This window comes from Mytilus californianus, unplaced genomic scaffold (assembly GCF_021869535.1).
Source record: "Mytilus californianus isolate M0D057914Y unplaced genomic scaffold, xbMytCali1.0.p SCAF_3, whole genome shotgun sequence".
In the NCBI taxonomy this organism is placed as follows: Eukaryota; Metazoa; Mollusca; class Bivalvia; order Mytilida; family Mytilidae; genus Mytilus; species Mytilus californianus.
The window spans coordinates 80,777,916-80,897,232 of NW_026262679.1; the positions used below are offsets into that span (position 1 = coordinate 80,777,916).

At 32.5% G+C, this 119,317-nt stretch overlaps 1 protein-coding gene across 1 annotated transcript; it reads left to right on the forward strand.

Moving 5' to 3' along the window:
* The first annotated feature begins 15,635 nt into the window (after nt 1-15,635).
* On the forward strand, nt 15,636-75,490 carry LOC127735173 (A disintegrin and metalloproteinase with thrombospondin motifs 7-like). The gene is made up of 25 exons (XM_052245274.1): nt 15,636-16,813; nt 32,238-32,608; nt 37,659-37,836; nt 39,041-39,225; nt 44,638-44,721; nt 47,147-47,271; nt 47,975-48,124; nt 48,915-49,064; nt 49,606-49,762; nt 51,336-51,431; nt 51,888-52,033; nt 52,548-52,611; nt 54,296-54,401; nt 54,791-54,918; nt 58,112-58,232; nt 60,868-61,109; nt 62,375-62,510; nt 63,867-63,993; nt 64,561-64,780; nt 66,512-66,658; nt 66,886-67,983; nt 69,340-69,510; nt 69,876-70,022; nt 73,035-73,185; nt 73,749-75,490. Exons 1-25 carry the CDS (start codon nt 16,690-16,692, stop codon nt 73,913-73,915), a joined length of 4,791 nt encoding a protein of 1,596 aa, XP_052101234.1. The 5' UTR covers nt 15,636-16,689; the 3' UTR covers nt 73,916-75,490.
* The last annotated feature ends 43,827 nt before the right edge of the window (nt 75,491-119,317 follow it).

Here is a 119,317-nt window from a genome sequence, read left to right on the forward strand (position 1 = left end):
TTGTCCTTTACATGTGAGAAAACCTGAAATAAGATGAAAACAAATTGGTCACATTGAAACTATGTCTTATATTTACACTTTTTGTGTAACAGTGTTACTAGCATATTTTAAAGTCAACTCATAGCTGTCACTTTTTTCATTAATGAAATATTTCTTTTGAAGTCAAAGGGCAAATGATTTCATGAAAGGAATAAGAAAGAACTACAAATGAAAGATTTGACTTTTATTATTATGAGTGTCTTTAAATTAGACAGTTTTACATCATTAATGTTAAATAAATTATATATTTATCATTTGAAAACTTGTTTTTTTTTTTCATCCGTTTGTATACTTTGCATATAGATGAATAGTTTTCTGACTCTAATTTAAACATATATCATATTAACGTTGTAATTCTTAAACTTATGGCCTTCGTTATAAGATTAAGTTAAATATATTTCATATAAAATTGACATCACTTAAATTTCACGATGCTATCGGCATTGCTATTTAGATATAATTCGGATTAAAACATGCTGATGCCCACTTTTTAAAGGAATCGAAAACTATTCGCCTCATAAACTTACTAAAGTACGAATTAGGCAGATTTTAATTGTTCTATAACAGACCATTTAAAGCTGAAACATCTATTGCTTCCTTTCTCAATGGTTTTGGTTTAAGACCTTTCAAAAGTAAAATTTCTGTCTTATTGTATAAACACATACATGACCTAAACACAAGACAAGACAATTGTATTCTTTAACAACTATTGTATAAACACATACATGACCTAAAAAAAACAAGACAATTGCATTTTTTAACAACTATTGTATAAACACATATATGACCTACACAAGACAAGACAATTGTATTCTTTAACAACTATTGTATAAACACATATATGACCTACACAAGACAAGACAATTGTATTCTTTAACAACTATTGTATAAACACATACATGACCTACACAAGACAAGACAATTGTATTCTTTAACAACTATTGTATAAACACATATATGACCTACACAAGACAAGACAATTGTATTCTTTAACAACTATTGTATAAACACATACATGACCTACACAAGACAAGACAATTGTATTCTTTAACAACTATTGTATAAACACATATATGACCTACACAAGACAAGACAATTGTATTCTTTAACAACTATTGTATAAACACATATATGACCTACACAAGACAAGACAATTGTATTCTTTAACAACTACTGTATAAACACATACATTACCTAAACAAAACAAGACAATTGTATTCTTTAACAACTATTGTATAAACACATATATGACCTACACAAGACAAGACAATTGTATTCTTTAACAACTATTGTATAAACACATACATGACCTACACAAGACAAGACAATTGTATTCTTTAACAACTACTGTATAAACACATACATGACCTAAACACAAGACAAGACAGTTGTATTCTTTAACAACTATTGTATAAACACATATATGACCTACACAAGACAAAACAATTGTATTCTTTAACAACTATTGTATAAACACATACATGACCTAAACAAAACAAGACAATTGTATTCTTTAACAACTATTGTATAAACACATATATGACCAACACAAGACAAGACAATTGTATTCTTTAACAACTATTGTATAAACACATATATGACCTACACAAGACAAGACAATTGTATTCTTTAACAACTATTGTATAAACACATACATGACCTAAACAAAACAAGACAATTGTATTCTTTAACAACTATTGTATAAACACATATATGACCTACACAAGACAAGACAATTGTATTTTTTAACAACTAATGTATAAACACATACATGACCTACACAAGACAAGACAATTGTATTCTTTAACAACTACTGTATAAACACATATATGTCCTACACAAGACAAGACAATTGTATTCTTTAACAACTACTGTATAAACACATATATGTCCTACACAAGACAATACAATTGTAGTCTTAAGCTACAGTAACTATTGTAGAAAACATTGGTACAAATAATTTACTTTACATGTAATCAATCATAATCAATAAGTAAGTGGAGCAGACAAGATGGAGAGATATAAACATTTGGTATCAGTATAAGACTAACTTCTGACAAGGAAGACTAATCTATGAAGTTATTCCACCTTGTAAATTTACACTTTAGCAGTCTCTGTTCTTACAAGGAGTTGCACGGGATATCGTGCAAAGTATGATAAGACCCCAATTAGTTATTTTAGAATTGAATGCTTCTTTTGGTAATTTTATTGGGGTGTAAAAGCGTTGACCGAAGCACATTTTGTATGAAGCGCGACATTTGTTGTGTGCTAAGCAAAATTTCGAAATCTTATGAAAAATCTATGAAATTTAATAATTAGCCGAAAAAAAATATGGTATCAGACAGGAAGTGAATGTTCTGCAGATTTAAAAATCGCTTACGCGATAAAACTTATAAAAAGAACGTTCCAGATCAAATATCACATCATCCCTCAATAGCGAAGCTGAGCAAACACATGTAACAACCTTTTACACAAATATATTTCAGATACTCGTTTAAAACCAAATTACCACCCGAGACTGTTACTATTGCTTCTAATTCATCTGATAGTTGTAAAAGCCAAGTTAAGTTCAGCAATCAGTTCGATCATTCAGATGATTGTCCTCAACTGAAGAAATGGTTAATTTTTTTTTAAAAAGTTGCCACGAAATGATTGCTCCGTAATAATTCGCACTTTTTTTTACTAACTTGGGCTAGGGGGCGACCATTTGATTTTCTTATATAGGTGGATGGTGTGGGGATCTTTTAAAGGAATATCCTGGTCTGGTAGGAACTGAAAAAATACCTTGCCTAAGATAGAATGAAAATGAATATTCTGTCCAACAAAATACAGGAAATAGCTGTGTGCAAAAAATCTACTCCCCGGCTCATCTGAAATAATTGAGATTCGGCAATAAAAGTTCCAACTTATTTCAACAGCCTTAGATCAATCACCTAAAATATACATAAATAGAACTTGCTCTTACTTTTTGCCCGGATTTAAATCTTTTAAATCATTTGAAATACGCATTAGTAAATCAAGTTTTGGGGTTAACAATTTCAACAAGAACCCAGACTATATGTAATGAATTTACAATTTTTAATTGAAATCAGGTTATTAAATCCCTAACCATATTCAGGTCAACAAGTGTCTTTTTGTGGTCGCAGTGTACAGCTAACAAAATAGTAGTATTATTTGAGTATTTCATTACAATTTAAAGAGATCAGTTTTATTTGGTGAGTATTTTGTTAATGATATATCGTTTCGTGCCATTTTTCAGTTGGTCCGATTTTTATGAATGGCCTTTTCTCTTATTCATATGATATTCACAAATAGATTACGTCAACGAATTAAATGCGAGTGTTCATCGTATTATTGTAATAATATCTTATAACACGTATATGCTAAGACAAGGAGGGTTGAGCAACACAATGGATTCTATGAAGATTTTATGACGTACTGGCACCCAACTCTGTTTTTACAAATTTTAATCATTCTACCCCCCCCCCCCCCCCCCCCCCCTTCTCTCTTCCAAAAATTACAATAAATACAATAAGCAAAATTAAACAAAAACATCGCCTCTATAGAAACCTGTTATCAAAACCAGACAAAGTACACGTAAAAAGCAAACAATGAGAAAGAAGTGGCATATACACGCTATAAATCGTATATTTCAACCAAATTGAATATTATCATATCATTAGATTGTTTTCCCATGAAAAGATTTTAAACTGTGCTCATTTGCTCATTTTGTAATTTTGTACTATTTGAACTAAAAAACGAACATGTTGATTTCGTCATTTAAAAGAACACGAATTAGCATGACAATAAACTTGCAGTACATTTCTTTGTTAGCCAATCAGTTACGAAAGGATTACATACATTTAGCTTGTAATGTCTGCATACTTCACTATACCATTTCGAATAACCGGAAGTAAGCTAGGGTAACACATATAAAGACATGTGAGCACTAAAATTGTCCACTTTGCACATGATTACCTTTACATTTGAACATCAATAATCGTAAACTTATATCATTTGCATTTTATAGATCAGATTATATTTTTTACACTACAGAGACAGTGTAATAAGTAAATAGGGTTCTAAATGCAAGTCTGGAATTCATGAAGTGCAAGTGTTCGACTTTCGGATAATAAATGTTAGACCGGTCGCATAGTGACTGAAACATTGATATTTCCTACTTTGAGTCATTCTCGGGTGATAAATGAGTTTAGAGTAAACTACATTTTGACTATACAAAGACATATTCATCAGAGGTGTGAAATGTTAGCTGATTTTTGTTTGATAACACAAGTAGTTAGTCGTCCACATACCATTTTAAATTTAATAGTCTTTAATTGATTAAACAGGTGTTTGAGAAATTTAATGCACTAGCCTTTGTCAATTTTTTGCATTTGAAATTTCGATTCGATGATAAGTACCCCCCTTTTCTATAATATAAAGATCAGAGTTTACTTACGAATTATAGAACTCATTTGAAATTAGTTTATGTTCATTAACATTTTTTTATCCCCCCTCTCTTGTAATTTACACCATATCAATGTATTGATAACTCATGTTTGATCTATGCAATTTTCATACTGTTTATACGAACTGCAAAGCTCCACCTGGGCAAATTGGCTTATTTAAGAGTTTTTGCTCTTAAACTATTTTTGTCAGCTACTTCATGACAAAAGGTTAACTGGGAGTTCATCAAATGTTAATTGATTTAATATTAATTAATACATATTGTCAGTTGTCAAAGATAACAATCTGTTGGATGATTGATGGTCCCCTAAATACAGAATATCAAGTTAGTAAAGTATTTTAGAAAAAAATATCCTAATATGGAACGTATCATTTATATGTACATACCATAACTAAATAAATTTTCTGCTTGATAAGCAAAGTTTAACGCCATTGAACATCTTTCACAATGACTGCGCAAAGTCTAATCTATACTATTCTGTTACCGGACCATTTTTTCTGCAACATGATATCTGCCAACACGCAATAAAGAATTGAAAGATCAGTCTATCCACGTATGAAGACATATTTCAAAATATCTATCCTATCGTGGTATAGAATTTTGATTAAGACTTAGTGTCAAGTCTTCTTTAAACTGACTCAGTGACAATTTATTTTCAGGTCCTTTTAAGACTGATAATTTAGTTTCAAGTCTTCTTTAGATTGATAAACTAGTTTCAATATAAATAAGAAGATGTGGTATGAGTGCCAGTGAGACAACTTACATCCAAGTCACAATGTGTAAAAAGTAAACAATTATAGGTCAAAGTACGGCCTTCAACAAGGAGCCTTGGCTCACACCTAACAACAAGCTATAAAGGGCTCCAAAAAGACTACTGTACAACAATTCAAACAGGAAAACCAACGGTCTAATCTAAAAAACGAGAAACACTTATGAACCACACCAACAAACGACAACCACTGAACAACAGGCTCCTAACTTAGGACAGGTGCATAAAAATGCAGCGGGTTTAAACGTTTTAACAGGCGCCAACCTTCACCCTAACCTGAAACAGTGGTATAACATTACAACATAAAAAGACGCACAATAAAATATCAATTGAAATGGCTTAACTCGGTCAAAAAGACAAATTACACAAAAACAAGTAAATATACACTGAACGAAAAAGTTTGATCTATGACACAATATAAATAAAAAAGATGTTTCAATGTCAAAAAGACAACTTTAACATAGGATAAAATGGCGTTAAATAAAGTAACGTACACAGGCTAAAACAAGTCTTCTATAGACTGATAATCTAGTTTCAAGTCTTCTTTAGACTGATAATTTAGTTTCAAGTCTTGTTTAGACTGATAATTTAGTTTCAAGTCTTCTTTAGACTGATAATTTGAGACAAGTTTTCTTTGGAAGGATAATTTAGTGTCGAGTCGTCTTCAGAATTAAAGTTTAGTGTCAAGTCTACATAAAACTGACAATTTAGTGTCAAGTCTTCTTGAGACTGCTAATTTAATGCCAAGTCTACATTATCCTGACAATTTAGTGCCAAGCCTTTTTAGAATGATAGGTTAGTTTCAAGTCTTTATTAGACTGATATTGAGGATTCAAACTGTAGCTGAAGGACAAACGACTTCGTATACGAAGTCAATCAATATAAAATAAGGAGGTTTAGTATGATTGCCAATGAGACAACTACCCACCAGAGACAAATTGACGTAGATATTAGCAACTATAGGTCACCATGCGGCCTTAAACAATGAGAAAAACACATACCGCACAGCATGCTATAAAAGGCCCGGACATGATAAAATGTAAAACAATTCAAACGAGAAACAGCTGCCTTATTTATGCGAAAAACAATAAACGGAAAACAAATGTGATATACAGCAACAAACGAAGCTACTTTAATCACTTCATGTTGCTCAATTTTTTGTTTTCTGTGTAGTGTATATACTAGTATTGTGAACGTGTTTGTCTTTTCGTGTTTTTTTTTAAACTTATATTTTCATACATTCTTCGACCTATGTTTTTTTTTGTCTTCTCGGTAAAATTACTGTGTCTTAACATAAGCGTGGCCGCACAGAACTGTATTGAATAAGGCAGTAATTGAATAGTACTGAATCCACCGATTTTATACAAATAGTACCAAAAACCGCCGATTTTATTTGAAAAGTACAACAAGTACGAATTTTATTTGATGAGTACCACATTCACGGCGCACAGAACTGTATTGAAAAAGGCAGTAATTGAATAGTACTTAATCCACCGATTTTATACAAATAGTACCAAAAACCGCCGATTTTATTTGAAAAGTACAACATGTACGAATTTTATTTGATGAGTACCACATTCACGAATTTTATTTTAATACATTGTAGTACCAAATCAGTGATTGTGTTTGAGTTCTAATGAATTCACCGATTTGATTTTAATAGTACCGATTCCACTGATTTTATTTTAATAGTAAATAATTCATCGAACTTTTTTTTAATACCACTAAGTTAACTGATTTTGTTTGAATAGTACTGAATTCACTGATTTTGTTTGAATAGTACCGAATTCACTAATTTGAACATATCTAGATGAATAACACACAATGTGAAAATAGCTTGTTATTGTTTACGCACAGACCACTCTTTTGTCTAGAAGTATTTTGTACAATTTAGGTTTTGGACTTGAATCATTGACCAAAACAAACTAAACTAGTAAAACAATGGGACAGTTGGCAAAAACAAAATCCTGACATAGCTATACTATCACGTTTCTGAAGGTTTTGCACTGTTTTCTGCAACACATTAGCAACTGGATGCATGGACCTTAGCCTGTAACACAAAAATATCACAAATCAAATTGTTCACACATCATATGCGTAACTGAATCATTGACTAACAATACACACAAAAAAGAATAAGAGTAATCATCAAATATTGGACTGATCAACACATCACACCAACCACCAACACCCAACTCCTCCGAAAAAAAACCGTACTAGAAAATAAAAACAACAACGAGCTACATATTGTTCATATATCCTGACTTGGTACACACACAACATATTACTAGGTTTAACCAGTTTTATGTTGTCATAAACCTCCCCCTTTTTCTTTCTAATAGGGCTAAATGTCGTAAAATTAAAACACAATAAAAATCCGGCAAGGCCCAGCTACAAACAGGATGACAACTAACTTGGACAAGTAAATAAAAGACATAATCGGCAAAGCAGGGTCAAAAATAGATGGTTTAAGAATACCAGCTAATGTTATTTTTTTAATACTTCAGCTCAGAAACAACAGAAACAAATCAGATACAACAATCCTAACAGATTTCAAGAAGTCTAATTATATAGAATTTACAGAAATCGGCAGTACTTGTAATATGCCAATTGGTATATAATTTGGTCAGACCATTTAAAGAAAGAACCATTTAAACTGATTTACTAGTAGTATAGAACATCTTGTTGTTGAAAGATGGAAGAACGTCCCCGATTTTAATTATACAATTTAAAAAATTTTAGTTCTATTTACGACATTACAATAGAAGGTATTATGAAAAATACTGTTTACATGTAATATTTATAATTTACAAGGAAAATAACTTACTGACCAGCCATGATTCTGATCATTGTGTTTGGAAAGTACTTAGTATTCAAAATGTGTAAGCCTGTAAAAGAAACTTTTGTGTTAATGCAAGATTACACTCAATACAATCAACTTCACTAGAACATACAATAGCAAAACGTACTAATTGTGAAATGTACCAGCCATAGGATATTAGCAGAACATAATCAATCCATTGTCTTTGGGACATCTATAATGTAAAAGATTGAACAAATATCAACAGAACGTCTGAAAGCTGGAATTATCTATAATCAAATTGTTTGTCAACACATTAATCTGAAATTATACTTTGACATTAAACCCATAAGAAATTATCTACAACGGATCTGGATGTTTGAACCATTTTCCACGGAACATCTTGTGACGATCTTAATAAATCATTGTCTTCAATATACAGAAAACTGCAACCCAATATTTTCAGTAAACCGTAAGGCTTGGACATTAGTCTGCAGATAATTTAAAAGATTATGATATTTTGCACAAAACATTAGAAGGAGGATTGGATAGTTATCTCCAGGACAATCATTTGAAAGGTGGTATCAATGTCTATAATATACTAAAAGTTGAACCATTATCTCCATCACATGGAAATGTTTTAGCTTTGTCTTCGATACTTGGAAAAGATTAAATCAATGTCTACAGAAACCTTTAAGATTTGCAATCTGCCTGTATCGAAAAATAAATTGTGAACGTTTTAACCAATGCCAACAAATATTCATTTTCTGCACAAGACAGATTTAACCGTTTTTAAAGAAATGCTGGAACTACAATTTTATTAAATGTACTGTTATAAATCTTAAACAATCAAATCATTATTGATGATTGTGTCTCTCTGGTGCATATACCCTTCTAGGTTTGGATGCCCCTTTTCTGTCCTCGTTGGTTATATCAGCTCTTCAAAGTTTAAATCAGGTTTTGGATTTTTAAATATTTTGGCATGGAGGAGCGCTGATGAGACATTTATTGTCACAATGCGCATCTTGCGCAGTAAAATTGTTCCCATTAGTGTTCAGTATTACTACCATTATGGGGTGGACTTTTAGTCCCAGAAGGTATCACCAGCCCAGTAGCTCAGGACTTCTGCACAGTAAGATTATTTATAAATATTATTTTCTTGTAAAGTTTTGGAAATCATTATAATTTAGGGAATTTATCTCCCTCGTGCAAAGTTCTACACGAGGCATCGGATTGAACGTCTCCATTCTGACTGACGTTGCTGCGCAACCAATGGTTTTTGCTGTCTGACTGGAGAAAGCCAATGGATTACCATTTTTCATACCATAGGCAACCATTCGGATTGAAACAAGAATTGAACTCACAGATATACGTCATACTTTAATCTTCACTTGTCGATGAAATTTGAAATAATCGAAATAATATAGATGTAAGAAGAAAATGCTGGAAAAAAGATTTGAGGTTAGTAAGTTACAAGAAAAAAAAAAAGGGAAGGAAAAGATGGAGGAAATAGTCAGCTTTCGCTTTATATATAATCAAAATTAGTCTTGACTGGGGAATTTGTTGTAAGAACACGACGCCTGTGTATGAAAGCGTTTCGAAGTTTTGCAAAATTGTTACATAATAACAACATAATTCTAAAAAAAAAAAATACAAAAAAAAAAAACAGATAGCACGCTTATACCTTGTAATATCTGCATCATGAAGTATACTATATTGAAACAGAAAAAGATAAGAATAGCAAAAATATGGAAGATGAAAAGACACGTGAATACTAAATTGTTCATTTTGCAGACGATTACCTCAACACTTATACTTAAATTGCCGTAAAATGCATTCATTTGCATTTTATAGATCATATTAAATTCTAACATTACAGAGATTATATGTCAAATATGACAAATAAGCATGTTGGAATTCATTAAGTGAAAGCGCACAGTGTATACGGAGAACTGACGGATACAATAAAATGACCTGTCATAAAGCAAACTATTGGTCTTTAAATTTTCCAATTTTGAATCATTTTGTGGTCGGAAACAATAAAACGACAGACCTGTTAAATTCAACCTATGAATCTAGATATCTTCCTTTTTGAGTCATTCATGGGATGATAAACGAGTACAGAGCAAACCGCAAAGCCTTATTTATTAATCAGAGGTGAGAAATATCAGCTATTGTATGTTTAATAATACCACCCTGTGAGTTGATACTAGTAACATTTAAAAATCTAATATCCCGTAATTGATTCCACAGGTGTCTTTTAATTCATATTATGCACTTAGTTTTGTGAATGTTATTTTCTGAAGTTCGAAATTGCTACCCGATAATATTCGTCGGTGTCTTATAAAAGACAAAAACACAGAAAGGTGAAAGATACTAAAAGGAATAAAAAAAAAATAAGTCGAAGAAAGACAAAAAAAAACTGAAAGACAAACAGCAGACGACAAAGAAAACGAATGATTGAACGACACAATATAAATAAGGAGATGTGGTATGATTTCTATTGAAACAAATATCCACCAGAGATGTCAGCAACAATAGGTAGTCGTACGCTCTTCAACAACGAGCAAAACCCCAAACCGCACAGCAAGCTATAAAGACCCCGACATAACAAAATGTAAAATCATTCAAATGAGAAACCCCATCAAAAAATTGGATAAACTCGGTGTTTAATAAGTAAACTTTATTATATGTTTTCTTGGACAACACTTACAATTGCAATCGTTGGAAATTTCACTAAATCTGGCGATTGAAAGACTGTATTCCTTATCTTGCTGCGAGTATACTCGTAGATCAAAATCAAAGTATTTACTCAACTATTTGTCAGTAATCTTATGACAGAAGGTTAACTGTGAGTTCATCAAATGTTAATTGATTTAATATTAATTTATACATATTGTCAGTTGTCAACGATAATAATCTGTTGGGTGATTGATGGTCCCCTAAGTACAGAATATCAAGTTTGTAAAATATTTTATAAAAAATACATTAAATAGAGCCGCTGAGAAATATACCATAGTTTCTGCTGAATACGCGGGTTTATAAGGTCAGCACTGAAACAGTAGTTTGTTCGCAATGAAAATTAGGCCATGATTTATTATTGTAATACGTAAACTGCAATATTGATCAATTTCCCTTAAATTTATTTAATTTGCAATAAGTCGTCTTTTCTAAGTTTTATAAGTACTTTAATTTAATGTCCCTTAATATCTAAATAAATTTAGTCAAACGAGAAGATATGATATAAGGCAACATATCGCCTTTGCACTCGAATATCTTAAAGTACTTTAATTCTTTAAAATAGCACGCTACCAGGTGCTTGCAAAACAATGCAGAAATAATATATATTTGAATGTGGTATAAACATGGAAGTATTATATTGCCAATGTAATACTTCCTTTGTCTCATACAACCTCCTTGGTCTAACTCATTTGCGGTAATTAAATTAAAATAACACTTTATAATTTTCATGCATCCAAAGTACTTTTCTGCGTCAATTAGGAATGCTTTAATCTAAACACTTGAAAATATGTGCCTCTTTTCAATTAATATCTTACGACTAAAATTAATCGTTAGTTATACTGTAATGTTCACAACTAACGACTGCCTTTTCTCGTAAGATATTTTGTGAAATTTATCGCAGGGATGTATAAATACGTATATATAAACATTCGGAGCTATATGACCAAAAAAAGCTCTAAACAGAATAGCAAAATTTTTCTAAGGTCAACTTTGCCTGAGGGAGTTGGAACCTTTAAGATGTTAAGACTTGAAACTTGAAATAAAGGAAAAACTGCAAAAACTTCGAAAATCACCTCGTTTCCTTATTATGATCTTTAGCCTAGCATAAGAAAATATTTTTCAACAAGGCGTCTCCTGTTTTTCGGATTTCTTTTTTAATCATTTTGTTCGCTGCTTTTGTATTGCTTGACCACGATATAATCAAAACTGTTTAGCATTCACATTTTTTGCATGTACAACAATAAACAACTTTAAAGTACAAATAAAAACATTGATTAATAAACAAATTGTGTTTCACTACGTTTATAAAGTGAACCGTTGCTAGCAAAACCATGACACCTTGATTCAAACGCATGCATTAGTTATATTTTCAAGTACAGTATACTTTTTATCCCCGGGCCTATCATTTGCCCATTAAATCTATTTACAGCAGGACTGGCAACAAGTTAATATGTATACATTTTGAATAATTTTCAACTGATTGTTTTTGTGATTTATACAACGTTGCGACCTCCAAAGTTTGCCGTAAACAGTTATGGCTACTCGATATATCTCTCCTTTGGTTGGATTGATTGATCGATCATAGCAATTTCGATTGATTGATGTTGCTTGCTTAATGTCCAGCAGCCGGTTGTACGAACGTGGCATTAGCCTAATGGGTCATTAAGTCTTCATTAAGCCTTTATGATGCATTAGGCTAATGAAGACTTAATGACTCATTAGACTAATGACACGTTCGTACAACCGGCTGCTGTAGCATATATTTCATGATATTCAGGATGAGAACACATAACCCCCAAAAGGTAAGTTCTGCAAGGTAGGTCGCCGGGATGAAAAATGAAAAATGTGGACTACCACTGAAAAAGGAGGATATGTAGGATAGGACAGACATTTAGTATTGTAACAGACCAAAGAAGGACTCCTTATAGAGTTGTAATGGTTCTTTAACGTGCGAGCGTTGCACTTTAACACCATACACGGGATATCGGATATAACCACCCATTACGACTGCACGTGGCTGCGTATTTATACATCATACACAGCCAAACGAACGCCACGCTTTATCAAAGGCTTTACTGGTGGAAGGGAGAAGTCCTAGGTGACCACATTACTTTACCCCAATAAAATCTTGGTGTCAAGCCTTTCCAACATGTACTTTGATATCCAATTATTTAACAAGTACTTATTTATGTAAATGCTTAAAACATTACCGTAAAAAAGTTTAATGAATGTTGTAGACTACATACTATCATCAAATAGACCACATTAGCATCAAAACGTCTGAAAGTTTAAATTTATGTCAGAAAAGTTCATTGGAAGTGTTAATTTGAAAACGCGAGTAGGTGTCGATATATCATAAAACTTGTTGTCGACAGTATATCTGAAAGTATATAAATTTTGGTCTTGATTGTTTTGGGTATAACCGAGTCGTTGTCTTCAACACCTATACAATACCCCAATGATCACTTGCTTGAATAAAGGTTGTCTGTCTCCAGCTTATTATTATTGTAGAAAGTTTTAAGGAGAGAAAAAGCCTTGCTAATTTCGATTGATCTTGACTATTTTATGAACAATTAACCTACAGAAAATTACTGCATTAGTGACATTTCATGTCTACACTTAAAACAGAAGCAACCCAGTGAGCGATATATGCTTTCTAGAGCCTCTAGTTTTGTAGACATATGGCGATAAATACTAAGTTTTAACTAAACACTATTTATCAACATGCACCGTTTGTAGCAGCACTCCGTCAGAAAAGATTAATATGCCAAATGTATCTTTTTATGTGAATGTTTGCAAATATTATAAATAAGTACTTTTGTTTGATGTTTTCATAATTAATTGTTAAACTGTGACATTTCAAGTGTAGAAACAGCACGCAATTTGCATGTTTAGATAAAATGAATAGAAATTTAAGATAAAGCAATTTCAACACTACAGAACAGCATGACTTAGCTCATATATATCTACTCTACAAAATTTTAATCACTGTATTAAACAGGACGAATATACACTAATTGCATGGGCAATCCAAAAACATACGATGAGCAGAAACACAATGGCATGAAGAAGAAATGAACAAATTACATGTAGTAATAACAGAGCACGCACTACACAGAAAACGAAGATGGATCAATACCAACCCAACTAGAAACTGAAAAATATTCTGGGGGTAAACTCAGGTGCTCCGGAAGGATAAGTAGGTTTTGCTACACTAGTAGCTCCTACGGAAGCCGGTTAGTGTCAGGGTGTAGTTTTATGTTTATGTCGTTATAACGACTTAGCTAACTTGTTATAACGACTCAGCTTATCTAACTCGTTATAACAACTTAGCCAACTCGTTATAACGACTTAGCTAACTTGTTATAACGACCTAGCTAACTTTTTATAACGACACTTACCGGCTTCCGTAGGCTTCCGTAGTCTCCAGCCGTTGGGCTCATGACAAATAAAAATCAAGTGATAAATTACATTCGGTATCAAAATAAAACAAGAAAAAAGGGCGAGATTATGGCTACGGGCAAATTGAGCAAATCCTTGATTATTTGTGACACATATATCCCATTATGGTAGAAAAAAGTATGATCAGATGGTGTCGAAGTTACTTAAAATGATTTCTTTTATGGGCAAGTTATTCCTTTTTATTTAAAATTAAGACATTTGTATGTAATATTTGACTTAGTATTTTCAATTCATGTTTCCAATTTATATATTAAGGAGTCATTTTATTAATAACTTTATTGTATGCACTTCACTCGTACCTAGGCTGCATGGGCGTCTTAAAATAGCAAAATGTATCAGATTTTTCGAAACTGTTTATGCAACTGAGAGAGCAGAACGTTTTACAGAATCGTCACTGTCTTTGGTAATACGAAGTGAAAAAAAAATGAATGTGACAACTACATTTCTATACAGAGAAATCAAAAGATATATGGAATAATTTATAAAATAATCTTTTAAAATATGTTGGCATATATATCTTTAATTTTGTGTAAGCTTTTGTCAAAACGAAAGCATTACGTCATAATATAATCCATGCAGGTATTTTATATATGCAGAGACGGTTGGGGTGAAAAACAATATATCGGCTACCAAACTGCCAAAATTTTCAGGGTATCTACATTCTGAATAAAAATAACAATTCTATTGATGTCATCCGGTAATGCAGATTACATGTGGAGCAGGATCTGCTTACCCTTCTGGAGAATCTGAGATCCATCCGGTTTTTTGGTGGGGTCCGTGTTGCTCAGTCTTTGTTTTTTATGACGTGTTTTTTTTCTTTTGGTCTTTTTTCTTTGTTTTTCCATGAGTTTGAATATCCCTTTATTATCTTTCGCCTTTCTTTTACATATTCTCCCTTGCGAATCGAGAATTACGATGCTCAGGAAAGTGCACAAATGTCAAGCTGTTTACAATATTATTGTTTTACTCTTAATATGTTTATGTTTATGTAGAGTTATATGTTGACGTACTGTAAAATGCTACATGATAGTAATAAATTACTTATGCTACTATTATTGTTTGTCTATTTTAAGAAGATGCACTCGTTCAGCTTAATTAATGATCAAATTAAATAATGTGCAAACTTTCTATAAACAGTAAGTCAGTCTAATGCAGTATGATCATCTATAATCTTCATAGCAGATATTCATAAATCTTAGAGACAAATCCCTTTTCTACTTTTGATGTCGCATTAGAGACACTGCAGGTGCAATCACGAGCAGATGTATGTTTCGCTGCAAGTTAAAAGCTGACTCGGAATACAAATCTATTTTGGATAGAGCTTAATACTAAACTTAGTAACTGAAGTGTAAAAATGATCATACGGTGTTGTATATTTACGCATCGCTTCTAAATGTTAAAGGGCTTACCTATTCATAAAATTGTTCATATTCAACAAACGATGTAATATTGTGTTCTGTGTCGATTGTTAAGGTTTTCATTCATATATCTCGTATGAATTAAAATACGTTTGTAATTACTCAGAATATAATCATCAAAGGTACACGCCAGCACGAACATTTGAGATTTGATTCAGTATAAAGCATCCGAGAGCCTCATACGGAGACTACATTGACGTCCGATTACTAGAATAAATTTGTCGCCAGAGTAGACATTATATGTGTTTATTTACAAATAAAGTTTTGCTCGAAGTTTGAATTTGATTATCAAACACCGATCTTTAACAAGTGTTGTTACATTGAGGTGAAATATTTATGATATTTACTTGCAAGGATATGTGACATTTTTCAGTTGAAAGAAGTTGTGTAATAATCTTTTTTTTTCAAGGCCAGCAAGAAATATAAAGTGAGCGAAATCAAGAAAACTTTAAAGAAACCAGCATGCTGACTTGCTCTTACATAATTCGTGAAATATGAATCATATTCATTTTAACATATCATATTCAGTGAGCACTGGCTACATGTATCTATGAGCAGCATAAAAAGTCGTATCTGTGATACCAGGATTTTTTAAAAGACGTTCGATAACTTTGACGGTCAAATTGAATTGTGAATCTTTTGATTTGTTAAAGGGGTAGACGTCTGATCGTGAGTAATACAACTTATAATCTGGATCATTGACCCTTATCATTGTGCTGTCAGAAAGTTTATTCACGCGGGTCTAGAACATCATATTTAATTGTTCAGTGCACTTTATCAAATAACGGAACAACTCAATGATCGTACAACCAAAACACTTGGTGAAAATGGTATCGCCGTCTGACATAAAAATACTGGATATGGTATACAAATAGATAAACTAATTAGTTTATTATGATTTAAATTTTCAATGGAGAATTTTTAAAAAATTCGAATCTGTCGATTCTTGTTTTGATACAGATGTAGCCTTCTGTAAGGTACAAATTTAAGGATGAAGACTCTTTTTATTACGTTATATAATTTTCATTTATCATTTAAATTAATATACATTATTTTAATAATTCCTGCTACTTGTGATACAAATGATGGACTACATTTTCCTGATCCGAGACAAGGTAAGACTTTCATGTTTCTTCTTTAATACACTAATTTCAGATTGTCATTTTAGTTAAAAAAAAGTTGTTTCCTGTATTTTTTCATATATTTCATGTTAGTATACAATTATGCAATTGTGTCTCACAGAGGCAGTAAATAACGCGAACCTTAAAGAAAACACCAATATAACTTTCTGTTCAACAGTATTAAAAAAATGTGGTAAACAGGTCAGGTGAGACAATTTATCAGCATAATTCTGAATTATGTAAATCGAATATATAGACGGAATAAGATGACATTTATACACACATATAGTAATTACATTTTCTTTAAAATGACCGAATTTTACCCGCATTTCATAAGACTTGTACAAACAAATTGAAAACTAAATTATTTGCATTTTTCATCTATATTTAATTTTGTTTGCTTATGTTTGAAAACATCGGGACATTCTAAAAATTTTAAGGACTCCGTACTTTGGGTTTGTATCTTTAGTTTATAGTTGACATACACTGTAAACAAGCTTTTAGCAGGTTCTTTGAGGACTATGTGACCAAACCTTCAATACATCAAACATTAATCCTTATTAAAGACAATTTAAGTTAAATCCTGATAATCTCTTTAAATGCCTTATAAGAACAAATCTTTGTTTACTTAAGCATATAAAACTTTCAGCTATGTCATCCAATAAAGACGATCAGGCTAAGGCCAGGCAATTGTTAGGTCTGCTTTATGTCACTATTGTGGTTTAAGAGGTTGCGCCCGTTGTTAGTTATGCTTTTTGTTACTATTGTGGTTTAAGAAGTTTCCGCCCGTTGTTAGCTCTGCATTTTGTCACTTTTGTGGTTTAAGAGGTTTCCGCGGCCCCTTGTTACATCCGCTTAGGCCATGCGATGATTTGACATTGCTGGTAACCATTATACCACAATACTGCCGTAGGTGCGCTATTGTGAAGAAGTTTGCTTAATACCGGGTTCCTGTATTTTGAACTGATGGGGTGTACATGTAATTATAGTTTTGCCGGAGCCTTCGTCTCAATAAATGAAAATAACCAGGAGCATTTGTTAAAACCCCAATATTATTTTCCTACAAGGATATCATTAAAATTAGAACTAATGATGTCATGCAAAAACCAAATTGGTCCTAGGTCACTGCGACATCTTAGTTATAAAAGACAGGATTTGGGACGGGTCCTACAGTGTCATCTTCATATTGCAGTTTTATTATGCAGTCACCTAAAATGTGGACCGATATTACGAAGTTATTATCGTCGCGAATGAAAAACTAATTTGAAAGAAATTTAAAAGTGTGAAGCAGTTTATTCCAACCCTTAACCTGAAAGTAGGCTGCATAAAACGTATAAATAATCCGTATGAGTTTAACTTCTCAACAATATTGGCAAAAGTAGCTCTGAGCAACAGACAAAATATTATCATTTCTCCATGTGAGCGATAATTTCGTAAAATACCTAATTAAGACATTTGCTGATTTACCGCATTTCTAAAAATTGGTCAAAAAGAAGTTGAAGTCAACCAAAACAGTATGGGTTATATGTATATTTAATGCATCAAATAAAGGCGTACCTGTGCAGTATACATGCTATGTCAGCGCTTTATATACAAGGACTATCTGTAATAAAAATATAAATATCCCTTTAAATTTAAATGTGCATATTTTTGAAAAATCAAATTTTATTATTTAAAATATATGTCATATCTGGTTATTATATCTGGCATTTAAGAAAACACATTTCTGGCATTTAAGAAAACACATTTGAAAACTAAACAGATCAACAACATGTTTCAAAATTGATTTTTAATGCAACCGACTTTGCACCATTGATTTAGAGGAAGATAAATTGTTATGTTTATTTGCACTTATTTGATGTTTGGCATTTTATAATCTACATTGATTTTGAGGATGAGAAAATGTTATATGAATGTTGTTTCGGATGAGGGTTGGAATAAATTCGTCTAATGAGTCGGGGATCGACCGCATTACCGTATAAATCATACATGTATATTACTCAACTCGCGATCAATTTGATTTTAATGGTTTAGTTTAATTTAGGGTAAAATTGGAACAAGACATTGATTATAAGTCTTGCATTTGCCTCATAATTTCGAGACGGGTTATCTCGATTAGTGCAATTTCAAAAGAAATTGATAAATGTGCGCAAGGATCATACTTTTGTACATATTTGGTTGAATTTGATGACAAAATGGATAAACAAACTTTAAAAAAAATGATAAAATAGTGACAATTTTCGTTATCTTTTCGCTGTTTTGAATGCCCCACGCTTTTCTTACTGTTCATGTAAACAACGCAATGTTGACCAGCTTGATAAAAAAAATATTGGACAAGCTTGGGATGACACTTATTTTTAACAAAATGAATTATAAATTTGCCATTTTTTTTTATCATTTTCTCGATCTTTATTGCATATATGTAGACCTGATCGTCCTGAACATGCATGAAATATTTACCACTGGACGTTATGCAACCAACAATCAATCATCTATACCTTCCTACGCATCCGTCTGCCACGGTCAGCGAAAGAAAAGTTTTGTTTTAAATGCCTGGCGTTTGAACGATAAAGAGACAACAATGAATATACGAAACAAGCGTTCTGGAAATAGCTTACATCGCCTTTGGGTAAGGTGAAAAGCGAATGTCGCTCGTCTACACTTAAACATTTAATAACAATTTATCTTAGATATATTGACGTGTAACATAAAAATTAACAAATTAATTAATGGAACAACAACTAACTATTGTTTTTGTTACACCTGTTTGAAGTCATTAAATACTTGGTGTCGGTAAGATTAATGACCGGTAACGTGAACCGGACAGATTCCCTAGGTTTAACATGTTAACATGGGACCACCAGATAATGGATGAATTTTGATTCAACCAAGATCTCAATTGACAATTTATAAAGTAGAAATCGATTGATTATTGGTTGCTTAAATTCCAGTTGCAAATAGTTAATGCATTTTTCAGGACGAGAACAAATTAACAATAATTATAATAGGTAGGTCTATAATAGAGACCTGACGGGATGAAGGTCAGAAAAATTTGGACTGCCACTGGAAAATCAGGGTATATTGGATAGAGACAGCAATTTTGCCTTGCACAACAGGCCATCTACAGATCCACGAAAGAGTTGTTGGAGGGGTTCTTTACGTGCCAGAGAAAGCGTGGCACTTTCTACACGAGGCTTCAGATTTAACGTCCAATCTGATTAAAAATTCTGCGGCTCTTTTCACAAAAAATCTTATGAGTAAAAATACACGTAAGTCACACACATTTCAGTATAACTTACGATCAATTTTAATCGTAAGATTTTTTGTGAAAAGAGTCACTGTCAGACCTATATTAACTCGATTGCTCGTACATATAAGCTCATATGAGTATAACGAAATCAGAGAACTATATTTTAATTAGATTGATTTAACGTCCCCATTATGACCGGACATGGCTGCGTACTTATATATCCCGCAAGCAGACACCGAGGGAACGATTGACTGCCCTTAACGCTTATCATCTTATCATGCCAGAGATGTATTTAACAGTCAAAAGATTTTCTGCGTGTACTTTTCATATAGAGTGCAGTAATTGTACTATAACAGAGTTATCAAACGCTAGGAACCTTTAATATCCTGTTCATGTTTCTATCTTGGATAGATTTATCCTGTGAAAGTTTCCTTTTTTGGAATTTGGGTTTAAATGTATTTACATGTATTTAATTTGTTGTACGAAATACGTGTTTAAGAATTGGTCAATCGATATCGATCAATCAATCGGTTTTGAACATTGCTAATTTTTCGAAACCACTAATTGTCAGGATGACATTTTCACCTCATCTCCCTAATTTTATATTACCGCCTCTGTTGTCTCGTGGAAGCATGCGCACCCCGAGTGCAGGAGGTCGTAGGTTCGACCACGACCGGGTCAAACCAAAGACTTAAAACTGTTTTCCTGTGGTCTGCTACCTTGTGAACTTACACGTTCAAAATCCGACTAACGGTGTCGGTCGAGTATACATAGCAGGGTGCATATTCATGTTCTCGTCACGCCTTCACTGAAGGAATATGCATTTGAAGAGAGTCGGAAGATGCCAAAGGGATATTCAAACTCACAAGTCGATGGCAAACTAAAACGCCATGGCAAAAAAAAAGAAGCAGATCCTGTTCCACATATGGCATCCGTCGTATTGCTCGTGTAAGTACAAATATTAAATTTGCCATTGAAAAAGCAATTGCCCAACCCATTCTTTGGTCAAAATGAAAAAAAAATGAAATTGCTTGTCGCTTTCAAAAGTTTGCCACCTCCATCTTTTCAGTCCACTACTACACCACTGAGCAATACTTTCAATAATCATGCATAAAATACAAGCGCGAAAACACACTTTGAATTTGTTGCATCAGAAGAAAGTGCATGTTTAATTAATGTACATGATCTTCAGATTCAAGTTAATCTAACAAAAATAACAGCCGGTTCATCCTAGAAACTATTATAATTATAAAATAATTATTATAAATGTTCAATTATGAATCAGAACCAGTCTCCTGCCAAATATCCCATGCGGCTACTATTGAAAACGAATGAAAAAATTTACACCATGTATATGGTGAAACAGATATACACCTTAAGTTGACTGTTTTACGACAGGAATACCCTTGCTTAAGTGGGGCGACTGCTTAACAATACGGGACGGTATAAATACGCAGTCATGTCCCGTCGTAATGGGAGTATTACATCAGATGCATTGTGTAGGTTTTTCTGTAAGTTAACAAATCCTTGCAATAACTATATTGGGGTTCGTATTTTGTCTGTTACAAAAAGGCAAATTTCTGCCCATATCCAACATTTCCAGCTTCATTTTCCAGTGGCAGTCACAATTTCCCGCCATTGAAATCTGTCGATCTACATTAAAGAACTTATGTAATAATTGTTTATTTGTTCTAGTCCTTTTTGAAATATTTGCTACTTAACGTTAAGCAATTAATTAATCAAGCAAAAGAAAAATGAAGGTGTTCCGAACAGGAGGTTTCCCTAGCTGAACAATACAGTTTCTCGGAGAAAAAAACGTCTCTGGCTGTACAGTAAATGTGCAGATAGTGATTCATAAGCATCATTTGATGCCGGCATTCAGCCACCTGAAGAAAGATTTGCAAGAGCAATTTTGTTATTTACATGCTTTATGATTCTTACTTTTTATTCTTCAATCAAAGTTTGTATTTTACCGGATAAACGTCATGTCATATGCTGTAACTTTCTCAGTTTGTATTTCTAAGAGAAATTCTAGGGCGTAAAAAGGGAAAACATAAAAGAAAACAACTGCTCCTATATCTTGTGACTTCTTATCATAATTGCTAAAACATTCATTTGACGTGCATGTTGCGCAACATACATATCTTCTTGTCAAATTAAGGTTCATACAACATATCTCCACTTGAACGGCATGTCGCTTTGACTTGTGTGTTGATTGTTCTTCTAGAGATGAATAGCTGGTAATTGGTTTAATGGCACCATGTTCCATAACTTACAAGTCTCCTGCCACCTTACTTCTTATTAAAGGGCGCTCAGCGAAGATATACACCTGTCTTTCATTTGCTATATTGTAGAAAGAATCCTAGTGCATGTTGTTTTTTGCTCACCAGAATGACAAATTTGTTGTTGTAAATTATCCTTGATAAAACATACAAACACAATGAATCAGTGAGTATGCATGTTAGTTCGGTGCTTGGCATTAATATCTTCGGATAAAATAATTATTTGATCATAGTCTTTATAGATAGATAGTTTTGCCAATGTTAGTACAAAACTGTAAAATCTTCTTGTTCACTGTTTCAAGTAGTTTTACTATTCAATGTTTCTGTTGCTAATACGTTTTTCAGCACCGTTGCGTTGAAATCGGAATCCTATGGCAACTAAATATGTGGAAAAATATTACCCGTCTGCATTTGTAAAATTGAGTTTTACCCCCTCTATCATCTATGCCTTGAGGATTAATATATTTAAACACTTAAGCTAAGGACAAATAAATAGTTATGGTCACCCATTTATGCAAGGTATTCTCATTCTCCAAGAAAAAAGAGAAAAGAGCCTTCGCTCAAGATTCATGTTCCACTAGACTGCTAAACAAAATGGGATTCTTCGAAAGAACTTATTTTTTCTGTAACCCTTTAAACCCTGGTTTCCTGCAAAACTGTCATAACTTAGATAAGCGCATCCGTCTAGTTAAAAAAAAACGACCCAAAACTATCAGCATCTTTAAAAGACATCAACAGTTTATCACTTGAAAAGACTCTTCTTAGATTTTTCTGTCCCCACCCCCATTCTCAATCATCTTGTAGTACCCGAATTTGCAATACAATTTAACTTTGTACTGTATATTTATTTATTATTAAGTGTGTTAGCCATCAAGACTGGAATATTTATTTACTTTGTCACCGACGTGTTTATAATCTTGAATGATCAGTCATATTTTCCAAAACTTAAATATTTATATCTTATCATGTAAATTATTTAAACACGCAAATGACATAATAATTTATCAAAATCATTTAAAAGACCGCATAATTTGACAAGAGATCAAAGGTACCGATAATTTCTGTTTGATTTTTTTCGGTAGGAATAAATAGCGACAGTCAAACTATGTTGATAAAAAAAATGGTTCAAGGGTTTGCGGATATATATGATATTTAAGTCGGTCGAAATAGAGATAAATATAAAAATATAGAACCATGGTTAGACATATTCGGTTTCATCCTTCCTCTGTCTTGCTTGTTACTTGTCTGTCAAACGAAACACGATGGGAAGTTGACACTTAAAGACGACAAGTGTTGGGTACTTTACAGTAGTTATCCCACACAGGTCTTTGATTGCTGACTTTCTCAGGTCATTTGGTACGCCACACAAGTATTTAAAAAATGGCATACTTGTATTAGTTATTTATTATTTAGTTATTAATAAATACTAAATTACCTTATTCAACCAATATTTCCTTCAAGTCTTTCTACAAATATGTTGATGTTACACTTTGGTTGTCTTCATGTATGTAGTTGTGAACCTAATATTGTGTAGCTAAGCTATTGTGTAGCCGGGCTACAAATGACAGTATTTAAAAAAGTGGCTTCACTAAAGAGTACATTATTAGTCGAAGCTAGCGTACGTCTTGATTCTGTACTGTAAGATCTAATTGGATTGTTCGAAATACTAAGGATTTTCCACTCCAGGAAAAGATTACCTTAGCTATATTTGACAAAACCATTCGGAATTTGTTATCCTCAATCTCTTCAACTGAGTACTTTGTTAGGCCATTTAATGTTTTTGATTCTAGCGTTACTTATGAGTTTTTTGTAGACGAAACGCGTGTCTGGCGTACAAAATTGTAAACCTGGTATATTTGATGAGTTTTTTCTACTAATCGTTGAAGACCTGATAGTAACTATCAAGATATATGTAAAGAACAGCTACAAAACGGCTGTTCGTACATTGTCTAGTATACACTGTATTTGAATCGTGCTGATATCAAGTTTAACTCCAAATCAACGATCTGCTCTGTCGTAATGCACGTGTGCACATTTGACCGAATATTCAAGTTATCGTACACAGCAGAGTTTTTTTTATCTGATAAGAACCAAAGCACCAATAAAAAACCATTAGTTAAGAAATATCTTTATCATTATATATTTACTAGCAATTATATGCATACACGCACAACAGAAGTAAGCAAGCGAACAATCCAAATGAAATTATGCTATAAACAAAACATCTCTGTAATTGACTCATAGAACTGAATACAAAAAATACATCTATAATTCTATAATTGTTACTTTCATTGTCTACAATTTGGGTCGAGAATGCATGTTACGAAAAATATGCAAGCCGAATTAGTGAACCAGTTTAGTTGTATGTTGAAAATGTACACCACTATGACAATTATTGCACTTGTACGTTCGTATAGTTCAAAGAAAACCAATAAATCTAGTATGTGATTATGTAAGGACATAAAACAGATAAATGTAGTCTCTAATCTTAAACTGTATCAATTATGCTTTAAAATGACATCATTAGTCGCAAATTATATGTACTTTGGAGAACCTTATTGTGATCTCTTGTTTGTCATTATAATTCAACATTTAAAATTGTATTTCATCCCCACCCAATAAGAAAAAGTGTATTTTCATCTGGAAACTTAGTTTGAACCTGAAAGACTTGTACCTGGATCGAGACCTCGATTTACAACGATAATATCTCCTCGCAGTCTTGAACTTGTAGTGAGGTGATAGTATCTCCTCGCAGTCTTGAACTTGTAGTGAGGTGATAATATCTCCTCGCAGTCTTGAACTTGTAGTGAGGTGGTAATATCTCCTCGCAGTCTTGAACTTGTAGTGAGGTGATAATATCTCCTCGCAGTCTTGAACTTGTAGTGAGGTGATAATATCTCCTCGCAGTCTTGAACTTGTAGTGAGGTGGTAATATCTCCTCGCAGTCTTGAACTTGTAGTGAGGTGATAATATCTCCTCGCAGTCTTGAACTTGTAGTGAGGTGATAATATCTCCTCGCACTCTTGAACTTGTAGTGAGGTGGTAATATCTCCTCACAGTCTGAACTTGTAGTGAGGTGATAATATCCCCGCATTCTTGAACTTGTAGTGAGGTGATTCTTTTTGTTCCATGTTGGAGGCTTCAGATGGAGAACAGCAATAAAAGCGTTGCTCCGTAGTTTTGATTTTTTTGTTCTCTATGTGTGCTTTATATATACCACATTTACATGTTTCTGTGTGTTCTTTTTTTTACATAAAGAAGATCCATGCATAGTGTAGTAAATAAATTTGATGCTGGTAAAATGTCTTTTCTAAATTGTTGCTTTGCCATTTAAAAAAAAAGATTTGTAAATGCAGAGGTAAATATGATATAAGAGTAGAAAGCTTCCGTTTTTGTGACGCAGGAAGGCCAGAGTGTTGATGGGTATAAATTTGTTTGTGCATCTGCACTTCAATCTATGATCGCTAATGTTTACCATTATGAAAACACACTGAGCTTATATTTTAAACTTAAATGTTATTTTTGGCTTCTAAATTATGACATAACACGATACAATTTTATTACATTCATGTTTAGAAAATAACCGTGGATGAATCAATGTATTCTTGCCAAATCTGAGTGATTAGTTGGCTACGGACTACCGACCATTGTTACAAATATTCCTATAAAGTTGCAATGTTCCACATTAAACTGCCACTATCAATTACATAATTTTATTTGCTTTTTACACTCTGTTGATGTTCAGTAAGTGTGTATATTATGTCTGGTATTATTTGGGCTTATATTAGATTTGAAGTAGCTTGAGATGAAAAACTAATCAAGCAGGTTTCGAGTAAGGAAGGAATAAGAATGACTTTGATAAATAAAAAACGACCTTTTGCTTAAAATTACCAAGGTTGAAAAGCATTTGCGTATGGTATATGAGCAGTTACGGTCGCAGGATTTTTACTTTTTATTGTGTGTTTGATTAATCAATACTGTCCTTATTTTTTTAAAAACCTTTTATCTCTTGAACTCAGAATTCAGACTCATTTTTCTTATGCTCTTTTTGTCTACCAAGAAATCAGCTAGTTGAGAAAAATTGCTCAGTTATTATATATTGGTTCTATTTTCTTTGTTGTTGATTTTACCGTTAAGTAGCTCTCAAATAAAATTTTAGAGAGACGAAATCGTGAAGTGAAAAGGTCTTTCAGTTTGTTTCTGTAGTTGCGTATTGTGGGAAAAAAGAAACCAATAAAAGATTTAAGTATGAATAAAATGAGATGTGACGTATACGTCCATGAGATGATCACACGATAACCTATTAACACCAGAAGACATATATAGAAGTCAATATACAGTTCCAAAATAGACCATTGTGTTCCATTATTTCAGGCTCGAAACTATTGAAAATAAGAGTGAAAAGGATTACGTATACCCTGATCACGTAAATCCGCATGTTAGAAATATTTTCTATCGTTTTGTTTTCTAAATAAATTTGAATATTTCGTGATCTATTTCCCGAGAGACATTTCCATTCCATAATTATAGTGTCTTATTCTCGGTAGTCACACTGTCACTTTTTCAGCAATGCTTCACGCTGGCAGTTGTTCCTTAGAAACATGTTTACTCTTGTAAAAGGATGCTTTTCACCATTTGACCAGTTTGTTCGATGATAATCTGGGTGAAAGACTTTGAAACTAAATTTTGCACGACCAAGTGTTTGAATTACCAAATACGTGATTTTCCGTGTCCATTTAAACTGATTCTTTGATTTTGTACACTATATTTGTAAACTATAACATGAACACTTTTGTCATAACTCCAAACCCTTGGACTGTTACATTAAGAAGATTGATGAACCCCAATGAACCATACCTTTTAATGAAATTGATGGGAAATTACTGTGTTTAAACGATCAATGAAACATGACTGAATATCTTATGATTGATTTATGATGTGCTCCGACAAATTTTTAAGATTTGGTTTTATTGATTATACAATTTTTAAAGAAATTCCAACCGATAAGATATGTAGTATACAAAAGTTCATTTAATGATATTAATGAGTAAAATGAACCATTCGTTATGTTAAACTCATGACTTGAAAACCCTGCATACCTCAGTTTCATTAATTCATTTGGAATATTAACAATCTTGCATAGCTTTTTCCAGCGACTTCTAACCCTACGTCACGTGTCCATAATTGTTTTATAGTGTATATACTTTGTTCTCCTTATTTATAAGCTGTAAGCAAATTGTCCTGTTCAACGATGCCTCGCTTAACCTACCGAATTTGACTATTTACCGGATTTGTAATTACATAAGCAACACGACGGGTGCTACGTGTAGAGCAGGATCTGTTTACCCTTCCGGAGCACCTTAGATCACCCCAAGTTTTTGGTGGGGTTCGTGTTGTTTAGTCTTTAGTTTTCTATGTTGTGTCATCTGTACTATTATTTGTCTGTTTGTCTTTTTATTTTTGGCCATGGCGTTGTCAGTTTGTTTTCGATCTATGAAGTTGACTGTCCCTCTGGTATCTTTCGACCCTCTTTTAGACATTAGCGGTGATACAGAAATACCAATTAAAGGGTTAATTTATTCTACATCAATGAACGAAAAACAAGTATGACAGGCAAAAACTACTGGATTCCATGACAAACCTGGATATGGACATGCACATAGAGAATGCGACGTGTAATATTACTGACAGCGCTCAACCCTTTCCTAAGCTGGAACTATACAACATATACCATGAGAGCACACTGTAAAATAATTTACGTGTCTCATCAGATCGGTATATATTCTAAGTACAAAAACACATAATAAAAAGACAAATGACACAGAATACATCAATGAGTACCCGCAATTACTGAAGGCTAGTTTAAAACCAATAACGACTACATGTAGTAAATAAATTATGTTTTCCAAGGCTAAGTATCAATCAGTACACATCCAACGGATTTAGTAGAAGGACGTCATCAACAGTCTGAGAAAAGCATGATTTGATTTATGTATGCTACAAGATGAATGATTACTATAACTTTGAACAAATGACCTTAAATAACCTCAACTCTGGAAAAGTTTCGCTTGTTTCTTGGATCAAGGATCGGCAAAAAAAAAATAGATGCAATAAACCATTGAATTTAATATTGAAAAAGGATACATAGACTATAATATATTTATAGATGAGCCAAAAATATATATACGCAAATAATGAAATATATTTTTAAGAGTGGTAAGCAGTTATAAATGATCAATTGCATTCGTTATTTCTAGGAATGTCTGGTTTTTGTTATCATTACAGACATTGTTTATAGTCCCAAGGACATGGTTATTGCCGATTATGATCAAACTCGCCATTAATATGTCTTTTAGATAATGATTGATCGCTGTAAAAACGATTTAATCGATTAATAATGCTTCAAACTATCCCCGATATCAAACAACGATCCTGCTAATGGCATAACCATTTTCTAATTCTAATCCATTTATTTTTTTATTTATTTATATTTCTCCTGGTTCCTGGTATCAGAAGATTTCGTAATAGCTTTACTATATAATCAGTAAATATAACTTCAGTCGAAATCCTCAATGCACTCGATCAATTTTATAAGTAAAAAATGTAAAAAAACTTCAAAGCTCTTCGTCTAGAGTTTGTATATCCCAAAGATGGCATCAAAACGTAAACAACCGTCTAATCTGTTTCAATATTAATTCAATATTCAATTATTTAACAAGCAGTCAAGCAGATAAAAAAAATAAAATTAAAAAAAATAATATATTACCCTAGGCCGTATAACCTATACATATTTTTTTTGTAAAGTTATGAAACTCTTGCAGCAACTGATATGAGCGTTTGATTTGCTACATATATAACCTGAAGAGAGCATTAAAATCCTGAAAGTGTACTCAATGTTTGGATGCTGTCAGATCAAACAGGGATACATCTAAATACACAATAACATGTTTATATTCACATGTACTTAGGCGAACCTGGTTATTTTCTAATTTTGAAAAAAATGATATTCAGTGTAACCATTTTTTAAATAACATATTACAAATGTTTTTACAAGTACATTTCATATTTATTGCACAGTTTGTGGAAAATTTATATAGTATGGTCATATCTTCCTATTCTGTAAGGAGATACCAAGGCTGGTAGGCCCCTGTAGGTTAAGAATTTCCTTGTTCATTTTTTTTTTAAATACTTTAAATTTGTTAAAATCTATCAAAACTGCAATTTTGAGCCAACATTATACTTTAATTATCGGGTTAAATTAACAACCCAGAGATATAGATATACTCTCACAAAAAAGAAAGAAAGAAACATAGCAACAATACAAGGAATACAAATACAAACACAGACAAAAAAAAAAAAAAAGAAAACAAGCAAAAACAAAATAAAAAACAAAACAATAAAAAAAACCACATAAAACACAACCAAATAAACAAACAAAACCAAACGCATAATTACAGAAAAAAATATTACAGAGATGAACAAACTAGTGCTATTTGTTGTCTCGCTGTAATAAAACTATCGGTCTATCTGTTTGAAGCAAATAACTGTCAATTCTGACAAGTGTGCCACCTTCTGATGATTTACAATTATGATCAAAGTTACTAACACGGGTCGTAATTGTTGCTACTCATGTAACGGTTGTGAGAAACGGATATCCAATATGTTGTCTCAGCACAACATTCTGTTCAATTTAAGCCATTTAAAACCATAATGAATACCATTATGTAAAATTTTGTTTGATCATAAAAAATTGTAGGAAAAATGTTTGTATCAATAATACATACGGTAAAAAGGATTTGCTTTTGAAATAAGGATATAGTTTTACTTTACATTATAGATAAGTACAATAAAATCTTTTAATATTCGTATAATCATCAATGTCAAAACCATTCAAACATCTAAAGTTTCATTTTAATATCCCAATTAAACACATTTTATGAAATAAAATTCTTATTCATAGGAAACTTGACAATCGTTCTGTGTTACAACATGGCTCGTTAAGATAACTCATATAGTTAGTCATCTAGCTTCTTCAGTAGGATTTCAAGCTATTACAAGTAAAGTCCTCCGCGGGAAACCACTTATATGGTCAATGTAGCTATAAGGAACTTCTTTACTTACCACTTAAGCCTTAATATCAGGTGCTTTTTATAATACAATATATAAAAGAAGTCGCGGGAAAATGATTGAAAGAGACATACATATTAAAACATGGGGAGAGGTCATTTGTGATTTTCGTTTTTGTCCTTAAAGAGTGAATCTTTCATTTTCCGTATGATGTGTGTGGACCGTTGTGTCTATGGCTTATACGTCATTGTTTTGTTTGTTCCACTCCGGATTATGTTTTTTATTGTGTCTGCTTTGAATCTTGAAGCTTTTTCTTATTCATTTTTTTTTATGTTCTTACTACATGTAAGATCATGTAATGCGAATATCTACAACTAGTTACTGGTTTTTCTATGTGTCGGGGGCCTCGGTGGCCGTGTGGCCTAAGTAGTTACTACTGTAATCACTAGCCAGTCAACACTGAGGTTGTGAGTTCGAACCCCGCTCGTGCGGGTGCACTCGACTCCAGTCTTAATTGACTAGGATTGTCAGTTTTCCTATCGAAGGTCGGTGGTTTTCTCCGGGCACTCCGGCTTCCTCCACCAATAAAAACTGGCCGCCACGAAATAGCCCAAAAGCGGTGCTTAAAAGTGGCGTTAAAACACCAAAAATCAAATCAAATCTATGTGTCGATAGCAGACGACCTTTTTTTATAGCTTTGCTTAAGAAGTTAACTTGCAAAAACTGTTATTAAACTTGAAACTGTTTCAATGTTTTAAACGTGCAAAATGAAGTTTAAAGTGGTGATGTGATGATTATGCACTATTTTGATTAAAATATACTTTACAGAAACTAAAGTGTGAAGTCTGTTTATCTAATGGTTCTCTGACGAGAAAGGCGAGAGAATGTAAAAACATAGATTGACGTGTTTAACTCGACTGGCGATAAAAAATACTCGTGCCATTGATTATGAGTTTAATTTCATTTATTTTGTTGTGATAAATTTAACAAAAATAGGTTCATTTCCATATATATCTTGGATTAAAATAACCGCCCGTGTTGAAGGCCGTACTTTGACATCATGATAATTGTTTACTTTTTACACATTGTGACTTGGATGGAGAGTTGTCTCATTGGCACTCATACCACATTGTCTTATTTATATGTACATATTAGTTATTTATAATATACATAAACATTTCCGAATCAATGTCAAAAGGTCAGAGCAGGACAGTATTAAATGTTAACTAGTGTATGTGTATATACGTCGATAAACTTTTGATCACTGACAAGATCAGTCTGGGAAGCACGCCTTCCCATTCATATTGAATTTTGTCAGTGTCCATGACGTGATGTTATTTGCAGTTGCGTCTGACATTTGTCTGGACTGTATAATCTAAAATGTTTATACAATGTGTTTTGTCTGTCTAGCCACTATTTATTGTCCTTGAATACAACTTAGTAATATTGGCCTTCAACCATGTGTAATGGCGTCTATATAAGTTCGAGACAAAAAGAAATTTCAATAAAAAAATCATTTCAAGGGGAAACAGTCTTAATAAGTCATACTGTGAATGTCGGAAAAGAGAAGATGACTTTTTCAAAGAACATTGAGGATCGTTGCTGTATTTTCAAATTTGATTATTCAATAAAATCATGTCAAGTTCTAAATCTAATGTAAGCACACGATCCAATAGATCAGAGACATGTCTCTGATAAGATGAATAAAAGCAGAAGAAAAACAATGTGAATCAGTTCCGGAAGAGAACTTAATTTAGTAAATCTTGTATAACCTACAATAAGATAAAACAATGCTAACATGTTTTTATTTGTATTCCAGCGTCATTTGTAGCAGACTTAGACCAATATGAGATATCTATTCCAAGTAGAGTGAGCAGCAATGGTATACACATATCATATTCATTAAAGCCACCTTCTAGCCGTGAAAAACGGAGTCATCAAAGACAGAAAAAGCAAAAAGACAGAATTCATTATAAAATCAACATTGATAAATCAGATGTGATTTTAAAACTTGAACCAAATCATAAATTTATAAGCCCGTCCCTATTAATAGAAAGAAGAACTAATTCTTATAAAAATGTGACAGATTCAGTGTTCAGACGGTATGGGGACCGTTCATTATGTCATTTTACGGGACACATTGTAGGAGACCGTTCCAGTAAAGTAGCATTAGAAATATGTAATGGTTTGGTAAGTAGCTGTTTATTTTAATAACTTTAGTTTAAACATGTTTTATTTGCTAAATTTAAGCCAAAATGGATGAGACACAAGTAAATCATACGTAAAAAGTCTTCCTTCCCCGTGATACAATACAAATGTATATATTATGATAATGTTATGAGCATGCATGTAAATCGAACAAATCTATTAAATAGTTTACGAACTATAAATAAAAAGAAGAAGCAAAGATTGATAAATAATTGTATTCTGTAATGACAACTCTAATGATCCAGCAGCCTATATTATAAAATTTGAAGGCTTCCATTAATGCAGTTGCAAAACCGTGTTTCAGACAACACACGTTAATACCTCTAAGACTTTCGCCAAAAGACACGACTTATATATATATGGTATTATTGTGTTGCCGGACCTTCATATGTGGTCGATCTTTCTCGGTATAGTTGAATTTATCTCTTTGAATACTTTTTCTTGATTGATTGGAAAATGAAACGTTATGTCATTTCCGTGTATAATAAGTAAAGAACCGTTCGACCGATGCTTTTCAAATTTCAATACGTTGCCCAAAGTTACTGTTGATATTGACGAAATGAACGTAACATAACATATTGACAATTTTCACTTTTGCCGTCAGGAGTTTTGATCCTTGATTTCTTTTAACAAGGACACTAATAAACCCGGTTTGTTATCATTTTGACAGCCTCTTATTCAATATTGCTGTCGGTAACGGTCTTTGTCTATTCCCAGTACTCTGATTTCAATTGTGTCTTCCAAATTCGGCCATGTACATGTGAAGGGTAAGAGAATTCACATGTACATACAATTTATGTATAGATTTGGCGATGTCCTGTTGATACACAATAGACATCCTACGATCCAATATTGCTTAATGCTACATCAATAAAGACTTCTCGTCGGATCTTACCACGCTGAGTAACATGAGAGATGTCACTAGTAGAGTAGTTCTGCTGTTGTCTGTTCTATGGTCGGGTTGTTGTCTCTTTGACACATTCCCCATTTCCATTCTCAATTTTAGTTACTGTAGATAGTTGTCTCATTTGTTTTCCTACCATATCTCCTTATTTTTTTTCAAATTTCGACGACAGTTTTAAACGCAGTGTAAACAGACAATACTAGTATTAGTTGTGATATATTGAAAATGCTACCTATTTGACAGGTGGTTAAACTCTTACCCGGAACTCCATTAATCCAGTTTAAAGTGGCATACCAATGGTTTAAATTACAAGTAATTTGTTTATAACAATGCTTGTATTACAAGAGGTCTGACCAATTTTTCATCAGATCACGATACAATCTTGCACTTAGTAAAGTATTCAATTATATTACAATAGAAACCGATATTTCATCTCAGGGGAGGGTATTTTTTAAAACTGTTTGCATATTGTGATGTATTAAGGGAAGAATGCATCTAGCAGGGTTAATTACTTTCCGATAAAATGTTATGCAATCGTTTACTTATGGCCTAAATTAACCTTTTGTAGTCTAGATGAAAATTGATTCGGACTTGTAATGGCAATCGTTGAGTGATAAAATATAATCTATGTATGTTATTTTTAAAATAAATATTTATTCAGTAATCAGTTTTTATTGACCATCGTATGAAGTAATATGATTTATCGTTCATATACTTAAAATCACTTAATATATTTTTTTTTTCTTTTGAAGACAATTTACTCTCTTAAAATTTGATTTTTATTATATTTTTTTAGACACAGTGCACTTTCATCGATCATTCATACCAAAACAGGTAATCGACTAGAACAAAAGCATGACCCATAACATGTCTTTTGAAAGTATTTGAAAAATTTAAGCTTGACAAGGAATTCATGAAATACTTTATATATCGTATCTGTCATGATGTCCATTCGACCTTGCTTGTCTTTCATAGTATCCCAGCAGTATCGGTTGTTTTTATTTCTTTTAACTATTGGTAGGCAAAGTGTAGCGGATATGCGACTCCTTTCTATATTAATTCTTGTACTTTCTATGTTTTAATCTTGTCTTTTCATATTTTATTCTTGTCGTCCTTAATTTTATTCTTGTCTTTTGTGATTTTTCTTGGTTCTTGTCATTTTTTATTCTTATTTGTATTCGTGTCCTTTTTCTCAAAAGATAGAACTGCCAAACCGTGATATGATCTTGATATAATAAGGGGTTGTTTCGCTACACATATTTTAAGTACAGAAGCAAATGTGAAAATAAAACTTTAACTGTAAATAAATATGAAAGTTATTCCTTCAATGTTTACAGTTGATGTCACAGAATTTTTTTTTATCACTGCTTCACATTGCAAATACCAGTATGTCCTATATATCAAAGTTACTTATAATTGTAAATATCTTCTCTTGTAAATAAACAAAATCAGAGCAGTTTTGTAGATATAACTATAAATGCCGGATTGTACTTTCCAATGATAAGGAATTGAATAAAATCAGACAGTTTGCGTTAATCTCTAACCTTATTTAAATAAGAATTTATATATTTTATCATTAGTCAAACATTTCATGACCGGTCTAGTTAACATTTGCCTACTCAAAGACAACAAAACCGACAAAAGTCCATTCAAATGACTGTTTTATCCAGTCAATATTAGCACAAGACAGATACATTATTATAACCACAATCTTCAAGACATATACCTTTTTAAAAAACTTTTCCCATCCCTCTTTATCAGTACATGTTGGTTAGCTTATATGATTTTAGCCTTAACAAGTACATATTGTTAGGCACCAGATATCAGCCTGGTGCAGAAACCGACTTAGCAAACGTTATTCCGACCTATATATCAAATTTATAGTATATGTAACTGAATGGTACAAAACTATAATGATATAGGTCAGGTCTTACAACAAAAAAGGTGACTTTTGTACAAATACAAAACGAAAAAAAGATCAAAAGAAGTATTTAAATCGTTTCTTTCATGGTGTAAATATCAAACGTTATTGAGGTCCTTAAATTGAGCATAAAGTGTCTACCCAGTTCAACCTTCCAGGTGCAATTTTTATGATCACTAACAAGCTGCTTGATATCTATATTACTCGAATGTTTAAGGATAATAGTTTATAGTACTTTTCCTTTCGAGGAACTTAATATAAATATATATTGAACACAACATTAATTTCAAATGTATGTTCCTTTTATGGACCTTATTTAACCACTGTATCAACTACAAATAACCAATCGCGCAATTGTAAACGATATCATTATGATTTAAGATTGTGACCCTGTGCTACATTCGGTTGATAATAGTTACACGGAAATAATTTATTCTGACCATTGTCTGTTAGCACACAATCTTATGTGTGTATTGATTGTTGGTTGCTTAACGTCCAGTTGCAAACATCTCATGCTTGTTCAGGACGATCTTCTGTTGTATACTTTTCTTTGTTACCTTGGTGATTAGTTATACTGGTCACGAATCGTAAACTTGATTTTGGCTGTACACTGGGTGTGATAAAATATTTTTTTCACAATCAATATAAATCTAGTATTTTCCCTTTTATCAGAGGAAGCAATCGAAAGTCTTCAAGAAAAATGTTTTTGGGCGTTTAGTAGTTTTGAATTCATGTTCCCCGCCTGTTATATATTATTGAAGATTAGAACTGTAGTCTTTGGTGGTCTTCCATCATTTTAATCACTAATATGCACAATTTATTAAGGCGATCAATGTTATCAAGTGCTGTTGGTTAATGTTAACAAGTTAATTCTGAACGATTATCTTCCTTTTTGGTTTCAAATTATAATACTGACATGTCGCATTTGAAATCAACTATGAGAAATTAAAATTAATTTAATTGGATTTTTCTGCTATGATGTGACACCGCTTCAGATTATTTCAAGAGCTGCAATTTCCTTTCATTTTATACCCGATCTAGTCTCTACTAAATGCCGATTAAAGCCCTTGTTTCCTGCGAGTATAAATTTGCACATTACATTTTAGTGTTCCAAGTACAATACTACAATCTGTTAAGTCTAACATCGAATTGTGCTTTTTGTTTTTAATCAAAATATGAATGAAATGAGACATGGTTATATAAGTCAATGAAACAGCAACCCAACGACACATACAGTACACATACAGTCCAAACACACCTAGGGGTCAATATGACGGTCTTCAACAAGCGAGAGGTGTCTGTTTATACATTAATGTTGCTTGCTTAACATCCAGTGGCATTTTTTTCGTGTATATTCAAGACGATTATAATAGTATAAACAGTAATAAAGTTGCAGTAGGATTTTACCTAGGAATCGCTATCACGAAAACTGACCCATTTTGCTAGATTGTCGGTCTGCTCATTACAGTGATAACTTTCACCTATCAACTTATACAGGACACATATTTCCATTCCATCTAAGTGAGAACTAAATTTATTTTAGGACTTCAATTTCATTACGCAAGTATTCTCTGGCGTTTTCACCAACTATAGATATAATAAAAAGGCATGCACACCAAAATTGAAGTTTTTTTTTTGTTTTGATTAATCTTCGGATAATAAAATCCTTATCCGTGTGACATTTCAATACTATTATTTCCCGCCAAAAAAGTGAAAGTGAAACTAGATTACAGGTAACTTAAACTGTAAATTTTCTTCATTTTGTCAAGGATTTGTATAGTAATAAATCCTTGATTTTATATATTTTTAATCGAATATGTATTTTTTCAACAATTATTTAGAATCGCAATCTCGAATTGTATTCACAAAATTAATAATAACAAAGAAATTATGATAAAAAATGAAATTTAAAGGAGACCAAAATGGCTAATTTAACATGAATAAGGAATAAACAGATTGCGATGACCTTTTGTTTTCCTGGGTGATCTGGGGTCAGGTAAGAATAATGAATAGGAAAAAAATCCTGCCCAAGACGGGATGAAAACGAAGACTCTGCACCATATAATGCAGAAAACAAATAATCTTAAGTAGAGAGCAACCAATGAAAATTCCTTATAAAATCCTCCTGTCTAAGTTTAAGTTTGTGATTATGTCCGTTTAAGTCCAGGATAATTGAAGTAAAGATAGTCTTTCATTTTTCTTTTCAGCGTGGATTTGTACATAGCAGTAGTGTAGCTTATTTCATAGAGCCAGTATTAGGCCACAGTAATACAAGTACTGGACATCCACATATTGTTTATAATTCTTCATCGTTACCATTAAAATTCCAAAATACTCGTGGTCATTCTACTCAGGAAAAAATCACAGTGCCCTGTGATGCTAAAGGTAAATATTATTGCCTAGTAAAACAGATTTTTTTTACTTTAAAACTTCAAAATTAATGATAAGGGCCAAATGTTTTAAGGAGGTGTGGGGCTGTGTTAGCCTTGGTGAGTTTTCTTCTTAATGAAAAAAAATATTTACCAAAAGTTTGTCTTTTAGGAAATTAATTTGTTCTTCAGAATAATATGACAACTTTAAATAGAAGAACATCCGTTCTCCTTTTGAAGTGAAATAGTTGAAATCAGAAGCTTTTAGAATTTCCTGGTTGGCTAAATTACATATTTTTAGCATTTAATGGCAAAGAACTTTTAAGATTTGACCTGCCAGACAACTATTTTCCTGTTTAACAATACCTTGAAACAAGAAAATATAAAAATAAGAAGATGTGGTATGATTGCCAATGAGACAACTCTCCACAAGAGACCAAATGACACAGAAATCAACAACTATAGGTCACTGTACGGCCTTCAACAGGGAGCAAAGCCCATACCGCATAGTCAGCTATCTTGCATTATCACATTAGTGTTACTAAAATGATTATAGAACTAAATAAATAACGAAAGTCAAGAAATATACTTTAATATATTAGAAACAAAATGAAAGAAAGACACCCAGTTAAAAAGAACCTAAAAAAAATATGATATAAAAACTAGAATCTATGACGTTTCAAGGATAAAAGGAAAGTGTGTGAAAAACGATTGACAATTTCGGGTAAGCATGTTCTTATTAAGTAAGAAGATGTCGTATGATTGCCAATGAGACATCTATCCACCAGAGGCAAAATGATGTAAATATTAACAACTATTGGTTGATGTACAGTTTCAAACAATGAGCAAAACCCATTCCCCATAGCAAGCTAAAAAAGGCCCTGACATAACAATAATATTGCCTGTTTATAGCACACCATACTTCATTAAATGATAACATCATTAATATTTCAAGGAAAAAGATGGTGCTCTCTGTTTATGCTAAAAAGTAGCTTTGTTTTAATGACTTTTTATGAAGAATATGAAATGAGTGTCTTCATTTTGAAGAAAACCAAGAACTATACATAAAAAATACAGGTAATAGAAACTGTCAGTTTTCATTAACGGTTTATTATATTTTAGACTATCATTAGAGAAATTAAACTAATAAATTATGTACATCTTTTTTATGGTAAGTCAACTTCTATAGGGGTATTTTAATTAGGAATTTTTCTTTTCAGATAATCAAGATGAAATCCAAAGGGAAAGGTGGGAACAACACGGAAGGACGAGACGATCAACACGTAAACGCCGATCAATATCGGTGGAACATAATGTGGAAGCCATGGTTGTGGTGGATCCAATGATGATGGATTACTATAAGAATGAAGATGTCACTAATTATGTTCTTACAATCATGAATATGGTAAATTGATCTTTATATACCATGCATACTGTGGATTCATTATTATTCCTGGTATACCAATTTTCATGGATATCATTGGCACAGGTGAATCAAGAATTTAAATGTTCAATGAATTACAAATTTCTATAGGCTTATATGTAGAAATTAGCAAAACAAAGAAATCAAATATCCACGAAAATGCAAGTTTTCCACAATCCAAGTAAAATTGGTACCCACAAACCTAAATGAATTCACAGTATTTGGGAAACTGAAAGGAAAAGAAAGAGTGATTAAAAGAGGGAGGAACAAATACTAAATAAAATGTATTTAACCCTACCACATGTAAAATACACCTTCATCAAGTTAAGAATCTTATCAATGGTTTTCTTCAATTACATCTCTATTTTTTTTCTTGAATTAGGGAGATTTAGAATTTGATTTATTATTATTATAAAAATAAGGAGATGTTGTATGATTGTCAATTAGACAACTATCTACCACAGACCAAAGGACATGGATGTAAGCAACTATAAGTCAGCATATTGCCTTCAACCATGAGCAAAACTCATACCATATAGTCAGCTATAAAGGGTTCCTGCATGACAAAATGTTAAACAATTCAAACCAATTTTATTTCAAACTATAAAACTAGTAGTTAAACCATTTTTTAAGATGTTTCAGTCACTGGCCTTCTTCAGTTTCTTTATGTAATATGTGTTCCCTATCAAAATTTCAAAACAAGAATATAAAACTATATACAAGCCAAACACAAACAGAAATAAGAAGATGTGGTATGCGTGCCAATGAGACAACTCTCCATCCAAGTCACAATGTGTAAAAAGTAAACAATTATAGGTCAAAAAACGGTCTTCAACACGGAGCCTTGGCTCACACTGCACAGCACAGCAAGCTATAAAGGGCCCCAAAAATTACTAGTGTAAAACCATTCAAACGGTCTAATCTATATAAAAAACGGGAAACGAGAAACACTTATGAACCACATCAACAAACAACAACTACTGAACATCAGAGTCAATATTTGTAAACAAGTCATGTACATAAGTTTGGTTGGGTAGGTGTTAAATTAGTAAGGGTCAGCACACGAATATGTATATATTTTTGTTTAGGGGCCAGCTGAAGCACGCCCCTGAGTGCGGGATTTTTTCGCTGTGTTAAAGACCCATTGGTGGACTTTGGCTGTGTTATGCTCTTTGGTCGGGTTGTTGTCTCTATGACACATTCCCAATTTCCATTCTCAATTTTAGGTTTATAAAATGGGTTGTACAATGAATTTTATCTCCCTTAATTTGTTTAAAGAATTGAATAATCTATTTGTATAACATAAATAAAGGAAATACAAAAATAGGAGATTGAGAACTGTACAGGATTATTGGCAGGGTTACTTACTACCTGGTTGGCATATACTTCATGCATATTTAGGGCGCAGACAATTGGTTGATTGTTTGATGTTTGCTTTATGCTGCATCAGTGCAAAAAGGCTGTATGGTGGCGAAAGGGCACAGAAGATCTGAAGCAGTAGAAAAGAAACAAAATGTTTTCGATAAAAGAAAACACAGCAGCCTAACCCTATGTCATCCAACCTTCTTAAGAAAGCTGATAACCATTTCTTATCCAAACTTGATCTTTCTACATGGAAATAAATTACTAAATAATTACACAGAATTTCCATATTTTTTATTCATTAGAAATTTATAATGCAAAACCATGCTGTTAAAATGCATTTTAAAGATAAATGATATCATTCTGTAATGTTGACATTTCATGAATTTGGTAAAAAAATGCAATAATTGCATAACTTTCTGCCACCTTATTGTGTATTTATTGCCTTGATAATTTTATATATATGTAGATCTTCATCAAATTTATTGTTACATTATTATTTATGATAGCTCAACTTTAAAACATACATGACGTTATTAACCAACATTCAGTCAAGATGCGTAATATATAACTAAAAAAATGTAGTTTTTAATTAAAAATAGAAATTTTTTGAAGAATAGATACTGAGCTGATCTAAAAGTTCTGTTCCAGACAGTATAATTTCCCCCTTTAATACCTACTGATAAAATTATAATAAATATAAATTTGAAGCTCCGATAAAATTGACATTTAATAGTTCTCAGTATTTTTATAATACTATTATGTTTTATAGAGGATAAGATAAGTAATAAATGAGTCAATAGGTGTTAATTTAGTCTACCTTTGTCTGGAAAGTTAGTTTTAATGCACTACCAAGTGATGAGAAATGTTAGAGATGGATTAAATCATAACAACAACAACAAATGGAAGTTTTTCTGTTTTTTTTTAAATCATAAATCAGTTTGCTGATGCATATATTTTTCTTCGGATAATGCCTGCACCAAGTCAGGAATAGTTGTTTTCCGTTTGTTTATAAAGTCTAACGTTTGATTTTGTCAGTTTTTGGACTTCCCCTTTTTGAATTAACCTTGGAGTTCATATTTTTGTTAATACTTTTTATGTAACTTAGTATGAATTATTTTTCTGTTACAGACCAAACCCTCTAGTAATAAATCCAAATAGACATATATATATACATGAATATATATAGGTTCTTGCTTTTAGATGATTTTGATTTCATATAAAGTTTCATTGATATATTATCCTTTGTTGAATTGATGGTAAAATTTTCACCTCAGTCTCTTTTCTACACAGTCCTTACTACTGGATGTCCCTTTGGAATAGTGCAAAGCATAAAATGATTATGCCTTCCTGACGTAAATTTGACCTTGCTCAATTTGGAGGTCATGTGATTCCATTTATTTGAGACTTTATGATACAGTAAAATGTTTTCCTATATCTCTCAAAAATAACACTAATGTATTTATTATCTAAGTGTTGAAAAATGAAAGTATTTGTAAAGTATGGAAGGTCATTAAGTCCAAATCTCATTAAGGTAATTATGCCTTAAAATAGTAATATTGATACTTTAGTATATGTACTGAGTGTATACTAAGTGTTCTTAAATCCACCTTATTTGGACTCAGTTTGATGATTTGTCTCATTGCCAATCATACCATATCTCCTTTTTTATATATGTACAGATTGAGAAGGCTTTAAATTCAGAAACTTTTTTTTCCCAAGTTTAACCTGAAAGGGTTTATTAGCTCAGTTTATTTATAAAGTCTGTCCAGTACCTAATAAGATGTGCCTACAAGTATTAAATGTTGTCACTTTGAATAGAATCCAGATTTTCAGGTTTAATATTGAGTACATCCTTTTCATAATTCATATAATTTATCGCAAAAATTCTGATAAGAAAAAACATCAAATAATGGTTTTAAACCAACCATTTTCTTTTCTATGAGGATTGGATTAATATATAGATGCTGAATAAAAAAGAACTATTTCATCTGCTATATCAGTATAAGAGAAGTAACGAAAATGTTAAGAGGTAATCAATTGGGATAAAATTTTTCAAAGAAGCTTGAAATAAAGTTTTTTTCCCATTTGATTTTGTTTGCTTTAGTCCCAGTAAGGACCCCCCTTTTTTGCATACCATCTGGTTCCTGCCAATTGTATTCGGTTCTTATCAGTTTGCTCCTTATGCAGTTGGCAGTATCTAGATGTTAAACATTCAAAAGTTCTATTTTCAATATATAAACATCGCTGTAACTATAAGCACTAAAAACAATTACACAAATGTAAAATTAATCAGCATGAAGAAAGTGCAGTTGTTCCTCTTCCCAAAATAAGTGAACCGAAGTAAAATATGCGATCATAATTACCATGTTTTCACTTAATTAGCTGTTTTTATCAGCAGTGGAACTTCTATGGTTTATTATTTTTTTGTAACTTTCGCTTTTATTTTTAAATGAATTCGTCACAACATAGCAAGTGTAAACTGCTGCTCCATCAATTAAAGATGCCGATTTTAACTTACTCTTGATAATCAGCCAGATCTACATCTCAGCTGGGAATTAATTTTACCGATATCGTAACACTTGATGATAACAAAACAGATGTATTATATAAGACTGTAATCTGTTGTGAAACTTGACATGTTTCGTTCCAATTTTGCGCTAGGATGCTACATGTCATTTACATATTTTCATTGAAAATTAGGTGATTGATGCCAATAAAAACTTGTTTTTTAAATCAATTGTGATGATATTTTTTGTTTTTTTAAGAGAAGTTGATTTTTATTCAATTTTTTATCAATTTTTTGTAATATTTTTATTTTAAAATAGTTTCCATATGACTGTTTTTCATTTGTTATGAATTTATATCATTTATCATATGATAAATAGAATTGAATAAACAGATGCAGAAGAATGATTAATTGTTATAATTTTTTAGGGTGGTCTTCGTGGAAAACAAATATTTTTCTCTAAGCCACAATATAAAAAAATTTGAAACCTTTAACTGTAATCTCATTAGGCTGTGGGAAATATCCCCATGAAGGCAGTTTAAACCATTAAAAGTCTTATTATCCTAATTTGCTGCTCCACTAAGCATGCATTAATCCTTTTCTCAATTTTCCTTGCATTTTAATTTTCTAAAAAAGCTGACACCATGCAGATTCATTTGGCTTTCACCATACAATAACATAATATTTTTTCCTTAATTGTTACTTGAATGCCATGCTATTTTAATATTGCTTAATACACGTTCATATATAACTTGGATACTTCATTTCTAATATAGTTTTGAAATTAGAACACAATTGCTATTGTTAAATTTGACCAATTTTAAAAGTAAAAATGTGATATCCATGTTTTTTTAACTAGATATCTCACTCTAATAAGTTAACTGAGTAACTAGATATCTCATGCTACCAATTTATTTGAGTTAACTGAGATATCTCATTCTACTGAGTTAACTGAGTAACTATATATCTCATTCTACCAATTTATCTGAGTTAACTGAGATATCTCATTCTACTTAGTTAACTGAGTAACTAGATATCTCATTCTACTGAGTTAACTGAGTTGACTGAGTTACTATATATTTCACTTAACTGAGTTAACATCCTTATTGTAGAAGCACAGCATCCACAATAAAGAAGCACAGCAAGATATTAGGTTTAACCAGATTGCATGAAATCTAAAGAATCCATTTGTCTTGATCTTTTCTTTCACAGCTAATTAACTTATTTCTCCAATCTAATTGGATCATGTTTTGAAAATTTATAACACATATTAATGAAATAAAATATATTTGTTGGAAGTGAGGGGCACAATAAATTCTGAGTTAGTACGTGGGACATGTTTTGTGACTGGACAACAGAATAATATGTTCTCATCTTGACACACTCACTAGGTGTTGGTCACCACCCTACTACAGTAAATTAATATCAGCTATCATCATTATTAAAATAATATTCTTGATTATTAAAATGAATTCTGTGTGATGAATAAATTTTATTAATAATCAGAATTTTCTTACTTACAGGTAGTCAGTTTATTCCATGATGCCTCTTTAGGAAACGCCATTAATATTGTTCTAGTCAGGCTGGTCCTGCTAGAGGAACATCAGGTATATAATTAATTATATGTAACTGGTTTCTGAATATAACTATTGGACTAAAAGAACCAAAAAAAAATCATCAAAAATACGAGGTTTATAATTTTGTATGCCAGACGTACGTTTCTTCTACAAAAGTCTCATCAGTGATGCTCGAATCAAAAGAGTTAAAAAGACCAAATAAAGTACAAAGTTGAAGAGCATTATGCATAAGGGCCAAAAATTCTGAAAGATTTTGGCAATACAGCTAAAAAGGATTGAAAATCCAACCATAGTTGTCTGATAGTCCCTGCTCTTGATAAAGTTTACACTCTACAAATAGTACTTTGTCACTTAGTGTCCTTGTATTGTACATACTATATATCTATTTGAAGTATATGAGTATAGGTGTCAACTATTTAATGTATGGTAATAAATCAGATATCAATATGGTGACAATTCCACTTGACATTTCATAATGACGCCAGACTAATCTTTGGTCAATAAATGAGATCACTTTAAAACACCAAATTGTAACAACACAGATAACAATTTTTAAAGACACAAATAAATAAAAGTGATAGTGAAATTTGTAAGGCATATATTTTAAAATTTTATATTTTGTTTTACCTGAAATATAAAAATGGAGAGTTATTATGTAACATCCTTGAGAAAGACATTTTTCGAAAACCGCAATTCAAGAAAGTTAACATCTTGTTAAATTGTAATGAATTAAAAGCATTTTTTGATCTTAACATTTATTTTTAGTTCCTTTATGTTTTCTTGAATTGATTTATATCGCAATGCATTTTAGTAGTAAGCTATTGTCGATGGGATAAGGTTAACATTTTGCCTTCAACCATCAGCACTAGTACATATCCGTAAAAGGCACCTTAACAATTGTAAAAGTATCAGAGAAATTGGTGTAGAATTTGATATGAGGAAGAAAATGATAAAAAAATGTACTTAACTTAAAAGGTTCATTAGAAAATCAATGTTTATATATATATTGACAAGTTTTAGAAAAAAATTCTGCAAAAAAAATGAAAATTGAAAAAATGGTGACTGTCAGTTTTAAAGAATCAGATTATCAACTTCAACGGGAAGACATGGCTTACTTTCGGCTTTGGATAGTTATGAATAAAATCTGATTTGAGTTTAAAACAATAGTACATACTCAGTTCAACTTTTCAATAAAATAGTGAAAAAGGAAAACAAGAGTACTGGCAATCACCGCTAATGTAAATAAAGAATTACCATAAATTGTCACCAAAAAAATGAAATTTATTTGTACATGGCTTAGAAAAAGGTAGAGTGGGAGGCTTTGCTGAGCAATTCTATCCTGTTTAGAGCTGAATACAAATAAAATATATATTTTAAGACAATGTATGGTGGTTTTCTTTATACTGCATATCTTTTAACTGTTGCAAATGAAATATTTTGGGTAAAAATCAACAAATTGAATTAGAAGCGGACCAAATAAAAATTCCCAAAACCTGCATTCTTTAATGACTACAAAAACACATTATCAAAGTCACAAACAAGGCTTTATACCAGTCGCAGTAAAAGGTTATTTAGAGGTGCAGGGGATAGACAGTTTATAAGAGTCCATTGATTATAATTTGAACTATAAAACTTTTTTAGTAAGTTAGTGTAAGTCACCATTAAACAGTTAAAAAAAGAAGAGTATTTCCTTGTGTAATTCCATATGTTAAATATTATACAAATGCAGGATCAAAAAGTCTACTGATGTAAGAGTAACATAATTTTATATTAAATGTCGGAATGGAAAATCAATGTTTCTGCAAAGGAAGACAAGATTAAAAAAAATTATCAAAAATATTGTATGATCAGTATGAATAATTTACTCATTAATGGATTTAGGTTATTTGAGGTTATTCCTTTGAAACTAGGTTTTGCAATGGATTTTTGATTAGGTCTGGCAGTTATGTCTCAATTAATTCTTTGTAGCCATGAAGAAATTTTGGTAAACAAATTTATGTGAACCGAAATATATTGATTGAGGTGAGAAATATCACTTTTAGCAAGTATAGAAAAAATCTAATCAAAAATACCAGGCTTATAACTTTATATATAAGTAGCGCATTTCCTCTACATAAGACTCATCAACGAGGCTTGAATGAAACAAGTTAATAGACCAAATTGAAGTATGAAGTTGAGGAGCTTTGAGGACCAAAAGATAATTTCAGGGGGAAAGTGTAACATAAATGCCTAACTAAAAACTTGAATGAAAAAAAGTTAAAAGTATGAAGTTGAGGAGCTTTGAGGACCAAAAGATAATTTCAGGGGGAAAGTGTAACATAAATGCCTAACTAAAAACTTGAACGAAAAAAATTTAAAAGTATGAAGTTGAGGAGCTTTGAGGACCAAAAGATAATTTCAGGGGGAAAGTGTAACATAAATGCGTAACTAAAAACCATTGTTATTTAATTGACAGGAAGATCTAGTCATTACCCATCATGCTGACAAATCGTTGAGAAGTTTCTGTAAATGGCAGATGAACATGAACTTTAAAGACGATGACCATCCAAATCACCATGATATAGCTATACTGCTAACTAAGTAAGATTTGAGGAAATCAAATTGGATTGAATGTCTGATGATCTGGACACATTATTGAATATTCATTTGATATTTATATATATATCTATGTATGTATTTAATTGAATGTAAAAGTTAAAGGAAAGAAATAGGAATTCTCACACATAAAGATTGTGTAAATGTGAGATGAAAGGTTGACAACTTATTACATGTGTCACTATTGCTAAGAATTTCTTTCAAAATATGAAATTTAAGGTTTCCAGTAAATTAAATTTATACATATACACTCTATTATACATCTCAGTAATACATTAAAACTTTTTTGGAAAATACTCCCTTATTTTGTTTTTTGTACAAAAACATACAACCCCTAAAGATATAAATTAAAAAAAAAGTCTTTGTCTTTTCCTAGCATAATAGATGAGAAAATTCTATTCATTTGTTTAAAAAACTTTTAATGATCATTTGGAAACACAGTACAGGTATGATCATTTACAAAAACTATCCAACAAATTATTTTTCCTTTTTGAACTATCAAATGATAATGCCATGCCACTTTCACTACAACGTGTGAATCAAGTAACTTCACCTTATTCAAGCTATTTCACATAATATAGAAATAAGTATGTTTAATGAATAGGATTGGCTGTTTGTATGAAATTTTGTACATAAGGTAAAGAGATCTTTGCTTTGAAAATGTAATTGAGAATGTTATATTTTGTAGGAAGGATATATGTTCCCGTATGAATGAACCATGTAGTACTTTGGGTTTATCTATGATGTCTGGTATGTGTCAGCCTCATCGTAGCTGTAATATCAATGAAGATACAGGGCTGGCCATGGCTTTTACCGTAGCTCATGAACTTGGACACAAGTAAGAAGATTTTAAGGTTCTTTTCTGTAAATGTTCAAAAGGCTTTTTAATTGTAGCTCAAGAACTTAGACAAAAGTAAGAAATATTTAAGGTCATTTTCTGGAAATGTTCAGCATAAAAAACTGAATAAAAGGAGATGTGGGCTATATGTTGTCGAAACAGTAACACAACAATAGAGAAAAACCAAATGACATCTCAAGGTCATCATACAGCCTTCAAGAATAGATAAGTGATAAGATACAGTGTGTAAAGCTCCTAGTCTGCTTAAGGATTATTACATTTCAGTTAAGACCTTTGCAAAACAAATGAAATAGCTATGACATACTTTTAAATTTATTTTCTTGTAATTCAATTATAAATGTGCTTACATGATTCTAAAATAGAAAATTTGATGATATTTGTAGTTTAAATTTTATGGTTTCAGTTAAATTCCAAATACAAAATTTATTTTTCATCCATACTCTTAAGATTTAATGCAGACAATATACCAGTTTATTATGAAAAAAGTCAAAATTAAAACTTAATAGTTCAATATTGTTTTTAGAAAAAAACATAAAAATTAGAATTTGATAAATATACTGATGAGATAAAAAAAAATCAAATGAACGTAATATCGCAAAACACTAAAACAAATAAATGCTGCTCAACAGCCTAAAATACTCTGTAGAGATTACAAAAAGTGTACTGTCTATAACTGATATGTTCAAAATAGTTATTTAAAAAAAAACATATGGCCTACAAAGAAAGAATTAATCTGATACCTACTAATGAATTGAACTTTTTTTGTCAGCTTTGGAATGAAGCATGATGGGATACATAACAACTGTGAAATGAAGGACGAAGATGATTTTATGTATGTCATGTCGTCACATCTACTGGTAGCCTCACCAAACATGAAATGGTCAAAATGTAGTAAAAAAGAAATTACTAAATTTGTAGAGTAAGTTTTTACTATGAGAACTGTAATCTCTTAAAAATAAAATTGTTTTCAACATTAACTTGAAATACTGTGTTCTCCTTCAGAGAACCTCGCATTGATATGATTGCTTTGCTGGATGTATAAGGCAGCCATGAAATTTTGATCAAGATCAGGATCTTGCTGGTATTTGACTTGTGCCTGAATATTCATTAATACACTTTTTGTCAATGATGAGAGTCAGCTTGGTGTTTTGAAATTAAAAGGAGTGCTAAGAACTGACATTTCTAATACCTGTATACTTTCATAATTCAGAGGACATATATAACACACACCCTCTGTTTGGCCATTGAAACTGGAGAACATTTTTTCTTTATGTATAACACACAGAAACTTTTTTGAATAAGGTAATTTAACTAAATGAAGTGAATTGTCTGAAAAGCTTTGAAAATTAACTGATAAATTTGAATATGCAATCTGACAGGGATTACTATTAGGCATTTGCATATACTGAATTTCATACAATAAGAATGTAAAAATATATATATTTAATTGTATGTTTTAGTCGTGGATGGGGATATTGTTTGAATGATGACCCAGCAAATTTAGGGGAGGAGTCATTTGATTATCCAGTTTTACCCCCTGGGACCATGTATGATGCTGATCATCAGTGTAGACTAATGTATGGACCAGGAGCAGCACTATGTGATGGCATGAAACGGGTAGGTTTGAGAAGATTTAACATTTCTTTAAACTTTTGAAGATGGAATAAGTGCAAATGTGTGTACAAGAAAAAAAAACAAAATAAAAACAACATAGGATATACCAGAAAAAGTTATGAAGGAAAAGTAATGTCCTTCCACCTTTTGATTTTTGTTTTCATCATTGAAGTAACTAGTTCTGGGTATAATTACTATGGTTTCATTATTTTTCCTTTAATGGTAATTTCTTGGATTTGATGGGCAATGTTTAACTCTTTATTTAAAAAAAGAATACAAATATTTAATGAAATGCAGTCTTTTATTTTCCTATTTGGAATAAATTAGTACAAAGGGAAAATCAGTCTTAACCTAATATTAAAGGTAGGTTGATTTAAATCACATACACATCAAAATCAATGTTTCCTTCTATTGCTACCCTTAAAATATTTGCAAAATATAATGTATATTTAGAGAATGATTTAAAACAAATCAAAATGATTTTCATATTTTATCATTATTCTTTTAGCACACTAAGAAAATTATCAAAAAGGTGCATATAATGATCACAATTACACATGACCTTTAAAAACAATGATGTGATGAAAATATTCTTTCACTCTAACTTTGAAATATGTATGAAAAATTCTATTTGTGGAAAGTTTGGATGATATTCATAAAAATAGGGGCAGATAATAAAACTGCAAAATTTTGTATCCTTGAACTATCAATAATTTAATTTTGGATGTAACACATCTTCTGATTGGCTGAAAGTGTTTTGTCTATCAGCTCATAGACATAATTTTGTCATGTGACCCTGACGTCACCAACGTTTTTTTCAAAATTTACTCCTTAAAAATGGAAGTTAGAATTAGATAATAAGGAATGACTGTAATATTTTTTCTGTCTATTCGAAATAACCTAAAAAATGTGGTGCACACATTTAAATAATACGCTACACGGGTTATTCAGTGTGCACCACATTTTTTAGGTTATTTCTTCATAGACAGAAAAAATATTACAGTCATTCCTTAAATATTTTTTTTTTTCAAAAATGCAATTTGAACATATGCTATGCATTGAGTCCATAATAGTCTGACACTAATGGACATTAAACAAGCAAAAACAATCAATCATTATCAGTGAAATCATCTAGTTTCAAAAGAACTTTTTCTTGGTGTTTATCAATATATGATTGTTTTGTGAACCCTGGGTATATATCATACATTGCCCAACAAGAAAAAAAATATATAAATAAACAAAAAACACAACCCACATACACAGCTTTGTATTTGTATGAGGATTTTAATAAGAGAATAGTTGTTTCTTTGAAAGGAATAATATTTCACATATGTTAAAAAGTTAAAAGCTCGTGTCATATTTTATTATGCAAAAAATACATTTTGAATATAAACAGTTACATAAATAATTACCTAATAATTTACAGAAAACAAAGTTCAAAATAAATACTCATTAAACAAAACCATCATATTTAATGTATACAAAAAAATTTCAAAGAAGCCAGGAGCTTTTTCCTGTTTTGTGTTTATCATTTTAACGAATTTCTGACGTAACGAACATTGTATTTATACTGTAGGAGGACATATGTAATACCTTATGGTGTAGAGTTAATAATAGATGTTCCACAAGATTGGAGGCTGCAGCAGAGGGAACCATTTGTGGCAAAAATAAGGTAGTCTATAATGTTGTTATAAACAAGAATACAGAATCTTTGAGTAGAAAATTTAAATGTGTTTGCTTATCATACCACTGGAAAACGTTTTGCATCACACTGTTTGTGAAACAAGAGAAAGTGGGGAGGGTAGTACAATGTGGTGTCATCCTGAATTTTGGAGAAAAATAAATGCCAAATCCTGAATTCCCATGACAATAATGTGGACATTCCCCCATCATGATATAATTAAATCCTGAATTTCAGAATATTTAACTGGCTATTCCCAAATTCCTGCAAATTAAATGGTTCAATTCAGTGTCCTCAAAAAGGTCTTTCTGACCCTCAGAGAAGTTTTTTTTTGTTTTATGTTTATTAACTAGATTAATTATGTAAATTCATATATTTGAATGACACATAGTTTGATTGCCATACTTTATAGACTAATAGGGTACTAATATTTTGTGGTATTTGCAGTGGTGTTTTAATGGGAAGTGTGTAGAGATTGGAGAGAGACCAGAAGCCATTAATGGAAACTGGGGAGAGTGGAGCAGTTGGTCTGATTGTACACGGACATGTGATGCTGGTGTGTCTATAATAGAAAGACATTGTGATAATCCGCAGTAAGTAGACCATAAGTATCCACTGTAAATAGAACATTAGTATACACAGTAAATAGACCATTATTAACTGCAGATTTAGAAAAAAATCTGATATGACATTCCAGAGTTATGGGACGTTGGCGGTCAGATGAATAAAAGGCATTTTTAAAATATCATGCACTAGCTTTAATATTTTTGGATCAAATTACAACAAACTTTACACTGTTGTTAGGATTGGTAAATGTACACTCGCTTTTTTATTTGACTATTTTCTGGTTTGTCATTCCAGAGTTATAGGACTTAAAACAGCCGTATTTGACTCAGTATTTATACTCTTAAGGACAAGGGTATCCTCATGCACATTTTTCTAAAGAGCTGTTTCATTTGCTTTGATTAAATGCTTCCAATTAGATATCCCATTTTATTCTTGCAATAATTTTAATATGGACAATAAAGGTGTATCATGAGCTCTTGGAACGGCTGCTTTTTTTATATTGAATTTGATAAAAAATATAATGGTATCTGTACTTTTCAGACCATCACATGGAGGAAAATACTGTATTGGAGAAAGGAAAAGATTCAGAATTTGTAACACTGAGGTGAGTATACAGATAAAAATTGGTGCAATCATAGACATATATATTTCATAATCTGGTGAAAAAGTTTGGATATATGGTATATAGATATGAGACAACATTCTCCCAAAATACTGAAAAATTACCATATCTGAAATTTTCATAGTTCAATGTTGTTTTTTGTTTTCAAAATGAGAGGAAGTTCATGGAAAAGAAACATGTCTACCATTTACATATGATCTTGGAATTAAATGGATGCTTGGTTTTGAACACTGAACTGACAAGCTCACACCTTACACTGAGGGGCCTTGGTGGCCAAGTTGTCTAAGTAGTTCATTTACTATATCACTAGCCTGTGAACACTTAGGTTGTGAGTTAGAACCCCACACTTGGCAGGTGCATTTGACTCAAATTCTAATTGACTACCATTGTCCTGTTGGAGGTGGTTGGTTCTCTCCGAGTACTCCAGCTGCCTCCACCAATAAAAACTGTTATGATTGGTTCACTTTATATTTAAATTTTAACCTAAAATCCAACAAGTGAGTACTAAAAAGTTTTGTAACTGTGAAGTTTGTATAGATAAAGAAAAGATATTAAACAAAAATTAATGAATAAGCAATCTGATAGCTAGTTACTGTAGTTTTATTTATTTTTGTGGATACAAATTTTCGTATCATGATTGAGGAAAATTGAAGTTTGATGGATATTGGATTTCCTGGTTTTGAAAATTATGCATACATTCGTAAAGAAAGTTTGTAGTTCGTTGAACATTTGAACTTGTGGTACTCCTGTACACACGAAATCAATAAAAATTGATATCCAACAAAAATTATTGAATCCATAGTAGATAAAGAAAAGATATAAAAACATTAATGAGGAAGCAACCCAACAGTTATTTAAAAGAGAGGCAGAAGGTACCAAATGGACAATAAAAAATCATAAGTCAAAGAAAATCAGGCAAAAAATTATATCCAAGCTTCCAGAATTAAAGGTTTCTTTGAAAATAAATGATTGAATGTCGGGCATACAAAGATTAGAGTTTCAAAATCTGGTTCTAGTTCACTTAATATTTTTGTGGTTATGCGCTTTCACTTAATTCATTTTCTTTTTTTATCTCAAATTAGATAACTGTTGATAAGAATATCATAAATTCTATTGTTGACACTATCAAGTTGTTTTATATGATCAGATTACATAGCGTTAAACATTGATTTTTTCTACAGAGATTTAATCAAAATTTTAGATTTAAGAAAGTGCTGGGACATTATGTAAAGATTTCAGATAACCTTATAATATGTGTATCTTAGATAACTTTATAACTTTGCAACAATTTTAAACAATTTGAAATTTAGCATTACATTTTCCCACAGAGAATATAACACTGTAGATTCATTATCATTCACAGGACCAATTTTCTTGGGAATACATGAACCAAAAATTTAAATGTTTCGATGTCAGAGTACAAGTTTTCTATTAGCTTGTAAACAGATCTGGCAAAACCACAATATCAAATATCGACTATAAATCAGTACCCAGGAAAATACATTAATCCACATATATAAAAGTTTTAGCTTTTTATATTAGAGTTGCGCTATAAAGCATCAAAGTCAAGTGATAGTAAGAGTACCTGGGTAACATCATTTTAAGAAATCTAAAAAACAGTTGAATCAATATTATTAGCAACATTCTTATTTAAAATATATTTCAGCCATGTCCTGAAAATGTTCCCAGTTTCCGACATGTACAATGTGAAGAATTTAATTACATTCCATATAAGAATGGACTTTATGAATGGGAGGCTGTACCTACACCAAGTAAGATATTATATGATTTAACATTTTAAAGTTCTGTTAAATAAAAGATATTCAAGAAATAAAGATGTTTGACGAAATTGTCTAAGATTCAGTCCAAGTAATTCATGGACAACATTGCAAGAAAGTAAACAGTTCAAGGTCAAGGTTGATATTTTGATAGTGAGAATAAGCCAAAACTTTTATGATAAACTGTAAAACTTCTTGATAGAATGAAGCTGTTATGTAAAAAATCATGACAAATTCTAGATGGGTTTTGATAGCTTCTGACAATGTGATATACTATTTTCTTTCCCTCATTAAGAAACTAAAAAGATATTTTTGTTTTGCTTGTCAGGAATAATTCAATGCATTTGATGCAAGAGATACAAGAAATTTATGATATTTTATAGATACCCCTTGTCAGTTACATTGTAAACCCAAAGATAAATTTTTCTCTGTGATGTTAAGAGATACAGTAGTGGATGGTACACCATGTACTCCAGGAACCAAGAATATGTGTATCAGTGGAAAATGTATGGTAAGTTTCACATATAAATATGTGTATCAGTGGTCAATGTGGTAAATTTTATATTTAAACCAGGTACTTGCAGATACCAAAATATGTGTATCAGTGGTAAATGTATGGTAAGTTTTACATGTAAACCAGATTACAGATACCAAGATATAAACCACATACTTACAGATACCAACATATATGTATCAGTGGCAAGTATGTTGTAAATTTTACATGTAAACCACATTACAGATACCAACATATAAACCACATACTTACAGATACCAACATATAAATCACATACTTACATATACCAATATATGTGTATCAATGGTAAATGTATGGTCAAAGAAAAGCTCACTAGAGTTTGTATTTATGTAGTTTATTGAATATCGACTTTAAATAAAACATTGATAAAAAAAAAGAAACAAACATATGTGTATCGGTGTATCTCGATGAAAAATGTATGGTAAGTTTAACATAAAAACCATGTACTCATAGAAACCAAAATATGTGTATAGTGTAAGTTATACATATAAATCCTGTACTTACAGATACCAAAATATGCCTTCAATAACCAACCAAAACTGAGATTTTGTGGTGAACACCTCAATGAGACAGTAACCCAAAGACAAAATCAACCAAAAAAACATATAGAGGGCAACATACACTCTTCAGCAACAGAAGGTGTCTATACAATATATCATGTTATTAACCAATGACAATTTGATAATACATTATAAATTGTCCAGTTAATACAATTCCATGTGTCTGAGAACTGGTCGTTAATACAGACCTAAAAAAGAAAAACCAGTAAATACAGAATTTTTACTGGCCTTAATACTGGATTTTATAAATACTTCTGGTTTTTGGTTTAGAAAGTGGATGTGATTATTACTCGAAATATTAGATTTCAACAAGTTTGATGTTCGAGTTGTTGTTATTTTGCATATGTTATACAATTTTTTTCTTTGACTATACACAATTATGGACTGTAGAAAGGGTGAATATCCAAATTTGTCAACTGTAAAAGATTATTTCTCCGAAGTGAGAGAAATTTGAAGGGTTGAAGTCTTGGATATGCACCACTTCCAAATTGGCCAAATTTGTTCATTTATACCAAAGGGTCCTTCCAATGAAAATACATGTTAAAGAAGCTCTTGTGCATGTCATACTGTAGTAACAAATTGTCAAAACACTTACGTCAGAGAATTATTTTTGTGACTGAAAATGCCTCATATGTACAGCAAATAAGACTCTTTCTGAAAATGTTGGTGGCCTTGAAAAGGGCTGTTTGTGAGAGCAATCCTTGGCACCAGATGGATTTTAAATACTTTTTTCTTCATCACTTCAGTCCAAGGACTTCTAACTTGGCATTTCAATTTTGTTTACATACGTCAGTGATGTCACTTTGATTGGATATAATCAGTGTGAAAATCAAGGGGCTCAAAGAGTTATTCATCAGTGAATAAAAGAGTAATTCATTGTACATTATTAATTTTTAGGTTTATTAGACAATCCTCGCATTAAAATGATAATTAACTGAGTCTTTCTACAGTCGTGTTTATCCTCAGTCAGCTTTTGGTGGTTTTATAAGTCATTGGTTGATAAAGTTGTCATAAAATGGCTGTTATCATATTCATTCTGTATTATGTCCTCGTACAGTCATATTGGGTTTCTGTCAGCTGTATTGGCCCTCGGCTACACCTGGAGCCAATACAGCTAACCTGAGTATGAATGTACTTGAACAAAGTAGAGGATTAATATCAAAACACCCATTTAATAACACTATACTATTATTGTCTCAAGTCTATGTAAAAGTTCTGAATAAACTTATCAGAAACAATCAAAGATCTGCCAATAAAGCCCAATTCTACAAATAACAAAATACATTAAGATATGCATCATAATTTTTAAAAGTTTATGATTAGTTACAGTGATGCAGTTGGCAATGGTATATAATTGAAATATCTATTTATATGTGGTAATAAGTTGTATATTGTTAGCTGCATGATATATGCCATGTTCAAGGTTGTTCTGTTATAAGAAAATAATATTATGATAATGATTACTTATCAGTGAGCACAATTGCATGATGGATCTAATACACAAAGTGTTCCTTCAATTATATAATTATAAGATTCAAGAGGTCCCCCAGTGTTAATGTAAGTGGTACTTATGCCATTTTATTTCAGAATGTCACACTATGTACATAGCATAAAGATATATAAAAAATTTAGAAATAGATCAAAGACTCAAATGCCTGGGTTGCATAGATTGTTTTATTAACAATGGAAAAAGGTCTTTATTAAATGATAATTACATTACATGTATGTTTCACGAGATTTCTTTAGTTTGATTGGCAATCGCGCGTCATTCAAAAGTTAACCTTCATATCAAAATGAAATGTTACATTCGTGATGACACGTGCTTCCACAAAAAATTGCACATGTAAATAAAAGAAACACTTGATAGAACTTGTTGTTCATGGTCTTAGGATAAAAATGTGATTATTAAGTGTTGATCGTGCACACACGCTTCCTACAAAATGTGCTTCCGTCAATGCATCACTTTACACCCCAATAAAATTACAAAAGGAAGCATTCATTTTCTTAATTGAAATATATTGAAATAAATAATGTTAAAATCTTTGAATAACTCCATACTCTAAAAAATTAGAAATAGATCAAAGACTCAAATGGCTGGGTTGCACAGATTGTTTTATTAATAATGGAAAATGGTCTATATTAAATATCAAAATATATTGAAGTAAAATAATGTACAAATCTTGAAATAACTCCATACGGGCAATTTTTTTCAAGAGATGATAATAATTTTTGCATGTACCCCAATGTTTTAGAACTTCACAGAAAGCTAGCAAACATATTGAGATTACGCATCCACTTTCATGAATTTTGCTGAAAAAACTTAGTTCCATAGACTGGAAAAATGCCAGTCCAACCACCCATCCGCCTGCTCTTAGGCCGACATCACCATACTATAAGCCAGTTTTGAACTTAGTCTAACTGGGCCAAAAACAGAACTATAAGCCATTTAGTACATTCATTTTTGTCTTACTACTAGCAATATAGTTGTGTAAGCTATACTTGGGCATGCGGTTCTCATTCACTGTATGATCAAAACCAGTGGTCATGTGGTCTATACCAGCATGTATGTGACTATGTGATTAATTCCAATGATCATGTTTTATTTTCAGCATGTAGGTTGTGATTATGTGATTAATTCTAATGCCAAAGAAGATCATTGTGGTGTGTGTAGAGGTGATGGGACTACATGTGAAACTATTAAGGACCAATATAATGAAACTCAGGGTTTAGGTAAAAATTTCATTCATAAATGAGACTACATGTGAAACTATTAAGGACCTATATAATGAAACTCAGGTTTTAGGTAAAAATTTCATTCATAAATGAGACTACATGTGAAACTATTAAGGACCAATATAATGAAACTCAGGGTTTAGGTAAAAATTTCATTCATAAATGAGACTACATGTAAAACTATTAAGGACCAATATAATGAAACTCAGGGTTTAGGTAAAATGTTATTCATAAATGGGACTACATGTGAAACTGTAAAGGACCAATATAATGAAACTCAGGGTTTAGGTAAAATGTTATTCATAAATGGGACTACATGTGAAACTATTAAGGACCAATATAATGAAACTCAGGGTTTAGGTAAAATGTTATTCATAAATGGGACTACATGTGACACTATTAAGGACCAATATAATGAAACTCAGGGTTTAGGTAAAATGTTATTCATAAATGGGACTACATGTGAAACTACTAAGGACCAATATAATGAAACTCAGGGTTTAGGTAAAAATTTCATTCATAAATGAGACTACATGTGAAACTATTAAGGACCAATATAATGAAACTCAGGGTTTAGGTAAAAATTTTATTCATAAATGAGACTACATGTGAAACTATTAAGAACCAATATAATGAAACTCAGGGTTTAGGTAAAAATTTCATTCATAAATGAGACTACATGTGAAACTATTAAGGACCAATATAATGAAACTCAGGGTTTAGGTAAAATGTCATTCATAAATGGGACTACATGTGACACTATTAAGGACCAATATAATGAAACTCAGGGTTTAGGTAAAATGTTATTCATAAATGGGACTACATGTGAAACTGTAAAGGACCAATATAATGAAACTCAGGGTTTAGGTAAAATGTTATTCATAAATGGGACTACATGTGAAACTATTAAGGACCAATATAATGAAACTCAGGGTTTAGGTAAAATGTTATTCATAAATGGGACTACATGTGAAACTATTAAGGACCAATATAATGAAACTCAGGGTTTAGGTAAAATGTTATTCATAAATGGGACTACATGTGAAACTGTAAAGGACCAATATAATGAAACTCAGGGTTTAGGTAAAATGTTATTCATAAATGGGACTACATGTGAAACTATAAAGGACCAATATAATGAAACTCAGGGTTTAGGTAAAATGTTATTCATAAAAGGGACTACATGTGAAACTATTAAGGACCAATATAATGAAACTCAGGGTTTAGGTAAAATGTTATTCATAAATGGGACTACATGTGAAACTATTAAGGACCAATATAATGAAACTCAGGGTTTAGGTAAAAATTTCATTCATAAATGAGACTACATGTAAAACTATTAAGGACCAATATAATGAAACTCAGGGTTTAGGTAAAATGTTATTCATAAATGGGACTACATGTGAAACTATTAAGGACCAATATAATGAAACTCAGGGTTTAGGTAAAATGTTATTCATAAATGGGACTACATGTGAAACTATTAAGGACCAATATAATGAAACTCAGGGTTTAGGTAAAATTTCATTCATAAATGGGACTACATGTGAAACTATTAAGGACCAATATAATGAAACTCAGGGTTTAGGTAAAAATTTCATTCATAAATGGGACTACATGTGAAACTATTAAGGACCAATATAATGAAACTCAGGGTTTAGGTTAAATGTTATTCATAATTGGGACTACATGTGAAACTATTAAGGACCAATATAATGAAACTCAAGGTTTAGGTAAAATGTTATTCATAAATGGGACTACATGTGAAACTATTAAGGACCAATATAATGAAACTCAGGGTTTAGGTAAAATGTTATTCATAAATGGGACTACATGTGAAACTATTAAGGACCAATATAATGAAACTCAGGGTTTAGGTAAAATTTCATTCATAAATGGGACTACATGTGAAACTATTAAGGACCAATATAATGAAACTCAGGGTTTAGGTAAAATTTCATTCATAAATGGGACTACATGTGAAACTATTAAGGACCAATATAATGAAACTCAGGGTTTAGGTAAAATGTTATTCATAAATGGGACTACATGTGAAACTATTAAGGACCCATATAATGAAACTCAGGGTTTAGGTAAAATGTTATTCATAAATGGGACTACATGTGAAACTATTAAGGACCCATATAATGTAACTCAGGGTTTAGGTAAAATGTTATTCATAAATGGGACTACATGTGAAACTATGAAGGACCCATATAATGAAACTCAGGGTTTAGGTAAAATGTTATTCATAAATGAGACTACATGTGAAACTATTAAGGACCAATATAATGAAACTCAGGGATTAGGTAAAATTTCATTTAAATTGGGCCAACCAATACTCTAGATTCATTTGTTTTCATGTGTACCAAGTTTGGTGGATTAAGGAAAAATCAAATTTTCCTGGATATTTGATTTAGTTGTTTTACAAGGTTGATAAAAATAAGTATAAGTATCTAGAATCTGTTTACCTAGCATCAATTTCTATAAAGTTTGTATACAGGATTTTAGCCAATTTTGAAAATAATTTAACAATAAGGGTGAGTCCTTGTTAAACAATACATTAATTCCAATGGAAATATGACAAGTAATCAAATTACTTTTTCAATGTTCTCTTTTTCTGTCACAACAGGTTATGTTGAAGCTGCTGTAATACCAAAGAATGCACGTAACCTTTTGGTAGAAGAAGTGGCGGAAGCCAACAACTATTTAGCAGTGCAGAATGACAAAGGAGAATATTATCTGAATGGTAATTGGTTTATACAGTGGAGTGGGGACTATGAAATTGCTGGGACCATTTTAACGTATCAAAGACATAGAAACAAGGAAATGTTCAAAGCTGCTGGACCATTGAAAGAGCCTTTACATATCATGGTGAGATTCCTTATCTAATTTTATTTTATGGTAAACTTTGTTTTTATTAGTTGGTGGTTTTATCACACATAGTTGCAGGAGAATTGTATAGACATAATAGAAAATTCACAGTGAGGCCTTCAACATGGAGCAAAAACTCACACCTCACTGCGAGTTTAAGACGGTCCCTAGCACCAGTTTGAGCAGAATTGTTTGCAAACTGACAATCAGGCCATAGAACAAAGCCATGGAGTAATATCAATAAAATAAATCAAGAAATCATACATCCATTGGTCCATATGTCAGTATGTATGTACCTAACACTTTGCTGGCGTGATAGAAGCCAACACCAGTGTTTATATATTACCATTAGTATAATGATACACAATGAAGTGTTGATGAATCTGTTCATTTTTTTCGTTTGGTTGTACATTCTTATCAATACATATAAATAACCAAACGAAAACGGGGAGACAGTTCAGAGAACTAATTTTAATTAGATTGGGTTATAGGTCAAGTTCATTTGATAACAGTATGCCATTTGATGCTGTGTTTTATTGTGTCCATCATATTATTTAATTCATTTCTTACTGTATAAAGTGGTCAAGCTTTAAATTTAATTTGGGATAATTAAAACTTGGATTTGAAAATTCAAATAGTTTCAACCAGTCAGTCTTACGAATTATGAAAATTTTATCATGTATTGTTTTATAGATGAAAAATGTGGATTATATAGTATAATTACACCTTATATAAGAATGCCTGTTTTTGATTGGTTGTTAGCCAGTGTATTTTTCGCATATTCTAACATTTTTGACTCATTTCAAACGAATTTGCCTGTTTTTTCACCACTGCCGGTGAATTTGCCTTAAATTCCCCTCTCTGCCGTGGTATTTGCCATTTTGGATATTCCTTTTTTACCCTCGCGAGCCTGTTCCCGCCAAAATTATTCAGAACCTTTCTCACTTTATCCCGACAACATGGTTAAGCACTATTGATTGAGTTAAACCGAAAACTGTCAGAAACATACATATAAAGAGTGGGAAAAATGATTATACAAAAGAACGCTTTAATGATGGAATAACAATGACGTTTACACATATAGATACCATGACGTTACAAAAAGACAACACTAGCGGCTTGGGAAATTTCACCGTCCCTTGACTGGTATTTTTCGCAAATACCCCTCCATAACATGATATGTCTGTTCAATATTATTAGTTCAAAGAAGTTTTCCTATGAAAGTGATTGTATTTAGACATAGGACTGATTCTTTTTCATTACAGCTATTGCTCCAGGGGAGAAATCCTGGTGTTAGATTTGAATATACTGTACCAAAACAGAACTTCACAGACATGAGACCACCTGACTTTACATGGCAGTATCAAGACTGGACACACTGCACATCTTCTTGTGGAGGAGGTAGGTTGTGTAATATTGTGGAGGAGGTAGGTTGTGTAATATTGTGGAGGAGTAGGTTGTGTAATATTGTGGAGGAGGTAGGTTGTGTAATATTGTGGAGGAGGAGGAGGTAGGTTGTGTAATATTGTGGAGGAGGTAGGTTGTGTAATATTGTGGAGGAGGTAGGTTGTGTAATATTGTGGAAGAGGTAGATTGTGTAATATTGTGGAGGAGGAAGGTTGTGTAATATTGTGGAGGAGGTAGGTTGTGTAATATTGTGGAGGAGGAGGTAAGTTGTGTGATACTGTGGAGGAGGAGGTAGGTTGTGTAATGTGTAATATTTTGGAGGAGGTAGGTTGTGTAATATTGTGGAGGAGGTAGGTTGTGTAATATTGTGGAGGAGTAGGTTGTGTAATATTGTGGAGGAGGTAGGTTGTGTAATATTGTGGAGGAGGTAGGTTGTGTAATAGATCAGAAAAACCTGCCTATAATTGATACTTATGACAAATAAAGATGTGGGTTTACCTTACTCTTTTTAGACTATGATAATTCTTAAGCTAGATAAAGAACGTTTCTTCATTGTATCCCAACTGTAAAATCCATCTAATGACAGTACTTACAGAGAATAACACATGTCAAAATAGAATTCTGTGTCAACACAACATATCAATGTAAGCCCAAAGATCAAAGTCAAAGGGCTAGTACAGCATGTTATACTGAATCATATGATATCAACAATGAAACATGCAAATTGAACCATTTTTTATTCATGTTATCATATATTTAAACATGTTGATCGATTGATTTATTTTGCTTGCTTGATGTCCAGTGGTGATTACTTCATATATTCAAGGACATATGACCATTGAAGAGGTATTTCAAACAGGGTTGGGAAACATGCTTAAAAGAATGTGATAAATAGCATACGGTACATGGTAATAGCATACAGTACATGGTATGTGATAAATGCATAAGTCTAGCATCTATTTCATATGAGCTGCGTCTGATAGAAATCGACCTTATGCAAATGAATATTAATACATCTATTAACCGGGTTGAAAAAATCTGGAAAGTCTGTAACTGTTTGAAAATTGAGTTGTTATAAGAACACAACAAAACAGACCAAAATTTATCTATTATTTCGTATTTGAATGTTTCAAAATCAATCGCAGTCTTATACATGTACATGTATATGTGCACCTGGTCGATTTCTATCTGAAGCAACTCATATATTAAAACCAGCAGTATTTCTAACAGCTAAATATATCATAAATATGAATAAAAAAATGAATTGATTGATTGTCGCTTGTTTAACCTTCTAAATAAAACTAGTTGTTGTGTAAACAAATAATTACATGGAACTGTATTTAATTTTAGGTACACAGAGATCTGAAGTTATTTGTGTGGAAAAAGAGGCAGGAATTGTAGATGATATTTATTGTAACTCAACATCTAATCCTGATGATAAACAAAGAGTGTGTAATGCACATCTCTGTCCAGCAAGGTAAATTTTCTCTTAGATTGTTTGATTTATCTCCCTTTATAATTTTTTTTATCTGTAGTTTCTGATAATTAATTAAACCAAATTTCTGGGACAAATATAGGTAGCCTTTACCTCATAATAAGTTTATTAAAAGTTAAAGTCAGATTTTAAAGTTCACCTAGTAAATAGCATAGAATTTTCTCTCAAGTTATTTGATTTATCGCCATTTGTAATTATTCCATGGCATTGCCAGTAATATTGAATAATCAATGCATTGATATTATTGCCAAAGAACATAAAATTTGAATGTTGGTACAAAGTGGCATATCTCAAAATTAACTTTCCAAAAATATTTTGCAGACAGCCTTTGTAAATTATAAAAGGAAAATGATGATTGCAGCACTTCCCATTGAATGAACTCCATAGAGAGAAATTGCTATTGTATTTATTTAATAAGACAGTTCACCTTGAAAAAAATTAAATAGCCTGATTAACACCAACTGATTCTAGGGAAAGGTTTTATTTCTTTTGTAATAAATCAATTCTTAAGAAAGATCAATTAAAAGCAATTTATGTTTTTTTTTAAAGATGGTGGACAGGACCATGGCAGCATTGTTCTGTTACATGTGGTAATGATGGCATCCATCGTCGTACTGTAATATGTGTGAGGAGTCTAGGAAAAGATGAACAAATAGCCCTAGAAGATTCTGCGTGTGAGGAACTAGAAAAACCAGCAGAGGCAGAGAGGTGTAGGGATAAAGTTCCCTGTCCTGGGACCAGTGAATGGCAGACTACTGATTGGTCTTCTGTAAGTAATTGTCAAAAGTTGTATTTTTATACCCTAACTATACTTATTAGATGAACAGAAAGTTTACAAGGGATTGATGTTAAAACTCAGCATATGATATCCTATGCTCACATGAATTTCAGGAGACTTTGATTTGTAGTTCCTGATAATTATAAAATATTTCATGGGGCAAACCAGGGCTTTCAAAATTATTTTTAGCCAGCCTGACATTTTATATATTATCCCAATTTTAATCCCTTAAGACTAAATAAGCAAAAGGCAATTATGGTAATCAGTTGCCGAGTTGGCCATCCCAATGATAATATGACACTCAAAAAAAAGCGATATTAAACTTTCTTTCAAATTTTCAAATTCGAAGTTCTGACGTAAACTGTTAAATTGGCAGTGCATCATTCGAAGTGTGCAACATCAGCGTACTTATATCTGCCTTAGACTCTGTATTTGTGCAAAATAACGTTGTCAAAAACTTTAGTTTCGTTTTTAAATCTAATACTGGATGTTATCTTGACAATGGTAAAACATGGACCAGAGACGGATACGTAAATTCTGTGTACGTTTGCAAAGCATGAATGAGTGTAAGTAGCTCTTTCTACGTTATTTCTTCAAGAAAATATTCAAAATAAATGTGAGATAAAGGTATCAATGACAATTTAAGCATTTTTGAAGAAATTAAAATGCATAATTAAATTGCACACCTGCGCACACATGTACTGGTTCAAACAGAGACATGAACGTGGATATGACGAATTTTCATTTTCACCTTTTTAATTTTTTCATCAAATCATATTTGTAAACGTATTACTGATAATTAAATCTTTTTGACTAAATTAATTACTGTAAATTCAGAAACTTTTGCGAGGTTCTTATTAATGTGAATAATGCGATTGGCTGAGTATCGCAATAATAAGAACTCACATTCTGATAAATGAAACACAGATCTGTATGCAGATTTTTTTGAAATCGCAATAATTAAACTCGCATTTTTGTCTTGAAAAATCGCAATAATAAATACACGCAATAATTTCTGAATTTACAGTAGATGCAAACCGCTGAAATGTAAGAAAATAACTTTGAATAGACCAATCAATGTCCGGTTCAAAATAGTTTACCTGTCACCTGAAGAGGTAAATTTCAGCTGTTCGACAACTAATTAGCCGTGACTGAAATGAGAAGGTATTAAAGTAAGGGTTGTTTTGATAGTCCTTAATTATCATGTCACTTTTATGACCGGAAATGTGAAGCTGTTAAATTTAAGGCAAAAGGTTGGGTCAAAAAGATCGTGAATTATGTTAAAATGACCTTCTCTTAAGAAAGCCTTGAAAACTAAAAAAGTAGATGACCGTTTCATGCTTTGCCCAGCCGGACTTTTACCGGATATTATACAAATGTCTGGAATATATGACCGTTTTGGAAACCTTGGGGCAAACATAGGTAAAGCAGTACACCCCATACCTCATAGTGGGGGTGGGGTATATTTAAAAGCTCAAGTCAGGTTTTTTAAAGTTCACCAAGTAAATAGGAAGGAATGTAAGAGAAATAGTATTCTGTACAAAAAAATGGACTATCAACTCTTACAGTGCAAAAGCATTACACACCAGAACTTATTTAGGGTCATAAAGAGGGATATGTGCATTGAAGAGTACATGAAATAAAATTATGAGTATATTATGAAGTGAAAACTTAATTTGATGTTTCTAAATATAACCTTAGATCGCACCCTTGATTTTGCAGTGTGCTGAAAATGTGTGTGGCATAAGGACCAGAACTGTAACCTGTAAAGATCTATCTATTGGATGTGATTCAGCATCCATGCCTACATCCTGGTCCCAATGTAGCAATGTTTCATGTGGATACTGGGTCACAGAGGAATGGGGAATTGTAAGTTATACAATGCAAAAGCAGCAGTTCAAAACAATTGTTTAAATTCCTTGTTTCTTTTTAACTTAAATGTACAGTGTATTTTAAAATCTTAAAATTGAAGTATTATAATTGAAAAGTTCATTCTAAGTTTAAATGTTTTAAAAATCCTTGTAATATATAAATAAAAAGTATGTTGGGATCTTTGCTTTACTCCTTGAATTCTTAAAAAATTTCCTATATTTTAGTGTTCAAGCGAATGTGATAGTGGAACAAGAGTGAGAAAAGTGTCTTGTGTTAGTAGCCAGTTTTGTGATCTTGACCTTGAGCCACCCAATCAGGAGCCTTGTAATACTCACACTTGTCCAACCACAACAACTGTTTCAACTACTACAACAATAACCACTACATCAGCTACCACAACATCAGCTTCTGTTCCCTTGACAACAAGAAAAGAAATGGCAACAACTGATTTATTCAATGTTCATGAATATCTACCAGATGCTAACCAAGTTTTAAATTCAAATGGAATATCAAAATCAAGTGAAAAATTAAACAAAAAAGAGACTATTTTAGAAGGCAATACACAAGAAGATTTATTAAATAACAATGATGGGAATGCTAAACTAGAAGAAGTAAATCTTGGCAGTGGGAAAATAGTAGAAATACATGAAGGGGGATTTGAAAATGGAAAGGAAAGAAACATGGACAATATTTTTTCTGAAATGCATATATCTGGACCTAAGGACTTGATTAGTTTACAACCTGAATCTAGTCAAAGTAATAATGAACTACAAAATAAATCAACTGTTGTAACCAAGTCTGAGGTCAGTCACATATCGACTAGTGATAAAATTACAAAGGAAGGCCTAGAAGACGTTCCTGACATGTATAATGTGAAGGAGCTTGGTCATGATGAAAATAATGTTTCTAAATCTGTTTCGAATGATGATATACATAATAACAAAACCAGGAATGTAACTAATATAATAGATACTGCATCCAATAAAACACAAGAATTAACAATTTCAATTAAAGAAGGGGGTGATGATGAGAAAACAAATATAACAATCCCACAAGTTGTTGATGAGGACATTGTAGATATTCAGAGTCAGACTGGTAATGATAAACATCAACATAGACATCAAATTCAAGGTATCGAAAATGTAGGTCAAACAGAGGTCAAGGTTGATATAAAAGAACTAGGTCCAGGCAGGATACCAGATGGAATGAGACGACCATTACCAGACTTGATCAGTGTGGATAGTCTTTTAGATAATTTACATATACGTACAAACAATAATGGGGAAGACGACCTGAAATGGACTGTAGATGGTTGGACTGAGGTAAGGAAATTAAAAAGTATAAATTCTACTGTTACAGGCAATCACAAACTAAGAAAAAGTTTTTAGAAAAAAAATATTTGAGTGAAATTGACAAACATTCTAGCTATGTCATAATTTGTTAGGATAAAAATAAATCATTTATTCTTTATATATAAATATCAAGATTTGGAAGGATTACCATTGAGACAACCATAGATGTATACATCTATGAGACAACTAACCACCAGAGCTTAAATGATGTGGATGCATGTTTGCAAATATGTATATTACTTGGTCATATGCTGGTAGTACATACTAGGTAATTCCCAAGTTTGGTTATCTACTGCAAAATGGAAGACAACTTTAACTCAAGGTGTAATACCACCTTTGATTTTCCCCTATTAGTCTTTGTTAAATTTGAACTTTTCAAAAAATTGTGCAGAATTTATCTTTGTTTCAAATAAAGAAATACTTGGCATGAGTAAAGTTTTATCCTTCCTGTACTATAGACAAAATTTCACACAACATTTCATTGCATACCAGAAAATAACCATCACTGGAAGTTAACCAATCAAATTTTCACCCCTTTTTTCCTGTGTACAAGCTTTAGTAACCATGTAACCTCAAGTTTCCAAAATATTCTATAGAAACACCAAATAAAAAAATAATGGTGCTTTGAAACACCCAAGACATATGTTTATAACTCAGAAATTTTTTACTGCAATGAAATGTAGGATTAATTTCCTACAAATGTCAAATTCAAGGGAATATTTTTTTTCGACCCTTTTTCGTATGCAACCGGATGTGACATACTATGATTTGGTGGTATTACACCTTAAAGGTTTTCAAATCACAAATGTGTTGTATGTTTGGCAGAAATTTGCAAGTAAACAAAAATGTTAAATACATGTAATACAAAAATAAGCAGATATGGTATGATTGCCAATGAGACAACTCTCCACCAGAGACCAAATGATGTGCAAAATTGCTAAATAAATAAAAATAAGAAGATGTGGTATGATTGCCAATGAGACAACTCTCCACCAGAGACCAAGTGATGTAAAAATTGGCAACTTTAAAAGAAAGTGTGGCATGATTGCCAATGAGACAATTCTCCATCAGAGACCAAATGATGTAGAAATTAGCAACTTCAGAAAATATAAAGTTTCATATGCTTGGTAAATACATCCAATTTTTCTCAGGTAATTAATTCCTTTGTACTTGTGATTGTGATGCACAGGTGTGCGATTACATAATGCTACAACAAACAAGTTCCCTTGTATGATTCATTTTTAAATCTGCCCATAGATAAATCATTTTCTGCATGTGTTCATGTTTACAATATACAGTAATTTTTATTTTATTTTTAAATTTCAGTGTTCTCGTCTTTGTGGATATGGTGTACAAACACGCCAGGTGTCCTGTATGAATGAGACATCAGGTAAAATAAAAGATGAAGAAGATTGTGACATTTTGTCCAAACCAACAGCAATCAAATCTTGTATCATAGAGAAATGTAGAGATTGGAAAACTTCACCATGGAATCAGGTTAGCAGTTTTGATACTTACTGAAGTCAGCAGTTATTATTTTGTATAATTATATCTGAGAAAAAAAATCTTATTGATATATAACTATACTTAAATTGAAATAATCATTAATTTTGTATATATCTGAGAAAAAAATATTATTGATATATAACTATATTTAAATTGAAATAATCATTAAATATAATCAAGTTTCTTCTCGAATGGAGATATTTGTTAAATTGCTTTAAACAAACAACAATCAATCAATCTATAATGTAGTTGAATTATTTCAAGCATATTCATTGCAATTTTAAACTTTGTAAGATGCCATTAACATGTAAAGCCAAAATCAGCAATAGTCCAATAATTATTCTTGGTTATTTTAGTGCTCTTCTACTTGTGGCTATGCTGTACAGAAGAGAACTGTAACCTGTCCAGATAAACATCAGTGTGATCCTGATCAAAGACCAACAGACCTACAAAACTGTAAAGTTCCAGCATGCCTTGCATGGATTCAAGGCCAGTGGAGCAAGGTAAAATATTATTTGAAATACATAATAGCTGTCAAAACAATATAGGGTGTATACATACAGATCTTGTTGAGAAAAAAAAATTAATTGAAAATATGCCTTTTTTAAAAAGGGGAAATAAAAATTTAAATTTTGCTTGATTGATTGATTGTTAGTGTTTTAACGCCACTTTTAAGCGCCATCTTTTGGGCTATTTCATAGCGGCCAGTTTTTATTGGTGGAGGAAGCTGGAGTGCTTGGAGAAAACCACTGACCTTCGATAGGAAAACTGACAATCCTAGTCAATTAAGATTGGAGTCGAGTGCACCCGCACGAGCGGGGTTCGAACTCACAACAGCAGTGTTGACTGGCTAGAGACTACTTAGACCACTTGGCCACTGAGGCCCCCTTTAAATTTTGAAGATTCTTATTGTGCCATTGATACAAAGAACATATTTGTATCTTTGGTAATCTGTTGAATTTAACGTTTATAAAAATATAAATCTCAAGTCAAGACCCTATCAGAGACTTTGTTAAGTTTTATCTTAATGATGAACTGGTGCTGAAGTTCTTTGATAGTCTCTATGAAATTTATAAACAAATTTTTGTCCCTTACCAATTTAAAGCTTGATATATTTTATAGACAGTTGTCTATATTAGTTTAAACAATATTTTATTTTTCAAAAGTGCACAAATTACAATTATACATTAGAAATACAGGGATTCCGAAACAAGAAGAACTTAAATAAATCCATCTCCCTTAACATTGGGAGCATAGTGTAAAGAAATCGGCTATACATTGTAATATAAGTTTCAATTTACATTACATGTTTATTCCAGGGCTTCCAAAACGGTCATATATTCCGGACTTGACCGAAACTTTCATAAAAAGACCGGCTGCTCTCAGCCTCAAACGGTCAAATAGAATTGGTGTGCCACATTTTGTTATTCAAGGCATTTTCATGAAACGGTCATTTCAATTTTTACCAACTATCGATTGATAAAAATGTCCGTTTGGGGCTTTGGGCATGTCCGTTTGGGCATTTTAGTTTATAATTGTGGCAATCTATTTCACAAAGATATTTAGGTCATAATTGGGTTTAATAAAACAGAAGCAGCATATTTCAGATACTTTGAAGTGTCTCAGTTAGTCTAATCCTCTGGGTACATAAATGTACGGCTTGGTCTTTAGCTTGTGTACATCAATAAAAAGTAGAAAAAACACGTTTTCTTTTATTTAAATAACAACAAGCTGTCAAACAATTATCCCTTCAATAAGTTATATTGAAGCCATAAATCATTCACTGATTACAGGTTTGTTACCTTTGATGAGGTGTCCTTAGCTTATCTTTATCAATAGAATTAATGATGCATAACAATGTACATAAAGGTAATCCGGTAAACGAGGTCAAACATGTAAGCGTGTATGGAACAACATCCTATTTAATTACGCTTTATAGATATTATTTTAAATGAGCATTCAGTTTTAAAAGTATCCTGATATTTAAAAGTTATTCTTCAAATAAGGATATTTATAAATGAATAAGTATGATATATATTATTTTATTTAACACTGTACATCGTGTTAAATACTGGGGTACTCTCAAGGGGAAAATTTACTAAAATATATAGGAAAAACCAATGGACAAATTTCAGTCAATAAATGATTTAACTAAGTTAAATGGTGCCGTGATCACTTCTAAATTATATCAAGAGAACAACGCCTGCTCCAAATTTATTCAGACAATTTCCGATGTTATAGAGAAAGAGGTGATGTCCGACGTAAAGTTAAGTCCCGCCGTGGGAATTATGATCGACTAAGGTGTAGTCTAGGTATTGACGCTTTAGATCAACTTATGAGGATAAGCTTAGTAGGTGTAGATGTTAAAGACATTGACCCTGTTCCTGCTATCCGCAAATGGCAATCCGTTCGTAACCGCCATGTTTATCAGAACAATGCATTTAGCAAGCTCATGAATGTAAAATCTTTAATTAGACTAAATGAACTCTAATCTTGTGCTGTGATCTGTGCTTCTTTTCAATGTGCTCATTGTAATATTTATTGCGTGTGTTTGTCAGCATTGTGCTCTTCTGACACTTTATTGTTGTTATATGCTTACATAAAATATCATGTTGTTATTCATTAAATTATTTATCAACTGAGTATGTTTTTATTTATTCCTTATTTTCTAAATCAGGTTGGGAAATTGTACAAAGAAAAATGTTATCACTGTTCAGTAGATTTTACACGTTTTAAAACAATATCCTTCATCGGGCCTCCTCAATGTTATCTATAAATACCGCATCAGTTGTAAAAGTCACGTGGTCAGGTAATCAATACACAAAAAGAAAAGTATCACGTGTATTGATGATCAAGTTGTACTGCAATTAAAGCCAACATCAACAGTTTCAAATAAGATGGCCTTAATTTACAAAGTGTTAAGTACTCACAGAGAGAAGATAGATTATATAAACAGAAACAAAAACATGAGAACAGTCAGGTACTGAAGCTGATTGATGCAATGATGGTTACTGTATTACGATACACAGAAAAATGACACAATACCGAGGATAATATTTTATTTATTTTTAGAATGAAGAAAACAAAACAGTTATAAATAATTTTATTGCATATAACACTACTAATTATTTAGACACATATATCAATTTATGCATCCTCTCAGTTACATTTAAGTATCCAGCTGATCATTGACCGTCAAAAATATTTCTTTGAAAAATGTCCGGCTGTCGTCAGGAAATTTTGGAAGCCCTGGTTTATTCTGTGGTTTTTCTATATTGAATGAACTGTATGTTGACATCTAGATGCATAAAGGTATTTTTTGGTGTCCTCACTGACACATACCCCCTCTTATATGATCAGACAAAATATTATCTCCCTTTACATAACTGGTAATAAATGTATTAATAGTGTTAAGCCCATATGTTTTATGAGTATCGATAATAGAAAAAAACACGATAAATTATAAAAAACATAAATTTTAGCCTATTTTATCTGAATTTTTTTGTTTTTTTCAGTGTTCACAAACATGTAATGGTGGTCAGCAGATACGGTTGGTTGAATGTGTGAATATGACATCACAGAGAATTGCTGTTGGTTGTCCAGAGCCTCTTAAACCAGCAGAATCTCAAGACTGTCATACAGATGCCTGTCCTAATCAAGATAGAGGTACTAATTTATTACTTAATAATGTTTTGGATGTAACACGTCTTCTAATTGGGTGAAAGTTTTTCGTCTATCATCTCATAGACATAATTTTGTCATGTGACCATGACATCATCAACGTTTTTTTTCATGAATTACTCCTTAAAAAATGGAATTTTGAATTAGATTATAAGGACTGATTGTAATATTTTTTCTGTCTATTCGAAATAACCTCAAAAATGTGGTGCACACTTTTAAATAACCCACTACAGTTTTTTTCAGAATGCACTACATTTTTAATGTTATTTCTTCATAGACAGAAAAAATATTACAGTCAATTCCTTAAATATCTGCTTAGATCATTAACTACAGCAAAAAATAAACAGTCAATTGATATAAAAATAGATTAAATAATACTGTAAAAAATAACTTGTGGAAGATAGTTTCAGTGATTGTTTTATGACTAAAAGCCTTTACTTTAAGACAATGCTTCCAGTTTAGCTGTATTTGCCATAACAACCAATTCATGTAAATATGGGTAGTAAAAAATAACTTCCAACTTAATACAAATCTTTATTTTCTTTCAGAGCTGCAGAAACACACTTGTGACAGTAATGTAATGAGTTATAAAGTATGTCGTGCTCTAAGGCGTATGGGACATTGTAATAAAATGTTCGTTAAGGTCAAATGTTGCAAAACCTGTGAAGAAAGAAAATGGAGAGAAAATCGTCCAAAAGGGGACTTAGAGAGATGATAACGTTGAACTTTTATTTGTCCATCGTAAAAAAGCAAAGTTATGATTAGGGGATTGTATTGGTTTTTAAAGTGATACATGTTTATCATGAACTGTGATGAAAGCTTTAGCATTTGTAGAGAGTCAATTATAGAAATTTTTGCTTAATAATGTAAGCCATTTATACTCTTTATCGAAGCAGGCTTGTTTACTGCAAGTTCATTGTATGGCAAATTATTTGTCTAGCTGTATTTTTCTTGTGATGAAAAGTATAATTAGGTGTAAAAATGTCATGGTGATATAGCTTGTTTGAAATGAAAATTATATTGGAATATTTTGGATAAGTTGGGCATTAATATTAAGTATGATATTGTTGAACACCTGAGTACAAAAACAAGTTATTTAGAAAAAAACAAACTGAAGTGATAATTCTATATTCAACATCCAACAAATATTATAAGTAAAAAAAATATCATTCAAACATATGTTAAGAATTGTCCATATTTATATGTTCATACCACATTACCATTTGTTCACAAATTTATTGTGAAATAAAAGTGTTGGATTAAAATAAATTATTTAGGATATGAAAGCCATCATGTTGTCTTAATCATAAACTCTAAATGTATTAATTAATAATAGTATTATTACCATCAAATGACTAAGGCATTTTCAGCTGGCTTTAATTCTTTAAAAACATCAAGTCATATCTGGTAGTTCAGTTTTATACTCAAGAGGCAGGAATTCTGAAGAAAGTGTGCGTTTTGACAAAAAAAAAATTTCTTTTTGGTATATTATTATTCAACATAATATGGTTTCATCCTAAATTCCCCACACAAGAAATCACTTTTAGAGCAACCCTTCTTGAGCCCTGAGTTTGCCCATTTTTAAATAGGTCTTGTCTTGCTCTATAAGAAGTGTTCTGTTTATTGTTCTATGGACTTCCTAAGTCTTTTGGACATGGGGATGTCTATAATTCAAACGTTTTTCAAAATATTTAAAATTTTTGTCTAATTATTTATAAATTATAATTGTTATGGATAACAGAAATAGGCCAGTTTAATATGATCACGAGATATTTTTATAGACAGTCACTATGTGAAATCTTATGAATTATAACAGGTGTTTTACACAATTTCTTGAAAAAACATGGTAAGATGTTCATCTAATGAGGGCCCTGAATGGTAAACCCACATTTTTTTCTCTTGTAAATTTGAATTATATAGTGTCTTACAATGAAATGTGTCTTTTGTACTATAAACCAAAAATGCCAGTTTTAACGATAAAGTGTGAATATTATATTTTTATCCTGTTGGAAATACAACAGTATTTTGAATGACATGCCAGTATCAGTTTTTTTTAAAAGTAATTTATATTGTACATTTTTGCATTTCAAAATTCATTGGATCATCATTCCTATTTATAACCCTATATTTGTCATAATATATTTACATGTTTTTTGTACATTTATACCTCATGATAACATACTCTACTCATTATTTTATAAAAGCTTGTAAGTCAGTGATTTGTATCATGTTGTATGCTTCCAAGTGTTCCGTCATATAAAATATGTAATAAAAATTTTAATTGATTAAATTTGTTGCTTTTGTGCTTTTTACATCCTTATACATGTACCTCAAATGATTGAACTGAATAAAATGATCATCTGAAAACTTTTAAAGGTCTATAGTGTATAAATATGTTATTACAGACACAGATACAGGTTTCCATTACTATATCCTGTAACAAGACTATACTGGGTCTGAACCTGCATGCAATTGATTGAGGTTACCTGGAGCATAACTGACCATTCCCTTTCACTGATGGCAAGAAAACTCGATGAAATTTTCCTTGTACAATGAGTGTTATAAGATTTCAAACTATCTGCAAACAGACAGTAGCTACACTGCAGATGTTTAATTTGTTTGCTTGCTGCAACTCAACATTACCAAGCTGAGTGCTCAAACTGTTGTAAAAAAGGAAGTGGATACATGAAAGATGTAATAATTGTTTACTCCCTACAACTCAATATTATTAAGCTGCAGACCAAATATTAAATCATTCCCTTTTAAAGAAGTCAAGAAAACTTTCATGAAAGTCAAAGTTTTTTTCTGGACGGACAGAGTCGAGCAGTTACTAGACCTTCGTTGATGCAGGTAAAATAAAGTTTTAGCTCATTTTATCAAGTTATCATTTTGTACAAATTATAATTTGTACAAAAAAATTGTACAAATTATAATTTGTATTTTGACTTTGTACAAATTGTAATTTGCACAAAAAGTGCTTGTACGAATTACAATTTGTACAAAATTTGACTAAAATTCACTTATAACTTGTGCAATATTTTAAAGTACGGATTTTTTTATAAAAAAAGCATTGATACACATTATAGAATTTATATTCAATGACCATATAATAATCCTTATTTACAATATACAAAAATACCCAGATGGAGACAGGAAATGTAATTGATACATGCATGCCAGTTAATTCTGATAGTACAAGAGAAATTGGCCCAAGTGACAATTCTGATAGAATAATTAAAAATTGGCCCAAGTGACAAATCTGATAGTAAAATAGAAATTGGCCCCAGTGACAATTCTGATAGTATAATAGAAATTGGCTCCAGTGACAATTCTGATAGTATAATATAAATTGGCCACAGTGACAATTCTGATAATCATACGTGCCAGTAAGCGTGCGCTGTCTGGCCAACAGATCTCGGTGCATTACATTTGCGCGCATTACCATGATTTACGCGCAAAAATCTTTACTGATTTTACCTGTAAAATGAATGCGCGCAAACGTAATTTTTTTTAACCCAAATGTGCAAAAATGTAATGCGCCCACAGATCCAAGCCGACTCGTGATATCTAACCAAGAAAACGAAACGGAAATTATCAGAACTTGCTGTGGGGGATCATGAATGTCATTATACCAATTCCTCAGTATGATCGCGCCCCAACTGTTCCTCGGAATATCTTAGGTGTAATTATTTAATCTGGAGAATTTGGGTACCGCATTGGAACAGCTATAGGGATGTTAACAGGATATTTGTCGAGAAATGAAATTTAAGCTGTCCACAATAAGACACATCTTTATTTGCAGCAACGGTTCCTGATCTTCAACTTTCTATAGTGTGTATCAATGCTTTTTTTTGTAACAAAATCCATACTATAAATGATTGTACAAGTTATAAGTGAATTTTAGTCAAATTTTGTACAAATTGTAATTTGTACAAGCACTTTTTGTACAACTTACCATTTGTACAAAGTCAAAATACAAATTATAATTTGTACAATTTTTTTGTACAAATTATAATTTGTACAATTTTTTTGAAACATAGAAGTACTATATACACATTTCAATTCAGTTAAATGTACAAAATCTAGTCAACAACGAATCGTCCATCTATTTTAGTTTCAAATCTATACAGTTTCATCTCGGACTTCTTACTTGTGTATTATTATCAACACCTTTTCTTTAATGTCTTTGTGACCTTTTCGTCGATCATACAAATCTAACAATCTAGCAGTCAAATCAACATGTCGTTTACGGCATTTTCATTTGCTTCTTAAAAAGCAAGATCAGCAGGTATAATTTTGACCATCTGCTAAACAAACCTTGCCATAAATGACAACTTCTGACCTTGGCGGTTAGTCAATCACGTCTGTAGAAACCACACTGTAACACTTTATTGATCATCGAAAACATAAATCTACCCTAAAATTCTCTACATAAGATATCAATTTTATCATCTATTGAACACGTGTGGTATTTCATGAAGCTAAAGCCAAGTATACCATTGATTTGCAGATCAGTCACTACAGCTTAAATTCAGAATACAAATAACTTGAACTAAATATTTACAAAATGAATGCACAAATTTCAAAATGGGACAAAATAGTCCGTCCATGATGTGCTCCCGTCATATTTAAATGGTTTAATTTTTACACCAAAATTATCTGTGTGATCAGTATGTCGGTACTTTGATTTTTGATTTTTGTCTTTTTCTCTCACATAACTATAATCTAAAGGTAACAGCAAAGTAACCCCTTCCTCTAAATCAATGTGTGAACATTTAACCGTTTTGTGCGTATTCGGGTTGGTGTATGTAGGCAAATCGCCTTTTTGATTATCTCCCTTTGTTGACAATGAGGACCCTTTTGAGAATCTTTTGATCCCAAACCAGAATATAAAAACATCTTTTGGAGGAACACCTTGATCTTTTGGTGTTGACGAAATAAAACTATTTCTATACATTGTTCCTTCTTCCATATCTTGTATTTGTTTTGTCAACTCGTCGATTGTATCATCAAAATACATGTTTGTCGTTTCTCGTTTTTATATAGATTAGACCGTTGGTTTTTCCGTTTGAATGGTTTTACACTAGTAATTTTTTGGGGCCCTTTATAGCTTGCTGTTCGGTGTGAGCCAATGCTCCGTGTTGAAGGCCGTACCTTGACCTATAATGGTTTACTTTTATAAATTGTAACTTGGATGGAGAGTTAATTGTCTCATTGGCACTCATACCACATCTTCCTATATCTATCTATTGTACTTTAATTTGCGAATTTACCATGCGTACACAATATAATAAATTTCAACACTATGTCATAAATGTACAATGTAATAAATGTCAATCAATGTAATTATTGCCTGTACCACTATCGATCGTTAATACCTAATGTAAATAATATATGCAACTAAACTGTGGGAAATTTGAAACGCGAACAGGACAATTTTGATATACAATTTACAATAACGATCTGTGCAAAAGTGAACAGTTTGAACATAAAATTCTCACAAGACAGTTTGGATATAAGTTTATGAGATGATCAATTTGGATATAAACTTTCACAATGGATTTAAAAATGAACAATTTGGATCCCACCGCTGCCACCAAATTATGTAACGTGTTACTGTACACAGGGTAAGCGTGTCTATTTCTATTCTAGAATGAGTTCGTTACCAGTTTGATACTGGATCCAAAATGTTCTATTTACAAAACATAATATAACAAATAATCTTTATTCATAAATTAACGTCAATGAACTAAAATATATACAACTGCTCTTTGCGTTCTCTAATATTCTATATATAACTATTCAGTTTTATCCAACGCAATCATAGGTTTTGAACGTTGTTTTCAATTTAGACTTGTTTATATTCTACTTCAAATATATATAACTCGTACAAATTTGTACTATTACAAATTTGTCATAGGTCAGGAACAAATTGGTCTCCTGGTACAATTTTGTACCCTACAAGTTAACACACTTGTCCAACACGTCACTCGTTCTCTTGGTACCATTATGTACCTTACAAGTTGGTCACACAGACTCACACTTGTCCTATACATGTTGGTACTTTTCAAGCTACGACTTGTCTTAATGGTACATTGTGGTACCCTACAAGTGAACACACTTGTCTTGTACGGTAAACTTCATACTTGACAAACTTCAAGTTGTACAGGTCTTAAAGAACATGCCCCAACCTTGTCCTTTTTTGCATTACGTAACAATCATGAATGAAATTCAATATTAGATAATACTAACAGGCACCAACCTGTTCTTTATTACATTTAGTAATCGAAACTATATAAGAGACAACTATCTCAAATATCCTTTCTCTAATTATCACGTACCGTACGTATCATGGCCATCGTCTTCGTAGCATCAGGCGAATGACCAAGAGCTAGGAATCGCTCCTGCTTATTATTATAATCATTATATCTATGGTAAAATATGTACACAGGCTTAACAAATTGGACGATGGGTTACTTTATGATGCTTATGTTTGTAATAAAATTTTAGATGCAGGAAACATTAATTGTTGGTATTCATCTATGAGATATGTACTTCAATCACTAATCAGTCTTGATATACAAAATTTGAATACAAAGCTCAATAAATTAATTAAATTTGTAAAAGGTAAACTTTGAAATAGTTTTAAAACATTTTAGGGGGTAAAAAGATCTGATACCTTATCACAAGGTAATAGTAAATTAGAAAATTATTTCAACATCAAGACTGACTTCGTAAAGGAGGCTTATCATAAGTTATCAATTAAAGATTTTAATATAAGAAGAGATATATGTAAAATGAGAATAAGTGCTCATGATCTTAAAATTGAGAAAGATAGATATAGTAAACAATACATAGAGAGAGCTCAGCGTCTATGTCATCACTGCCTATCACATGGGTCAAATTCTATTGAAGATGAGACCCATTTTTCAGTAAGCTGTCCTTTATATAACGAATAGAGAAGATTATTATGGGATAAAGTAAACAGTTTTTGTACTAATTTTAAAGAATTACCCAAGGATAAAAAATATTTCTGGCTGTTCACAAATGAGCATTTCCCAACTCTCATGTGCCTAGGCAATTATATTATTAACTGTTTAGAAATATGATCCCGGTGGATACAAAATATATAAAATAATATTTGATTATTATGAAATTATTGTAATAGTTACGTAAGACATATGATGTGTTAGGCTCTGATCCTGTCCATAACATGAGAGTATTATATTAGGTTCTTGTTTTTTTTCCCAATCATATTGTTCATAGTATTGTTGTGAAATGATGCCCTTTATGGGTTCTCGATTAGGGAGCTACCATTTGATTTTTATGGGGGGGCTTAGGATGAAAAATTTTGTCCTGCATTTTTTTTTTTAGTTTTAATCTCTGTCCTGCCTTTTTATTTTTCACTCTATTCGGTCCTGCCTTTTTTTTACATAAATTGTCATCCTGCCTTTTAAGTTTTTTTGCCAAGTTGCAGTCATCCTGCCTTTTTTTTTACTCAAAACTCCTGTTCTGCCTTTTTTTCAAATTTCATCCTAGCCCCCCCCCCCTTAAAAATCAAATGGTAGCTCCCTTAGATTAATAAAATTCTTATTCTTATAGAAGAATATTGTAGAAGGGGTGTTCTTCCAAAGTACCTCATTACTCGTATTACAGTTTCCTTTGGAACACCCCTTCACATTTGACCTGACCCAAGGTTTACCCGCGAAACAGTCTTATTCATTTCTATGTTTTATCAAAGTATATACAAATACATAAAAAAATTAGATAAGGCTTCTGCCGAACTGAAACTTATGTAAACGATCTAACCTAAGATTCAAAATCTTCACACAAACAATATGAGGACGTCTCCGACGATTAATGTAGCAGATAAAGAATCCTTGAAATAAGGATTTAGATTATGTAGCCGTTCCTTTTCCATAACGGTCGCGTATTATTCCGAACATCATTCCAAAGACATGCTGGTATTTAGTGTTTCCTTCGTCCCTGACGAGAAAGAAACCCAACTTCTGCCGTCGAATGAAAAATCGCGGCTCCTACCTACATCCTTATACTTTGAACCTGTAATATATGTAAGAAGAATAAATAGATAAATATGAAAAAAAATGTCAATACCAGTATATTATTTAAACAATGCAATTGTTTTGCTTTGTTTTAAGTACAGAGAATGTCAGCGATACAATAGTACAGGGTTGTGCATATATTTACAATATTCTGTGCGTGTTTGTCTAAATGGACATATCCTTAGTACACATTTTGCCGACACCGTCATGGAAAAGGATTTAGCACATGCTTCTATTCTGAAATATATGAGCTTAATGTGTTTTTGTTTGTAACAATAAGACCGTAAATGTCGGTTTGTGAGACTCTGAAAGTGATATTGTATTTTCATTTATTCTTACTTTTCTCTTGTTTTATATAGATAATAAGAAGATGTGGTATGAGTGCCAATGAGACAACTCTCCATCGAAGTCAAAATTTATAAAAGTTAACCAATATAGGTCAAAGTACGGTCTTCATGCCCGTTTACAAGACGTATGATGGTATACCGCTGTCCGTCCGTCCGCCCGTCGTCAACATGTCGGACAATAACTCAAAAACGCTTTAACCAATTTGCATGAAAAACTTTGGTGAATTGTTTATATCTACTGACGTGAGCTCCCTTTCGATTTTTATGAATTTTAGATTTTACGTTTAAGCCTTATGGGGTTTTATTCTTTAAAAAAAATGGGGTTTCCAGTTTTCGAACAATAACTCAGAAATGCTTGATGCAGTTCCAATGAACTTTGGTGAAGGTTTATATTTATTAAAATAACCTCCATGAATTTTTTTTTTGTAAATTTCGGAAATGAAATTGAGGAGTTAGGGAACTCTATTCTTTGAAAAAGCGGCGGGTGTATCGTGCGCTCATGGCGCATCTCTTTATTAACATATACTGCTAAATAATTAAGACAAATTTTAGTGACACCGTCATAGAAGAAGGTGTAGCAAATGCTTCTATTTCATGAGCTCATTCATGTGTGTTTTTTTTGTGTTTTTTTTCTCTTATTTCTAATAATATATGATTGACCGTAATTGTCGGTTTGTGAGACTCGAAAAGTTATATTGTATTTTCTTTCTTTCTTTCTTTTTTTCAACATATATATAAATTTATATAATATAAGTATATAAGTTTCAGCAAGGACGTATATGTTAGTTATACGTCCTTGGTTTCAGAGTTTACTCAGTCTAATCTACAATAGAGTGATTTACTTGAATGTTTGAGGCTTGTTGAAATTGCGTGCATTGCGTGGTCAGTTACTTACACAGTCAGAAAAAATATAAACTTTTTTGAATGAGGCTGAGAAACTGGGGAAGGGCTCTGTAAAACCTCGCCCTTCCCCAGTTTTGTGCCGAATACAAAAAAAAAAAATATTTTTATGAAATTGACCTAATATTGTTCTAATACTGCAACTTAAATTAATACATTGATAGCTATTTGAATTGTAACACAAATTTCTAACTTATTTTCATCCCTTAATGAACCCCAGGTTGTGGAAAAAGTGTTCCATGATGAAATTGACATTACACAAAATATAGGTGTTACTATATTTAGTAAATGAACACAACTAGTTGCTGTATAAAAGATGATTGATTCACTGAAGTACAACACAACGGTGAAGTGTGCAATGCCATTGTGGCTTGCTTATAATAATTCTATGGATGTTTAAAAATTCAGATTTGGGTAAGTTTTTTTCTTTTATCGTGCTTTTTTTTGTAATGGAGAAATAATTAAACTTGAGAGACCACCTTTAATAGAAATACATCATGTACACATGGGTTACAAATACTTAATTATTTTATCTAAAGGATATATTCATATGAATAGATGGAATATATTGATGATACTTATTTGAGAGCCTTCCTTATATTCGTATAAGTATATTAGTTTCCCGTAAAAAGTAATGCCCGTGTGTATCCGGAAAGAAGGTGTTTCAGTGAAAAATCTATGGCTCCTTGCTTTCCTGTTTTCTTTGCGTTTTATATTTTGAGCAGAATAAAAGAAAGTCAGTGTAAAACATCGTCTGTGACTTTACAATGTTCACAAATTTCACTGGGATTTTCCCCTTTTTGTAAAGATATTTATAGTGTTACACTGTACCCTTTTGTTTCAATGCTAAACATGTTATAATTTTATAGAAAGTCCACAGCCTTTCCCCTTGTACTCTAATATTTGACAATTCGGCGCTTGATAGAGGATTATTGCATGCAGTGCTAGGCAATGATTTCATTAAAACAAGTTCATTTATAAATTAAGATAAATAGAAACCAATTTTGAAGTATACACCTTCCATGCAGGGTGCGCTCGAATTAAGTGACTCGGCACGAGTTTTTTATACGACCGCAAATAATTTTTTGCGTCGTATAATATGCTATGATGTCGTCGTTTTCGTCGTCGGCGTCGTCAGCGTCGTCGTCCGAAGACACGTTTGGTTTCCGGACAAAAACTTTAGTTTAAGTGAATGGATCTTTAAAAAAATTTACCAGAAGGTACAATACCACAAAAGGAAGGTTGGGATTGATTTTAGGGGTTATGGTACCAACAGATAAGGAATTGGCACTGGCTACGATTACATGGAAATGTAACAATAATATAAAAATTTTTGTTACATTGGAGACTAATTGCCGGAATGCAGGGTTGGGTTAGGAACCGATTAATACGAATGTAACAATAATATTTGGGTCTACGGTTACATTGTGTTATTGTTACATTAAAGACTGCAATGTATGATAGATTTATTAAACTTTAACCTTCTCATATCCAACTAAGTCAGACATCACGTGACTTTTGTGACGTATACTAGCCGCCATTTTGTATTATATTGCCCCATATAAAATGCATAGGTGCTTCAATAAAGTTTAGTTTTCTCATGAACCTGACCCGTTTTCAATCCTTGATATTCAAACATATTTCTATCAAACAATGTTGGTCCTAACAGTTTAATTTTTGATTAAATTCGGTCACTGGAGAATCGTAAAAACATGTACTTTTTCTCGTTATTTCTCCGTTGACTCAATGCTAAATGTACCGATACCCATGTCTACTTGTATAACAAATAAAGAAATTCTGTTAATAAAAATAAAACTTTGCAAATCGATTAAGTATATTCAAACATATATCTGGCGAAAAATACTATTTAAAACAGTTTAATTTCTGGGCAATTTCGGTCAAAAATCGATTTAAAAAAGTGAATATTTCGAGATTTTTCAAAATGGCGGATGATGTATATGGAAATGTTGCATCAAATCGAGGATTTGTATAGTAAGACTTTCCTTGATTTAATTTAATTTTATGTAGAATCTATGATGTTTCTGTTATTTTCTTTGGTGATATTTCGATATGATTGATTTCAAAATTTATTGATTAAAAAAATATTATTTTAAGTGTGACACGGGAACATTTTATTTTGACAGATATCCAGGATATACTGTTACCAGAAAATAGTTAACAATAAAATTTATAATAAAATTTTTCGCTTCTTTTTTTAAAAGGTTTTTTTCCTGTTTTCTGTATAATTTATCTTTCTTTAGAAATATATTTATACATTCCTTTTAGAACAAAAAAATATTTACGTCCCAAGAGAGAAAAAAATCCCATTAATTATTATAGATAAATATTCCATACCTTCAAAATCCCATCACTTGACGAACAGGTGAACTCTGACTTTGGATGTAATGTTACATAACAATATATTGTCAGGTAGACGTGCAAACCAAAAGCAACCAGGTGACATTAAACATCCTGTGTATACATGTATTACCAGAGTTTAAATTTTGTGATATACAAAAGTTTTCATAACTGTACAAATAAATATCTTCTCTTCCCCGTGTCAAACCAGAAGAAGTATGTATCATAATAAACTTAAGAAAATATGAATATTATAAAAAAAAATCTTTAAAAAAATAATTTTTGCTTTAAAAGATAATCAAATTAATATTTATGTTTCTATAATTATTTTAAAGAAATATTTTGATTCAAATTTTAATTTAAATGGATTTTGTATTATTTCGTAAAAAATTAAACGAGATTTCATTGAATATGATTTTATTATTTATTTTTTTAATTCAATATTTTAAGCAAAATCCAGGCATTCAATAAATAGATATAAAGTTAAACTTGTGTAAAAAAATTTGTTATTGTATACATTTCAACAGAGACATATAATACAATTGCTCTGATTTCAACAACATTGTATACCCGACAATATTTATCGACAGAGTTATCGGTCCTGAATAGGACTGATATAGTTGGGTATGATAGTTATGTTGCTTAATACTTCGATATGTACTAGATAATAAGATAAGATAAGATAAGATATTTTATTTCCAATTATGGGCCCCAAAGGGCATAAACATTACAACATCAATAATTTTTTCATAATACAATACAAACAATGAGATAAAAAAAAAAAGTTAAACGAGAACTATTTAGGTTCTTAAAGAATACGTAGATAAAGAATCTATAGTATGTTTTTTTTTTTAATACTAATGCATTTTATTGCAAGTGTGGTTGATATAGATAACAAACAAGCAGCCCAAAAAGAAAAAAAGAAAAATAGATATCCACATATGTATAGTACACAAAAAGTTGGATCAATTAAATATATAATAATTAGCCAAAAAGAAAGTAGAAATTAAGCATGTCCATGACTCATCCTGTGTCAGCAGCAAATAGGAAAGCATTATGGTTTCCTAAAGGCAGCTGACACCAGGGGGCGATACCTTATGGGCCATAGGCATGTAAAATGTGTGTAAATGTCTCTTTCCTACCTGTATCAAAAGCAAACAAGGAAGCATCATAGGTAACTTGAATGCAGGTGATACCAGGGGATGATGCCTCAAGGATATAAGAGAACATTTGAATAAATAATATATCTTAACAATCATTTTTTTTTTTTTAATCGGCTAGTATGTTTGTGATATTCAGATGAATATAATTTTCTATGTCCAATCAAATGTATATACACACATAGATTTCCTTTAACTAATCTTCACTAAGGAAGATGTTTGTATATAAAATTACATATTATTTTAAGTAACTCAACATTTTCTACACTAAATAACCAGATAATTTTGCTTTGACTGCTCATATGATTAAAATAAGAATTATATTTTGCAATACTAGCTAACATACAATTTCTATCATCCTCAAATTTGTTACAATCAAATAGAAAATGAGCCTCATCTTCGACAGTATTGGAAGAACATTTATTACATATTCTGTTAATTCGGGGAATACCCTGATATCTACCTAATTCTATTTGTAATCTATGAGAAGATACACGTAATTTAGTAAAACTTCTAAGTTCAAAATTCTTGATCAATGTTAGATATTTTTCAAAACCAAAATTAGTTTTATATAAAAGGTAGGTTTTCAGTTTACTGTCTGAAAATTTATCTATTTGTTTTTTCCAACAGCTAATAAACAATATTGATAGCTTGGTTTGTATATATTTCTTAAATTTGTATAAGGATTCACAAAATGGAGCATTTATGGCATTTGTATAGTCAATACCAAGTATTTTAAAAACAACATTTATTGAACCATACCATGATGTTATATTCATGTGATGTAGTGTCTTTGATTGTGTATATGCCTCTTTTAATAGAGGAAAATTATTACCTAAATTCTCTAATCTATACCAGTACAATAACATTCCTTTTATAATATTAAAATATATTGGAAATCTTCCAAGTTCAGATAACACTGCAGCATTTGTTGTTTTCTTGTGTACCCCAAGTATAAATTTACAAAATTTCATATGAAGTTTCTCACAGGGTAAACCTGAATATAATTTTTCAAAAGATATATCTTCCTTCTTACATTTAGAGGAAAGAGAATTAAACATCCCCCATATTTCGCTACCATATAATAAAATAGGTTTTACAGTGTGGTCAAAAACATGAATACTTGTTTTTACATCAGGATTAAGTGATAAAAGATCTTTCCTTAATTTGAAATGAGCTTTCAGGGATTTTTTGTATAGTTCATTTTGAGCATAACTGAATGAACCAGATGAGCTTAATAAACCTAGGTATTTGTATTTTGAAACACATTCCAGATTTATATTCTGAAATGTGAATATCTGTTTTACATGTCTGCCTGCCTTGTTGAAAATCAGCACCTTTGTCTTATTAGTATTCACATTGAGACACCAATCTTTGCAAAATTTATCAAGCATTCCCAGCTTTTCTCGTAGTCCTTCAGCTGATGTAGATAATAAAACAATATCATCAGCATACATTAAACAATGTAGATCTTTGTCATTGACATTAACTGGGTCTCTAGTATCTGACAAATATCTGGGCAAATCATTTATGAATATCTTGAATAAATCCGGACTGAGGTTGTCACCTTGTTTGACTCCAATATCTAATGGGGAAAAAATCACTTACTTGATTTTGAATTTTGACACATGATTTGCTAATTTCATACATACTTTTAATAATGTTATAAAAATAAGACCCAGCCCCAATATCTAGTAGTTTAATCTTGATCCCTGTATGTATAACAGTATCAAAAGCCTTCTGAAAATCAACAAAACAGGCAAACAGTCTACCTTCTTTTGAATTACAGTATTTGTTAATAAGACAGTTTAAAATAAACATATGATCTGCAGTTCTGGCTTTCCTTGTGAATCCAATTTGACTATCATGTATAATATTATGTTCCTGAAGAAATTTGTCCAGTCTTAGACTTAATATTCTATTAAAAAGCTTTCAAATTGCACTTGTTATTGTTATTCCTCTATAATTGTTAGGGTCACTTGTATCATTGCTTTTAAAAATTGGTGTAATATAACCTTCAGCCCAAGATGTTGGGTATATACCTGAAGACAGACAAGTATTAAACATCTGTTGAAAACTTTTTAAAAGGAAAGTCTGTCCATTCTTTATCATATTATTACTAATGTTATCCAAGCCTGATGATTTATTGCATTTTAAGTGTGAAATGGCTTTGGATATTTCAGACTCAGTGATAACGGAGTCCAACTCGTTGAAACATTTTGAGTTTTCTAACTGTTTCAGTTTTTCACATAGCTCTGTATATCTACTTTGAAATTCACCTTTCAGTTGTGACAACTTTTGGAAATGTGATATCAAAGTTGATGGTTGTACTCCACATTTTTTTTGTGTTTCATTTTTTTCCTGTAGTTCATTAATTAAGTTCCAATACAGTTTTGGATTCTCTTTGTGCAAGGAGTCCAGCTGACTAATCAATTATTGTTTGTATTTATATTTCCTTAGTTTGGAGTATTCACGATTCAGTTTATAAAAGTGATTTTTGATAATTGGATCATATGGAAATCTTGAATAAATTTTTCCATAATTAAGCAAGTTAGTTCGAGCTTGTTGTAAACTTGCGTCAAACCACTTTTTGTTTTTTTGTTTGTTTGTGTGTTTTTTTAAAGGTCGTTTAAGTGATAGATTTGCTGCTGATAAAAAGATGTTTGAAAGTTTTGATGATGCTTCATCTACTGATGTCTGAGTAAATTGAATTGTGCTGTTGTTGAATTCTAGTATGTAGTTTTGTAGTGTATCTGAAGAAAGTGTTTCTTGAAATTTTATTGCTGAACAGTCAGTCCAGATATAATTAGGTGTCATATTTTTCAACTGGATTGGAATATCATTTTCTACAGGAACACAATATTTTGCAGATAATTCCCACTCAAGTTTACAATGACAATCAGATAATGTGGGAATAAATCTGGATACTTTAAAATACAGTACATTTTCAAGAATTTCTTCCTACACAGCAACATAATCAACCACACTTGCACCATTGGGGGTATAGCAAGTAAAATTACCAAATGTATCACCAAGAACTCTGCCATTTAAAATTCTTATTTGTTTACTAATGCAAAAATCCAAAACTTCTTTGCCTCTTTGATCAATTTTTTGGTCTCGACTTTTTCTTGTCATAATGTTTTTGTCAGTAGGGTATGTATCAAAAATTGGAGTAAATTTTGAATCATCGTTTACTATAAAGTCATTTTCAGAGCCTATTCTGGCATTAAAATCTCCACATAACAAAATTTCACCCATTTTTTTATACTGAAAGATATCTTTTTCTATGCATTCAAAAACATCAGAAGAGAGTTCTTGGGTATATTTAGACATAACAGGGGGGTTGTACAGTACACAAATAAATAGGTCACTTTTAAATCCAAAAAAGGATTTTTCTAATTTAATCCATTGATAATCTGGATTACTGTTAATCAATATTTTGACATGAGGTTTAACGTGACTTTTCTGTAGAATTGCTATACCCCCAAAATGACGGTTATTATTTGATAATTTTCTACATATTGGATGATAATGAAATTTACCAATATTGTGTATTTGGGAATTATATCCCACATGAGTTTCGACTAAAAAAACAATGTCGTAATTCTCTATATGTTTCAGAAAAAGGGGATCCTCCGCTTTATTCATGCCCTTTGAAAATAAGCCACCTATATTCCAATAACCAAATTTTACAGATGATTGGTTTGATTTTGGCATTTTGGTTGATACAATTAAATCTGGTATAAATAATAGAATAGATTTTCTATCTATAAAAAAAAAATAATAAAAATTTGTCTCTAAATAAAAGGAAGAGACAACAAGGAAAATATTCAGAAATGTAAATATTTGAAATAAGTAGATTTATTTAGAGGATAGTTTTTACAATGGTTTTCTAAATACAAATAGTCTATGATATAATGACAGATAATTTCTTTTCTATGTATCCTCTTTTAACTGAATAACTATTAAACTGATTTGGGTTGAATAACCTGATATCCTGGGTTAATTCAAGATCAAAAGTATGATTCAAATGTGAAAACTAAAAATAAAAAATGAATAAAATAAAATAAAAAAGGCGAACTTTTATACCTAGCAGAGGTTACATATATATGACCATGTAATAGTGTGACTTCTTCACATAATGGCTGTTTCATTTGAAAAATCTATTCAAATGTGAATATGAATTTATCAGCCCAAAAAAAAGAAGAAATATATAAAGTTGTACATGTATATATAAATTATATGTAAATGACTTTAAACATGTTAAAGGAAGTCAACATAATGATATGGTAATATGTATAATATTAAAAAGCAAGTTATTCATGATGACCTCTGCCACGTCCACGTCCACGTCCACGTCCTCTTGTGTTGCGCGATTTGGATCTACCTCTTGAATTTGGCATGGGAATGTTTAAGGCAGTGTGTATTCCACGCTTCAAGTTTGCCGATAGCTGAGACACGCCAGAGTCAGAGAGATGAAATTTATCTTCACTTAGTAGCTCTGCAATTGGGTTTCCATTTCGCAACATATTGCCATGATCAACAAGTAGAACATCTTTATTTTCATCATATATTTGTTTCAACAAGGCATTTATGATTTGTCCATTTGTGTTGAAAATTACACTGTCGAGTCGAGGAGTAGTAAGAGAGATGATGCAACCACTATTTTGCCATTTTTGAAGAGCAAGCTTGACAATATCTTGTATTTCTTCTACACATTGCTGTGGTGATTTTATTTTCAAATCATTCGTCAGGGAATGAAACACTACTAGATTTGGAATTATATCCGATATCTCCAAAATAGCTTGTTTAGTTTCTTCTAAATTGAAAGCAGTAACCTTATTGGTTGTAAATGATGGCGATAGCTTCTCTGCATTGATACGTTTGGTATTGGATGTACCAATTAAAATAATTGTTGGTTTGTTATCAATGTCAAGTTTAGATTTGTCAGTATATTTCGTGTCTGCATTAACAAGATGAAAATCTTCAAATCGAGAAATCATTTGGGAGCGGAGAGAGATATTTTCTTCTTGTAATTTCTCCAAGTGTTGAGTATGTCGTTTTAGAGTATCAGTTAGTTTGTCAATTTCTTCATTTTTGGTTTGTAGGCTTACCGATAGAAAGTCGATCTCAGAGTTTGAAGTAGTTAATACCTTTTTCATTTCTGCTCTAGTCTCCTCCAGTATTTGATTGTGACATTTCATTTGATCTTCATGTTGAGCTTTAATTAACATAATATTGCTTTGCTCGTGTTTTAATTTAACTTCCAAAGTCTGTTTTTCTGTTTGTACGGTTTTATATTTTAATTGTAATGTTGATATCTCATTGTCGTCTTTTCTACCTTTTCCCAAGACTAGAACATCATCATTGCATTGTTTAACAGCAGTTAATACTTTGCTGAAGTTTTCATTGTGACTGTGTTCTATTTTAGCCAGCGTGTCAACTAAATTAATTCAAGCCTTTGAAAATCATCTTTTTGAGGTTGATCTTCTTGTACTAGTACTGATTTTAACCCAGTCTGGGAGTCAGGTAATACACAAGTGACCTTGTCAACAGGGCATAATTCATTAATGTGTGTATTGTTATTGTCATCATGACATTCGTGTGAAATACATGTATTAGTAGGACTGGTTTGTGATATGTTTGTAAGAACTTTATCAAGAATATCTTTCAGAATTGGAAAATGAATATCCACAAACTCATAATAATGACTGCCTTGTACTCTTATTATTCCTGTTGTGACAAAAAATGTAATATTAAATTGAAGTTCCCCCTTTTTTAATACTTCAATCATCACAGAATTTCCACTGTTGTTTCGGTTTTCCCATGTTTTGGGTTCGTCATACCATTCAATATCATAATCAGGTTCCTTTCCAAGATTGTCATAATAGTAAATATCTAGTGTTTTTATCCATGGTTGGATTCTGTCAAGGTTTGTGTAGAATGTGATGATTTTAGCATGTTCATCATACAAGTTTGGGTCAATTTGCTCGAAAAGGCTTAATTTTGCTTTACCAGTCCTCTTGCTTTGCTTTGATGGGAGAGATGAAAGAGGATAGTCATTAATGGTTTTGTCCATCGATAGGTCAATTTTCAATTTGCCTAAATCTACCATGATGACCGGCTTGTAGTCAACACGTGTTTATATCATGATATAGTTATATGTGCACACACGTAAATCAGCGTAAATAAATGTTTGTAAATATAATTGATCGATCGGAAGTTATCTTAGTGTTTCTTCCTCTCTGATATAAATATTTGGTGTATTTTAAATGATGGAAACTGTTAAAAAACCCAGGATTCTCAGAATATTTTACCAGTGAATTTTTCCAATAATTTAATAATATTAATAATAATAATATTATTCAGCGAATAAGTATTGATTGTTTTGGTGTTGTTAAAAATCATGACTACTACAGTTTAGTTCAATATCACCATTGATGAATACTTAATGAACTGTTCAATAGAGCATGTACTGTCACGACTGATAAGATCACAAAATATCTGGACTCTGAAAATGAAAACACTGTTTCCACCAATTTCAATCAGTCGGCAAATGTCAACATTAATTGCTTTCACAATTGACTTGTATTTAAACAACCTAACATGCTTCCAAAAAAAATATTGGACGAAAATGTAAACATCGCAAGAGTAACAAAATATTTTTCAACTGAAGCATGGCATTCAGACATTGAAAGTTTCTTAAACTTCATAAAGGGAAAATGCAGAATGGAATTGTACAGTATGCAATATAGAGCCTGCACATTGCTGTATCACTGGTTTGTGGTGGCTGCTTAGAGTGGTTTCACCGAAAATGCGACGGACTCAGTAAAACATGTTCCAAAAACAACATACTGGATTTGTAGAAACTGTCATTGTAAATAAAAAATCAAAATATTGTATGCAATACTGTAAATATCAAATAAAAGTTTTCAAGTTTTATTTTAATACATATTTATTACTATTCCCATTGTACATTGCAGTGCGTTAATGTAACAATAACGCAATGTAACCGTAGACCCAAATATTATTGTTACATTCGTAATTAATCGGTTCCTTACCCAACCTTGCATTCCAGCAATTAGTCTCCAATGTAACAATAATTTTTATATTATTGTTACATTTCCATGTAACCGTAGCCAGTGCCTAAGGAATTAGAGGCCAAAAACAACCATTTTTGTAGTTACCGGATAATAACTTGTGTGTAAGTGTATGGATCTCTCTGAATTTAAAGCAAAAGGTTCCATATCACAAAGGGAAGGCTGGGATGGAGTTTGGGGTAATTGCCCCAAACGTTCAGGAATTAGGGGCAAAAAAAAAGGGGCAAAAACAAGCATTTTTAGCTCACCTGGCCTGAAGGGCCAAGTGAGCTTTTCTCATCACTTGGCGTCCGTCGTCCGTCGTGTCCAGCGTCGGCGTTAACTTTTTACATTTTGAACTTCTTCTAGAGAACCACTGAATGGAATGAAACCAAACGTGGCATGAATGTTCCTTATGAGGTGCTGACCAAGTGTTGTTACTTTGTAGCCGATCCATCATCCAAGATGGCCGCCAGCGGGGGACTTAGTTTAACATAGGACCCTACGGGAAATGCATACAAATGACTTCTTTTAGAGAACCACTGAATGGAATGAAACCAAACATGGCATGAATGTTCCTTATGAGGTGCTGAGCAAGTGTTGTTACTTTGTAGCCGATCCATCATCCAAGATGGCCGCCAGCGGGGGACTTAGTTTAACATAGGACCCTATGGGAAATGCATACAAATGACTTCTTTTAGAGAACCACTGAATGGAATGAAACCAAACATGGCATGAATGTTCCTTATGAGGTGCTGACCAAGTGTTGTTACTTTGTAGCCGATCCATCATCCAAGATGGCCGCCAGTGGGGGACTTAGTTTAACATAGGACCCTATGGGAAATGCATACAAATGTCTTCTTTTAGAGAACCACTGAATGGAATGAAACCAAACATGGCATGAATGTTCCTTATGAGGTGCTGACCAAGTGTTGTTACTTTGTAGCCGATCCATCATCCAAGATGGCCGCCAGCGGGGGGGACTTAGTTTAACATAGGACCCTAAGGGAAATACATAAAAATGTCTTCTTTTAGAGAACCATTGAATGGAACGGAACCAAACATGGCATGAATGTTCCTTATGAGATGCTGACCAAGTGTTGTTACTTTGCAGTCGGTCCATCATCCAAGATGGCCGCCAGCAGGGGACTTAGTGTAACATAGGACCCTATGGGAAATACATACAAATGTCTTCTTTTAGAGAACCACTGAATGGAATGAAACCAAACATGGCATGAATGTCCCTTATGAGGTTCTGACCAAGTGTTGTTACTTTGTAGCCGATCCATCATCCAAGATGGCCGCCAGCGGGGGACTTAGTTTAACATAGGACCCTATGGGAAATACATACAAATGTCTTCTTTTAGAGAACCACTGAATGGAATGAAACCAAACATGGCATGAATGTTCCTTATGAGGTGCTGACCAAGTGTTGTTACTTTGCAGTCGGTCCATCATCCAAGATGGCCGACAGCAGGGGACTTAGTTTAACAAAGGACCTATGGGAAATACATACAAATGTCTTCTTTTAGAGAACCACTGAATGGAATGAAACCAAACATGGCATGAATCTTCCTTATGAGATGCTGACCAAGTGTTGTTACTTTGTAGCCGATCCATCATCCAAGATGGCCGACAGCGGGGGACTTAGTTTAACATAGGACCCTATGGGAAATACATACAATTGTATTCTTTTAGAGAACCACTGAATGGAATTGAACCAAACATGGCATGAATGTTCCTTATGAGTTGCTGACCAAGTGTTGTTACTTTGCAGTCGATCCATCATCCAAGATGGCCGCTAGGAGGGGGGGGGGGCTTAGTTTAACATAGGACCCTATGGGAAATACTTACAAATTTCTTCTTTTAGAGAACCACTGAATGGAATGAAACCAAACATGGCATGAATGTTCCTTATGAAGTGCTGACCAAGTGTTGCTACTTTGTTGTCGATTTACTGTTCAAGATGGCCACCAGGATATTTTATTAAGTAACGGGACCAATATGAATCAAAATTTGGCCTCAATCATTATTTGGGTATCTGTTATGATTTTTATCTATCTTTACATGATTTCTAAAACCAAAGTAGAGTCAGGTGAGCGACACAGGCTCTTGAGAGCCTCTAGTTTTGTTTCCAGACAATAACTTGTGTTTTATAAGTGTATGGATCTCTCTAAAATTGTACAAGGTTCCATACCACAAAGGGAAGTCTGGGATTAAGTGTGGGGGTAATTACTATAGGGGGGGGTTCAAAAATTTTGGGGGATTTTTTTTCCATTTTTTTGGGGGTTCATATTTTTTTTCTTAAATTTTTGAAATTTCAAATATTTGCAAGATATTGGACAATAGCAAGAAATCTTCAATTGCACAGTATAACGCAATAGCAAGAATGCACAGTATTGAGCAATAGCAAGAAATTTTAAATTGCACTGTATTGAGCAATAGCAAGAAATTTTAAATTGCACAGTATTGCGCGATAGCAAGAAATTTTCAATTGCACAGTCTTGCGCAATAGCAAGAAATTTTCAATTGCACAGTATTGTGCAATAGCAGGAAATCTTCAATTGCACAGTATTGCACAATAGCAAGAAATCTTCAATTGCACATTATTGCATAATAGCAAGAAATCTTCAATTGCAACTTATTGCGCAATAGCAAGAAATCTTCAATTGCATAGTATTGCGCAATAGCAAGAAATCTTCAATTGCACAGTATTGGGCAATAGCACAGTATTGCACAATAGCAAGAAATCTTCAAATGCCCAGTTTTGCGCAATAGCAAGAAATCTTCAATAGACCACTTTCGAGTTTGTCCTTCACGGGAAAAAACTCGTCAATTATGCGCGCCTTTATGACGTCATTTACCAGATAGAGGGGATCGCCTGTATCCCTGCACTATTAACGTTCATCAAGCGTCTTGGTGATCGTTGTTGTGCAGGATAAAATAGAAATAATGTTTGTTCTATAGGTACTTAATCACAATTCCCTAATGATAGCAGTGCTGATTGTCAATTATGAGAATTTAATTTGCCTAATAATTCGTGCAATATAGCATCATAGTTTTCCAACCACTCGCTCAACATGGGAACGGAAGTGACGATGCTCCTAAACGCACGAATGATGTTCACTAAAACCAAAGTTTTTGACGGAAATGCATCGAACTCGAAAGTTGTCTATTGCCCAGTATTGCACAAAGGCAAGCAATCTTCAATTGAAAATAAATACAAATCTCTTTACCAATTTCAATGGGATTAATTTGAAGTCTTTAATATTTGGGGGTTCTAACCTTGTATTACTTTTGGGATATTGGGCCCCATTTTTAAATTGGTCTACATTGATGTCTTCAATTGCACAGTATTGCGCAATAGCAAGAAATCTTCAATTGAAAATTAATACAAATCTCTTTACCAATTTCAATGGGATTTATTTAAAGTCTTTAATTTTTGGGGGTTCTAACCTTGTATTACTTTTTGGGATATATGGCCCCATTTTTAAATTGGTCTACATTGATGTCAAAAGGGTCCAAAATTAAAATTTGTTTGACTTCATCAAAAACTGAATTATTGCGGCTGTATGATATGCTGAATCTTATTGTGCATTTAGATTTTTTATTTTGGGCCCTGTTTTCAAATTAATCCATATTAAAGTTTGAAGGGTCCAAAATTAAACTTTGTTTGATTTCAACTACAATTAAATTTTTAGTTTTTATGCCCTCGCCATAGCGGTGGGGGCATTAAGTTTTATCCTTGTCCATCTGTAAGTGTAAGAGTGGTTTGATTCCACCAGTGTACTTTATACGGAGGAAGAAAATCCCAGTGATTTTTATCCACCAACAAAAATTCACTAGGTTTTTCTATCCGGGTCCAGTGTAAAACATCCACCAGTCATTATAAGGTTCTAAAAAGGGTTTTTTGAAGGGGAAACATGTATAAAATGTGGCTTTAAAGTTTTTAGTGTATTTGAAACTTGCGTAGTTGATTTATGTAAAAAGTTGAGTTTTCATCCAAGGAATGTTCACACTCAGTGTTTTTAAACAAGGAATAATTACACTAGTGAATGTGTACCCGAATGATTGCACTAGTTATTTAATACGGGGATTTATTACACTAGTGCATTAAATCCATACATTGATGAAGTGATTAGTACTCATTTTAAACACATGATAACACAATAATGCTTATTAACGAATAAGATTTAAATAATTTTTCTATGCAAATCTATAAAATCATATGCTTTTAAATTGTCACCAATTGTAATATTTATATTTATTGGATTGCCGAAGTTTTTCTGTTTTCTGTGTATTTGCTTTTCGGTCGACTTGGATATAAAATCCTATCTTCTATGTCAATATCAAAGGATGCTTCTGTAATTGAAACTTTATGTAAGAACAAATCTTCTCTTTAAATTTGGTTTATATCAGTCAAGTTCAATGTCCTGGTCATTGATAAGTTTTTTTAGTTATAAAAACATCCTCCTCATTATCATCAATATTATTTTACTAGATTGACTCAGATTAATTAAACTGGTTCCTTGAAAATTATTTTAATTTTTACCCATTTATTTATGTAAACAATAAACCCGTCTAATATAAACAAAACAACAATATCAAGTTCGTACTTTCACACTATTTACATCCAATATTCTCTAGTGAAAAACAGTTATCCGGAATAAATACAAGGCGGAAAGAAAGTACGCTTACATACGTACGTCCCAAAATTGGTTTCCCTTCTCTAACTTGAGTTTGCCTCAACCAAATGTTATGAAACTTTTACACAATGCTTATTACAACAAAACACAGATCAAGTTTGAATTTTGGTGGCGTCATTTTAACCGTTCTAGAGTTATGCCCCTTTATAAATGAAAAAATTGCAAAATTTTTAGTTTCCGTTCTCTTACTTAAGTTTGCCTCAACCAAATGTTATGAAACTTATACACAATGCTTATTACCACAAAACACAGATCAAGTTTGAATTTTGGGGGCGTCACTTAAACTGTTCCCGAGTTATGCCCCCTTATAAATGGAAAAATTGCTAATTTTTTTTCTTCTAGATATCCAGTAATTTCTTCATCACTTGCCGTCCGTCGTCGTCCGTCGTCGTCGTCCTTAACTTTTTACATTTTGAACTTTTTCTAGAGAACCACTGAATGGAATTAAACCAAACATGGCATGAATGTTCCTTATGAGGTGCTGACCAAGTGTTGTTACTTTGTAGCCGATCCATCATCCAAGATGGCCGCCAGCGGGGGACTTAGTTTAACATAGGACCCTATGGGAAATACATACAAATGTCTTCTTTTAGAGAACCAGTGAATGGAGTGAAACCAAACATGGCATGAATGTTCCTTATGAGGTGCTGACCAAGTGTTGTTACTTTGCAGTTGGTCAATCATCCAAGATGGCCGCCAGCGGGGGGACTTAGTTTAACATAGGACCCTATGGGAAATACATACAAATGTCTTCTTTTAGAGAACCACTGAATGGAATGAAAGAAAACATGGCATGAGTGTTCCTTATGAGGTGCTGACCAAGTGATGTTACTTTGCAGCCGATCCATCATCCAAGATGGCCGCCAGTGGGTGACTTAGTTTAACATAGAACCCTATGGGAAATACATACAAATGTCTTCTTTAAGAGAACCACTGAATGGAATGAAAGAAAACATGGCATGAATGTTCCTTATGAGGTGCTGACCAAGTGTTGTTACTTTGCAGTCGGTCCATCATCCAAGATGGCCACCAGTGGGGGACTTAGTTTAACATAGGACCTTATGGGAAATACATACAAATGTCTTCTTTTAGAGAACCACTGAATGGAATGAAACCAAACATGGCATGAATGTTCCTTATGAGGTGCTTACCAAATGTTGTTACTTTGCAGTTGGTCCATCATCCAAGATGGCCGCCAGCAGGAGACTTAGTTTAACATAGGACCCTATGGGAGCTGCATACAAATGTCTTCTTTTAGAGAACCACTGAATGGAATATAACCAAACATGGCATGAATGTTCCTTATGAGATGTTGACCAAGTGTTATTTCTTTGCAGCCGATTCATCATCCAAGATGGCTGCTAGCGGGGGACTTAGTTTAACATAGGACCTTATGGGAAATACATACAAATGTCTTCTTTTAGAGAACCACTGAATGGAATGAAACCAAACTTGGCATGAATGTTCCTAATGAGGTGCTGACCAAGTGTTGCTACTTTGTTGCCGATTTACTGTTCAAGATGGCCACCAGGATATTTTATTAAATAACGGGACCAATATCAAACCAAATTTGGCCTCAATCATTATTTGGGTATCTGTTATGATTTTTATCTATCTTTACATGATTTCTAAAACCAAAGTAGAGTCAGGTGAGCAACACAGGCTCTTGAGAGCCTTTTTTTAAAATTGGAGTTATCTTCCTTTGTCCATGATTATAGTTGAATCAACTACAATCAATGCTTTATACAATGCAATGTTTAATTTTGACTTCCACTGATAAAACACAGATCAAGTTGAATTTGGGTAGTGTCACTTTAACCATTATTGAGTTATGCCCCTTTATAAATTGAAAGATTGCAAAATTTTTAGTTTCCATTCCATTACTTAAAGTTTGCCCCAACCAAACATTATGAAACCTATACACAATATTCATTACCACAAAACTAAGATCAAGTACAAATTTTTTGTTTCCGTTTTCTAACTTTAGTTTGCCTCAACCAAATGTTATGAAACTTATACACAATGCTTATTACTACATAATACAGATTAAGTACGAAATTTGGTGGTGACACTTTTACCATATTGAGTTATGTCCCTTTATAAACATAAAAATTGCTGAATTTTTCGTTTCCTTTCTCTAACTTTAGTTTGTCTCAACCAAATGTTATAAAACTTATACACAACCGTTCTAGAGTTATGCGTGTTTACAAATAGAAAAACTGCTGAATTTTTAATTTCTGTTCTCTCCTTAAGTTTAATAGCCTCAACCAAATGTTATGAGACTTAGGCCAAAAAATATATATGTCTGTTTAAGGTTACATACTTTAAATAAATGTGGATAGTGTCCACATGTGGACACAGATGATGCCTTCGCTAGCATATCATATATTTATAAAGGGACATAACTGAAGAACAGTAAAAGTGACGCTACCCAAATTTGAACTTGATCTGAGTTTTGTGGTAATAAGCATTGTGTGTAAGTCTCATAACATTGGTTGAGGCTAACTTAAGAAGAGAACAGAAACTAAAAATTCAGCAATTTTTCCATTTGTAAAGGGGCATAACTCTAGAACGGTAAAAGTGGCGCCACCAAAATTCAAACTCGATCTGTTTTTTGTGGTAATAAGCATTGTGTATAAGTTTCATAACATTTGGTTGAGGCAAACTAAAGTTAGAGAAGGGAAACGAAAAATTCAGCAATTTTTATACGACCGCAAAAAAATTTTGTGTTCGTATATTGGTATGACATTGGCGTCGTCGTCGTCCGAAGACACATTGGTTTTCGCACTCTAACTTTAGTTTAAGTGAATGGATCTCTATGAAATTTAACCATAAGGTTCAATACCACAAAAGGAAGGTTGTGATTGATTTTGGGGGTTATGGTACTAACAGTTAAGGAATTAGGGGCCAAAAAGGGGCCAAACATAAGCATTTTTGTAACTTCCAGACATAACTTGTGTGTTAGTGTATGGATTTCTCTGACATTGTACCACAAGGTTCCATATCACAAAGGGAATGCTGGGATTGATTATAGGGGTAATTGCCCCAAAATTTTAGGAATTAGGGGCCAAAAAAGGGGCAAAAAACAAGCATTTTTCTAGTTTCATGACAATAACTTGTGTGTAAGTGTATAAATCTTTCTGAAATTGTACTACAATGTTCCATATCACAAAGGGAAGGCTGGAATTGAGTTTGGGGGTAATTGCCCAAAATGTTTAGGAATAAGGGGCTAAAAAGGGGCCAAAAATAAGCATTTTTCTAGTTTCCAGACAATAACTTGTGTTCAAGTGTATGGATGTCTCTGAAATTGTACTGCAAGGTACCATATCACATAGGGAAAGCTGGGATTGATTTTGGGGGTAATTGCCTCAAATTTTTAGGAATTAGGGGCAAAAAAGGGGCAAAAAACAAGCATTTTTCTAGTTTCATGACAATAACTTGTGTGTAAGTGTATGGATCTTTCTGAAATTGTACTACAAGGTTCCATATTACAAAGGGAAAGCTGGAATTGAGTTTGGGGGTAATTGCCCAAAACGTTTAGGAATAAGGGGCCAAAAAGGGGCCAAAAATAAGCATTTTTCTAGTTTCCAGACAATAACTTGTGTTCAAGTGTATGGATGTCTCTGAAATTGTACTGCAAGGTACCATACCACAAAGGGAAGGCTGGGATTGATTTCGGGGTAATTGCCTCAAAACTAGGAATTAGGGGCAAAAAAGGGGCAAAAAACAAGCATTTTTCTAGTTTCAGGACAATAACCTGTGTGTAAGTGTATGGATCTTTATGAAATTGTACTACAAGGTTCCATATCACAAAGGGAAAGCTGAGTTTGGGGGTAATTGCCCTAAACGTTTAGGAATTTGGGGCCAAAAAGGGGCATTAAAACAAGCATTTTTTTAGTTTCCAGACAATAACTTGTGTTCAAGTGTATGGATCTCTCTGAAATTGTACTGCAAGGTACCATACCACAAAGGGAAGGCTGGGATTGAGTTTGGGGGTGATGAATCATAAGGGGGTTCAAAAAATTTGGGGGAGGGATTTTTTTTTCCTTTTTTTCCTTTTTTATTCTTTAAAATTTTCCATTTTAAATAGGTTATTTCTGATTTATATATAAAAGCAAATAATAATGATATGGTTTGAAAAGGTAAATTAAAAATGTTTAAGTTCTTAGAACACATTTTTTCTGTGTCAGAAACCTATGCTGTGTCAAATATTTAATCACAATCCAAATTCAGTGCTGTATCAAGCTTGAATGTTGTGTCCATACTTGCCCCAACTGTTCAGGGTTCGACCCCTGCGGTTGTATCAAGCTGCGCCCAGCGGAGCATTTTATTCCATTTGTAAAGGGGCATAACTCTAGAATGGTAAAATTGACGCCACCAAAACTCAAACTTGATCTGTGTTTTGTGGTAATAAGCATTGTGTATAAGTTTCATAACATTTGGTTAAGACAAACTAAAGTTAGAGAATGGAAACGATAAATTCAGCAATTTTCCATTTGTAAAGGGGCATAACTCTAGAACGGTAAAAGTGACGCCACCAAAATTCAAACTTGATCTGTGTTTTGTGATAAGAAGCATTGTGTATCAGTTTCATAACATTTGGTTGAGGCAAACTAAAGTCAGAGAACAGAAACCAAATTTTGGACGTACGTACAGACAGACAAGGGTAAAACTTAATGCCCCCTCTGCTACAGCGGGGGCATAAAAAATATGGTAGGTAGGTTGGTATTTTTATTTTATTTTATTTTTTCACTTCATTTTTTGTGACATGATTTTGAGTCATGCCGTTTCGTCTTGTTGTGGTCCGAGTTGATCATGGGCAGAGTTTACCCGTATTTTTAATGATTTGATTATTTCCCTTGGTAATTGGTTGGAAAAAATGGCGGCAAAGTGTTTATTTCATGACACGAGTTGCGAATTTCCTTAAAACAGCTGTCATATTCACGATTGTGAACATTCATGACATTGAGATGTATTAGGCATTAGGTATTATATTATTTGCAACACTTACTTCGCTTTTGACACGAGTTCAGTTTATTTTTCACTTTACGACGGAAATAAAATGACTTGGGGTTGGTGCTCAAAAGTAGGGTCGGTCGGGTAACCATAAACAGACATATATTATTTTTTGGGCTTACACACAATGATGATTACCACAAAACTCAGATAAAGTTCAAATTTGGGTAGTGTCACTTTTACCGTTCTTCAGTTATGTCCCTTTATTACTATATGATAACCATGTTGTTAGATTTTAGATATCAGACCATTCTAGGTAAATTAAATATCCCATTTCTAATTTTTAAGATCTTTGACCACATTTATTTTGTGTCAGAAACCTATATTATGTCAAAAATTTGATCACAATCCAAATTCAGACAGTATCAAGCTTGAATATTGTGTCCATACTTGCCCCATCTGTTCAGGGTTCGACCTCTGCAGTCATATCAGGCTGTGCTCAGCGAAGCATTGTATTTGGAATGTAAATATAAAAATAAGGAGATGTATGATTGCCAAGATGGCAACTATCCACCAAAGTTCAAATAAAGTGGATGTATTAAAGCAATTATACAGGTTGGGTTCAACCCACCAAATGGGGGAACTATTCCCAAAATGATTTGAGTAATCAAAATTTTCAACTGTGAAAATTAACAACCTAATTAATTACAAAACAATTTATGAAAAAAAATATGAGACATGAACCAATGACAACCACTGACTGAACTACAGACTCCTGACCAGGGACAGGCACACACATAATGGTGGTGGTGGTGGTGTGGGGGGGGGGGGGGGGGGGGGGGGGGGGGTAAACATGTTTGTGGGCGCTCAACCCTCCCTTAACCTGGGACAGTGGTGTAATGGCACAATATAAGAACAACTGTTAAATTCAGTTGAAAAAAGCTTAACTCATCTGATTGATACAAAGAAAAACATCAAACAAAAACACAAACTTGGAGTGGCAGGGTATTTAGGACTTTTTGTAAACAATAAACGCTAGCACATCATGGATAAACAAGTGAGTAATTTATGTTAGATTTTATAACGAAAATCTCTGTATTAAAGTCTGGAATTTCTGCAAAAATCTTGGCTTCATTTGCAACAAAATCCCCATTTTCTATAAAATGCAATAAAACAATAAATAATATTGCTTTAAACGAAGTTTCCCTTTGGTATATGTACAAAATGGCACATCTCTATTATTCATTATCTTTGCTGTTTTGATATTGTATGTTGCACTTTGAAAATTTCGTAATACACATGGCTACAGAAGGGGGTCATAAATCTTAATGGAACCAGATCTTAATCTGAATATGATTGTTCATCTTCTCTTTTCATTTGCGGAAAATTAATTTAAAAAGTAATCCAGTGTACATTTATTAAGAGCCACTTTGGCTGTCTTGTCTGCAATTTCATTTCCTAAAATTCCGACGTGGCTTGGGATCCAATCAAATACTACGTTACTACCTAGTTTGATTAACTGGTTGTATAAACATATTTTATTTCTTTATGAAGGAAGAATCTTTCAATTTAAATAGTTAACTATCCAGTTGTAAATAACTACCCATCCCAGTAAACCTGGGGATAAAAATAGTATTTAACTTCTCTTATTCCAGTTTTAATAGAATTTCTGAATACACCAAGATAACTATGTTATTTCTTATGAAGGAAGAATCTTGCATTCGTCGTCCCTAACCTAAAATGGTCTTGACTGCACATGTCTTCCGTAATTTAAAATGGCCTTGACTGCACACTTTATATTCTTTGTCCCTTACCTAAAATGGTCTTGACTGCAAATGTCCTTTGTAATTTAAAATGGTCTTGACTGCACATGTCCTCCATAATTTTAAATGGTCTTGGCTGCACACTTTGCATTCGTTGTCCCTAACCTAAAATGGTCTTGACTGCACACTTTACATTCATCAACCCTAACTTGAAATGGTCTTGACTGCACACGTCCTCTGTAATTTAAAATGGTCTTGGCTGCACACTTTGCATTCATCGTCCCTAACCTAAAATGGTCTTCACTGCACACGTCCTTCGTAATTTGAAATGGTCTTGGCTGCACACGTCCTCCGTATTTTGAGATGGTCTTTCCCGCACACTTTGCATTCGTCGTTCCTAACCTAAAATGGTCTTGAATGCACAAGTCCTCTGTAATTAAAAAGGGTCTTGACTGCACACTTTACATTCGTTGTTCCTAACCTAAAATGGTCTTGACTGCACACTTTACATTCGTCGTTCCTAACCTAAAATGGTCTTGACTGCACACTTTACATTCGTCGTTCCTAACCTAAAATGGTCTTGACTGCACACTTTACATTCGTCGTTCCTAACCTAAAATGATCCTGACTGCACAAGTTCTCCGTAATTTAAAATGGTCTTGGCTGCACATTTAACATTTGTTGTTTGTAACCTAAAATGGTCTTGGCTGCACACGTCCTCCGTAATTTAAAATGGTTTTGACTGCACACTTTGCATTCGTCGTTCCTAACCTAAAATGGTCTTGACTGCACAAGTCCTCCGTAATTAAAAATGGTCTTGACTATAAAAAAGAAGATGTGGTATGATTGCCAATGAGACAACTCCCCACAAGAGACCAAATGACACAGAAATTAACAACTATAGGTCACTGTACGGCCTTCAACAATGAGCAAAGCCAATACCGCACAGTCAGCTATTAAAGGCCCTGAAATGACTGCACACTTACATTCGTCGTTCGTAACCTAAAATGGTCTTGACTGCACACGTCCTCCATAATTTAAAATGGTCTTGGCTGCACATTTAACATTTGTCGTCTGTAACCTAAAATGGTCTTGGCCACACACTTTACTTTCGTCATCCCTTACCTGAAATGCTCTTGACTTTACACTTTACATTCGTTGTTTGTAACCTAAAATGGTTTTGACTGCACAAGTTCTCTGTTTTTTAAAATGGTCTTGACTGCACACTTAACATTCGTTGTCTGTAACCTTAAATGGTTTTGGCCACACACTGTACTTTCGTCATCTGTAACCTAAATGGTCTTGGCTGCACACTTTGCATTTGTCTTCCCTAACATCATATGGTCTTGACTGCACATTTTACATTCGCCCTCTCTAACCTAAAATGGTCTTGACTGCACACTACATTCGTCGTCTGTAACCTAAAATGGTCTTGACTGCATGCACATGTCCTCCATAATTTGAATAGGTCTTGACTGCACAAAAATGGTTTTGGTCACACACTGTACTTTTGTCGTCTGTAACCTAAAATGGTCTTGGCCGCACACTCTGCATTTTCGCCCCTAACCTCAAATGGTCTTGATTGCACACTTTACATTTGTCGTCTGTAACCTAAAATGGTCTTCATTGCATGCACACATCCTCCGTGATTGAAAATGGTCTTGAACGCACACTTAACATTCGTCGTCTGTAACCTAAAATTGTCTTGGCCGCACTTTGCTTTCGTCGTCTGTAACCTAAAATGGTCTTGGTTGCACACTTTGTTTTTGTCATCTGTAACCTAAAATGGTCTTTGCTGTTCACTTTGATTACGTCGTCTATAACCTAAAATGGTCATATCCGCACACTTTGCTTTCGTCATCTATAACCTAAAATGTTCATATCCACACACTTTGCTTTCGTCGTCTAGAACCAAACATTTTGTGAGACACACACAGCTTTTGTTGTCTTATAACTTCACCAGATTTTACAACCCAGTAAAAATGAGTAAAGGAATGTTTCAAAAGAAATAAATTTGTTATCTTGTCGTACTCTGGGGTGTACAGAATTTTTCACAGTTGTTGAAAATTCTGTACACCCTTAACTACACCAAGACAACTAATTAAATATCATTAACATTAATATATATGTTTTTTTTTTACCTTAAATGAATTGCTCTTTAAGGCATGGAGAGCTGATAAAGAGACGACAAATATAATCACATTATTTGGTTTAAATTCTTCTACCCATATAAGAGACAGAAATATTGCCATTAGCTCAAAAACTATAAGTAAAAATTGACATTTTCTTAGGCAGTTTGAAATCATTATTTATTCCCATTTCGGGAATAGCAAATGCACATGATGAGGTGTTATTAGAATTTGGATCTTTTTCGAGATGTGCTTTGATAGTTGTTAACATACACGAGGTTTAAACAATTTGGCAAGGGGGTGGTGAAAATTGCTTACATCTATATCATTTTGATTAATCATATCTTTTGCAACAGAAAATTAAGGTTTTCTAGCTGTTTTATTTCCCTGGAGTTGTTTAGAGTCAAAGAAAGGTTTGGTTTTTTTTGCTAAACTTTCCTTAGTTGGATGATTATCATCATGACTATATATATTCTAGAAGAATTTTTAATTAAAAACTTCCTACATTCTCTTCGAAGGGTGAGTCACCCATTTCTACTTGCAGTCCACTAGTGGCTTCTTTTTTATATACTCCTGTGCTTGACTTTGCACCCAGTTCAGAACTTTCTATACAGAATGTGAGGCAGAGTTTGTATACTTCACATTCGTAGTCTATTTTAGATCTTATTAGTGCAATAGATATGTTTCATTTTGCCTCAATATATTGCATATGATTAAACCAAGTCAACTAATACTATAAAAAATTATCCCTAAAAATATCAATTAATGACTTCTATTAAATTGTTACCTAACTTTAATAATAACATCTCAGACTTTTTCTTTCTACCAAACACAATGGCTACAGTTTTTGAGGGGGCAACAAGAAGTCCCCATTTATTACACCATGTTTTAATATTGTCAAGATCTTTAATTCTGTATTCGTCTTTGAAATATAACCAAAATTTATTCCGTACAACCGTATATCACTGTCATCTGCAAATTGGAAAATAGAACAATTATTAATGCATGTGGGAAGATCATTTACCACAATATTGAATAATGTCGGACTGGTACAACTTCCTTGAGGGGTACCATTTTGAATCATGAGAGTTTCAGATCGTGTGTATGATATGTATGGTTCTGTTGGTAAGAAAACAATTAACCCACCCTAGCATGTTACCCTTTATCCCATTTACGACCAATTTGTTTTTAAGTCCAAATTCCCATATCATATCAAAAGCTTTCAGGAAGTCAATAAATAATCCCACTAAATATTCTTTTTTTTTTAAATGATTTTTCATTTGTATCGTTATCAAGTCTAATTATTTGTACCATGGTACTTCTATTTTGACGGAATCCACTCTGATTAGGTGAGTAAATATGAATTTTTCTCAAGATATCATCACAGTCTGTTATTGATCATCTTTTTTCCTAAATTTTACAAATTTAGATGTTTATATATGCATGTGGGTCACTTGCATCTTTCTCCTTTTAAAACTTGGAATTATTATTGATTGAATGTTTCAGGAAGATCTTGTAAGAACCTTAAATTCTGTTATATAATATAAAAGAAACACACCAAGTGATGTATCATTAAAGCTTTTAAACATACTATAGGTAACCTTATCTTCACCAGGAGATGTATGATCTGATGTATCAGCAATAGCATCCTGTAATTCATTAAGAGTAAATGGTTCATTATTGGGAGTTTTCAGAAAAGTATTCGTTCAAGTTTTCAGCTTCTTTAGACTCAATATGTTCTTTATGTGATATAAATGCTTCTGAATAGTAACTTTTTTCAAGATTAAAGATTCAAAGTTATATTATCCTCAGACACAACAGTGTACAAGAGGTCAATATACATACATAGTACATACATAAACGATATATTTATACAGTAAACTACTAATTATAATACAATTATGAACAAAATTACATTTACGACAACAGGAGCTAACACACACTTAACAATCACATGATTCTCGTGGCACTTTCATTTGAGTTAAAAAGTAGAACTATTATTTGGATTTTACGCAAATGTCAGGAAATTGTGTGAGACATCGCAAAATACTGACTGGTGTTACTTCCAAAAAAACGTCCTCTCCCTATTCTAAAACATGTTTCGGTATTCAAATAAAAATGTACTGCCAACATGCGATATATATATCAAAATCTTGCTTATTTTAAAGGGGCACAAGCTGTCAAATTCATGTTCACCAATTTGACTCAAATTCTCATTTGTTATATAACAATGTAAAACATTTATCCAAATTATAAAAAAATCTAAAATAAACAATTTACAGGGCATAGGGTCGATTATATGTAGCTTCGTTTTGTGTGTATTTTAGTCTAGATGCCATCTAATTAACTGTCGTTGACCTCCCAAAAAACCACCGATGCCCATATAAGGGATATAAACATAAATAAAGATATAAATAGAATTTTTTATATCTCGTAGCTAGTGCCCCTTTGATATTGCAAGTATTATACAGTCTGATGATCAATTTATGAGAAATGATAGTCCAAAGCTAGTAAAATTGTAATTTGTGTCCTGTCCCGTGTTACATTTTGCATGAAACTGTTTGACATAAAACGAATGTAGTGGATTGTTTTTTCTGCGAAATAGCTCCCAGTGGCGGATCCAGAACTTTTGATAAGGGGCCACTGACTTACCTAAGGGGGAGCCGCTCCAGTCATGCTTCAGTGATTTCCTATATAATCAACCAAATTTTTTACACAAAAGGGGGGGGGGGGGGGGGGGCTGGATCTGCCTATGGCTCCATTTTGTTTCCCCATTCATAACGCAATGTCTGTTTTTTATGTGATTTAAGCATGGATGCAATTTGGGTACTCCTCATTACAGAATCATGGATTGTTTGGAGGTCGGTTCAAACCCATTTTTCTATGATTCAATATGGATTCAAAATTAAATTGGTGGAAATATATAGTAAATAAGGATACATTTACAAAATAAACACAGAATGGAAACTTTTGTCTGGGTCATATATGAATGTAGGTGAAAAAACTGTCAAAAAGGTGCAATCTGGGTACCCTCACGTTAGATGTCAAAGGAAATATTACATATGGTGTTGCATTCTACTGATTTCGATATCATGTTTCAAAGGTTATTTTACGTATCCGAAGCCTTGTTTCTATTTTTAAGTATATTGACGCTATGTTTCTATTTATATGTATATTTAAGGAATGACAGTAATATTTTTTCTGTCTATGAAGAAATGACATAAAAAATGTGGTGCACACTGAATAACTTGCATAGCGGGTTATTTTAAAGTGTGCACCACATTTTTTATGTTATTTCGAATAGACAGAAAAAATATGACAGTCATTTCTTATAATTTAATTCTAAATTCCATTTTAAACCATAGTAAACCATGAAAAAACGACAAAATTATGTCTATGAGCTGATAAACAAAACGTCAGCCAATCAGAAGATGCGTTACATCCAAAATTAAATTATTGACGGTTAATATAAAAAAATCTTGCAAAATTTAGATTCATGATGTCACACATAACATAGGAGGAAGTGTCGCAGCAGAAAAGAAAATTTGCAAGTTTATCAGGAGATTTCAAGATTTTTATGTTAAATGCAGACTCTAAGAATACAAAAAAGCTTACGCAACAAGCCATGAAGTTGTTAAAAAAAATGATATTTTCAACATGTTAAAATTCTTTCAAAATACAATTTAAAAATATACCTAACATTGAACACAAATTTTCTTAATACATTATACATATGTAATATATAAATTAAGGACTTTAACTCAGTCAATACGTTATATTGACCTGTTAGATTATATTGACACTCAGACTTTGTCCTTGGTCAATATAATCTGAACAGGTCCATACATAACGTATTGAACTTGTCAAACGTCCATAATTGAAAAATATCCCCATAGGCATGGACCATTTAGGTTGGGGGGGGGGGGCGGGGGGTTTCTATATCAAGCCAGATTTTTTTTTAACATGCAAACCGATGTGCAAGAATATTTTTTTTCAGTCAATCCAAAGCAAGAATATTTTTTTCAACATTTTTAAAGACAAAGGAATAGGACATGAAGCCAGAATATTTTTTTAGCAACTGAATAGGCCAGATTATTTTTTTTAGAAAAAAAAACCCAGGCCACCAGAAAGTCAAATGGTCCATGCCTTAACACAAAATGTACATTGCTGTATATACATGTGTTTTTTCAGTGCAAGAATTTGAAATTGTTCATCAGTTCTATCTGGATCTTTTGTGAGTTCGTGTTGCTCGATGTTTACAAGGAAATTTTTGGTGTAGTGCTATGTGGGCTTTTAATTAAGTCTCCCAAACGAAGTTTGGGAAGACTTATTGTTTTTGCTCAGTTCTTATTATTATTATTATTCTTCTTCTTCTTCTTCCGCCGCTTTTAAATTTGAACTTGTCCGCACCTGTTCTCCTAAACTGCTTGTCAGATTAACTTAGGGTTTCACAATATGTTAGACTAACATGTCTAGTGGTGCAATCAGGGTTTTGTTTGTGCAATGGGGTTTATAAAGGGGTACTTTGAGGGGCAAAAAGAAAAGAGGGTTTTACTATAGAACCCTATGGGATTTTATTTTTTAAAATTTTCAAATGATTATAAATTGAAAACCATTTGTGATAGACACAATCTTTTTAATTGAAAATGTTCTAAATGATAAAGCCCATTAAATGAAATACAGGGTTAGTCCCCAGGGGTCACCCCTCCCCCTGCCATTTAAGAAAGTTCTAATATCTTGTAAGTGGTCAAGATCCCCACTCCTAAACCATATATATTCTGGTTTGTCATGCTAAGATGGTTTGAATGATATACAGGGTTAGTCCCCAGGGGTCATCCCGACCCCCTGCCATTTGAGAAAGTTCTAATATCTTGTAAATGGTCGAGATCCCCACCTCTAAACCATATATATTCTGGTTTGTCATGATAAAGCACATCAAATGAAATACAGGGTTAGTCCCCAGGGGTCAACCCCACCCCCTGCCATTTAAGAAAGTTCTTATATCTTGTAAGTGGTCAAGATCCCCACCCCTAAACCATATATATTCTGGTTTGTCATGCTAAGATGGTTTGAATGATATACAGGGTTAGTCCCCAGGGGTCATCCTGACCCCCTGCCATTTGAGAAAGTTCTAATATCTTGTAAATGGTTGAGATCCCCACCCTTAAACCATATATATTCTGGTTTGTCATGATAAAGCACATCAAATGAAATACAGGGTTAGTCCCCAGGGGTCATCCCCACCCCCTGCCATTTAAGAAAGTTCTAATATCTTGTAAATGATCGAGATCCCCCACCCCTAAACCATATATATTCTGGTTTGTCATGATAAAGCACATCAAATGTTATACAGGGTTAGTCCCCAGGGGTCACCCCACCCCCTGCCATTTAAGAAAGTTCTAATAATTTCTAAGTGGTCAAGATCCCCACCCCTAAACCATATATATTCTGGTTTGTCATGCTAAGATGGTTTGAATGATATACAGGGTTAGTCCCCAGGGGTCATCCCGACCCCCTGCCATTTGAGAAAGTTCTAATATCTTGTAAATGGTCGAGATCCCCACCCCTAAACCATATATATTCTGGTTTGTCATGATAAAGCACATCAAATGTTATACAGGGTTAGTCCACAGGAGTCACCCCCATCCCCTGCCATTTAAGAAAGTTCTTATATCTTGTAAGTGGTCAAGATCCCCATCCCTAAACCATATATATTCTGGTTTGTCATACTAAGATGGTTTGAATGATATACAGGGTTAGTCCCCGGGGGTCATTCCGACCCCCTGCAATTTGAGAAAGTTCTAATATCTTGTAAATGGTCGAGATTCCCACCCCTAAACCATATATATTCTGGTTTGTCATGATAAAGCACATCAAATGAAATACAAGGTTAGTCCCCAGGGGTCACCCCCACCCCCTGCCATTTAAGAAAATTCTAATACCTTGTAAGTGGTCAAGATCCCACCCCTTAACCATATATATTCTGGTTTGTCATGCGAAGATGGTTTGAATGATATACAGGGTTAGTCCCCAGGGGTCATCCTGACCCCCTGCCATTTGAGAAAGTTCTAATATCTTGTAAATGATCGAGATCCCCCACCCCTAAACCATATATATTCTGGTTTGTCATGATAAAGCACATCAAATGTTATACAGGGTTAGTCCCCAGGGGTCACCCCCACCCCCTGCCATTTAAGAAAGTTCTAATATCTTCTAAGTGGTCAAGATCCCCACCACTAAACCATATATATTCTGGTTTGTCATACTAAGATGGTTTGAATGATATACAGGGTTATTCCCCGGGGGTCATCCCGACCCCCTGCCATTTGAGAAAGTTCTAATATCTTGTAAATGGTCGAGATCCCCACCCCTAAACCATATATATTCTGGTTTGTCATGCTAAGATGGTTTGAATGATTTACAGGGTTAGTCCCCAGGGGTCATCCCGACCCCCTGCCATTTGAGAAAGTTCTAATATCTTGTAAATGGTTGAGATCCCCACCCCTAAACCATATATATTCCTGTTCGTCATGTAATGAACATTTGAATAACGTATAGGGCCAGTCCCCAGGGGTTCCTCCCCACCCTCAATGTTCTAGTATCTTGTAAATGGTCGAGATCATCACCCCTAAACCATATGTATTCTGGTTTGTCATGCCAAGATGATTTGAATGATATACAAGGTTAGTCCCCAGGCATCACTAATGCATTTAACTTTACTGGACCAAACCAATTTTCACTGGACGTTGCCCAATGTCAGGCGACCCTGGGAATTACGAATTATGGGATCTTTGTTTGGGAGACTTCGTAACAGCATCCTGTTACAATCATTAATTGTTTCTTTTGTTATGCCCCCGCCGTAGTGGAGGGGCATTGAGTTTTACCCTTGTCCGTCCGTACGTCCCAAAGTCAGTTTCGGTTCTCTAACTTTAGTTTGCCTCAACCAAATGTTATGAAACTTATTACAATACTTATTACCTCAAAACACAGATCAAGTTTGAATTTTGGTGGTGTCACTTAAATCATTGTAGAGTTATGCCCCTTAGCAAATGGAAAAAATTGCTGAATTTTTCGTTTCTGTTCTCAAACTTTAACTTGCCTCAACCAAACGTTATGAAACTTATACACAATGCTTATTACTACAAAATACAGATCAAGTTTGAATTTTGGTGGTTGTCACTTTAACTGTTCTAGAGTTAGGGAGCTGCCATTTGATTTTTATGGGAGGGGGCTAGGATGAAAAATTTTGTCCTGCATTTTTTTTTAGTTGTAATCTCTGTCCTGCCTGTTTATTTTTCACTTTATTAGGTCCTGACTTTTTTTTTTTAGTTTTTCCTGACTTTTTTTTTTTCATAAATTGTCATCTTGCCTTTTTTTTTTGCAAAGTGTCTCCTGCTGCCTTTTTTTTACTCAAAACTCCTGTTTTGCCTATTTTTTCAAATTTCCTCCTAGCACTTATACACATTACTTATTACTACAATTTACTTATTTCAATATCTTAAACAGTTTCAGTTATTATTTATCAAGGAATCATTGTACAATTTTCAATATACAGGCTATGTCACAATGGCGGATCCAGAAATTTTCATAAGAGGGGGCTCACTGACTGCCTAAGAGGGGGCCCGCTCCAGTCATTCTTCGGTGATTCCCTATATAATCAACCAAATTTTTCCCACAAAAGCCCCCCCCCCCCCCCCCCCACCTTAAATCCGCCACTGTGTCAAATATATTTTCTGGTTATCAGACAATGACTTCTAAAAATAAGATGGAGGCAGGTCAATAATTTTTGTTTTTTTGTATTTAATATTTTGCTGACTGTTTTCCTATGATTTTGTCATGTATAAAAAACATATTACAATTAACTTTTTCCACAAATTGCACCAACTACAGAAAACAGAAAAATAACATTTTCAAAATTTTGCTATGGATTCTTCCAATGTACAATTACTTCAAAGTTTGACTAAGTTGTTGATGTTTAGAAACTTTTTGACCACAAAATCTGAACCTAAATTTTGACAACCTAATGTAGGATGTCTATGCCTGGCTTTTTGTGACTAAATGTCACAGGCTTGACAAAATTCAAGGGCGATTACATAATCTTTAGTCACCAAGTTTATAAATCTATTCAATGATCTGCAATGTTTCTTACCTAAAAAGTCAGCTCCGATGTCCGTTTTAAACATCAATTCATACTGATAAGCAGTAGTTAATGCTAGCTTGAAAATAAAATGCTTAGTCAATCAAAATAGTTCAAAACAGAGGCTCCAAAGAGCCAGTGTCGCTCACCTGCATCTTCAAAAATAACCACTTCTTGGGTATAATCATCACCAGAGGGCAATAACTCTTATAAAGAGTTAATTGACAATTTCAGTCATGTTGACATATTTGTAGATTTTGTCCTGCCGATCATGTTTGCTTTTTATATGGCTGCAACAAAATTTGCGGTCCTATATTGGTATGACGTTGGTGTCGTTGATGTCGTCCGAAGACACATTAGTTTTCACACTCTAACTTTAGTTTAAGTAAATTTTAGGAATAAGGGGGCAAAAAACAAGCATTTTTCTAGTTTCACGACAATAACTTGTGTGTAAGTGTATGGATCTTTCTGAAATTGTACTACAAGGTTCCATATCACAAAGGGAAGGCTGGGATTGATTTTGGGGGTAATTGCCTCAAAACTGTAGAAATTAGGGGCAAAAAAGGGGCAAAAAACAAGCATTTTTCTAGTTTCAGGACAATAACCTGTGTGTAAGTGTATGGATCTTTCTGAAATTGTACTACAGGGTTCCATATCACAAAGGGAAAGCTGGAATTGAGTTTGGGGGTAATTGCCTTAATTGTTTAGGAATAAGGGGCCAAAAAGGGGCCAAAAATAAGCATTTTTCTAGTTTCCAGAGAATAACTTGTGTTCAAGTGTTTGGATCTCTCTGAAATTGTACTGCAAGGTACCATACCACAAAGGGAAGACTGGGATTGATTTTGGGGGTAATTGCCTCAAAATTTAAGGAATTAGGGGCCAAAAAGGGGCAAAAAAAACAAGCATTTTTCTAGTTTCAGGACAATAACTTATGTGTAAGTGTATGGATCTTTATGAAATTGTACTACAAGGTTTCATATCACAAAGGAAAAGCTGGGTTTGAGTTTGGGGGTAATTGCCCTAAACGTTTAGGAATTTGGGGCCAAAAATACCACCATTTTTCTAGTGAATCCAGACAATAACTTGTGTTCCAGTGTACGGATCTCTCTGAATTTGTACTGCAAGGTACCATACCACAAAGGGAAGGCTGGGATTGAGTTTGGAGGTGATGTATCATTAGGGGGTTCAAAAAATTTGAGGGAGGAATTTTTTTTCCTTTTTTTCTTTAAAATTTTCCATTTTAAATTGGTTATTTCTGATTTATATATAAAAGCAAATAATAATGATATGGTTTGAATTTGTAAATTAAAATTTTTTAAGTTCTTGGACCACAATCATTCTGTGTCAGAAAACTATGCTGTGTCAAATGTTTAATCACAATCCAAATTCAGTGCTGTATCAAGCTTGAATGTTGTGTCCATACTTGCCCCAACTGTTCAGGGTTCAACCTCTGTGGTCGTATCAAGCTGCGCCCAGTGGAGCATTTTATTAAAGTTTCTATCTATATTTGTATATGTTTATAACAGACTGTTACTCTGCCTACCCATTGAATTTAGGTGTCAATCTTAATTACAATGTCTGAGCAAACAACCAAACAAAGTTAGCAAGCATTGCATATGAACTCTTGATTTGCATGCTATATTATTCCAACTCTAGTAGGTGTTACTCTGAATTTTACAAGTTGGTATAATATCCTTAAAATTATATGATGGTTCACTCGGCATTAACAGCCACAATGAATCTAAAATTAAAACTATATGATGGTTCACTCTGCATTAAAAGCCACAATAAATCCATGATTTAAATATATGTTAAAAAGTTTTAAAATTTGTATCCCCCTTTTTCTTACTAGTATGACACATAATGTACAACTAGAATGTACAATTTGTTTCAGAATTTTTTGTTTACTTGAGCACATGTATATTGGAAACACCTGCAATTAAGTTGTGAAGGCAATAAATAAAGGGTTTGTATATTGAGACTTTCAAAAAGGGTAGGTACATGTTACTAAACATGCTATAGAAAAACAAATAAGCACACGTTTTCAAATGAAAAAAATATGAGTAACATGCATATACTAGTAATGGCAAAAAAGTTGTCCTGTTTAAACTAACTAAATTCTTGATATTTATTGTGGCTCTTTATTCCAGGCTTGTGACTGGCAAGTTGTACTGTATTCATAATAATACGCACCTTGGTTTTATTTAGAAATTAAAAATGGGGTATCTTATATCAATGAAAATGGTAAAAGACGTAAATATTGGTCTGCTCTAGATGATGAAAGATAATTTTTAAAATAGATTTCCTGCATAATGAGGTTATATTATTTAATCACAAATTTTTTAGGCCAATCTAAGAGTACTATCACGATTGTGGGTGTTATGGTGCATGAAAATTGGTGAATACAGTATTACTTGGCTGCATTACCCACCTCCCTCCTCAATTTTTTTTTTCTTTTTCTTTCATTTTTTTTTCTTTCTTTTCTTTTCTTTTCTTTTCTTTTCTTTTCTTTTTTTAAATTTTCTTTCTCTCTTTTCTTTCTTTTCTTTTCTTTTCATTTTTTTTTTTTTTTTTTTTTTTTCTTTTCATTTTGTTTTCCTTTTTTTTTTCTTTCCTTTTTTCTATTCATTACATGTATGTACACAAGTTTCAAGGACATGCATTATTTTTTTTTCTTTCTTATATAAATATATATATATATATATACATGTATGTACAGTCTTCTTAACAATTGTTTTTAGTATCAGAACTCAGTACTGATGCCCCAACGTTCCAGTAGTTGTTTTGTTTGTTGATGCAGTGCATTTTTTGTCTTCATTTGGTTGTATTTTCAAAGCATTCTCAATCCAACAATCATCTTGGCTCTCTCATACTGTTCAGTAAAATATTTTCTGTTGCAAGTCTTCAGTATATTGTAAAACTTTTAACTTCTTCACCGGTTCCTAGAATTGTATCAACCAGTGTTGTTATTTTGTCTGGAAAAAAAGGATTATTGATTTATAACATTAAAGAAGACTAATGATAAGACTAATGATTTGCAGATGAAACAGAGGTTGTTTTTTATATATTTTATTGTTTAATGTTGATCATCTGGATATGGAATCATTTATATTGGGATATTATGACCAAAAGACTAGTTTAGCTAGTGCATTCTCAGATAATAGCCTGGGCCTGTATGCATAATTTATAAAGCTACGGACAGATTTTTCTGCACGTCCTACAATAAATTTGTACTACAATTGGATTTCTTAAGTGGTTTATGCATACAGGCCCTTGAGACTCAATACCAATTTGACAAAACCCAATTCACATGCAGCTGTGCATATATATGTGTACATGTACTTTAATATAGGGCACACATGGACACTCGACTAGGATGTAATTGGCATGGGCTTGCATGTATTTTCTTGCAATCTCTTGAAAAATTCGTAAGGGTTCCGCGGAACCCAGTGTCTCGCCTACTTTTGCTGTTTGTTGTACAAGCCTCCCCCTCAGAAGATTTCAGTCATTTGACTTTTGTGCATATCTTTTCTTGCTGTTTTTGTATTAAAATTTCTCTCCATCTATTTTTATTTTCAAAATGATAATGGATAAAAAATGAAAAAAAATTGGTAAAACTTTACACTTAAGGGCAATAACTCCTTTAAGAATGTCTGACAGTTTTGACGTAATTGTACAGCAGGTAGATCTCAACATTCTGAACATTTCTTCATTTTTGTGGATTGAGGAACAATTGTATTTTTGTGGGTTTTCTAAAGTTGGCATACCAGCCTATAGAAAATTTGTACTACATTGAACATTTATATATGTTGGTCACTTATATATCCACAAAAAAATTGGTATCCAAAGAATAATAAATCCAGAGTATATGGAAATAGGTTATATATGACATAACTGTTAACACAGAGATAATTGTCTCGCCTATTTGTTATTTTGATAATGCAAATGTTGAAATTAAAATAGCAATACTTTAACATGTAAGTTATGCCTGAGTTTGACTGCCCCTCTGGTATCTTTCGACCCCTTTTTTATGCAAATATTCAAAGTCAATGAACCATGACTGAAGGTACAGGGCTAAACAATCTCCTTGGTTGTTATTAATAGATATAAGCTGAACTAAAATACCCAATCGGCAATAAAGGACAGGTAATGCATGTGTGATGATACATGTCAACACGCTGTGTATTAATAATCCATTTTTCTCGTTAATAAAAATATCACAATGCCAATACATTTGCATACCGAATATCATTGACTTAACATAAGTGGTTAATCTTAAACTGACCTAATCACAAACTAATACATGTAAACTAAGCAAAAGTTTCAAAGTCAATAGACCATGACTGAGGGGTAGGGACCAAATATTCTCCATGGAAATGAGATATGCCAATGCTTATACAACTGCATACCAAATATCATTGACCTACCACTAGTGGTTCACCATGAACTAGACCTAACCACAAACTAATACATTGTTGACGCCGCCGCCACTGGAAACAGCATACCTATGTCTCGCATT

Coding starts and splice junctions, on each gene's coding strand:
- LOC127735173 (XM_052245274.1), top strand. CDS start 16,690: ATGAAGACTCTTTTTATTACGTTATATAATTTTCATTTATCATTTAAA. Junction 37,837..39,040: donor AGTGCCCTGTGATGCTAAAG/GTAAATATTATT, acceptor TTTTCTTTTCAG/ATAATCAAGATGAAATCCAA. Junction 66,659..66,885: donor TCACAGAGGAATGGGGAATT/GTAAGTTATACA, acceptor CCTATATTTTAG/TGTTCAAGCGAATGTGATAG.